The following is a 141867-nucleotide window of genomic DNA, read 5'->3' as shown; positions in this document are numbered from 1 at the left end:
CCCTATAGCTGATAAGAAAGCAAGCAGACATATTTTGATATGATTCAAATGCTTTAAGGTAATATATTAGAAAGCTTGTTCTTGTTTTTAATGCATCAAAATATCTGCCTTATTTGTTCTCAGGTTATGTGGGAATATAACGGAAGACTGGCGAGGAGGATTACAATCACATTCAAGTGACTTGCAGCTGGAATGAACTAAAATACATATATCATACTAATTGTTATTTAGACTTGTGCACTTGACAAGTAGAACCTCTGTGTTTAGATAACACAGGCCTGTGAAACTTAAGGCCATACAGCGTGCTTGGGATTCCGGCCCTGCTGTGAGAAAGACTGAAAGACTCTGCTTTTCCCTGATTAACACAGACAAAGCAGCAGTTTGGACACACACACTAGCAAAGAACAACTTCAGACACATACTTAGCTAGCAAAAACAAAGCTCCACAGTGTCTGTGTTCCTGCTTGCATTCCTTCTGCCTGTCTGCTGCTTTCCAGAGTTGCTCTAGATCATGAGGTAACGGAAATAATTTATTCTTTTCATTTTATCTGTGGTTTTGGTGTTGTTTCTGCGTTTTGCTTGTGTTTGGCTCACATAGGTTACATTTTTGAACTTCTACACCAATATGTAGGAATATGTAACAGCAATGAGCATTATATGTGAAGGATGTAATCTGCTGTGAATAAAGCACCATGTATGTTCTTTCAGACATGCATGCTTTCCACTCACTAAGAGACTCTAGAGAGAGAACTCATAGACGTACATTATGCATGCGTGACAGTATACAGCTGTACCACACAAAATTTAGGCATGAAATGCCCTCTCCCACTTTAACAAGCAGCAAATGACATCAAGATTTCACTTTGTGCATATCCTACCACTGTGCTAACTTCAGAATCCTGGCTTGTACTTCGGACCATAACTGCTGGTCCTCCACTGGGAATAGAGTCGAAATCACTCTTCTGCAATCAAAACATATAAAGGACAGGAAGAAAAGTCACATTAGTTTTTATCATAAGGAGAGAACATCACTTCTTATTCCTTTGGAGTCTTGAGTCAAACACCTTATGCTTCCTTGCTTTATTTAGGTAACCAAATAGAAACGATTGCCTGCATGTCAAAAAGATCACGGAGTCATACAATTGAGGAGTTCACAAAGATCAGTCCCCTACAGGAAATAGGGAAGAAATGTTATGGAACAAGTCTTTCAAGAATGCTCAAATGCTAGAATTCTTCCCCAAATTAAGTAGTGCATAGAAGAATCCTCTCTCTTACCACCAAAATAAAGCAAGCATAGGAGCCACTGACCTGAGAACCTGAGGCCAAACTGAGGCCACTGTCTGCACTGATTTGGGATTTTTTCTCATCCGTTTCTCCCAAATCAAAGTGTTTCACACCTTCTGGCCCTAAACAAAGAGAAGAGTAAATCATTACTGTACCAAGAAAAAAAAATATGGCAGAAAGCAGATGACAGACTGAAAGCAGGCACAGTACCAAGAAAATAATTTTGCTTTCTCGTTCTTTTGATATCTTTTACTCCTTGACACTGTAAACAACGTCAGCAGGACACATCTGCCATTTTTCAAATGTTAGTTTGAATTTCAAATACTCCAAAGGCCGAGTCAAGGAGTAATTATTATTAAACAGTACCTTCGTTAGCCATTCAAAAGAGAAAAGAGGACAGACAAAGGTCAAGTAGCTTCCAGTTACAATAACACATGCAGAGCAGTTGCCATACAACTCTTGGAAGCCACTTTCTTGATTCTTGATAAAATAAAGGAAACTTATTTACTTAGAGTGAGAATCTTTTTTGAACAGCTAATTGCTCAAAGTCCTGGACTGAGCTAATTAGGTTGCCTGTCACAACTACCTAAGCAAAAATCAGGCAACACATGACAAGAATATAAACTGCGACAACTGGTATTATATCAGTACGAATTTCAAGGAAGAAGTTGTATGATGCTGTACTTCACAAAAATTCCCAAATTACATTAACAAATGGCTCTCCAGAGTTGGCAATCACATAGGTCAGTAGTGAGAGAGGGAATCAGCAAGTATTATGTCATGCATTCATTAACCCACCAATCCAAAAACAAAAAAAGGGGAAAAAAAGGATAAAGAACTTTGTGTTTGATTTCCCATGCAGTTCTAGAATCATATCATCTATAGGCCTCTGATGGGATGGCAGAAGGAAAAGAGAATGATGGAGAGGTAGAGCCTGAAAGAAATTTGGATAAGCACTGAACAAGGTAAGTAACGAGGCAAGAAAAGAATGTTATAGACTGTACATAGAACATCACTACTCTCAGAAAGGGGAAGAGACTGAATGCAACACTTCTGCCATATCCATATCTGCCAACTATTCAGTAACAGGAAGACATGATCAGCAGCTGAAATATATGTATTACATACCCATGACTATATTCAGTATCTTTAAGCAAACAATGCCACTATCTCTTAGAACCACTGATTGCAAGAACCTGGGAATTATGAAGATGTTTGCATTATATGTAATATTGGAGAGGGTAAGACAGCGAAAAGGAAAGAAAAAGGGAAGGGAGGAGAGAGAGAGAGAGAAGGATAATATACAAAGATTTGTGGGAGTGAGTTTGAGATGGTATGTAAATTCATGAATAGCAAAGCCATAAGCAGGCTGTGCAGACTCATTCAACTAGCTTACTATCCAATCACCAATTCTCCATGTGAAGTACTGTACAGAAAGTGTTCTTCATTTGTTATAGTATTCTGCCTCTAAATCCATATGCATTAGTCACTATATATCAAATCATCACAGATTTTAACAAAGTCTAAACAAAATAAGAAAAATAACTAAAAACGTCCTTTCTAAGAATTTGGAATCTTATCTTCCACTGAAATATACACTGTTCACTTCTAGAACTCTATTTCCACTCATTCAAATGGCCACTATGTCTAGTCCTGAATAACAATGCAGCAAAAAGTTTCATATCTCATTACTACAGCAAGAATACTAAACTTCAGCTCTGTGTTTTAAGCAATTTAACAGTTTCCTGTCCCAACACACAACTCGGATCTATTTCTGGCAATTTGACTTTTAAAGCAAGTGAAACTGACTCAAGCAGTTTGGGTATTTGACAGCAGTGGGCAATACTAAGTTTAAGGAGCACAATATCCACAACACCATTGTTTTCACTGACATTCATAAAGCTCCCCCTCCCTTCTTTATGGAGTTGTAAACCTAACACATAAACTACTAAAACGCCATTTTATCTCTCCCAATGTAGGCACATATCCAAAAGGCTCAGTCTGGGAGACCAGGTGTGTGCATGTGCTATGTGTTTGCCTCACACACACTCCTGCCTCAGCAGAAAGCAATTGAGATCTTAAATGTAATAAGCTGTACTGCAGAGATGCCCCATTTGCCCCATTCTCACTGAACTAACTCCCAATGCTCGCTTTAACTGAGGAGCCTAAAACTAATGCAGCAAATCCAGGTCTAGCCAGAATGTCAGGAATTTTCATTCATTCATTTTAGCTATTAATCCTTCCCAATCTTCAGTCTGTAAAAGGAGCATCAGCTTTGCAAAGTAGAAACTACACTTGAAATACCTACACATCACGGTTATTATGAACTGGCTATTGTCCTTACGTCATACGTCCCTATTTACAACAGTGATAACCAAAAGAGCAAAAACTTGTACTCCACCTGCAGATAACATATATTTGATATTTTATTCAGTATCACATTTCAATAGATGTTAAGATTTGTGTAGATTTTGATTCCTTATATGAGGCAATTCTCTAATAGCCATCACTAAATACAATTCTTCACATACACCTTCTCTCTCCCCCTCAAAAGTATTTCTTGTTGCAGACTGACTGTAGTCATAAACTGTTCATGGTTGATGCCAAGGTAGGTTACCTTGTTATCTACAAAATTTGCCATCCCATGGCTTAAAAGAACAGAGAATTCTTCATTCCAGTAACATTCAGTCAATTAATCAATACATTCATGTCAAAGACTTGTTAAGCAAAACTAGTCTTTAACCTTTAAGAAAGGAGATGGAATATCTTAAAATGCTTCCATAGATATCTGATATGGGGAAGATGCAGAATATCTGCTTCCCCTTCTTTGAAGAAGGCAACATTCAGGGGAGGAAAAAAAGAAAGAAAAAAAAAAGAAAAAGAGACATTTGTATACGATTTCCCCAAGACAAACTGATCTGTTTGGTCTCCTCTATGGAGCAGGCTTTCTTGATAGACCTTTGTTCTTGTGGGCATAAAAACTATGTGCCATAGATGCAAGCTCACCCTGCACCTGGGGAGTTGGCAGTTATGGGGAGGCTAGAGGAGTCAGTTTCTACATTTCTTAATTTCCTTACTCGTTTTTTCCAAAGATTTTTGCTTTTTCACCTCCTGGTGCTTGTTCCACAATTCTACCCAAGATGCATTGAAAGCAGGAGAGAAAGAGAAAGAGTCAGCGGCTGGTCAGACAGGTGAAAATGGGGAAAAATATTTGAAACAAAAACCCCACCCCTTCATCTCAAAAAAAAAAAAGCAGAAATTTAGAATAGCTACTGAGTGAAGGGTTAATAAACAGCATCTTACAAGAAATCAATACCAGGAATTGAACACTGCATCATCTCTCACACACAGAATTCAAATGTTAGAGATGACTTCATACAGTGAATCCATTAAGGAAAAACAGCTATTATGAAAACATACAATGCAATTAAATCACCTTTCCTGAGAAAAGCCTTTAAGACTGTCAGGTATTTACTCCTCCAAAACTCAGGCATCACAGAAGCTCTAATTAACAGGAACATTTTAATGTCTCTAGTTTATTTCATTGGAAGAAAAAGGCACAAAACCAGCAGCAGCAATATCAAGTAAATTAAAACCATAGGATAACACAATATTTAACCAATCTTAAAAATTATCACAAAGTTTACAAGTACAAATCATTTTTGACCTTGCAGCATTCTCAATAAATGCTTGGCTCTGCCTGTCAACCAGTCCTACATGCAAAAAGCTGAACTTCTCTGCACCTACTTGTTCCTATCAGGATATAAAGAATGGAAAGTGGAAGAAGAAGAAAAAAATGAGCAAGATACCAGTCATCCTTAACGCCAACTTCCAAAATTCAAATTAGGTCACTAATTCAAATTCGGTATTCCAAGTCAAAGAATTCCATAGGAGGATACAATGCAGAGAAAAGGAAAAGGTCCAAAGTCTACACACACTTTTTTAATTTGCAGCATAGCCCTGCGGCAAAATAGTGATGAAGCACCTGCACCCTTCTGTCACTCACATTCCTTAGCCCTCTGAAACACAGCCATCTTTTCTGCTCAGAAACATCAGACCACTCCAGGTGCTGGCCTGCTGGTCAAAGAAAACATTACAACTTGACATGCTGAACTGATTCTGCACACTGGGCACTGTTCTCTCTCGCTAGCATGGTTAAAACTGGGAATACTACAGAGAAAGATACTCTTAGAAAAGCAGCAAAGGGAAGGAAAAAGAAGTAAAATATTTTTCAACTGCTCTTCAAGAAAACTTGATGAGCAACTAAAAGGCCACTTGAAATGTGTCAGAAACCCATCCCACCTTGAAAATGGCAGAAATTAGGGCAAGACAGACTCTAAAAAAAGTTCCATTTAGCTAAATGTCTACTGAAAAAAAATATTAACAAAGTACAGTGTTACAATTGTGGAGGAAGGCTCCAAAGTACTATCATTAAAGGCATCAGGAGCAAGGCAAATGTAGCAAGGAAGAAAAAGCTAGAAAAACAGCTGCTAGCCAACTGATTTCTATATCTGCTTCATGATTGATGGATGTTCCTTCAACTTTCGTAAGTACACAGATGGATAAGATAAAATTGCTTAGGGATCCAAACAGCATCCTATAGGCTTATCTAACAGAGCAGACACTGACACATATAACAGTCTCTATACAATATTCTGAATTTGTTTGTTAAAGGCCTTTGAAAACATCAGACCCTGTAAGTTCTCAGTCTGCATGGCTTTACTTTAAAAAAACACCAGCCTGACAGCTACAATACCTGCTATCAAATTACCTTTAGCTTAGTTGCTTGTTAACTCAGGGTAAAATATATCCTACCACATTAAAAGCAGCCTAGATTTCACTCTCAATTACTTTGTCAAAGAAGAGAAGGAAAACCTCAAATAAACTCAAGGGGCATAAAATACTATGCCTGTGATTTTGTAATATGAGTCTGAACAGGACAGAAAGGATCTGATGCAGTCAAAGTAGATATTACAATCTTTTCTGTGTCAAAAGACTGTCAAAATAAAGTGATCTGCCAGCATTAAACAATTATTTTAAAAGTAGTAATAGAAACTTCAGTAAGTACTGACATTTTCATTAACAGTTACCACAAATATGTAATAAAACCAAGCTGACCACTAACATACTGGGAGAAACTATCAGCTATCAACTTTAAAGCCACCAAAGTCCTAACAAAAAGGCTAACGCTACAGGTGATGACCATGAACCCTGGAAGACAATTCCGTAAGTAAGCAAATAATGGGTAATCTTTTAGGAAACAAAGTATCACAAGCACCTTTTTCACAATGAATTTCCTAAATAAGTAATTTTTAAGGAACAGCAAAGATCAATCCTCAACTGATAAAAATCCATCGCTCTACCTTGGAAATAAGAACTTTGAATACCAACAGCCTTCCCTGTTACAATGTAGGAGCATCCTACACACTTCAGAGGTATGCAAGAAATATGAACTTTCTGAAAAGTGAACAAGAAAAGGGGTCAAAGCAGGAACATATAATCTTGAACTTTTTGGAAAACTTTTCAAGCTTCTGGCAGTTATTCCTCTAGCATAAGAAAACTGCACATTCAGCTACCATACCTCTAGATCTCAGAGATGAAGTTTAATCGCCACACTAACACACACTTTAGGTACTGCTATTGCAAACAGTGCCTTCTGTGATTTTCCTTCATCACGTCGATGACTTCTCAATCTAGTATTTTCTCTTGTAACTAGGTCAAACAGCTAGCAGCCAAATTTGTATCTTGTCCACACAATACCAACAGATTCATCAAGAGATTTTTACATATCTGCAACCTGAGGCTGTAAGCATCTTCCAAACTTCATAGAATCAAGGAACTGCTGAGGTCCAAAACAATTTCTGGAGATGGTCTAGTCAAATCTCTGTTTTCAAAGCAGGGTCAATTAGAGCAGGCTGCCAAAGGACCATGTCCAGTCAGGTGTTCACTACCTCCATAGATGGAGAATCCACAACCTTTCCAGGCAAACTGTTCCAGTGTTGGATCATCTTCACACAAAACCAGTTTTGGTCATGTTTAAATACAATTATTTACAAGTAATTCATTATTTCAGCAACATGTAAATGTTTACCACATGCTTCTTCCCTGAAGAAGTTAGTTAGTCTGCACTTCACTGCAAAGGGAAATTCAGCCTAGCCATGACTAATTCTCTAAATTTAAGTAAATTCCCTCTACTTCTAGATCTCAAGAGTGAGATGAATATGGACATTACACTGTTTTCACAGCGATTTCTTAAAGACTGACTGGCATAGTGGCTCATGGTTCTTTATGACAGACAAAAACAGAAGAAAAAGGCTTCATAAAAAACATTAAAGTCTTTCAAAACTTTGATCAGTTCTGATGAAACGATGTGGTTCTTGTAACTTTGCCTCATAGAAAACCAGTCGAAATTACTAGATCACTAGAAGCACCAGTAAGAAATTACCTGTTGCCTATCCTTGAACACTGCAAATTGTTTAAAGTCAATATTCTGGCAACACAAGTTAACACAACATATTAAGTAGCACTTCTGAAATGCACGTCTTATGAGGCTTCACAAACATGGACTCTCCAACCTCTACAATCACCATTTCTATGAGGCTTTAATTTCATCTGAAAGAAAGAAGCAGTCCTGGCAATCCAATTAAAAGATCTCTCTACATTCTTTAAAAGAACGCCAGCTTAGCGTCTGTTCTATTCTTAGCTGTGTCAAAAGCATAATTTAATTTTTCTCTTTTCTGCAGAAACAAAATTAAGTACCCAGACTACTAAACTGAAATGCTGGAAATCTGAATCTCTTTTAGCTCCCTGACGGATTTCCAAACAGGGTGCAAGAGTAGATTCTTGGACTTGACAAAATATTTCCTGCACACGCTGATTGTACTTTTCTCTTGTTTACAATCCACAGCAGGGTGGATCCAACCAAAATATTTTTTTCCTTTTTTTCTTCCCTCCCCCTCCAAAATCTGTAAAGCCCATTTTAGGTAAAACAGTTTAAAGCCGATCTCTAACTTTTTCCAAGGCACAGGGAAAAGCTGCATCAGCTAAGAAATTAGACTGGGAAAATTTCCAGTGGCCAGCCTAGCGGATGCTGTTTAGAAGGACACGCATTCTGTTTGCTATTGCATAGAAGGAATATCCATCAGTCCTGTGCACTGAAACTGTAAAACTACAACTAAAATCTTTTTTTCCCTTTTTATTATTAACTATCAGTAGGATCCTGGGTCCCACTTATATAAGAATGCAATCTAGATAATCCACAGGTAGTCAGTAATGATTAGAAACCTTTTGTTTCACGTAGTCCCTTCCACAATTGCCCTTTCCAAAGTCCTGCTGGCCCTGTCTCCTTTTTGCCATTTCCTGTTGCTTGAAAACATCAATCACAGAGCAAAAAATATACGTTGTCAAAAGCGTAATTAATTCATGAACAATTAAGATGAGCAAGCTTCTAGGAGAAAACTGCCTGGATAGTTTATCCAAGAGTAGAGTGAAAATACGTATGATCGTTTCTTGTGATCCAAAGTGTAAATGAAGCATGTTACAGCAGCAATGTAGCGTGTCAAAATGGAGAGAATGCAAATAGAACCTAATGCTAAAATAGAAGTCCCTCCTGCACTTCACATGCACCTTAATACACACCAATAGAAGCAATAAAATTTTCTTCCTTTAGACTCCTTGTGTCAAACTCCCTTGGCCCTTTGCCTGCAGGGCTTGGTGCCTTTGGCATCAGCTGAGGTACCAGCAGCTGCCTCGCAGGTTTTGGCTCCGCTCTCGGCGATGATGCAGAATCCTTGCCAATTGGTGTGACAGATCCATCTGTTGGACTTCGTTTCCTCTTTTCTGGTTCTTTAAAGAAAAAAAAATAAAGCATTAGGGAAAAAGAAAGAAAAACACGAAGTAAAAAGGAAATGAGAATAGGAAAAGGAAAGCAAGACAGATGGTCCCACCTAGATCATTAAGCCTAGCACAGTCCCTCAGTTGTTCCCACAGATTACCATGGCTTGCAGATAGTCTGATACAATGGTGGAAACAGTAGAGGAGAAAGCCAGAGAGCTGGGTTTGGGTACTTGAAATTATCTCCTTCCTATATATTTGAAACCTAAGAATCTTTTTTGACACAGTAACTCCAGTGTCTCCTCTGCTGACTTATGTAAACTTAAACTCCATCTAAACTACAAAGAATATCACTTCTAGAGTATCAGCAAGCTCCTCTCAATAGTGAAAAGACAGCAAATACAGTAATTTTTTAATGGATAATACTAAATGAAATTTCACTTAGCAAAGTGTTGTGGTTTCAGACAGATTAGTCAGTTTTGTGACTAACTCAGCTGCTCTAAGTAACTTCACCCTCTGAAAAGTAACTCTATGTTTTTGAGACGGCGTTCTCCCAAAGTGATAATGCAGGGTACTGGTATGCAAAAAGGCCAATGCTTATACTTTAACCAAGGCCAATCTCGAGCTGGCAGAGGGGGGCAGCACCTGCGAGAAGGGGCAAATAGGGCAGGTGACATTAAACTGACCAACAGAGTATTCCATCCCATAAACACCATACTTGGTACAAAATTGAGAGATCACAAGGGTCTTGCTCTCTTTTGCAATGGCCGATGTCCCATGAGGACCTCATCTGTCTGGTTGCTCCTGACCCCAGATCCAAGCATTCCTGAATCCAGTTCCTGAGCTCAGCTCCCTTCTAGCCATGGACACATTCCCTTGTGTCTGCTTTGCAGTATTTGTGGTGATGTATAGTCATCAATGAGTAGAGCAGGGGTGCAATGTCATATATTTTATTACTTTCTAATTATTTTCATCATCATCATTGACATTATTATTTTTATATTATTATTATTTCATTAAAGCTGTAGTAGCACTTGTTTTCATTATTATTTTTTCATTAAAACTGTAGTTTTAGTTTCCAACCCACAAGTCTTTTTCCTCTCGTTTCTCTCTCCCCTTTCCCTGGGGTGGAGGCGAAGGGAGTTAAAAGCCTAACTGAACGGTTTTGGCTGCCAAATTTAGCCAGGCCAGGGCTAAAACCATGACAGTAAGTTACAGATGAAGAGTCAGCTATAGTTCCTCCATCATTCTCCAAGACTTTCTATAATCACATGTCCCCAAGGCTGTTTGGATTATTTCTCTGTATCAAACTCCACAGTCTGAATTACAGCAAAACTTTCAGAATAGAATAACTAACATTCATTTTGTGTAAGGAACCTCCTGCAATCCTAAATTTATCATAGCACTAGACCTTATGACACCTTTGTTCAGTAGATTAAAGATTCCGCTATCAGCAACACCTTTCCATTTAGATAATAATTGAAAATAATCAACACCTAACATTCAATAGAATGAACACTTCCATCTTTCAGAGCAGAAGAGTTTTCCCAATTCCTTGAAGGTCTTTTCAGAAACCTCCTCAGTTTTTCAAGATGTGATGACCAGAACTGGAAGCACTAACTCAGCTGTGGGTCTTGTTAGTGACATATCCAGAGACAAAACAATAGTTGCATCCCAAATCTACATTCCCAGGTTTATGCAGTGCATCCCCTCCCAGTTTTTTACAGACAAAGCAAGCAGTGGGAAGTTCACACGTGCTACCATTTTCAGAGACACTGATTAAAAGGACATAATTTTCCAATCCCACTATTACTGCTAACTGTCCTTGCTCCAAACACAGGTCCTTAGTTTGGCCATATTAAAATAAATGATCATGGGCAGAGAGGTTAGAACTAGACAATCTTTAAGGTCCCTTCCAACCCAAACTGAAACTCTGCCATGGGCAGAGACATTCCACTAGATCAGGCTGCCCAAGACCCCATCCAACCTGGCCTTGAGATGTTCTGTTTGAATAATATACATCATATACAAACTGAACAATTTTAACATTACTAGATCACTACTATATGTTAAATAACATTAAGATAAGCACTAACAACTATGAAACATTTCTACAAACACCTAGATCAACTCACTGAAAACAGGCGAAACACATTCAACAGCTAAAATTTTACTACAAATCAAGAAATCATGCAATAATGACAGAAGTCCTTCAAAGATGTAACAAGGCTTTAAAAGTTTATGTCAAATTTGGTCTATTTTGACCACAATTAATTTACTGGGTAAACTCTGTAGGGAAATGTAAATGTAAAATGATGTAAACAAGAGATAATGGTAGGCCAGCTGAGTTGAACTTAATTGCTGCAGCTGTGAGATCCTGAGAAGCGGCCAATCACTGAGGTAGCTGCTAACGAGGTGATAAGTTTATATAAAGCCTGGTGCACCTGGCACAGAGCAGTTAGAGGGAGTACAGGAAGAGAAAGAAGCAGTTTGTTAGGGCACTCCAAAAGACCACTCAAAGGAGGGAAGACCACTCAAGAAGGAGCTCAGAGTAAAAGAGAGGCTCCAAGAGGGAGCAGCTGAGAAAAGGTGAGAAAGTCAGGGCACTCCAAGGAGGAGCTCGGAGTTAAAGCAGCATAGAAACAGAGGCCGTGTTGTCGGCAGGAACTCGGGAGGTGACGGAGAACATCGACTGGGAAGAGAGGTCCGGCTACCCGTGGCAAAACTCTACTTTCCATCAAATTATGGTATATGGCATTACATTTACAAGACTTCAATCTAAACCCATGGAATTTTACATCAGCCACTCTATAATTTTTGCTTAGGATCAATGTCAAATGAAAAGGCTTATAATTATCAAGATCAGCTATTCCCCACATTCAGGACTGTTCATGAGTACAGTGTTCCTTGCATTCCTTAGCATTCTAACAACAACTGGAAAGGAACATCTGTAACCCACACGGCATCTAAGCCAGCTCATAAAATCCCTGGTGCAAGCCAGACAGAACACCAACTATAAAGTAAGGATGTTACTCCTCTGCTACAATGATATAAATAGTTTTTCATCACTTAAGATTACAGTTGAGTCAGATATTAAGCAGAGCAGTAGTTTTTATAATCTTTGGTTCTTTTTTCTTTAGACGTGTTTTTCTTATTTTGCATTAAGGAAAAAGCTGAAAAATAAAGGTGTATTTTTCAGATGTTCCTCTCCAAGAGTACTTAGTGATATAAGAATCATTGTGTAATGCAAGGTGATTGGTGAAATATAGATCTTGTATGGTTCCGCAGTAGAAATATCTTTCTCCCTATTCAGAGTGTCTGCCCTAACTTTCCAAGACTGTAGATGTGACAGTGTTAGTTGAAGGTCCCCACTCTCAGAATTTCCACTTCATCTGTAAAAGTCTCAGTTTTTGTATCTTGCTTCAGAGTTTCCATTTTCAATCAAATATCAGTATTAACAACATTTTGCTTTGGTCCAGTTACATGTATGCAAGAGAATGGTTTCAAGCTTTGTAAGGTGTCAGTAACAATGGTTCAGTTCTCACCTATTTTGAAATTACTGTAAAACTCCTGAAATATCAGAGGCCACAAAACAGTCACCTTCACAATTAAGGTTCTTGTTTGGTTCATAAACACTGTATTCTCATAAACACTCTTCTTACCTTTGTTGTAATAGTGAGTATGTGCTATCTCTAGCAGGCCAAAAACACTGGCCATGCCTCCCAGGCCAGCATTTGCATATGACTGCTCCAGGCTCAACACAGTGCACTTCAGCAAGTCCAGCATGCCTTTATAAACCTTGCGGCTGATCTCCTGCAATGAAAATCCCATTGGTGTCGCTATTTTGGAAGCGAAAAAGTAATTCAAGAACATCTGTAACATCAGCTTTTAGAAGGCGCTTTCTACAAATTGAGCCTCAGCAGACATTAGGTATGAGGACCCTACTGAGCTCAGCACTGACCACATCCTGTATGATATCCTGTCGAGCATCTTCTTCTGACTGGATTGTCCGATTCAACTTGCTTAGTACAAAGACACGGAGCTGCTCACTCTCCAGCAGACGTCGGACTCTCTTCATGTTCAGCCAGCCAACACCTTGCCCATCAAGAACATTGTGTACTACCTCCTTCAGAAACTGCTGGTTCTCACTGATGGATTTAAGAGGAAGCAGGCAAAAGTTAGCCCTCTGCTTATCTTGCCTTGCATGGTAAGAGAGATACAGCCAGAACACATGCAGAAATGCATCTCCTATCTAAGCTAAGTTTACAAGAAAATAAGTTCAAATCTAGCTATGCCTGTTGCTGCACGCAGCCCCAACTGTTCTATGGGTGTAGTATGAAATATTTTATTTTGTCCATTATCTCCTGTAATAAGCTGCAATAAGATTTTCCTCTAGTCACTCTAGAGACCTCTCTACTTCTCACCTTCACCTTCAGGATCCATACAAATCCTCTACCCCACGACCTTCTCCCACAGCTGCCTGGTCTGACCCGTAGGCTTTCCTTGAAAGAGGAAGCATGGCACTACTAATAGCACTGCTGCAGCAGCCTTGGCATGTGTATTGCTTCAGCTTGTCTTGCCACAGGGGAGGGAATGGTAAGAAGAAAACTCCTGTGCAACCTGCTGGTCTGAACCGCAGTTGTTGTTCTTGCTTGTCTCCCAATCCCAGTAGCTCAGAGTAAATTTCACTCTACCCATGACTGCTACATAAGAAAGGGATGAGAAGCACAGGTCAGGTAATGTTTACTTGCACCATTCTGAGTCCCTTCTCAAGGCCGAGAAAAGCATTTCACATGAAGTCATGGGATCAGATAGCATCATAAGACTGAGCTGATTCCCTGCATGGTGCATTAAAACTCCACAGACCAGATTACTTTGTTCAGAACAGACTCAATTTCAAAGAATCAACACTGAGTTAAAAGTAAGAACCTAGAATTTTCTGGATCTCAGACAGAAAGAGAATACATTTTGGAGAGCAGAAAAATACGTATGTGCACTACTAACTGTTAGACCACCCACACCAAATCTTCTCAGGCAATAATAAATGCAAGCTTAGGGCCACAAAAAAAGTACTATTTGGTTTTCAATAGCTACAATTCTGAAGAAACGTTGGCCAGATATGAGACCACTCCACCAACATTTCATACTCAAAAAGCAATGAAAAAATGAATAATATTACCTGGAATTGCTAGTTCGTCCCTGAGGCGATGGAGATTCTCTCTTCACTGTTGGGCTGTGCTTAATCACTGAAGACTTTTGATCCACAAGGGCTCGTCTGTTTCCTAAACAGGAGAGGAAACAGGATGAGTGGAAGAGGTGGGAGGAAAACAGTCTGATCCCAGGACAGTAGCAAGCAACGCTAAGGTTAGCTAACACACCTATTCAGATTACAGGTAACAGACTTAAAACAAAATGGAAACTCCAAAAAAGCAGCAGCATATATAATATTCTAGCATCACACATCGGCAGAAAACAGTAATGGGAGTAACGCAGAGAGACAAAGAGAAGATGGCAATGAGAGCAGAAGGTGAAAGGCAGGAAAAGTTTGGCTGCTCTGCATGCATTTCCACAGCAAGAACCATCTTCAAATTAGTCACTATATGTAAAAGCGTAATGCATTGGGGTGACTAGTATAGATCATGTGGTACTGGTTACCCAGTGAGAAAGGTAGTCCAAAGTCAGGCATAGGAAATGCTGGAAATTGTTATATCATGCACAGCTCATGCTGTAGGGAACCCACCTTCATTGCTTACTGGGCCAGCTTCAGTAATAATCTCCATTATAGTATTTAACCCAAATACTGGGACACAAAATATACAATTAGTAGTGTACTACAATATCTGCTCTCCTCACCATCAGCATCAAAAGAATCCAACTATCATCTTCTTCCCAGCCCTCCCTCAAAACAAAACCCGGATGATGCTAGACCAGGAAGGATGCTTGAAAGGCCAAGACAATAAGGGCTGCCATAATTTATCTTAGAGATAGTGCTTGACTTGAAATTTGTCATCGTGGAACCAATGTATTGCATCTTCAAGGAAATGATTGCATATATTGTATTTCAAGGGCACTATCAAAGATATCTGCATCACTGAGGAAAATATATCAATGTATGCACATAAAATAAAAATTAAAAAGGAAGATGGAAAGTGATCTAAGAGCAGCAATGATATGGAGTCCCAGCATCATTTCCCATTACAGTTAGAAACACAGGGTACCACACACACTTGGTAAGATCAAGTTAATGCAGCAATTTTATACCTGCACACAGAGACAAAAACATTTAAAAACCAGTAAGTGCTCAGGGGGAATCCCAGTGAACCAGCGTGCACACATAAATGGACACCGACACACACACACACACACACACACACTTGCACATGCATAAAACAGGTTGAGCTAATCCACGGAAATTCCATCCTCATATCTGCATAGTAAAATTAAAGGCCTTACAGGATTACAATAGTCAAGAAAGGAACACCAAAGTGCAGAAGATGAGGCGCAAAGCATGAACGTGGAATGGCAAACCCCATCACTGTTTTCTTCCAATGCATGGAATCCATCATTAAGTTTACCCATGGAAATAACCCTGACAAGAACCATGTTTCTTATCCAGTACAATTGGACATGAAAACGTAACCAACTGGTAAAAGGTTGTCAAACACAGCTGTGCAGAGTCTCTGCTAGTGTTTTCACCAAACCAGTCCTGTTCCTCCTCATTTTACACACAGGGAATGATTAACTGTCTTAAAAACAAAGTCCAAAGCAGAAACACAAAGAACAGCTTTTGGCCTTTGTTTCTACAAGGTCAGAGGTCAGCAAAACATCATACCAACCTTCATTCACATCCCTTCCCACTTCCAGATTAAAGTAATCTTTACCGATGAAAATGATGAGGAGGAAAAATAAATGAAAAAAAATCAACACATTAAAACAAAAGCAGTAAGTTCTAATCAAAGAATAACTTGAAAGGCAAAATAAAACCAGTTTAACAACTGAAAAGGTCTCAACACTGAAACACCAGCACATGTTCAGTCACCCTTCAGTTATTATATCTGGTACAACAGTGACCAGCCTGTCCAACTGCCCATGGTAAGAGGATCATTTCTCTAGTGCCCAATTCAGGCACGTTATCTAATGATGCTGCAGACAAATGGGAGATGTTCCAATGAGAAGATTATGCACATAAGTTACGGATCAATCTTCACTCTGAATGAACTTAAGTATGCTTATAATTTTATTTTAATCAGAAATTTTCTATTTAGTAAAAATTACAAACACTTTTGAAAGCCATGGAGATGCTGGCATTATCCCCACTTACAAATGCAGCATCATTGCTCCGACAAGGTACCTAAGGCTAATCATGATGACAGTGGCAGCAGAAAAGTAGGACCTACCTCTTGGTTTACATTCTTTGTACTAAGTACTTTAGAATAAAACAAAACAAAATACAAAACAAAACCAACATTCACAATGTATCCATTAACACAGGCTAGACCAGCCAGTCTACCATCCCAACACAGTCCAACTGCTGGGATGAAGTCTGACTGAGAAATATCACAACAATTTACTGTCTTGACACTGAAGACAGGTACCACCCAAACTACCAAAATGCATCACCCCCAGGACTCCTGCTAGAGGTAAGACCTCAAACTGCCAAGTCACAAGGACTGTAAAGGCTCCAGAAGACAAAGAGAAACAGTTACCTTTTAGGCTGGGAAAGGGAGTATTCTTGTCTCTCCCAACTTTGGTTGGTAGGGCTAAGTTGGACAGACTGAAACTTGTGCTGTGGTTTCTGTACAGGCTGCCTATAACAGAAGAAGAAAACAACTAAATGTCTAATGCTCACTGCTCACACCTGAACGTCTTAAACCTCCTTTACGAAGTTCATGACATCTTCTTATTCCAGATCTTTAATGATGTTGTTCTTTACTACCTAGAAGTCTTATAAGCATAACATCATCTCCTCTACATTGCAATCACATTTGTTAATCAGATTATTTAAAACTGTACAAAAAAAGTAATTCTTAGTTTTCATATTACAATCATTGCTGTTGTATCTTTGAGTCTTAAATGTAACAGCAATAGTGACTTAAACAGGTAACCTCACATGGGCTGTGTCTTCTAGTTTGATTCTCTTTTTAGAAGCAACTGAATGGTGGGGGCCACAAAAGAAAACAGGATGACAAAATGGTTTCAAAGTGAGGAATATGCACTGTGTCTTGTGAAACACTGCAAATCTGCCACAGAAGGGTGCTTTAAATTACAAGGTTTCCATTTATTAGGAGAAAACAAGTTATTCCTAGTACAGACAGATCTTAAGAACACAATAATGAATCATCATCTCGTTAAAATTGCAGATAGCCTGAAAGCATCTCATGCAGACTAAAAAACTGATTAACACTTCAAGATGTTAATTTAAAATCTCAATACACTATTTCAATTTGCTTGAGGTCTTTTTTTGCAGCCTTACTTTAGGAACAATCATTTTACCGGAAACATTCAATACGCTTTCCCAATTGCTGCAAGACTATAGTGTTAGAGTCAACTTCATATCTTCTTTCACTCATTAAAAAAACTCCAGATTCATTTTCCACGCCTGTGGATTTTATTATTAAAATTCAGTTGAAAGTAGTTAAGTATAATTAAGAAACCGAATTTAGCACTTGAACACTCAACATGGTAGCATGGAAGGTACACTACTGGTAAGACTTCTGTATCAACTTCATGCAATTGCACAGTTTTTTATTTAAATGAAATGGAAAGAGTTTGTGATCTGTGCCCTGAAATATCTTATAACTCGAGGGTGTAACCACAAAATCAAAACCCTTCTTACTGAAAAATACATAAAGCAGTAGCAATCAGCAGTGTAAGTTAAATATTTAAGTCTCATGGCTCCCAACATAACTTCAGGAGAACTGAACAATCTGTCAACCAAGTCATTCTCTTGGCTAGACATCCCTTTATTCCATTTCTCTGTAAACTCTAATAGAATAAATAAAACCAGCTTAATGAATGCATTAGTACATACTTGCGAAAGACATGATGCCCCCAAAACCTTCACTGCTGTTGTTGGAGACAGTAGAGTTTGGGGAGCTGGCCCTGGAATCTGAATCTGCATCAGAATCATTGGCCAGTTTTAAACTGTTTGGACGGAGTAACTTCTGAGACCTTTAAAGAAATTAAATACAGCTGTTATTAGCTTTCTCCCTTCCCATGCCAAATCAACATGTTGTATGATTGTGGGAGGTTGAGGCTGGTCTCATTCCTCAACAGTTTTCACCACACCACTGTTACCTTGTGGGAAATGAGGAAAAAAAAACAAATCAAAAAATACATGAGAATTGAAGCATCTTTGCATTCAGGCTTTTACTACCTTTCAGGGCATGCTAAAAACTTGTCTGCAAAAGGGCATTGGTGGATTTGGGGGTGAAAGGGTTCTGTTCTGAGAGCAATAACAAGAAAACCCAATGTCATCAATCACTACAGTATCTTTCCCCCAAAGGTAAAGCTTCAGCAAAAAAAAAAGACTCAAAGGTTTCCAGAAATTAGTAAGTGACATACTAGAATGTTTCTAGGAAGAACTGATAATTCTGTTAGCTCCTACTGCTTATGTAAAAGCAAGGACTAAGAGAACTGAGCAAGTGCCTTTAATCAAACCAGAAGGGGTTACAGAATTTCAGTATTAAATGGAAGTGATCAACAACACATTTCAGGGGCAAAAGACATTTGAACAAACTAACATTAAACTACACAAAGCAGATGGAAACCCCAACACTGCTGTACAGAAGGGGAGGAGAGAAGAACAACTTGCCTGCTTCCATTGAGATTCTGGTTAAATCTCGGGGTGTAGCTCTCTTCCTGATCATCATCTTCATCCTCCGCTGGAAAACCATACTGTGGTTCAAAGTATGGATTGTCATATTCTCGTTTCCTCACCACCCCTTCTGAGGAGCTCATGTTGCCAGCTGTACTGTCACTCTCACGACGATCCAAGCTTATCTTGGGAAAGCTCGGTTGTAGTGGCAAGGAAGGGAGATGGCTTGAAAATCCAGAAACCAATTTCTCTTCCATTTCTGCTGAATCTGCTGACTCCTGTGGACCAGTCAAATCATTGATCTGTTCGCTAATTTGTGTAACGTACAACTGAAGGGCAGGACAAGAACAATTATTTCAAACTAGGAAGTCTGCAGGGTCATTGCTGTTTGTTACTGGGCCCCAAACCATCCCCACTATTTGTGGCTCTAATCTAGGATTTTACATACAGCCACAGTATTTGTTATTTGTTCTAGGGACTTACTCCCCCTATAAAACAATGGTAAGTGTTAGCTCAGGGTAACAATTCTCCACTACTCTGTTTTGTGATTATGCAAGCAACTCATGTTTTCCTTAAATGACCACAGATTCATGAGTTTCCCCACCCCATTCCTTGTTCCTCTAATGCATCAGGTCTTCCCAGACTTTGTAAAAGCAATTCCTGCAGTCACAACCTGCACCACTGCTATTTGTTAATGTTGCATTTTTCAATGCATGGGAGCTTTTACGTACAGGAATGCTCTGTCTTAGCATAAGAGGGTACCAGTAAACTCCACTTTGGTCAGGAAGTCCAGAAAGAGCACGCAATTTAATCTGTGCATGGTTTCACAGTCCTATTTGCTTTTGCCCTTCTCAGAAAGAACACCTATCCCATTCTTTATATCCTAATAAGCTGATCTTGGGTCTGAATTCATCTCAGTACACACATGATTCACTCCATGGATGACAGTGCTGGGGCTGCTACTGGCTGTAGTACTGGAACTTGAACGAGGCTGGTTGTTCTCTTGGGAGTTTTCACTGTCCATGGCCTGTTCATCCAGATCCCCTGAATATTCTTGAAAATCATCAAATTCCACTTCACTAGCATCACCAAGGGCTGCGTGAGTCAGGGGGTCAACATCTGCAAACACATCATTTTGCATTAAAGAACACTGCCTTCCTCAGCCTTCTGCCCACCTAACTAAAGATCCCTAGCAAATGAGGACTGCTCAGTAGAATAAACTTGCATAAAAATTTAGGTTGGGCTTTTGGAGCTCATCTATTCCTACTCTCTCTCAAATGAGGGGTAACTTCAACGTTAAAGCAGGTTGCTCACTGAGTTTTGAAAGTCTCCAAGGCTTGACATTCTACTGTGATCCTGGGAACCTAACTATACTAACCATGAAAATCTTTTCCTTATGTCCAAGCAGAATTCCTTTTGTTGCAACTTACGATTATGTCCCTCTTGTCCTTGGGACACAGGAAATGTACTGCTATTCCTAGATTCAGTCTATTGAAAAAAGTGACAGCTTCTCACTCTCACAGGAGAAGCTATTGCTGCAGCCTCCATATAAGCCACAAAGAATGCATTTTTCTGTCCCCAATAGGGTAGAGTGACTCATTAAAGCCAGCACTGAGGACCAACACATGGGGGCATGAGAAAGCTAGAACTCTGCTGCCCATACTGCACGGTGTCTACTAGTAGTAGCAGGCTGCTTTCAATCTAGTGAGCCAGTTTTGTTCAGCAGCACCTATTTCTACTCTTCCTCCTCCCAGTGACCTTTGGAGGGTACTGTTTACAAGTAGGAGAAATGTCTTTTTTCAGCCTATCCTTGGATATTGAAGAAGGACTATAGAAGACACTTTTATCTCAGGGCAAGACTGCAATTAAACAACACTTTGCTCTGATTCAGGCACTTAGGGAAGGCATTTTTCCCACACTGCAGATGAACAGGGAACAGGAACCTATGTGGACCTTGTGAAAGTACAGCTCGAAGTTACTTACTTGGAGTATCACCATTAATGTCACATTTCATCATCTCACTGACAAAGTCACCGAGGGAGGAATAGGAGGAACTTGAGTCGTCATAGTCAACACTGTCACTGCCACTGCCATAACAGGTGAGAGAGAGAGATGAATGGCAGCATAACAGCAACAGCAGGGCCTGATGTTTCAAAGATCTGAATCAGCACTATTTTCAGGACACTCATGCTGTTACAGCCTCCACAAACAAATTTCTGGCAAGAGTCAGAAGCCAGCTTCATGAAAGGTTAGGGAAAATGAAATAACTTTGAGGTATGTCAAGAGACATATGGGAAGACATTTAAAGGCTCTCAGCAAAGGTAAGGAGGTCAAGCATAACTGAACAGGGAGTAGTGTATTAATTCTCAGTGTGTGTGCATGCGTGTGTGTGTAGGACAACTTCAAGAGAGCTGGAAATTATAGTTAAAAGCATCCCCTTTCATACTAATAATAAATCCCACTCTGTCAAGACCACTGGTGCTGTGTAGAAAATAAAAGATGCGTAAGTCCAAGTCTGAAAGATGTCACAGGCTAGCAGAGAATGAAGGATAACAAAACTAATTGCAAAACTCTGGGAAATACAGTCAAAACTACTATAACAAAAAAAAATTACTCTCATTGTACAGAATACACAGGAGATCTCAGGCAGTGGGTAGCACTAACAAGCTTTGTGTAACTCTGTGCCCTGTGTAAAGATTTGGAAGAGTGGTAGGATGGGTGGGAGTACTTGTAGTACTGCAATAGAAATAACCAGAATATAGAAAGAACACTACGGAAGAAAAAAGCATTAGGCTGGGACGAAATACCAAATGTCAAGAGGCAGACAATTAGCAAAAGAAAACAAGAAAATACAAATGGAGAACGACATTAAATGAAGGCTTGAGAAGACACTAGCAAAGGGTTAAGAGGTTGCTGTGATGACAGAGCAGTGAGACAATTTACTTCAGTGTCAGTATTCTGCCTAGACAGAATAAATGAAACAACAACCTGGCAGGTCAGAGAAAAGGCTGCAAATGAGAAACAGAAGAAGCCCAGCAATCTTAAGTAACTATTATGTGACTAGGGTTATGCTCCCCACTAACCTGTCATCAGTGGGATCAGAGTCTGTTTCTTTCTCTACTGGGACATTAAGTGCATCAGCCAGCTGTGAATTACTGTCATAGACACGATAGTGGATGGGCTGCAGCTGGTGAGCATACCACTTCGGTTTGTCACCAATCAGTGCTGGGTCAAACATGTCTGCACAACAAAACAAGGAGAGAGTTAAACAAACTCATTTATTAGCGTCAAAGTCTTCATTCACAGTGAGGGTACCCCTACTAATACTTGCACAAAGGAAGGGACAGTCTCTACTCTAAGAAGCCTGCAAGACTACTTCTCCATTACCGAACAAAGACAAGAGGTAAAATTAATTGGACAAGTAAGTAGCTAATAGCAAGGCTAACTTGGTAGAAACACACGAGGACATACATAAAAATAGAAAAATGTTCCTTAAATTGGATTTCCCTCCCCCGCAGGAATAATATGGTGTAAAAATAAGTCCTTCCCTAGAATCCTTCTGGTTTTTTAAGTTCCTGCATTACATTCAAGTGCAGGAAAGGCAAGATCAAAACTTACTATTATGGATTCTTTGGAAAGCATAGTTAGTAGGGTTGAGTGACCATTCTCCAAAATATTCTACCGCCTGTGTCCTGGAAAGCTTATCTGCAAAAGGTGTTTGCTTCGGCCTAGAGGCAAGAAAAGAATTTGCCTGGAAGGCCACCACTGGTCGTGGGAAGAGACGAAGAATGCGAGTATGCATCTGGAAACCTTGCAAAACATTTGGCGAGTTGAAGAATCTCACCATAGCAACCCTACAAAGAAACAGAGGACAATATGTCAGATGAAACAGAACACAACAGAAAAGAGGAGAGAGAGATGTTAAAAGGTGTGGAGTAGACAATGATTCAAACCTCTGAAGAACAGTAATCCAGTAAAAAAAAACTAAGTCTTACAAAACAGCTGCCTTTAAAAAAAAACCAAAACACTAAACCAAGAAATAATTTTGTTTTCATTCATCATCTCAACACCGAGACCCACCCAATGAGGGATGTCATTCTCATATCCACTAGCTGAGGTAACAACTAAGTCTCCAGCATTTTTTGTAGTTCAATCCTTGTGATTTAAGCTGAGGATACAATATCAGACAGATAAGTCCAAGTAGAGTGGATAATCTACAGGAAAATGCAAGAAATAAAATGCCCTTTCAAGATACTTTGTTATGGTCATGTAGTTAATAGATCTGAGACAAACACTGTAATTTCTACTCCTTTTTCCCGATGATGTGAAGTAGGACCTGCCAGAGAACATGGAAAATGCTGCTTCCACCACAGGACCCATAGAAGTGTCTATGCTGCCCTCATGTGTAAACTGTATGAAGACTCAACACTACCTTGCTGTTCAGCCTCACCTGGTAGCCACATCCACAGAGTCCACATCATTTCCATAGATCAGAGGGTTGAATTCTGTGGAGGGAGTAGACTGCAAATCATTCTGCGGTCTTCCCAGCAGCAGTGGCACATCCTGCCCCTCGTGGAACTTCTCTAGATTAAGAATGGGCTGAGTATTCAGACTCATGCTGGCCAGTGCCTAACGAAGGACAACATTATACACACATTCAGCAAGAAAAGTTATTCGAGCAACAAGAGAGATCAGAGCCACCCTGCCCTCTAGGCAATTGCAATAACTGTGCATGCTCCGTTAGTTTTAAACCATCTCCTATGCTGAATCAACAAATATGTCCAGGCCCTCCTTTATGTGGATTGTCAAAACCATCTCCTTAATGCTGGAACAGTCTAGGAGCCAGCCAAGGGGTAGCAGAGAAGTCCACTTTGCTAGATCATTCATGACATGAAAACAAACAGTCCAAATTGGACCACTATTAGTACAGTATATATCAACTTATAGTAGAGTTATTCCCACCTGTAATTTGAATACATCTTGGGACCTAGAGGCCTTGAAACTTGACTTGCAACCTGGCTATTCAACCAGTGAGTTTGATATCCCAGGACAATGTGGAGACACTTTAACACAAGCATCTGCATATCTCCACAGGGATACAGGGAAGTATCCCTGCAAACATCCACTTCCCATCTGATGAGGTCTTCATCTCTCCATGTTACCATTCTCTTCAACCCTCATAATATCTTCAAGGATATACACAGGAGCAGCACAAGTGGTGAATCAGTCTGGACACTCAGACTTATTCTAAATCTTCCTCATTTCTCCCATTTGCCCACTGAGTCATCATCTTTATATTTCAAAAATAAATAAATATATAAAACAAAACCAAAAGTCCAAAAGAAAAGGGTAAAATGGAAAATTGAGGGGAAAAGAATAAAATAAAGAACCTTGTTGTCAGGAGTGAGCAGTTGTTTCTGAGTGATTGCAGTCATGCTAACCAGACACTGGAGGCAAGATGGAAGATCATATGATAACACCAGCAGCCCATCAGAGCCAAGACGAACACATGACCACAGAGAAACAGATGGAAGGAAAAAAAAAAACATCTATTACTACCAAATACCACAAATGAGAGGAAATAAAAAGGACCACAGAACAGGCACATCGTGGGAGAGAGGTCTAACTGCCCCACCCCCAAACATTCTCATCTGGCCACTTTGCAAAGTGGAAGGGCTGCTGTCCTTATTGATGCAGCTAAGAACTTTCTACTGCATTTTAACAGCAGATATCCTGGATTTTATTCATTGACCCAATGGCACACAAAAGCATTCACCTTAGTGATGTGGGCCACAATTTATTCTTCTCTGCTTGTTACAGCAGCCAATAGCACTCCTTTTCCTTTGCCAATGGTCACCCCTTAATGATAATGCCTATAGGAATGCATAGGCACTTAACATGAATCTTGTTGAACCATCTGAGAATTTTAAATATGTCTTCAAGGAAACTGCAATTTGTTCTTTTAAGATCCCGCTTTGCCCTAGCTAGAGTTTTGCTAAATAGTGCTTGAAATTGCAAGGGGGTGAGGCAGAAGTGGGGAAGGTGGATCTAACAAAAATCCAAGCAACACATTGCTTCCATCTGTGCGGACAGCAGGTACTCGGGTACCATAGAGATTACACACTTTGCTCTCCTGGTCTACAAGGAGAGAGAAAGAGCAGAACTCATCACATTAGTAACACACTTTACCTTTAGATACTGCATGCAGCGTGCATAAGGAAAACAGAAATTAAGAGATAAAACCTGCTTGACATGATCAGCCAGGATGACCCAAGCTGATTAATGGCTTAGCAGGACCTGACAGGAGAGACTGAGACCTCTCACACACAGATCTGTGAATGGAGGGTAAATAAAGATGATCATAGCTTGATGGATCAAGTTAAAGTTTAAAGCCCACATGGCAAATGTAAAGGAGGCATCTGGAACTCTGCACCAACTAGAAACAAGTTAGTTCTAAACAACAGTAAAACACAGAAACCATCTGTTGTGTCCGGGAGCATTTCAGATAATCCCTCACCTGGCTAAGAAATTAACTGCAGTTATAAGCCTCAGTGACTACTCACTTTTCTAAATTAACTCTCTCCATAAGATAAAAAACCAGCAACTGGGTACCTACCACTTAACATATGTATCAATTATATTGCTTTTCAAGTTCAAAATTCTGTTGTATTCTAACATGGAGGATGTTCTAACTGGCCACCTCTACAGAAAAGGCATCTTAGACTGACAGAAAATTCCTAGTCCTGTGCTTCCCCTACAAATGACAAAGATGGAAGCAGCAGAGACAAAAAAAGATGAAAGAGGTAACAAATATTACAGTGAAGTCCTCCTGAGAAACCACTGAGATATTTGAAACAAGATTAAAGTCTCAGATATAGCTGAGTCAGGAGAAGATAATATCAAAAAGTCATACAGCTCAGGGAGCTCAAAAGAAGACCTTATATAACATTGTTTAATCAGCCACCCTATTGATTAGCCCACTTCCACATTCAGAGAATCACAGAATGGTTTGGTTGGAAGGGACTTTAAAGACTATCCAGCTCCAACCCCCCTGCCATGGGCAGTGACACCTCCCACCGCATCAGGCTGCTCAAGGCCCCATTCAACCAGGCCTTGAACACTTCCAGGGAGGGAGCAAGAGAAGCAGATCTCTCCGTTAATGACTAGGTGGCACTTTCTTGAACAAGAGCATTCTAGTAGTCTGATATGTTTACCTGATCATCCAATGTGCCAATATACATATCTGAGTTTAACATATCTTGCTTTACATTTGCTGACTTGCATTCTTGTCCAGTATAGCAGAAGACCTGTGCAAGACTAAGTTCTACTGTTAAGTTCTACTGAATCCGAGTCCTTTCCTCAAAGTGCTTATTACCTGTTTCAGATGCTTTTTCAGCTCTGAAGCTTCTGGTTCTGGCAGTGCTGGCAAAGCTTCTGCATTTGTGGGAACAATCACCTGGAATTAAGCACAGCAACAGACTAAAGATTCCCCATCTGAATTTCTGATTTCCAATAAAGAATCTCCTGAATCTCCACCACTTCAGAGGCCAAAGAATGAAAGCCATGAAGCAAAATAATTCATTTTTAAAAACCCACAACACAGCCCACACACAGACATCTGCATCATCACTTTGTTTCACTTTTTTATGGTTGTTATTGTTTGCAGTATCCCAAACAATGGAGGAGTTACTTTATCATTTACCACAAAAAAAAGAGGAGTTTGAACAAACTCACACTCATCCTTCAGAATTTCCATCAAGCAGACATTCTACACATTTCCCTTGAAAATAGCCTTGCTCATGCCCCAGTAGAAAGTTGGATACATAGTCCGGTATGAATCATGACAAACAGTGCTGCTGGAGGGCTCTTATCAGATTTGGTTTCTTAGATAGGGAGAAGAGACAGGGTCACAATTACTCAAGAAGACAGTTTTATCATTTGCTTGAGGATTTATCTTCTAATGGTATAGCCAGATGGATTAACTGAAAAAGAATACCTTATGAGCAAAAGAAATGGGACCTTGAGACACAACAAAGATCAGAACCCTAAAGTTTAAGACAGGAGTGGCAAAAGTAGACTGAGGCCAGGCATTCTTAATTTCTCAGTGGGCACATTGATGAAAGCAAACAGTTCTCTAGAAACAAAGCCTCAAGCCCTTACCCTGTTGGTATCCAGGTCAATAAGCCACACATCATCAGGCATTTTAAAATCCAGTTTATAAAGGAAGAAACTTGCTGGAACACCAATGATATAAGGTGTAGGGGCTAGAAGCAACTGAGAGAAAGAAAGACTTTAATAAGGATGAGTCTGCATTTAATATCACCATGTTCTTCCCAAATATTTATTAACTACAGCATGTTTATAGCAGAAGAGACAACACACAAGGCTTTGATAAATAAGTAAGTCCACACAAAAGCAACATAAAAATTCCTGCCTCTTGTGCCCACTCCCAGGGTTGTAATTTATATAGCTGAATGGCCCTTTGGAAATAATTTATCTACTCTACTTGCCATATCTATCAGAGACCAAGAAAACAGATGTTCAGAGTAAGAGACTAACTAGAGAAGCAACAAAACCTCAGCTCATTCTGAGTCTGCACCATTGTAAGTATGGCTTATCCCTTGCAAGGGCTTTTTACCCTTAACCTTGTAAGTAATTTGATTTTAAAAGAATAACTTGTCTAGGAAATGGAAGAAATAAGACACATTCTTTCAAATGTACGTGGAAAACCTAAGGGGCAATTCAAGTTGTTTCTGAGAAAGGGATCAGCAGATGGAAAAGGTTTAAATCTGTAAGCTTGAGACCAGTGCCTTGGGAGGTTAATTTGTTCTTTAAGTCTAGAACAGCTGGTCACTTTAAAGCTGCTGACTACAAGAACCTGCAGCACCAGTTGCTGAATAGCACTGAAGTACCCTGGATTCTGTCTTTCCAAGTGAATAATGAACTCCTGCAGAGAGCTGACTACCGGTAAACCCAGGCTCCTAGCTCAAGTAACTCAACACTTCATATTTCTAAGGAGAATAAATCGCAATCAACAATTTCTAAACTCTGAATCAAAAGCCCTCAAACGTCCTTAAATATCTGGATCCTCCCCAACAAACCTTAATACTCAGCTGTGGAGGGTGGTAAATACTCATCACAATATTGTGGATCTACAGCCTTTCAGTCTACTACTCGTGAACTATGCTTTGAAACATATCATTCACTAAGCGTACTTTGACGATACCCTAAATAAGTGGTGTTAACTACGACTTCAATAGTTAGTGGTGCTCAAAGAATGTTCTTTGCAAGGCAGACTTTGCTACAATCCATGAGAACACAGCAGGGAAGGAAACAAGGACTACTCCTATGTAAGTTTCAGACATCACAGAAACATCTTTTGCAAAAAAACAATAAAGGAAAAAATGTACCTGTTCTGCAGAGGCCATGCAGGTGGGAAGCAGAGGGATCACTGGGAACATGTACTCTAATGGGTAGATCATAGCCACAAAGGCCATCACAGACATTGAGAGCGCATTATAATCCCGGGACTGCAATACAACCTACAACCAAAGGAACATTAACACTGAAGCAACCATTCACTTATAATACTCCCCCCAGGGGTATACAAAGATCACAGCCTGCAGGCCTCTAGTTTGATGGCTGTGAAGTGGATGACCCTCCAAAAATCTGTCTGAAAACAAGCTTCAGATGCTTTTTTGAGTGCGAGCAAAACTTTTCGAAACAGGAACTCCAAAAGGAGAGCTATTCCTTCTCTTCACAGACAAACTGATTCCAGGCAATGCAGGAGACAGCATCGCTGTTCTAAACACCCAGCCTACCCTGGTTTTCAAGACAGCAGAGCTTCCTACGTACCTTTCAAAGATCAACTCTTCCCTCCTTACCTTGTGTTCCAGAAGGATGCAGGTCAGCACCTGCAGGCAGGCATCCACTCCCAACAACTCCAAAGGCAGATGTAATGGAAAATCCACCAAGGTGAAGCGGGATGGATCAGGAAGAGCAAAGGTCAAAGCTGGCTGCAACTCATGTGGCAAGACTTCCACATCCACCCGCTTCTGACCAGCAACAGGCATCGGTGAGCGGAGAAGCCGGTATATCCAGGCCTCTATCTCCCGCAAGTCGTGTAGCAATGCACTAGACTTTTCTTCCACAAGGAGGGAGCCTGTGAAAATCCGCCACATTGTATCCCTGTTCAGGGAGAACAACAAGGTTAATACTCCAAGAGCTCCATTTGACAGCCATTCTGCAAGGCTCTTCCAAGACAATGGCAGATCCATTGATCATTAAAAAGATGCTGCTAGCAAACATTTGGTCACACAGAGGAATGGAAGGTAGGGATTTGGGCTTACTGAAACAACCACTGTGGGGAATCATAAATCTTTCTGTGGCAGGAATTGACACAAGTATGTCATTTCCACTTGAGAGTTCATTCGTTCATTTAAAGGGTTCAGTTTTGTCCAAATCACTGAAGACCTCTCATTGCTCTGGTGCTTGAAATTCAGTGTGCACACAGGATGCTCCCATATAGCGTCCAGAATTGTGGCAGGCTGATGGTAGGATTCAGCTTCCAGCAGTCCTACAAACCTTTCCAAGGGCATGAAACAAACCTGAGGTAATAAAAATATGCCACACCACCATCTCCCAGATCTTTTGGCATGGTAAAACTCTTTTTCAGCCTATCCTAAGTTGCATTGTATCGTTCTTAAAAGCTGAATAACTCATGGCAGAAGTGGATACATTTCAGCTGAGAATATAAATTTCTGAAAGCTGTCTAGAAAGTATTTAGGTACCCGAGCAAAGTTAGCAGCAGTTTTTCCATGCCCTAAGCAAGCAATCTGCAAAGTTGTAGCTCACAGATGGGCATTGCTCAGGGCCTTCAGAACTTCAAATCATGAAATTGGGTCTGACAAGGGAAGCAAAGCGTCACAGCCACTTCAGCCCTTAACTCTGCAGCATAGTGAAAGCTGCAAACCTGCTGTAGTCATTCTGCAAAAGCCTTCAGCCTGCTAAATATCTGCAGTTACTGTAATGGATTCCTTAGAATGGTATGGGTTCAAATAAGAGGTTCTACCTTACAGATGACAACTTAAGAAAAAAAATAAAGAAAGAAAAAGAGTGATGACTCTGGAGGCTTCAGAAAGGAAGAAAAGTTAGAGAAATTTGAAGGGATCAAAAGAAGAGCAATCTGAGATTATGCTGAGTAAGTGATACACCTCTTAGGAACTTTGATGCTTCTCATCCTCTGCTATTCCTTCAGTCTCTTGTAATGCACAGGACACTAGGTTTTTAACAGTCATGCTCAACCTTTTGCAAGCTGTAAGGATTCAGTTTGATCTTTATTCTGCCACCACTTTAAAATATTCTGCTTTTCCAGGTCACAGCTTGCAAATTACATGGTAATTCAAACCTGCTGCTTTACTTTTCCCAGAGATGCATGCTCAGCATTCCTTCTCTTGCCCTCCTCACCTGCCACTCAGTTCTTCTCTAAGAATTATGTCCAATAAGAGCAAATTTTTCAAATAGCATGTGCCATTCAAACACTGGAATATTTAGGTACCCCTTTAAAAAAATCAGATGAGTTCACAGAGTTGAGGAAAACCATAAAATTTAGCTTTTTTTCTGCCTCAGTAATTACCAGACTAAACCAGGTGACAAAATAAGCTCCATTAATACATGCTTCCATTGGAGGGAAAAAAAAAAAAAAAGTTTTGTTCTGACAGAATCATTTTTTCATCTACAGTCAGTAGATTCAGGTGATGAATCTGCTGATGCAGGAGTCAGTCATAAGCCCAGGAGGCTGTCCTAGAATTATCCCAGGGCAGCGACCCAAGGAGGCTACTGGTCTGTGAAAAGGACAGATTTCCCCTTTCATGCAAAATGTGAAGAGCTTATACAGATGAAAATTATAAATGCCCTGTCATTTTTTGCTTCTGGCAAGTTTAGTTTGGAGTGTACCAAGCTACTTAACTCACATTTATGAGCTATCCCACAGCACCACCCTCTTACTACTGATGTGAACCCCTCCTTCTCCAGAGATTCATTTTATATTTTCTCTTTTCAGTTAGCATATTGGAAAAGAAAATATCACGCTGGAATGTAGGTGTCAGGCACAATAGGACAGATGTACATCCATGACTAATATACATAAAGACATTGTGCCTTTTGTACCCTACAGTGCAACAGCTTTTGTTACATAGGTAACTGTTATTATAATGTTGGGTAAGATTACTACATTACATTAAAAATACATCAAGTTCCTGTTAATTTGCTATTACCAACCCCCATTCCCATATGCTTCATAGACAACTTTGTTTTCTACCTCTCCTCCTTCTTCCCTTCATATGTTGTACTCTGATCTCTTTCTGCTTCTCTAGTCTTTTCTCTCCCACACTGAAGTTCAGATTGTTTCATAAGCTTGTCAGGCACACTTTCATCATTTTCCTCCTGTCCCAAGTGGAAATTCTGTTATTTCCTGGCTGTTTCTAATTTGCCAGAGAAACAGTCCTGACGTACACTGCCACAAAGCTTATATGCCAAAGCAGAAGTAACAGCACCAGTGCTCAGCTTCAGAAAGGATCATGCTTAGTCAGTTTTTAGAAGGATAACGCCTCCTTAGGCCTATGAAAAACAAAAATCATACAATGTTACAGAATCAGACAGAGACGTTTTAAAGAAATCATCACAAAATTTTCCTTTTTCTACTGTGATCCTGCGTTAAAAGAGCATAAAGGTCAGCCAGTGTTTGACCGCTTCAGCAACCACACCTGTACCCACATTTTGTCATGCAGACAATTGCAGCCCTGGACACAAACAGTGGGAGGAAGAAGTGAGGGAGAAGTTCTTCCTCCCCCGTCAACATACCTCTGCACTCCACGAGGAATTCCCAACTTCTTGCCCAACAATCTCTCACTACAGCAGTCCACAAGTCTCTTGAGCGTGTATAGACATTCACGAAAGGTGGAAAAGAAGGGATAATGACTAAGAATGCACAGAGAGGTCAGAGAGCTGTTCCGAGAGCGATGACTGCCTTTGGCCAGACGCTTATTGCGTGGTGATCGATTCACATCTGGGGTAGACTCTGTACTTGGAGCCTGCAATGCAGAACTACTCTCGGAACTCTCAGTGCTCACTTCCTCTTGGGGTGCAGATGCATCCCCAGATTTGGGGATTTTCTGCCCCTCCCGAGCTCGATGCCCCCCTGTTCCTTCTCCCTTCTCCTTGGGTACTCGCTTCTGGAAGGAGCGGTAGAAGTTGACACAGATTCCATAGCGAATGACACCTGTATCCTTGTCTGTGAGTGTAAAGACAAAGGAAGTGTCATCACGGAAGCTCATGCGTTTTTGCCGCACACTCAGGCATCCTTCTGGCTGGCAGAAGAATACAACATCAGGTGGTAGAGGAAAGTCCACATGGTCTTCTAAAGGGTAACGTCGCAGCAATTCAGGAGTCTGAGCAATGCTGTCACTACTTGGCTGCCTACAAAAAAGAGGAAAAAGAAAACCAGAAATAGTTGACTAATGCCAGTAAAAACCTTTGGTATCTCTCTACTAAGGTCTCGAGAGCCTGTAGGCTGAGCTTCATCTTTTTTTTTTCACTCCCTTACTATCTAGGGAAAGCGCAGCTTCTCTGTCACTAGCCACAATGCTCAACCATTAGCACGTGGCCTTTCTGCAAGGCCACGGTTGCAGAAAGATCAAATTAAAAAAGTCTATACGACCATTACGAAGGCCCAATAAGCAGCCCATTCAAATTTGACCAAGAAATAGACTTTCAGGAGTATGTTGTTGTCAGGAGAACTTCATATTGTTATGTTTCCCCAACTTTGATTTCCAAAACGAATTTAAGCGCACAGACCTCTGGGCAACATTTGGGTAAGAAATACTCAACTCTTCTCCAGATATAAAGTCAGATGAAAACTCCTTGGATTTCAGCCATTTATGAATAAAGTGAAAAATGAAATGAGAAAATCCAGTATGATTCCTAACTGAGAAAGACAATAATTTACTAGGAAAGAACTCAGACAAATAGTGGAATGACATGGATCTCATCCTTTAATTTTTTAATTTACAAGTTCTAGGAACTGTAGATAATTATATCTCTCTGTGTGACTTTCAAGTTGGATTTGAAGTGTAGGTCATTATAAAAGCTGGGTAGTAATATGCAGACCTATTTAACACTGTGACTTGCCAGGCCTTGTACCATAAATCACTAATGGAACACAAGACAGAAAGATAGACTATTTATTCCTAACCTGCCACTAGAAGAACTGATTCTTTCCAGGCATTAACTGTTTTCCTACCACGACTTTTCCGTGAAAGCTAAGGAATAACTGCGAGAAGAATCATATGAGATCCACATAGCTAAAGAAGAAAAATAGGTCCCCAGAACAACCTCTCTTCGTTATGACTCCTTTGCTACAATGTCAGATCTCCTACCATTTTCTAAACTAATTAGCATGTAGTATCATGTTTACTACATTCAATGTAGGAGACCTGGCTCCACCTTCACTCTTCTATGGGATCTCATACAAGACATTTCCTCACCTTGATACTTCATATTTGCCCATTTCAAAACACAAACAACACTTACTTTTCTCTTATCTGAGAGGTGAGCAAACCCAAACAAGTAGTAACAGAATGTTTGTAATATACAAAAGAAAATCACTGGTGTAAATAGCTCTGCTGACTAATTGTCCCAAACAAATACTTTATTAAAGAAAATGGTAAAAATGGTTCAGTAATAAAGCATCAATTGGTAACAAAATTTATACTGCCCTGTATACAGTTCAGTACTGAAATACTGTACGGACGAAAAAAAAAAAAGAAACCCTAAAAACCGTTTATATATATTAGTGGACACAATGCATCAGCCATTGAAGAGGAAATGTCAAATAATGCTGTTACTGTTTAAAGAGTCTATTTGGCAGTAAATGGTTAAAAATTCATCAGCAAAGTACCAGTGATTATGGTATCAGTTCATGCCTTGGCAGTAGTATTAGCTACAGATAGAAAAACAGAGCCTTCTCAGATATTTAGAAAATTTTTGTCTAATAAAAGGGAATACTTCAAAAGCAATTGCTATTTGTGCATGGTGGATAAGAAGATATAATGGTAAAGGCCACATGAAGTTCCTAAGAACTTTGCAGTAGAAGCTACTTCAGCCAACTCCATCTCTAGTAATAGATATTTGTTGAAGTCCCTAATGAGACAATAGACCTCTGAAAATTAGTAATCTGGACACCGCTGCTCAGCAAAAAGCAAGAGAACTGTAGGAGTCCAGAAGCGATGCTAGCAAATTTCTAAGCAAGAACATCACACACTATAAGCATCATTGGAGGAGGCAGTTAATATTTCTCCCTCCTTCTTTTCTCAGTCTGTGACAGACATATGGAAAACTTGCTTATTTTTCTACAGACAATAAGAAGTAATCTAATTATTAAATTATTCCGTACATAAGTACAGTAAAAAAAAATAGTTATTTCTTAGGATTATGTAATTTCATCCCCTTAGCCTATTTAAATATTGCACTCCAAGTATTCTGAAAAAAAAGAGTGGGAGGTAAAACAATAGGCTGATACACATAAACTCCTGATATTTAGAAATGAAAGTAAAATACACTTTAGAGTACACACATTAAACAGACTGGCAGAAAGTTACTGCACGAGCCTACTAAAGAAAAATAGCATTTACTGAGTATCTCTGTAGTTGACAAACAGCACACATATTAACCTCAAGTTTCATATATGCTTTAAGTAAATATGGATAACATTTTATCTATTGCTAGTTAATAAGACTTTAAAAAAAAAAAGAAACAATTATGTCATTCCTGTGAGGATAAATAAGAATTAGGGTGAAACAGCCAAGTAAGGCTAGTTCCAGATTATTTTTTTTTAAACTTAGTTTACAGACTGTACCTCAAAAGTGAGAAAAGTAACTCCAGACTAGTATTTTACTTCCGTGTGTCTTCCACTATTTTCAGTTTGTGAATCCCTCTATCCCGATGCCAGTACAAACAAAGAAGTTCAGTTACAAGGGCTACCATGGAGTCAGATAGAAATTGACTCTTCTTAGTCACCCTCTACAGATCCTTGAAAATTAGTATAAGACTGCAAGTTAAAAACCTGTGGCTGCACTAGTATCTTTCAAAAAAAAGTGTCCTGGCCCAACTAGATGCTCCCTTTATGGTAGCATTCTGCACACATTCCAGACAGCAAGACTTCATCAATGGATGCTAAGCTATTTACCCCAACTCTACTGCCCAAGCAAAAGCATAGCCGAGACTCTCTGACATTACCTGGCTCCAATGATCACAAGATAGTCAAGTAAGCGAGGGCAGATTTTCTTTTTCTGCACCATGGTCCTTGACGCCCCTCCCTATGTCATCTCAGTGAATTTCTGTTCATTGATCCGGTAGTTTGTTATCCAGTCAGCTGTGATCAACTGCCTTGAGGAACAGAATCTGCTCGAAACCACCCAGGAAGTCCAACCTACGATCAAGAAAAGCAAGAGTGTCAAACGGCACAATCAGGAACACCAAATACATATAAGTAACTTCATGACCTTAATTACATTGCCAACCAGCCTCTGTGTTCCTTGCAGTCATGGCCATCCACAAATATTTTTCTTCATGAGTACAAAACCACAACTATATGCCCACAAAAGCACAGAGAGCTGAAAAACACTCAAAAAGGTACAAGGGGATCTTAAGAAAGACCACAGACAAACAAAGAAGTGTATCACTGGGAAAGAGCTATGGATGAAGTGGTTTGAGGCAAAAGTATTGTTCAGGCAAATCCTACAATTAGGATTCCTACAATGCTTGGGAAAGCAACATTAATGGGCAATTCTTTACAGTTAAACACTGAAGAAAAAACCCTGCACCTGAACTTCAGCTGTCTTATAAACAGAATAACTAAAGAAGTGGTAACATCAAGAGAAATTCAGTTTGATATAATGTACATCACCTCCCAAACCTGGATGTAGCCTAAAGCAAGGATGATCTCCACAGCTCAATCTTCAACACTTTTTCTGTGAAGCTATACAACTGCTGTTCCATGGAATTGCAGTTTGCAATAGCAAAAGCCTTCTATAAATCATACTGTTTCTTTCACTGTATTCAATTCTATTTATCTTTACCATGTATTCTTCATAGCCCTGCCTCCTACAGCTATTTTCTCTGCCCATTTTATAACAAAAAAATCCTCTTGGCACAATTAGTATTTTATTGTAGTATTACTATTTGTCAATAACTATGCTTAACATACATCCAGAATTCAGTAAGCACTCTAAAATTGTTCTTTCCAGTCCCACCATTCACACTTCATTGAATTACTGAAAAAAAAATTAAAAAGTAATCCAGAACATATTACAATGTTCTCAGAAACTCTAAAATCAGAGATGCTCAAACTGTTTACTAGCACTAATAAAATCATTTTACATTAAAAAATTAAACTGATTGCCTTTTGGGGCATATTCAGAATAAGGTTTCTATAACTCTAAAATCAGAGATGCTCAAACTGTTTACTAGCACTAATAAAATTATTTTACATTAAAAAATTAAACTGATTGCCTTTTGGGGCATATTCAGAATAAGGTTTCTATTTCAGTTCATGTTTGCATCCTAAGGCTATCACAGAATTCAGAGAATTATTATTATTGTACTAAAAATCTTTCCGTTCTGCAGCATAAAGTCCAGATTATATTTGTATAGAAGCATACCAGCTTTACTAACAACCTGTAAATATCAGCAAAAAGAGGCAATTGTCTTGATGCTTCTCTCATTACTTCACAACCAAAAGTGAGTTAAAGGCACTGTAACTGTCAGCATCTTGCAAACACATTCGAAGTCTAGCAAAATATTTGCTTTTTCCCCAGCCCTTCACATTCCAGGTACAGCACTGAGGATTTTTATTCTTTAGCCCTCCAAATACCAGTAAGAACACAAACACATAGAAAAGAACATAAATGATCTACCAAAAAGGAAAACCATACTAGTCAGTAAGGAATTACAGAACAATAAAATGAAAGAAACCTTAACACACAAAACCCCACATGCAGTAAGACTTTTTGGTATGGTTTCAGTAGACCCTCATTTACAGCTGCTGTTGGTTCCTAAGCGACAGCACTATGAATTACCTTCTCTGAGCAGCAAAACTTTAATAAATTATCTTCTTTGAACAACAGGAAAAAGTACAACCATAGGAAGCAAAGCTCCTGTTTCTTCATTTTAATGAAATTATTGAAAAAACTGTAGAATCTGTCCTGCAACAGCTCTTGATCCAACATATTCTGCAAATATCTTGGCGTAGATAAACTGGAGAGGAACAAGATGAAGTTGGGATAATGAAGTGTATCTTTTTGCCTTCAGTTTAAAGAACTACTTTATCTGTTTTCTTTCCAGACAGCTTTATCCAGAACTCTTTAAGGAACTCACTATTCAGTTACAGTTACAGGCATAGGAACGTTCCTATGAGGTAACCTAGAAGTGTGACTCCGAGGAACTTCACTACCCAGTGACAACCAAACATACATTCTTCCTCTATAACAGAGACTAGCCTATGCCTCAGTGAAGTTGGAGACAGTAAACTGCAGTTACAACGGAGTAAAAACATGTGCAACAAGTATGGAGTAACTAAGAGCCTAAATGACCACAACCTTAGCTTACCTTTCAGTATCTTGTCCATACTCTGTGTTTTTTCTTCTGTTCTCTAGCCTGGAGAACATCTCTTATGATTTCAATTCATTACACATCTTTCCCACACCCTGCAAAGCAGCTAGCAAGGTATGCAATATGAAGACCTCCATCAAAACCATAACACTTTCAGAAGATTAGCCAAGCAGATCAGTACAAGGAACATATGCAGGGCTTCCAATGTCCCTGGAATGGCTGAAGCTGCATCCTATCAAAGCCATACATCAAAGCTGCTATTGCTTTTTTAGAAGAAAGATCAGAACGCTTCCAAAGATTTCTGATTTCTACTGCAACATGAGATCAGATTGATGCAGATATTCTGCAGGGACTTCTAGAGTCTCCTTTACCTGGTTACTTGTTCTTAACAAGACCATAGTTAGAGTGAGACATAAGAGAACAAAGGCAATCTTTTGGAAGATGAAGTCTTGTTGGATTGGAGCAACATGTAGAAGAATTACAACCAAGTTTAGTGGTTTTGCCTTGCCCTATTGAATCTCTTACTTTTTCAGAGATCTAGTAATGGCTGATGATAGTAATTGAAGACCATTAGATCAATATTTGCTGGAACTCACCTTCCTACTCCTGACTGGTTTCAGACACCACAGCTGATGATTTCTATTAACTAACACAAACAGGCATCAAAGTTCTGCCTCTCTCTCCCTATCTGCTAAAACCTTGCTTTCAGGCCACTGTCATTCCCTCCTCTGTGATGGCAAAAGTGCTCGTGCAGTTACATGGTGAATCAGATTGTGGAACTGATGTGGACTAAAACACACTCTTTATTCCTTCTTTGCCACTTTTACACTTACCATGTTATTTCTACTACTTGGTTCACCAAGCAGACACAAAAATGCTTGTGCAAGCACAAAGAAAAGGTAGGAACGAGCAGCTAAGGGAATCTTGATTGAACACAATATGATCTCAGAATTACAGATGACAGCTCCTCTACAGGCAATAAGGTGGTTGTTTCTTTTTCAGAGATCATTCTTCCTCAACCCCCTAGATTTTACAGACTAGGTACATTAGAACAGAAAGACATCACACAACTGAGAGAGGCTTCATTTCTTTCATGTCAGCATTTGGACTTGAACTGAAAGACCATCTCGACGCTGAGTTGGTACAGGTTTTGACATCGACGGCCTGTTCTCTCTCTCAAGATGCTTTAACTCTAGGTTGATTTTTCTGAAAAGGTCTTCTGCAGTGTGCTTTCTCTTAGCAAACACCTTGGAACAAGTCCTTTGAAGGTTGAATCCTCAAGTAGTGCTTGAGAAGAAACTTCCCATTGTCTCAACTCAATAAAGGAGAAAAATAAAGAAGTGAAGGCCACGATGGAAACATACTGCGCTAACATTTCACATATGAGAGAACACCAGAATTTGCATAAGCACTCATGTGGATGATGAACAGGCTGTTGAGAACTAACACTACCCACATACTGTGGCAGCTGTCAGCAACACTCACGAACTAGTAGAAATTGGCACAGTAGCATAGGCACAAAGACAAAGGCCAGAGTCAGTACTAACCCACCGCCTACCAGTAACTCAAGACAAAAAAAGTGTTCAAAACAACACTTCTATTACTGGCACTACTCTACATTTCAAAATTCCCCAAACACCCACATTTTAGGTTGTAGCACAACTTCTTAGAGCACAAGCTGCATAGTAGTCTGCAATTTAAAGTCCTGCCAGATATAAAAGCCTATATGAACACAGACACTTATGAAAAGCACCACAGCACAGAACAGATACGGTAACATGGAAGACTGTAACAAACTTTTTGTCAGTGTAGAGCCATCTGTGTCAGATCAATACCTAGCATTAATCCAGAGAGACACAAGCTGTTCAGCACCACTGTCTCATCTACCCCTCGGAGTCTTCAGTCTTTTTAGAAGTGTTTTTTCTTTCTAGACACAAAGCTAGAGGAACAATTTCATTTAGTCATAGAATAACTTGAATACAACAAACTGTTAAGGACCACTTTGGCACAAAAAACCAAAAAGCAAACACATTTTTAAGCCCAATTTCGGGCATTCACAATTGTTTTCCTCACACAGAAGCTTCCAGTTTTGATAGGTGAGCCTTACACTCAACTGCATGACAGTCAGCAGGTATTTAAATCATTGGTTGTTAAAAAAATACAAAGACGGCAGAAGTTTATTTTCCAACAGGCAGATGTTAAACCATGCTTCCCTTGCAGGTCTTTTGTAGTTTAGGATGGTACCAGAATGATGTCTCTTCTTCCATATCTCCAGCTTTTATCTGGTACAAGGATCATACTGCACGGTTCATCAGTGAAGGGATACCTTTAGAATATAAATCGGGCTCATACAATTCAACTTACTAACCGAGTGAAAAGAATACAACGGGACACCAGTTTCTAAGAGGAAAATGATAAAGTTGTGAAGGAGACAGGCAGAATTCAGGTTTAACAAGGCTAAATGCCAGGTCCAGCACTTGGGCCACAACAATTCCATGCAATACTACAGGCTGGGGGACGAATGGCTGGCAGAAAAGGACCTGGTGGTGTTGGTTAACAGCTGAATATGAGCCAGCAGTTGCCCAGATAGCCAAGAAAGCCAATAGCATTCCCTGCTTTTATCAGAAACAGTATGACCAGCAGGAGCAGGGAAGTAATCGTGCCCCTGTACTCGGCACGAGTGAGACCACAACCTGAATACTGCGTTAAATTTTGGGTCCCACACTACAAGAAAGACGTAAAGCTGCTGAATCATGTCCAGAGAAGGGCAACGAAGCTGGTGAAGGGTCTAGAGCACAAACCTCATGACGAGCAGCTGAGGGAACTGTGGACTGTTTAGACTGGAGAAGAGGAAGCTGAAGGGAGATCTTGTCACTCTCTACAACTACATGAAAAAAGGCTGTAGTGAGGCAGGTGTTGGTCTTTTCTCCCAAGTAACAAGTGATAGGACAACAGGAAATGACCACAAGTTATGCCAGGGGAGGTTCAGATTGGATAATAGGAAGTAATTGAGTCACCATCCCTGGAGGTATTAAAAGGTGTGTAGATGTGCTGCTTAGGGACATGGTTTAGTGGTGGACTTATCAGTGTTAGGTTTATGGTTGGACTTGATCTTAAAAGGTCTTTTCCAACCTAAATGACTCTATGATTCTTATCACAGGACAGAAGGCACATTAATTCTTGTTCACTAAAATCTCGCCTTGCAAAAGACCAGATTCCCAGCCATGTCCAAAAGGAACTAATTTTTCAGTTCTAAAATGTCCCTGGAACATCCTGAATTTCTATTTATTCTCAGCCAAGACAGTCCGTACTCAGTTCTACATCCATTATGACTGACTTTACGTAGTGCATTGTTTACCGTGAACTCAAGATCCATACCAACTGGACTAAACTGAACGCTGAAACAAACAGGGTGAGTAGTTTCAGCGGCTCTTTTTGGTTGATTAACGTTTCCTTTCCTCACATTACATACCTCAAATAAGCTGAGTCAGCTATCTGCTAAGCTACAAGAAATAGGTGCAAGGACCCCACCTGCGTGGCCAGGAACCCCACTTAACTCACTGTAGAACTGGAACCAACACAGTTTGAAGCACAGTATGAACTATTCATGACAGCTTTGACTTATTTTCAGACATTTTAATAATGCTTATGCAATCTTTACCACTGAAATTTTGGTTACTTCTTCTGAGTCTGTTTCAAGCGATTCCAGCCGCTATCTCTGGTATAGAACATACTATTTTTGCTTGTACTAAGCTTTTAAAGAAGCAGTCAAGCAGTCCCCATTTCACTAGCCATTTTACACTTTGTCTGCTTAAACACTTTATTAACATTAAACACTGCTTATAGCTTTATACTTAAAAACATGCAAAATTCTAGGAAGCCCTTTATCCGTACCCCAGATACTACAGTGCTTCTACTAACACAAGGAACACAGAAGACAGTGCAGGTGAGTTGAGAACACCTCCCCCTCTCCAGAGCTTGATGGAAGAGCTTGACAGAATACGGAACAATTTCTGAAGTCAGACCTGGGTGGACTTGCTATACTGGTGCAGCTGCTTTGTATGTTACCATCCACCTTGGCAAGGCAGCAGCGCATGCCAATGCCGTGACTCCGAAAGAGATACTCGAGCTTTGGCACAAAAGAAAAAAAAAAAAAAGAGGCGGCATTTTCAAAGCATTGCAAGCATGCTTGTAACAGACAATGGTATATTTATCTAGTATGGTTAGTCTATAATATAGGTGTGTTCTGTGAAACGCCTGGGGATAGTTCCAAGCATAAGAAATCACTCAACAGAGAATAGGACTGCAGGTAGATTCTAAAAGCATCCTCCCTGGAGCACACACATCACTTGAGTCAATAAAAAATTGCTTACAGATAAAACAGCAGATGCATCCCAACTGTTTCCACTTTCCATCTATCCGTAAAGGTCGAGGGAAAGGACAGACTAAATTAGATTAAAGAAAACTAGAGAACAAATTGTGAATACAAAAAGACATCCTTGGAAGCCCTTATGAAGAATGACAATAATTTAGAGTTCTTCCTTTCCTACTATAGAATGATATTACCACTTTGCCTTCTGAAAACAGTACTGACACAGTCAAACATCTTTAGCTTTCACATCTGTTTTCCAGAGCAAAATGGAGGTAGCATGAACCTTAATGTCAACAAACTGACTGACTGACCAGAATTAGTTCAGAAACAGAAGTATTATGCCACGCAGCCGGGAACCTTTTTGCATCATCACACAGTGAAGCTGGACTGACTCAGGTTCTCTGTTGCTATAGGAACAGCTTTCCCTGTCCTTGTCATATGGTGGCCCTTCAGCGCTGCCTTCTCTCTCCCCCGTGATTCAGCCAAATCCTTAGCCAAAGCAGCCTGCTGTACATGCAAGATCACACAGTGGCCACACATGCACATGCTGCGAAAACAGACTCACAGGTAATCTGATTCAGATCAATCACCATAGCAACCCAATCTTTAGGCCCTACTTCTCAGCCTGTTGGGGTCTATTTATAGAGCAGCTGCAGCGCTCCACCCCCTCTGCTCTGCCACCAAACCTCCCAGCACTGCCCGCACTACAAACAAGCTTCATGCAAGCCCACGGAGTGCCTGGAGCCAACACTGAAACATACACCTCCTGACACCTCCAAGCCCCCAGCTAGGTGATAGCAAAGTATCTGCAACATATTGAATGCCTCCCAGTCAGTGAGTTTTTCCATATCCGTGAATACTACAAATATCAGAAGTCATCACTCACAGAAAGCTGTGGCACCCAATGGCACCCAACAAAATCCACCTGTCCAGGTACCCACAGAATGCTTCCACAGACATCCATGGCAGCAGACATCCAGTCCAGCGCAAAAAGGACGTGCAGTGTGTGCTAACACAAACATGCGATCCTAACAGGGACTTGCAGGCAGCAGCAAATACAAGGGAGCATTTATAGAATCATAGAATCACCACGTTGGAAAAGACCTCTTGGATCATCAAGTCCAACCATTCCTATATGACACTAAACCACGTCCCTGAGCAAAATTCCCAGCTGTACCTGCCCCACAGAAGCACAGCTGTACTCACCAGTAGATATTTGAAAACCATGCGGCTGGGACATTCATTTGCTAATTGTTAAAAAAAAAAAAAGAAAAAAAAAAAAGAAAAATCAAGACTGAGGCCTTGAATGAGCCACGAGAGATAAGCATGTGAGAAAGAACAGTATGCTAATACTGTTATCCATTTTATTCTACCACGCTCTTGGGGAAAAAACATCAACAAAAAAATAATGCAGGAGAAGCACGTGTACTCCACTTGCTAGTAGGAAGGAGATGGTAGATTTTGGCCTCAGCTCCAGTTCATTTCACACACTTCAATTTAGGTTAAAGACCTTACTCTCTTCCCTCCCTTTACTGCCTGAAACACATCCCTGCATAGTGCAGGGCATGCAGAGCACCACTCACTGTCTTTTCAAAGAACATAAATTCCGGCATAAAAACCGTCTGTCAACCCAGCCAGTTCTCCTGCTCTACACTGTTTGAATTTAAATTCCTCTCTTATTTTAAAAATAATCTCCAAAGATCTGTGTAAGAGAGCAGTAGTACAGGACTTTGGCTCCCTGCCCTTCACTCATTTCAAGTCACCTTGTGCAATCACAGATCCGCAAAACGGTCTGAGTTGGAAGAGACCTTAAAGATCATCTAGTTCCAACCCCTCTCCCATGGGCAGGGACACCTCCTGCTAAATCAGGCTGCCCAAGGCCCCATCCAACCTGGCCTTGAACACCTTCAGGGATGGGGCAGCCACAACCACCCTGGGCAACCTGTGCCAGCGCCTCACCACTCTCATGGTGAAGAAATTCTTCCTTATGTCTAGTCTAAATCTGCCCCTCCCCAGTTTATAGCTATTGCCCCTCGTCCTATCACTACAAGCCTTTGTAAACAGTCCCTCCCCAGCTTTCTTGTAGCCCTTTCAGGTACTGGAAGGTCGCTATAAGGTCTCCTCTGAGCTTTCTCTTCTGCAGGCTGAACAACCCCAACTCTCTCAGCCTGTCCTCGTATGGGAGGTGCTCCAGCCTTCTGATCATCCCTCTAGCCCTCCTCTGGACCCATTCCAAAAGTTCCACATCCCTCTTATGTTGAGGATTCCAGAACTGGACACAATACTCCAGCAATATCACCATTACAAAAAATACAGAATCACAGAATGTCCTGAGTTCGAAAAGACCCACAAGGATCATCAAGTCCAACTCCTATCCCTGCATAGCACAATCCCAACATTTACACTATGTGTCTGAGCATATTGTCCAAATGCTTCTTGAGTATGGTTAGGCTCGGTACCTTGACTACTTCCTTGGGGAGCCTGTTCCAATGCTCCACCACCCTCTGGGTGAAGAATCTTTTCCTAATGTCCATACTAAATCTCCCCTTGCACATCTTCCTGCCATTCCCTCGGGTCCTACCACTGGTCAACAGAGAGAGGGGATCAGCACTTGCTCCTCCTCCTTCTCTTGTGAGGAAGCAGTGAACTGCTATGAGGTCCCCCCTCAGCCTCCTCTTCTCCAGGCTGAACAGACCAAGTGACTTCAGCTGTTCCTCATACAACTTCCCCTCTAAGCCCTTCACCAACTTTGTGATCCTCCTCTGGAAGCTCTCCAGTAGCTTGATATCCTTTCTTGATATCCGTTTTATACTGCAGTGCCCCAAACTGCACACAATACTACAGGTGGGGCCACACCAATACAGAGTGGAGCAGGACAATCATCTCCCTTGACCAGCTAGCAATGCTGTGCTCAATGCACCCCAGGACACGGTTGGCCCTCTTGGCTGCCAGGGCACACTGTTGGCTCATGTTCAACTTGCCACCAACCAGAACCAAGAGATCCCTTTCTGCAGGGCTCTCTCCAGCCACTCATGCCCCAGTCTGTATGTATATCCAGGGTCACTGTGTCCCAGGGGCAAAACACAGCACTTGCCCTTGTTAAACTTCACATAGTTGGCAATTGCCCAGCTCTCCAATTTGTCCAGATCCCTCTGCAGGGCCTCTTTGCCTTCAAGAGCGTCAACAGCTCCCCCCACTTTCATGTCATCAGTGAACTTGGTTAGTAAGTAAACCTTCAAGTCCTGCATCCAGGTCATTTATGAAGATAGTAAAGAGTACCAGTCCTAAGACAGATTTCTGTGGAACTCCTCTAGTGACTGGTTACCAGCCTAATGTAACCCCATTCACGATGGCCCTTTGAGCTCAACCCATCAGCCATTTGTTCACCCACTGCATTATGTGTTTATCCAGCTGTAGGCTGGACACTTTGTTTAGGAGGATACTACAAGAGACAGTGTCAAAGGCCTTGCTGAAAAGCAGAAAGATTATGTCATAAGGTTTTCCTTGGTCAGTTGGGTGGGTAACCTTTTCATAGAAGGAAATTAAGTTTGTCAGGCAGGACCTTCTCTTTATAAACCTGTGCTGGCTGGGACCAACAACTGTGTTGTCTTTCATGCGTTTTTCAGTAGCTCCCAGGACAATCTTCTCCATCATCCTACCAGGCACTGAAGTGAGACTAACAGGCCCATAGGGTCATCGTTGCTCCCCTTCTTGAAGACTGGGACAACATTTGCCACCTTCCAGTCAACTGGTACATCTCCAGATTCCCAAAAGCATTAAAAAATCATTGAAAGAGGTCTCTCTATGACACCAGCCAGCTCTTTAAGCACCCTTGGATGAACCCCATCAGGCCCCATTGACTTATAGGGATCCAGCTGGAGCAGCAAATCCTGCAGAAGTTCAGGACTGATTGGGAGTTTATCATTTGCACGGTCTTGGTCCTCTAGCCCAGGGCTTGTGGTGGGAGAGTGAGCCAAATACTGGAGCCTTCTCATCTATTTCTACCTCATCAGTTTTTCAGTGATCCTCAAAACTCCAGTAGTGTTCCATCCCCTGACACCCTTTGCAAAGGAGCTGGGGGAAGGCAACCCAAAACTTCAAAACCTACACAATGCCCCTGAGCCAAATCAGCCTTGCCTTCGGCAACCAGTATGGTCACACACTCTTTTCAAATCAGAACTACTTTTGGTTCAAGTTTTGAGCTGAGAAACTCTCGCTGCCTTTGAGCACAGCCTAGACCTCAAGACCAACAAGATGCTTCTGTGCCCAGCCGTCTGCCCAGATCCCACTGGAGAAGCAGGCCACAGTTCCTGTAACACAGGCACCAGCAGGTATTTTTCCAAAAGCCAAACACTGCAAATGTACAGCCATAAAAAAAATAACAGGAAAACAACAAAGCATGTGACTGTTGGATGGAACTGCAACTGCTAAATTATTCAGTGCTCTCCCCTGTCACAGTGCCTCTCCAGCCATGATAAGCAGTTCTGAGTCAGGGACTCAGCAAAGAGACCTGTACAAGAGGACAGCAGGTAGAAAAGATACACTGCTGGCAAACAGTGAGAAGTGCACCAGTGCCTAGAGGCTTTTCCTCTCCCACAGGTTTCAAGCTATTCACCTACTCGTTGAACAGGAGATGTCACTTACAGCACCAACAACAACAAATACAGGCACATTCCACTCTCTTTCCTGGACATGGTCCACACAGGGACAATTGATATGCTCACTGGGATCCTGACAATAAATCCCAGCCATTTATAAGGCAGAAATGGGGTACACTCACAAACCAATGCAGAAACACTGAAACATTACTCAGAATAATGAGAACCAGAAAATAAAGAGCTGTATTGGAAATAATCCAGTTATTTGGCTGCTGTTAGCACCACAGAACTGATATTCAGAGCTTCACATCTGTTTGACCTCATCTTAAAAACACACTGCCGTCTCCTCATGTTGCCACCTGCCTCGTTATTCCTTTTCTCTACACACCTTCCCTTCTTTTCATCAACACTGAGGAAAGTCAGAAATTCCTACTCTCAAACCGGTCCTACTATTAATTTTAGTGATAAATCATAGTACCAGCTGGTCAAAACTGAAAGGAAAAAAAAAAGCAAAAAACACATTTTTTTCCCTGCTAGAGCTCTGGGATGTGGGAAGTGTGTGTTTGGTAGATCCACCCACACATAAACATTGGGGGAAGCAAGCTCAGAGTGAAGAGGGGACAGAAACTGCCTCAAGCTACTGATAGGGCCAGCGAGTGACAGAGCAAGGGCTTCCAAGAGGACCTTCTAGGCAAAGGCAGTCACCACGGTAAAGAGGAAGGGGAAACACAACACCTGCTGGGTATGTTTGAAGACTAATGCCAGAAAGAAGGAAGAAATGAGGGGGTCCAGAAGAAAGAGCAAGGATGCCCAGCTGGTAGCTCCAGCATTGCACATTCAGTCGCTATCAAGAGGAAACAGACACTGACACAGCAGCAGAGCGGCTCAGTGCTATTGGGTGAAGCAATTTTGGTGAATACCAGTTTCGATTGTTAACCATTGTTATCACAAAAAGCACTCCTCTCCTCCTGTTATCTGATGCAGAAGCAGAACTCCCCTTCTCTGGCCTTAACGGCCTTTTAAGAGCAGGTACAATACACCCAGGCAAGCAGAGATCCAGGGAAGCTGGTGTCAAAGATGACAATCGGATATTTGATACTGACAGTGGGAAATTCAGTTAGACTGTAATGTAAATAGAAGCAGGACACAACCATGGTGCTACACTTGCAGGCATGACAAAGAAAAGGAACAGATGAAGAAAAAAAAAGGCTGCTCTGCTGGTAAGATAACATGCTGTTCCTGGAGGTTATCAGATACGTTATTGTCAATCTCGGTATCTTTGTCCCCTGTGTAAAAAAAAACATGGTTAATTTCCTGATTCTCACAGATACCACTTAGAAAAACTGTTTAGAAATTAGTTACAAAGAAAACCAAAAGAAGAGATCTGACAAACATTACAGGATACATCAAAGGCAACATGAGGACCAGCCCTTGTTTGAGGGCTGCTGCTGCTGCTGTGGAATATTGAAGGCTGTGGAAGAAACAGAAACCACGAAAGGTTCCTTGACGCTACACTACGCTAATGCATTATTTCTCACGTTGACCTGGAAACACACCAGTCTCTCATTTAACCGCAATGACAAGGAAGACAGCATGAGAACTGCCTCAGCGTAGGTCATTCAGGCATACGCAAGCAGCACTTCTTACTTTCAACCACTGCAAGGGTCCTGCCAATAGCAGTAATTAAAAGTAAGCTCAACCTCTCAGAATTCAGTGGCTTCTGGGCAACAAAAGGCACAGCCTCCCCATCTGTGAGTTTTCTGGTATTAAAAGATTTTAATGGGTCATTTATTCAGAATTTTGCTAGGTTTCAGGTTTTCAAATGAGGAGGTCATTTCTAAGTCATCAACTGTAATTTTCACGTGGCCATGACAGATTTAAAGGCTTCCATTGACAGAGAATCTAATCACTCTAAAATTATTTTCTAGCTCAGACAACAGAGAAAAGATAAAATGAATTACACAGACTCAGTTACAGAGAGTGAACAGGAGGTCATAGCTCTTGGGGTAGAGAAGGAAAAGCAGCAAACCCACCATCAAAAGAAATAATTCACTATTATTCCACAGATTAACAGATTATCCCACTAAAAAAACATTCCCTTCTAATTGATGGCTCATGCTGCTCATTTTAGTTTCACTTTGTGTCTTGTTAGGTCAATTACAATCCCTTTCCTTCAAGAAAATTTATACCTTGAGATAGATGGGGATCGTTTAAAATGGAGAAATTACATTAATCCTGCATGCAAGATCTTTGATTCTTGTTGCTAAATCCTTTCCTCATTGCTGCAAATCCCCAATCACTAGCTGCATTCTGTATTTTCTACTAGTAAACTGAATAACTACGTCAAAGTCTTTCTGCTAAGGGGCTGCCCAGAAATTTGATGCAGTGTATCTTAAATGCAGGGACAACAAGGCCAAAGAACATTTGCAGGAATTAATCTGGGTTGTAATATATGCATTGCCTGTCTTCAGTTCCTTTCTAATGGAAAATGAAACATTCAACTCAGTAGTGGTTTTAACAAAAAAAGTATCAATTTCCATCTTGTAAGCACGATGGCACTACCCACCTAGTTTAAAAACTACTGTGTGATATGACAGCCAACTCACTAAATTTTACATCATTTGTTATCCACTCTCACGCACTAAATCTCTAACAGTATTTTTTCCCCAAAAAAGGAAGTCACAATTCTAACAAACCTATCTGGGAAGAAGCATCAGAGAAAATCTACTAGCTCAAATGCTGTAAATTAAAAACTGTTAAGAGGTTTATTCTCTTAGAATTCAGCAATACTTGTGACTTGCTAATCTGATACCAGAATTCTCAGAAATATTTGGGGTTTCAACTGACTCATTGCAAAAGATAAAAGATAGATCAGACTGAATATATTTCCAGAGATACGTCTTCTATATCCTGTCTATACATAAATGAATATTTGACATGGCTTGAGGTGACAAGGAAAAAGCTATAAATGATCAGCTTCTATGACCCTCACCCTAAACCAGATAAAATCAAAGCCAACATCAATTTACTTTAGGAAGATGATATGAACAAGTGTTTTAGTAAGACTTGAGATGCACTGATGCCTCTACCATTTTTACCGAATCATCAGTCCTGATCCTCTAAAAACTAAAAGCTACTTTGGCAAGGTGGAAAAGGCTTACTTACTGCTAAAAATCCTTAAAACTTCTTTTTCTCGATCTCCAAAACTATTCTGAAGCAGGTGGAAGTTGGATACCCGGTCTGATTTTGTAAGAATTAGAGAATGGTATCAAGGTTGAATAAGAGTTTTGTCCTCTAGAATATTTATTCGATGTTTTTCCATGAAAACTTCAAACTACAAGACCTATTTTTTTGCCATTTGCTAGACAGCCTTCGGTTCACCACCATTCATGGCTTTAGCACACAGCACATACACCATCAAAATACATCTTGGCCGTATTATGCATTTTGTATGGAAAACATTCTTCCAGTGTGGACGGTATTTTCCTTTTTGCCCATCCAGTAAAACTAGAACTGTTTTAAAAGTAGTAATGAAACGAACATGGTAGAACTCCGAAGTTTACAGCTCGAAAGCTGTCAGTTTGCTGAAAACACAAGTCTGGAGTTGCGATACAGAGGCAGCACCACTGGACAGCCACAAGATCTTTCCGTGCAGACAAGGCTATGTTATTTTCCAAACAGAGGTGTTCTAGATGCTTGTTGATGATTTTGCATTTTATTAAACACACAGCAAGATGCTTAATGAATGTATAATTACTTGCAGGGTATGTTACATTTGGTCCAAGGCCATGTATTTTCTAACACTACAACAGCAAAGCAAAAGAACTATTTCATAGCTGGAATGAAGGATCAGGTCAGCATTATATAACGTGCTATGAGGGCACAGCCAGATTAGATCCTGCCAAAACTGCATTTTAGCTGTGTCTGAGGTGCTCTCACTGATGTGTCAGGATTGCAGATTTCCATAAGTGCTGACACGTACACCTTGTGTCCATCCAAAACAGTTCCTGAGGTTCAAGCAGTATAAAGCCCGAAAATGGAGACGCTACCCAAATAGTCTATATTTAGATGACTTTGGTTTGGTTACGTGACCCTCAGGGCACCACAACGCATCTTCCCTCCCCTTGCTTCTGCCTCCCAGTCCTGTCCTTTCTGCAGATCCGCGATGCTTCAAAGAGCACAGCAAGGACACTTGAGAGCATCCCAGCAGAAATGCTGACCCAGAGGGGCGCGGAACGGAGAGAAAATGGCTGGCTTGCCTAGGCAAAGCACAGCATTGCCACATCCCCGCTTCTACCCCATCTCCATGGGGCTCCCAAGTTACATTCTATATTATTTTTGGTAGGTCTGCAAACAGCGCGGTCTGTGAAGGAGCTCGGGGGAAAAAAAGGGAGAGGAGAAAGCCTGACAGCAAATCATTCTCCTCCGAGGCTTATTATACTTCCAGGCACTTCTTTACCGTGACTCCACACAAACAGGAGCGCAGCCTAAGGTTTCTTCCCCTCCTCCGCCTGGAAACAAAAGCGAGCAGCACAGCAAGGTGCTGGCACCGGTTCCTAAAGGGAAAATGCTCTTGACTTACGAGTTCCTCCTTACGGAATCGCCCAGCACGGAGGGCATTTCCTATTCCATTGTCTCGGAGAATAACAGGCTCTGCCGTTTGCAAACCAGGCTGCAAGAGCCCCGCTCCAGCCGCGCTGCGGTGTAGGACCAGCTCGCTTTTTCCCACGGATGCACCCCCTCCGAGCTCCCTCCCCGCTCCCCTCGGGATCCCCTAGGGCTGCGGACGGCGACAGCGGTGGGAAGCTGCGGGGAAGCGGCTGCAGCGCGTCCCGCAATGCCCTCGCCCTCCCGCGGGGCTCCGCGCTCACCTGCCGCCCGGCCAGTTCCGCATCCAGCGCCGCCAGCGGAGCGCGCCACCGCCGCCGCGGGGGAGGGCGGAGCGAACCACTCGTATGGGCGGCGGGGGGAAGGTATCCCGACAGCCGCCTCCACCCCCCGCAGGGGGCGCTGCGCAGCAGTGGGTTGGGTTGGAAGCGAGCTTCAAGATCATCCAGTTCCAACCCCGCTGCCATGGGCAGGGACACCTCCCACAAGACCAGGCTGCCCAAGGCCCCATCCAGCCTGGCCTTGAGCACCTCCAGGGATGGGGCTTCCACAGCTTCCCTGGGCAACCTCTGCCAGTGCCTCACCACTCCCATAGTGCCTCACCCATTGCCCCGAGTCCTGTCACTACAAGCCTTTGTGCACAGTCCCTCCCCCCAGCTTTGCTGTAGCCCCTTCAGGTACTCAAAGGTCACTATAAGGTCTCAAAGCCTTCTCTTCTGAAGGCTGAACAACCCCAACTCTCTCAGCCTGTCCTCCTATGGGAGGTGCTCCAGCCCTCTGATCATCCTTATAGCCCTCCTCTGGACATGTTACAGCAGTTCCATGTCCTTACGTTGAGGATTCCAGAACTGGACACAATACTCCAGGCAAGGTCTCACAAGAGAGGAACAGAGGGGCAGAATCACTTCCCTCAACCTGCTGGCCACACTTCTTTTGATGCAGCCAAGGATACGGTTGGCCTTCCGGGCTGCAAGCACACATTGTCAAGCTTCTCATGGACCAACATCCCCAAGTCCTTCTCTGCAGGGCTGCTCTCAATCATGTCATCCCCCACTCTGTATTGAAACTATGGATTGCCCTGACCCAGGTGTAGGACCTTGTACTTGGCCTTGTTGAACCTCATGAGGTTCTCACAGGCCCACTTTTCCAGCTTGTCCAGGTCCCTCTGGATGACATCCTGTCCTTCTGGTGTGGCAACTGCACCACTCAGCTTGGTGTCACCTGCAAACTTGCTAAGGGTGCACTCACTCTCACTGTCGATATCACTGATGAAGATATTAAACAACACTGGTCCACTGAGGGACACCACTTGTCACAGAAGCACAGCATGGACATAGCTCTCCAGTCTGGAATGGGCGAGGATAATCTGGATTCTACAGACAGAACCTTTCTGCCAGAGGAAGCATTGAATTGCAGCTCCAGAGCTCTCCCCAGCACACAGGTGAAGCCCCGCAGCAGCATCCACTCCGAGCACTAATGGGCAGTGGGAGGCACATGGGTCAAGGAGAGCTGTGTGCCGCCTTGGAATTTGCTGCTGGCTTCATGTGATTACAAGAGTATCTGTTTATTAAAAGCTCAAGCCACAGTCTTTTTAATTCTTCCCAAACTTCTACAAACTGGTACACCACGTAACCAAATTCATTACTAAACAAAGCCAAAATGAGTGGAATGAACTAGAAATGCAACCAAAACTACTGCAGGTATTCCCATGGTTTAAAACAAAAATCGAACATTACGGTGGTGCAGTTGCCACACCAGGACAGGATGTCATCCAGATTCAGCTCGAGCATCCCACGGTTTCTCCAGTGGGCAGGTCAGCAGTCCATTTGAAAGAGACAGGGCACAGAGACTCTGAGCAGCAGGACTGAGTCTCAAGCCTAAGGAGCATCTTGTAAACATTTTGCACAAAGGACCACTGATCTCAAGGAAAGTTCTTCCCCACATCTGCTTCCTTGAGCTCCCTGGGCCGGCCTATTCTGTACCAATTTGCACTTTAAAACAATGAGAATATGAATGTGTAAACAAGGAGCTTACATTTGATTACCTGATAATGAAAAGGGACAGTGAAGCCAGAACCAAGGAAAATCACTGTTTTCACCACTGCCATCAACAGCAACATTGGTTGTACCTATAAAATCCCTCAAATTTACATGCCATTTTTCTCCTCAAATTAATAAAAAAATGAGATGCAGCTCAAAACGATGAAGCTGCAGTTTCATTGCCACTACTTCTTCTGAATTCTGACAGCCTCATTCTTTAGTGAAATCCCTTGGGCAGGGCCCAGCCGCCCTCTAATCCACCCGGAGCTGGCTTGAGCTCTCGAGCTCTGCTCTTGCTCCCCACCTCAGACCCTGCTGCAGTCTCCTATAAGCCTATTCCTATCCCATCTTCTTCTGGTTTAGTAGTTTCCAATTTAATTTTTATACTGTAAAGTAACACAGAGAGGTCAGCCGAATAGCCTGTGGTGTAGAGCCTTCCTGACCTGACATTGGCTTTCCTTTCCCATTGTGGCAGAGTGCCAAGTGCTTCGGAAGCAGCAGAAGATGGACAGCTCTCCACCTCCCTTATTCCACCTGTCCCTTCAAGTTCACCACTTCTTGCTTCTCCCCAACCTATGTACTCACTTTCATATCAGCTTTGATATTATTACATCAAGAGCTTATTCTACCCTCCCCCAGTCTAATGACAGCACAGAGAATGTCAAAATCCTGTATTAGGCTTTATTCTTTTATATAAACATTAACATTTCTCAAACAGATTAGTTAAAAATACAGATTTAAACAAGAATTTTTGCAATTGCAATGAGTTATAAAAAACAACAGATTATTTTACAGATTGTTACAAGTGCTTTACAAAGGTGCAGAGTGAAGGCCAGTGGCAGGGGACCAACCTCAAGTGCAAAATGGACACGATACCCTCACCACGGGCATAGCGCTCAGATACACAGCCAAAAAAAAAAAACCAACAAACAAACAAAAAGAGCCATGTGAACCTAAGGCTCTTGGGATGCTCACCGGGCAAGCAAACATAGACCCTATAACAGAGAAGACTCATGAGACCAAGCTACCAGGATACTTAAGGTTACATCTCTGAGATCAGCCATAAGATGTTTCTTGGAAAATAAGGAACATGTTTTACAACAGTGTATTTCTCTTCTGTCAGACAAAATATTGCTGTAAATCCTAGAATACTTACGGATGCGAATACTTAACTTGGGGCATAAATCCAGTATGGATCTCACAGCGCCCAAAGTGAAGAAAGGATACAAGACCCAAGTGTCCTTCTAAAGCAGTTGGCACTCCTCATACAGGAGGGACCTCCATATCCCACAATCACCACTAAAGCCTTGAGCAAGTACCTTGGAAAGACTTTGGCAAAAGGAAGAAGACGCAAGTGGATTTGGTTACACCCAACGTTCTTGCAGCCCATGATCTGACAGTTGTGCAGCCCATAGCTCACGCAATGCCCATGTGTTTCACTAAATGCAGTGTGTCCTCTCTCCTTGGCCAATACATCTTCACACCCACCTTGGAACACATACCACATGCTCCAAATTCTTGGAAGTTTTTGTGATCCTTCCACCATACCTACCTTGCCTAGGTATCAGTCCTTCTCACCCCTAATCTTTCTTCTATTCCACCCCTAAATATAAAATTTTTGCCCTGATTTGTTTCGAACTAAAGTTTTCTAGGTGTTAGCAAAACAAAGGTAAAGTGAACTGGCTGAGAACCACCATGAGATAAAACTGCTAAATATTACATTAAAAAAAATCCACTACTTCGCGCCTGACATCTTTCTGATGTACAAATGTTCCCTATGCCAGAGAGCCTTCTTGTTAGACAAAGGGTACTACACAATAGAGGAATCCTTTTTCAAAGGAGGGCCAGGCCAGAATGAAAGGGCAGCTCTAGAGATGAAGTCTCATAAGAAAGAAATAACAGGTACTTCTCTTGGTATCGTTGTAAAGGGTAGCACATACAAGAGATTTTATTTATAGGAAACCCAGTGAAACCCCTAGAACATCCACATTGACTTCCCTGAGCTCCTCAGATCCAGGTACACTGGGGACCCTGCAGAAGCCTTTTGAGCTGGGTTACTCTCAGTAGAGAGGATTTGGCAAGTTTCTGCAAATTCATTTTCATAATCAACAAGAGAGGAGAGGATCAGTGGGCAAGCCCTCAGGACATGCTTAGAGAAGAGAGACTCTGAAGAAAGCTGGGGTGTCGGGAGGAAGGTCTTCGTTTCTACCATTTTCAGATGTTTCACATTATTCCTTTGGGGTATGGGCACTACATCAAAACCAACCTCCCCCATCTGATCTGTCTGCCCCAGCTGCCTCCCTGCATAGTCTCATGAAAACACTGAAACCCCAGGCTCATCGCTCCCTGCACTGCCTTGCCCAGAGTTCAGTGCTTTGGAAAGGGGAGGCTGCCTTCTCATTAGCAAAGGCTGGGAGATGGCATTATGTTGGCACGTCAGTGCCCTGGGAGCATGTGGTCACTCATGCACATCCCAGATTTCTGAGAGCAGCGGAGGGAGTTTCTTGTCCTGCAGCCGAAGGGCAAACACCTGTTCAGAGTGGACACTACTTAGCGTCCGAAGGCTGACCAGCTTCATTAACATCCGTGGAAACATCAGGCGGTCCTGCAGAGACAGACAAATAGACAGCTGTTAGTAAATTCACACTAAAACTTTGTTAAAAAAAAAATTACAACACCAAATGATGCATTGTAACCACAATCCTGACCCCCCCTGAAGCCAGCATTCTCTAGGAGGTAGCAGTGTGTAGGAACACTAATACTACACTATGACTCAAAACTCCAGACTTTCCATGCTGGCTAAACTATGGAACGTGACATAGGACAACAGGCTGTGACAGCTCACAAATTCTGCATTTACAGCTGTGACCAAACAGCCACAGAAGGGAAGAGTACGACAGTACAGTCAGCAAGATACCTTTTACAGACAGTACTGCAAGAATTGCGCCTGCGTAAACACAAAAACGGTTTGTGTCGTTGTTGGGGATGTTATGGTCAGGCACTTACATTTGGTCTGTTGATGCAAATGTAAGAATGAAGGGCTTCCACATAGGTGTGCTGCAGCCTCTCCACCAGGGACTGGTCCTGCACATTCGGTCGGTCTGCCAAAAAACATTTTGGAAGTAAGCACATTGCCACAGGCAGCTCCACTGGACTTGACATCCCTGCCTAACACCAGGCCCTCAGTATGGTCTCTCCACAAAACCTCATCAAGCATTCACTCAGCACAGCAGGGAGAGTCATCCATGACTGCAGTAGCTATGTCGGTTTTCTGTAACTGTTCTTTCTCCGTGATGTTTATCGTAGGTGGGGAGTACAATCTGTCTCCCATAAAGGTGGAAGGTTAGAGAGAGCAAACAGTACTATATAAAAACTGTGTTTGGTCTCACATTCCCATCCCCATGAAAATGAGAAGCTCCCCATTCAGGAGGGACTCAGTAGGTCTCCAGCAGCTGAGCCAAATGAAAAAAACATCTTTCAGGTCACAAGACAGGAAACAGAAATAAAGAGGTAAAGAGCAGAGGTGTCTTCTTTGTAAAGCCTTGTCATGGCCCAGAGCAATCTTGGCCTCATACCCAGAGCATCTTTACTTGACACCACTAGGCGTCACTTCTGCTGTGTGCCCCACACCACACCGTACAAGTGCCAAGTACTTGAGGGGACAGTAAAACAGTAATTTCTAAATAAAGAAAATAAATATTGGCTGATATTTCTACATCCTTTTCTAGCACTGGAGAATTTGATTTCCTCAGGAGGCAGCACTAGAAAATTCATAATATAATTAATACCCTAAGCGGAAGTAGTAACACGCCCCCTTCATCACCAGACTCTATACAGCCTGTATTGCTCCTCTTCAGCTTGTAACCTTCCTTAACTCTATTTTCTTTGCCGTTTGATTCACTCCTATGGCTCTTCAGATTCCCCTTGGCTTCTTACCTGCAGAGAAAATGTTGATGGCGATTAAAAGTGCATATTCAGCATCGTTGAGCTGTAGCTCATTCATTCCCTTTGAGAACTCAAAGATAGGATTAATGAACTCAAACTGCAGACCTGCAATAAAGAGAAGAGAACAAGGTGAAGCAATGACAATTGTCTCATCTCCCTCCCTGTCATGGAATAAGCTTCCAGAAACGCATCACAGTATCCCATGGAGTGGGGGGTAAAACCCTTACATCATGTTCCAAGTGTGGCCGAAACCTCATTTTACAGCCCATCACTACTGATGAGCACCAACAACAGTGGCTGAGGATATGGGCTCTAACTGTAAAACAATGCTATTTCCAGGTTTTCTTAAGAGCCTTAAATGCCTCACAGCATATTACCAGGCCACAGCTAAAGGAACACAAACTATCAGATAAATCCACGAAAGTCAGAAGCCCACAAGAACAACCTCTACAGTATCTATTCTCACTCCATCACCCCCTTCAAACCAAGCAATCTCCCTGCTTTCTAAGAAAGCTTTAATCCCATGCTCCAGATTAATCTGAGTCTGAGCTGAAAATACATAGTTCCAAGAAGTCTAAACTATGCCATCCTGCCCAGATTAAAGAGTTAGGAAAGCTGAGGCAGAGACTGACTTACACTTCCAATCACCATCTCTGTAAATGCAGTCAGGCACAAATTCATTTATGTTTATTATTGTAAAATAAAGAGGTCAAATCACATCTCTTTCTGCTACGTGCTATACAATCATGCTGTAAATCTTAGGCCTTTTCCACAAAACAGCACACGAGTCTAATTTCCTGCAGTACAACTGCACTAGAGAAGTATGAAGAGGATGGAGGGAATCTTTTCTGGCTACCTACTTTTTGCCTTCCTAACAATCTGAAGAAAAGGCTACCAGGAAGAGCATCAAAGAGGAAAGTTGTATATAAAAGCCACCTCAAGTATAAATGGGTGAATAGCTACACAAGGAATAAAAAAAAAAATCACATTAAAGACAGTCAAATTCTTATTTTCAGAAATACTGAAGATACACAGTCCCTGTTACTTCATGTGAAATTACAGATGGAAAAATATACTTCAGAAATCACATCACCACAGATCACATCATATACTGAGCTGAAGACAGGGTTAAAGCATTCTGTGGGGATCTTCAGTGCACATTATAGACTTCCTGTCAACTGAAATGTAATCACATTAACATCATCACTCAAAGCACACATCTAGATTAGCAAGTGATATACTTGCAAAGGTGAGAAGACTGGAGTTTGATTTGTTGTGATCTCATACACTCTAAGACGACATGCCCACATCAGATCTCTACCAGCAAGGAATTTCACACCTGCTAGCCCTAAGTGCACACTTACAGCAAGATTTTCATGCTGTAAGAATCCAAATTTTGCAAAGCCAAGTTTGCACCAACAAAAAAAAAAAAAAAGACATGAACTGAGGTATCACAGTAAAAAAAAGGTTTGCAGGGCTATTGATCTGGCCCTGTTCTAAACCTCTCAGATGATTTCAGCTTTAAGGCCACACACATTATTTCTGGCAGCCCACATTAAAAAGGAAAAGATGAAAAAACACAAGACACAGGGAAGGAAGAAACACCTGTCTAATGCAACACCTGCTTTGGCGAAGTCATCCCGATTATAGCTCAGGTCCTTAAGAAAGGTGATGCTCTCAATCTCTGGATTGTAGCGCCGGGATGTTTCCAACAACATCACCTGAAACCAGAAACAGATGTACTTGATTTGAAAACAAGAACAAACATTACATCGAAAAACTGCTGTGTGTTACGAGCATCTCTGAAAAAAAAAAAAAAACAACACACAAACAAAAGAACAAACCCCACCAAAACCCCTCTGAGCAGTTTCTTACAGAGTGCTTAAGAGTTCCAAGGTAAATTCTGCTGCATCCTCTGCAGTGTCTGCTGCTGGAAAGGAGGACATACCTATTAAGGCTCTTGCCTCATTTTCCTAAATGGCCCTTTGCCAGTATAGCCTGGCACTACCACAATGGTCCCATAGCTGAGGTCCTTGAGCCTGCCATCCCAAAAAAACAAATGGAACCAGTTCTCCAGGTGGACACTCCAAACTCTTTCATTTTTGCTACTATGTGTTGTGCTGGAGCCGAACTCTCACCTCTATGGTAGATGTCTTCAATAAAGCAATCTGATCTTCCCTGGTGAGCTCCAGGAAGCCAGGCAGTTGCTTGGCAAAGTCCACAATCTCTTGCACAGAAATAATTGCAAGTTCTGTAAAGTGAGCAAAACGCTGCTGCCTTGCTTCGCGGTTATTAGGGTCAGGAACTTGGGGCCATGGCTGTAGGAATGGGAAGAGACAGCATATATAAGTGAAAGATGGAGCCAGGGCAGAAATCAGAGAAGATTAAGTGAACAGAGAAAATGAGACACATTGGAACATTCTCCTTTTCTACTTTTTACAGAACTTTAGCCCACAGATGCAACACGTAAACTATCTCTGTTCACCCAAATAATTGACCCACAACCCTGGCTCCCCAAACTTCCTCTTTCTCATTTTGAGTACACTGGTAGAGTTTTTACCGTCACTTTGAGCCTGTCTGTGAATGAGCGCTGGTTGCACTGCTGCTGGGCGGCCACAAGCTTTTTTATCATGCTCAGCTGTTCAGGTGTCAGTTTGTGGGAAGGGCTTGGTGGATTTGGAGGGTTTGGACGCACCACAACTGTCCTAGCCTGATCATCTTCCTGCTTCTTCAGTTTCTTTAGTCGGATCTGTTCTTCAGACAGAACATCTAAAGGAGGAATAGCCAGAGATCGATCATAACATAGGAGCACACTGGAAATCACATTAAATACAGGGTACCATGATGTGGATGGAGAGGCAGTTACCTGCATCTGGTGTTACCAGAATATATCCAATGCAGACAGCAAACAGTATTACTTTATATCTCCCTCTTTTTCACACTTTAGATTGTTCCATTGCCTTTCTTTTAATCATACTGTCATCCAAAGCACTCACAAAGAACAGAAGTTCCTTTCATGATGTCCTGAAGATCTCAAAGACAACAGCGACTTCCCCTATTGAACAATTCCCCAAAATGACGTTATAACACATTCCAACAGGTGCTATCTTCCAAGGCCATGGTGTGCCCACTGTATTTTATATTATGCTCCTGTCATGTCATTTTCTGATACTGCTAAATGAACAGCTTGCTTCATTTCATCTTCCTCTTAGGAGGTCAAAGACAGTACTGGATGGAGTTTGAGAGTTAAAGGACAATTCTCCACAAAGCCCATCTGCAGCAGACTGTAGAGTAGTAAGATACCACAAGATGAATAATGAAAGAATAATTTTGCATAAAACACACTGAGGGGTCCTTCAGGTCTAGAAGTGTTCTGAAGTCATGAAGTCAAAGGATATGCCATTTAGATGCAATGTTGTAAGGAATGAAAAAATTCAGCAGCAAGCATTCTGAAAAATCTTACTGGACAAGCTGCTCATTAGCTAATTTAAATCTAAAAACCTGTTAATGGCCTGTAACTAAGTTAACTGAAGAATTCACTGATTTGAATGAAGAGCCTACAGATCTGGTTTGCTGCTTCTTTAAATCAAAGCTCCAAAAACCATCTGCAAACTGCATTCAAACAAAAAAGGAAACTACCAGACATACCTGGATTCAAAGATTCATCTTCAAGAGAACCATCCTGTGAGTTTAAGAAAAGAAATTGATCCACGCAATTACACTCCCTCATATCTCGGGACTTAGATGCACAAAGAATTTACAGCTAAGTAACGAGTTACTAGATATTACCGAATCTTGAAAACTGCTCACATGCAAGCTTCTACACTAAGCTAAATTCAAAGCAATCTCAATTACTCTGTTTGCCATGAAGGAACTATTTAACCTCATGGTTCACACTGGCTTAAGAACAATAAACTGGCTACTAATAACTTCAGTCTAGGAATTAGAAGAACATAACCAACAAGCAGTAGAGAGAAGTTCTGGAATGACGTTCCAAGCGAAACAGCTGAAGGAGAAAAACATCAGTTTCTGTCAAGATTAACAAGGTGCATTTGCAGTGGGTACTACAGCATCATCAAGAATTGCCAAACACTTGATAATAACAACCTGAAGATTCCTTTTGGTCTAATTTTCCTGAGCTGCCTTCAATGTAAGACAATGAGCAAATTCAGAAACACACAGAGGCTCTCTAGTGTGTAGATGCAACATAAGAGTAGCAAGGCGGACAGGTAGCTTTGCTATGTAGCTTTGCAAATACATCTATTTTGTAGATGTCAGGAGTGCGGCAAATGGGGCAAAGACAGCACACTGCCTGATGTAGTGGGACGTGTACCTGTACATAGCAGGGGGTTTGGAACCGGATGATCTTTAAGGTCCCTGTCAACCCAAACTATTCCATGATTCCATAACACTGATACAAACCGGCATGACAAAGATATTGATTACATTAGGTCTGCCACGTTTCATGCTGAAAAAAACTGAAAAGCATGTTTCCTTGGTGCAGCTTACTGAGACTTACTTTTTACCGAAATATTTTTATACGATGTTTCCAAAATAGTCCATTCCTCACTGTTCTGGATGTCAGAAAAGGAGACTTCACACAGATTTAACATTAACCGAGCACCCATTCAGTCAGTCTTGGCCACTAAAGGGATGAAACCGAGGTGCCTTGGCAGAGGAGGGCTGTTCCCGATATGTGAGCAGGAACATTGTTGAATATTCAGAAAGAGCAGCCTTACAGTTGACCGCAAGACAGACAGAAGCCTGAGTTTACTGGTTGTTTACTGGCAGTTTACAGCATACTGAAGAATCTGTAAGTCTTAGTTGTGAGTCTTTCCTCTGATGTCATCTTACACAAATTCTTAGCAAATAGTATGTTCAAGGATTATGGCAGGGCCAGGGTTCTCGGCACACTGATGTTGTTTCACTAACAGCTCTCCACGTGATTCTTTCTAGGCTCTCAGTGACTTCCCTCACACCCCCAGCATGCAGCCTGCACAGCTCACATGTGACACCCAAGCACTCACACTGCCCTCTTCCTCACATGCATTGGTCCCCATCCACCCCCACAGCATCACAGTGCTCCCACTAGTACCATTTCCTGTACTCACACTGCTCTCGCATGCCTGCCTCCTGGCACTTGCGCAGCCGGCACTCCTGACACTTGCGACGCATGTACATGTCCATCTCACACTTGCCACCATTCTTGCAGACGTACTGTGCGCCCTTGATGACGCTGCGGCGGAAGAAGCCTTTGCAGCCTTCACAGCTCAGCACGTTGTAGTGGAAGCCAGAGGCCTTGTCCCCACACACACTGCACACTTCATTTCCCAGCATCTTAGGGGCTGGGCCCTTCTTCCGCTTCAGGGGGGGATTTTCTACCAAAATGAACAGTATCAAAGAAAAGGAAGAAAAGAAAACCCATACATGAGGGAAGCATGGTGTTTGCATCTGACTGTCCCACTCCTTACAATAACTGATATCCTTACTTAAAGTCACTATCTCCTAAACACATAGATGAAAAGATAGAAGTCTCCCTTTCTTGGCAAGAACATCTTCTGCAACAAACCAACTATTGACATAATACAAACAGTTTCAACCTCAACTTTATAAACAAGTATAGCTTCACACTTCCTCCTCTCCGAAATAGGGTGAAAGAGCTAAAACATGCTCAGGCCAAATGCTCTTCTGCTTTCCATCAGCAGGAGTGACAATTATAAGTTACAATGTGAGAAAGAGCTGCAAAAAAGTTGAGCTGAAATCCAGGACTGTGCAGAAAGTAATTTCCTTCAATATTTATTTCTAGTTCTCTTACTCTCTGCCATACTCATGCACAAGGATAATGAAAAATGGTTCAGCAGTCAAACAGTCAGAGAAAGTCAGTGCTTAAACAGGTTAAGAGAAGCAGACTGAGTAGGCAATTCCTGTAACTGGAACACCAGGGTAAACTGTCAAGATAGAAGACAGACACTACATGGAGTTAGGGGCAAGAAGCAGACAAGCAGCACACTGCACAAGCACTGTGAACCTTTGGAAGCCTGAAGCCATGTTTCTTCAAGAAGAGTGCTGCCCATGCCTAAAAAATGAAGCACTCTCATACTGACACTATTTACTAAACATTATTACTCCATCTGAAACACTGGGCCTTCACTACTGCCTCACATTTCAGATGGGCTTGTGCAGCACCTCCCAAGTCCTTCCTATGTCATTCTGACGAATCTTAATCTTGTGACTAAGACTGTGCATTCTGAAAACATATTTGGTCTAATACGATGTGTCTCACCTTAAGCATTCCAGTCAAACGCTTGCTAATGTTATTTGCATATTCCCTCCCTATTAGCAATCTCTCTTGTCATTCCATTTAACTCTAGCAATGTTAACATTTGGCATATCCTTCTGCACAGCTCATAGTGTGAATATTTTTCTGCATGTCAAATATTCTAGATTTTGTATGGCAGCTGTTTGTAAAGATTAAAAACAGCATGTCCTGGTAAGTGTCCAGATTATGTTTAGATATGCCTGGAAAGCCTTTACTCTGGAGTCAATTCATAAGGGTTGGTTTGCAGGACAAGGCTGCTGCATTCCCTCATCAGCATTAGGGTTACAATGGCATGTCTCGTTTGCATACGTATGGTTCTAATACTTCTATCTTTACTCTCAGTTACACTTACTGTTCTGCTTGAGTTCCTGAAATGGTAACAGTTTTAGGTCAGTCTCAGAAATTATTATTGGCAATCTTCACTACATATTTCTCAGTCTTAAGTATCTCAGTGTTGATTTTCAATCCCACTGACTTTACAGATGTCTGGAGGTCACTCATTTTGGCCTGTACTTCTCATTGCAGATTGGGCAGCAGGAAAATTTCATCAGAAAGGTTAAGTCTCCGATATTCCCCTCTCTTGTTCTACTATATGTCTCTTCACACAATCTATTACCAAGAAGAAATTACACAATGCCTACAGTCATTCCAAATTACTAAGTCTGCCATTGCACATATATTAACTGGTATGACGACTTTGCAGAAACCTCAAATGGTGTTCATATGTTTCTGATGGACAAAGTAATTCCATGACTTCCATGAAATGGATCTGTCTGTCTTGTCTTAGCTGTCTTTAAGAATTTACATAAATGCCTGATTAGCATTCCTATGGCAGTTTTATCCAGACAGGCTTATTTTTTGATATATACAAATTATTTTCCATTGCTGAACGCTGATCATTTTAGTTACATAGCTTATTACTGCCATTTTCTGTAGTCAACGATAATACAGAAATAATTTGAGATTTATCAAGCATGAATGCCATCTCTGCTCCTTTAGGTTTCATTAGCGTCTTCCTTCTTTGGCAGATCTCCTATTTAACATTTTTTCCACATTTTGTGGCTTTTCTTGCATTTTTGTAAGGCATTTATCAACTATTTTCTTTTCCCGCCCTCAAATCTGTTTTAATGATTTTTATTCTATAATATACCTTTGCCTTGCAAACCTTTCAACTACTCTGTTTCTACTTGTATTTATGACTCCTAGTTCAATGCTCAGATCACGTCTTCTTTTTATGTCAAGGATTGCCCGTTGCCTCACTGTTCAAATACATTTATCTGTCATATTTTCATTAAGCTGCTGATACTACACGGGACACTTCACTTGTGCTTTCGTTTTCTTCCTCGTACCTGTCCAGAGATGTTATACTACACCTTCTTACAGCGCGAAAGCATAGGATTGTGTGTGTCAGCTGCAATTATAAGTGCAAAATCTCAATCTTATTTCCCGATACTCTTGTAACCTCAGTTCTTTGCACCAGATTACTCTAAATTTGATTCTGCCACCTGTCTTCCTCTTATGCCATGTAGCTTCATATTACCATGGCATAATAAGCCTCATTATTGCGGATACATACATTCTGCAAAAAAACGCGTAGAGGGAACTTCTACTGCCTTTCCATTAGATAAATCTGCGAGAACCTATTATTCCTTTGCATCCTTGTTGAATTGCAACCTGTGGCAAAGCTTCATTGTTTAGCAGCTTTTGATAAGGTTAACAGAAAGAAATTCACTTTGTTGCCATAGGCCTAGCCTCTAGAAGGTCAAATAAGCAAAACAGTCAATACATTTATCACCTGATAAAACCAGTCATCCTCAACAGATTCTATTCTTAAACATTGGGTGCCTCAAGCATAGCAGAAAACATTCTAAAATTTTGCCAAGTATCAATTCTGCTTAGAGCTGAAAGAACAGATAGCCTTTAGCTTGCATGGATTTAGGAAGAATTTTTCCATACCTGCATGCTCAGGGGGGTTCTCTGAGCCAGGGAAGAACGAAAGCCCTTCCTCCTCCATCTTAAGTACACTTTCCACCCTCTTCCCATGATCCTGTGTGCTGAGCTGAGTGGGACCCATGGAGGCCACACAGGCTCACTATAAGGCTCACTATAATCTCATCGCTGCAGCATTGTTACTGCTGATCAAGGGACTGCAGGCGTCTTTCTTCAAAGTCTTTAGTTTCTCTCTGCTACTGGATGTCAGAAAGGAAGTACCTGTGGGAAAAAAACATGCAAAGGAGGCAAGCGTTAACTACTGAAGCTATTAACTCCCAAAATCTATTACAAGCTGCATCACAAGCAAACGCCAAGACTTTGTTTCCTTACTTATTAAAGGTGACAATTCACTTTGTTTTATCAACGTTTAGGCTCTTGAAACACAATATTCTAAGAAACTGTAGTAAAAGGTACAAGATCAGCACACCCAGGTACAAAACTGTCTTTACTGCCAAAATGTTTATCGAAGGTGGACAAGTCTTCATTACTGCTAACACCACCAGGGGACTTCAGCCCTGACCTCTCCAAGTCTGTAAAGGGGAAATTCCAGACTTTACAACCCATGGCCTTTGTTAAAGCTTTCAGTAATAACTCATTACTGCCAGTTACACTGGATTTTGCGGCATGTACTGCAGAGCACACAGAAAATTGTAAAAGACAATTTTGACACAATGATTTAGCAAAGACTACAAAACACCAAATTTTCCATTAATATCAGTAGTTGCAGGCTGGGCTAAACACAAATGATGTATCAAAGATGTGGATGGCAAATCCTCACTTACAGCAAGAAACTGAAAGCCAGCACCATACCTACAGGACTTGACCATTACATAACCTTCAGGAAATAGATCCAACCTTCTAAGGATACCCTTTTCTAAAACCTGGAAACCATACCGAAAATAATCTTATTACGCAGCACTAATTCACCTGTAGAACCTCAACCTAGAAAGTGAATTCAATCACTTTTTCCAAGAAGCCCCAACTGCACACAAAAAAAAACCTTACTGTTTTGACAGCACAGACATAGTGAAACTGATGCAAACTCCTAATGTGAACACCTCTAATCTGATTGAACGTGCATTTGATCAGTTGATCTCAACTCAATCATTTACCAATGTAAGCTAAAGGGATTAACTCATTTAGAAAGCAACTACGTTAAAGGCCTGTACCAGTTTAACTTGAGTGATTGAGTCCAGGTCTGGAAGCCTGCCACTTTCTGAAAGACAGGAGGTGTCAAAGCTGTGCAGCAGCCCAAATACAGAAGCACCATGTAAGCAGGGGCATGCCTCGCACACTGCAGTGCTGACTGGGGAGAAGCAGAAGGCCACAGTCCCACATCCCTTCTTCCCTCCTGGCTTTTTCCACAAAATGGTGCAACTTTTCCTAGAATACCAAAGATGAAAGCAATACTTCCACAGACCACACCACCTCTCAGCACTCTGAAAGAGTCATCAAGTGCAAATACTATCATACCGTCAAGCCTGCTGAGCTCCTGCAGCCTCCCATTACACTGTGGCAGATAACAGATGCAGATGTTAAAAACCACAGGGTACATTAATTCACGTGACCTTTGTAAACACAGCCTCAGACTGTATAAGGAATTCAGAGCTCCCTCCCCTTTGGTACACGCAGCCACTGAATCACTGGAAAAACAAGCTATCTTGGATAAAAGCAGCAGCAACTAATACGAAACTCAAAGCCACAGAAAGGAAGAAGCCCTCTTGTGGGAGACTACAACCAACTGATTTGCAACCAGTTCAAAAAGACCCACAGTCCTCAAAGGAACAACATGTTTATGACAATCAACCCTTTTTTAAAAAGTCTCCACAGTAAAACCTGCAGCAATCTTGTGGAGGGGCACAGAGCACCAGATGGCAATGAAGCAAACACAAACTCAATTTGTATTCCAAGTTCCATGTAAGCTCCTCACTGAACCCGATATCAGATGTCTCTGGACATGTCTGGGCATCGAACAGGAAAGTTGAGTGTACTGCCTCAGTGTATCTCCACATTCCTTTAAACTTCGCAAAAAACTCACTCAAACATTAATTATTGTGCAGAATGAATCACCAGCAGCAGTACCACAGTAATTTTTCAACTGAAGAATTTGATCCTCAGCTGAGGGACTGAGCAACAGTGCTCAGGCCCCACTGCCTTAAGTTCAGCAGCCCAGTCTTGCTGCATCCCAGCCACAACTGCAACATATTCCAGAATGCAAAACAGAGGAGGGTACAGCCTGATGGAATTTCAAAACAGTGCCATCTGCACAATGACTGACACTGCAAGAGCAAAACTTGCTGTCAGCAGGACATCTGGAGCCCAAAGGGGAGTTTCTAAGAAACTGCTTACTTCCTGGCAATGTCTGAGAAGTCTGCAGCTACCAACAGGGTGAGGAACACAAATCCATGTGCACACTCAGGATACAGCGAGGGATAAGGCCTATCAGACACTTTTTATGCTGCAAAACCAATCCATACATCCCTGCTTCGTGCATTAGCCTCCAGCCTTCCCAAAGCAGAATGGGGCAGATAGGAGAGGTCTCTTGTCTCTGCTCCGAAGACACAGCGTCTTTTAGTTTTATAGATCTAGTAACAGTTGCAGGCTAACCACAACTAACAGCAAAACCTAAGCACAAATAGCAGCACTCTGGTACTAGGTAAAGAAACCTAAACTACCATTTTCCCCATACGCACAAAAGTGAGAGGCTGTATGACTAGGCTAGGGAGTTAGTTTTCACAGAAATAAACGAGGATAGTTTACAAATTACTAAAAATCTTCTTGAGTTTTGTACTAGTGATCACATTATTAGAGGTTCACATTTCCCGATCTGCACCACCACTTTAACTAAAAATGTAGAAGGTTGATGCAAGCCGTAACTGCAAGGGAGAACAATGTCTTCTTGCCTTAATCTGCTCTGCTGCCTCACACGGTCTCAACTCCATCAGTTTTAGAAACCAGGACTGGCCAAGTGACAAAGATAAAGCAATCACTTTTCTCTAATGCAGCATCTAGAATGGAGGAACCTGATGAGCAGACGTACTCCAGTGAGTAATCACATATAGATGATGGCTAAGTGAAACAATTTCCTGCCAGCTTTTGCCACCCATATCTCAAATAAGATACTTAACACTTCTGAAATGTCTCACCACTAACCTTGCCCTACTCTACTCCTTCCTTCTACCTTTTTTTCCCCGAGAAAACAGAACAACTTGGATTCAATGGTCTCAAGATCAGCAACAGAAAGTACTGTTAACAGAAACTAAAGGTGGCAGCCCGGCCTCTTGCACCTCATGGTAAGTGCCAGAAACGTCTGTCACTTCCTCCAGCACTTCCTTAATCTTATCCTATTCCCTCAGGCGAGTCCTCTGTCAAGCCCAGTTGAAGCGCTTATACGCTCTTCTGGAAGGCATTGATCTAACCTGTCACCAACAGGCACAAAGCTACAGAGTATGCCCAATTTCTGTCCCACATTCACTGAGGACAAGTAAAGGAGATAGCACTGCAGAGCACACGAAAGAAAGGAAATGAGCCAGAAACAGTTGCTGTTACATTTCTGCTGAACTGATCTATCCTTTCCCTTGTTTGGCGCTTTCTGTGAGAAGTTTAAGGGTCAGGAACCAGACCAGATGAAAGTACATCTCTGGAGAAACTGTATCATGGAGTGCAGGAATAATCAGAGGAATAGCACAATGAGTCCTTTACCTCCACGTACTGGATGTTTGAAGGAAGCAGTAGCTTTTTAGGAAGTTTGTGCAAGTCTCTGGCATTTTCCAAAACAGGAGTTACTGGTCAGAGTCCTAGTTCTGTAAATTACAAAATCCTACAGCCTTCTGCTGCAGGGAAAATATATGGTTATGTTTCAGTTCTGTAATGAATCACAAGCATGCACTCTGCAGCACATCAGTGTCAGCAGAAGAGACCTCCATTTGTACACAGTAATATGGCTGCCCTCATGCATCACACAGCTGTGTGTCAACAGGACTGTGCCTTTGTGCATGGGCCTATCAAGCATGAACAAATGCATCTGATAGGAAGTGCTATCTCTCAGAGGTACCTAAAGCAGGAATATAATTTGGCCTTTTGGCTTCTAAATGTGTTCTCACATGCAACACAAGTGCCAGCATCCAATCTGAATCCACCTCTAAAAGCTGGGGTCATAACAATGCATTAACGGTCTTTGCTGAAATCTAAATGCACAGCTCCCACAGAGGTGACACTACCCTGGATATTAAAAGCTGGTTGCAGATATTAAAAGTTGATCTACACAGTCAAGAAAAAAACCTGCTGGACTGAGATTTCACAGGGTCCCACAGCACCAGCACAGAACTAAACCCCTTAGGAGACACTACTGTTCTAGTTCTTTCATAAGGAGTAACCAGTATTATGTGATCTAATGCTCTTCCTATACAGTCTCTGGTGCAGCAGGCAGAGTATTTTCACAAACCTCCCCAAGGATCTTGGCACTACCTCGTAGATATCTCAGAGAAACAATGGTTACTCCCAGCTCGTGTTGGCTCATTCCCCTTCCCTCCCTCCGCATCATCATATTCCTCAAGAAATATGGAGTAGCTAGTAGGCATATAAACAGGGCAAAAGTAGACAAATAACACGTTCCAATTAGGAAGAAGTTGAAATAGAGACTTGTACCCTTCAGGGCAGAAAAAGAATCTTATGAAATCTGAAAATTATGTAATATTACATGTGAAAGCTGTTAAAACTCATTAGGAAAAATAACTGACTTCAGAATGTCAATGGGAAGGACACGAGGTGTGCAAAACAGTGCAACAGGATAGCATGAAAAATGATTTTGAACAATATGTTTACAAAGAACAGAAAGAACTGTTCTGTAGCTCTCAGAAAACTGAGACTAGCTGTAAACCTCTCTCTACAAAGAGCTGCAGGGACAGTTTAAAATCGCATTATCCATTCTGATCCTTCAGAAGCACTGAAACAACCAATGGAGGAGTTTGCAAGCCACTGTCAGTCTCAAGCTGATAAAAATCTCTACAGCTTCCTAATTGCTTTCATTTGCTGTCAAGGTAAGCTTCAGCTGACCATAAGCAGCTCCCAAGTATGCAGGACTGGCCTCTGAGCCTTGCAAGTTGTTGCCACCTCTACCGACTATGCAAAAGAGTCTTACCAATTACTCCTGGCTACAGCATCCTGCTCCTCAGAATGCAGCTGCATTCTGGTCTCTTGCTCCCAAGTAGAGTCTTATTTCTGCCTCTCTAGCTCCGAGTCTTAGAAGCTTCCCCTTATCTTCTTACTCTGGCTTTTACTCATGGTGCTGACCAACTCCTTTATTACCCGTGACTTTGCTGACTTCTGGCATGGTCCACACATTTGTCTCTTCCTTTGAACTGGTGCATCCCTGAGCCTGGGGTCTCATTGCAGCACCCACTTCTCATTGTGAAAACTTCCTTCGGGCTGTGTCTTCACCCATGGCTTTAGTCTGGTCTAAACAGACAGTGTGCCATCTCCTATTCAAGTTGGGAGCAGAGGCAATGGCAGAGTTAGAGAAGAACAGCAAAAATGACTAACAACTGAACATGCTAAAATAAAGAAAGAAACGTGTCACTTGGTTGAAAGAGTACTAAGAAGAGAAGCAGAAGGTATAACAATGGCGTACAGCAGGATGAAAGGCGTTATTCAGAAAGACGGTAGTCCTAAAAGGAATAGAAGGAAACCGAAGAAAGAAAAGTCAGGTTACTACAAAAAAACACCCTAAAGGTGAGTTCTGAGAGACTGGAGGGCAATTTCCATAATTTTCCTTCCAAAACTGAGTCACCATCCCTAGAGGTATTTAAACGACAGGTGGATGAGGTTTAGTGGCAGCCACAGAAATTCCATGCCAGTTCCATTCTACTTCAAGTAAGAAGCAATTCAGGAGTGAAACAAAAAAAAAAATCTCTCTCCATTGAATAAACTGGTTAGCAAAGCGAAGTAGGGTCATAAGGCACAACTGTACTACAAAACAGAAGACAATAATTCAAGGCAGAATCAGCATAGTACTTTTGCTTTTCTCCACATGAGAGGAAAAAGAAAACCACAACCAAACCATCTATGATCGTCACAGCACAGGATTTGTTTATTTCCTACACAGCCTGTCAATCCCCTGTTTTGGGAACAGGGCTTCCCCAAACAGTACATCAGACGAAGACAGAATGTGCTGACTCCAGTCCCACTCAAGAACCTACAGGCCCTGCAAAAGAACTCCTCACCACAACAGTGTTTCACAACAAGTAAGCTCCCCTATTCACATGCCTCATCCAGCAGGATACTCCCTCCCCTCTCACCTGCCTCTCATTATTCCTTGCCTGTCAAAGGCTCAGGTTTTGATTTTGACCTTGTTTTCACCTCTAGATTTCTACCTGATCGGAGTATGCCATGGAACACAAGGAACAACAGGAAAAGAGCATATAACTGTGACTGCTTTCAGGCTGGGTAAGATTCTCAAATGGGCTGTGCCTTCTGCTTTCCTCCTTCCCTCACAGCTGCCAGATGCCCTTGGTCCTGCAACTAAAAGAAGGAGAAAGGAGATGAGGTTACTGGAGTTCATTCACACTGTGCACAGGGCTGCTCCCGCCTCTCTTCCTGTTTGTATGGAAGTATCAGTCCCTCTGACAAAGGGAGAGAAAGAGACAGGGAGGGAGGAGACCACAGTAAGAGAGGACAGACTTAGATACCAGAAGTGATGGGGCCACTCTGCTGCCATGAAAGCCCTTTAAAGGCCATTGACACGAGCTCCCTTGAACTCTGGAAAATGGCACAAGCCAGGTCTGGGTAGCAAAGCTCCAGTCTCTTCTACCCCCTTCTAGGCTTCCTACTGCCACCTTAGATTTCGTGTTTCTGGCTAACCTAAAGTACAGCCATCTCCAGAATGGCAAAAACTAGGGCATAGACTGGGTTACAGCAAGGAAGATTCGAGTAGCAGCATCCTTCCACTCTTCCTTCCCCTACAAACTGTCTTGTAAAATGACAAGTCACCATTTCTCAGCTCTGTCTGGCCAGATGAGCTGTGAAGCCAGTGTCCTGACACAGCACGCAAACAGAGCACAGCCACTTTGGAGTGACAGCAACTTCTGCAGCACCTGCTTAGATGAACATGAGTAGAACTTGCCATTTGTAAATGAACTGCAATAATTCCCTATGCCTGGCTGCAAATCCAGTTCATAGTCAGCTCAAAACCACTATCAGTACCGACCTTCAGATGGCAGGAAGCACAACTGAGGGTTTGACAGAGGTTTCCAATAGGAAAAATCCCATCTGTGCTCCTCCCAGAGGGATGAAACACACAAAGCAGAGCAGGTGCCCCCCTGCTCCCCAGCTAACAGAGGAGCAAAGGGCAGCTCTCTACCACCCCTTGGGAAGAAGGGGAACGGAGGGGACCCAGCCCAGAGCCTTGTCTACAGAATATGTTTTTAAGCACGAGCCATAATAGCAAACTCTGCCTCTGGAAACTCACTTCAAAATGGCAACAGCATTCTTTTGCCAGTACCATTCACAATTTCCCCAAATACATCAAGCTATCCTACCAGCAAGTCTTTTTGCCCTTGCACATCTAACTGTCTATGCAAAGGTGATTTTGGTTGGCATGTTTGCTTTTTCTTCCTAGGGGTCCTGTATTGGCTAGTGGTGCAATTCTTTTGCACTTCAAACCACACCACCAGACAGACAGACCGAAACACACAAATCAAACATGAAAAGTGTTCAAGCAACCTAGAAAACTTTCTTCTACAAAATAACCTGCCACTTAGCAAGACCCTGCTTTGAAAAATTAAAGTTGAGATGTTTGTTACTCCAGCTGCTAACCAGCTCTTACACATCCCACATGCAGTGACAGCTCATCCCATCCTGCTTGAAGGCTGAAAATGAGCTCTGACCCCACCACCCTAGTTTCCTTATAAATGCCACTCGACGGTAATACGGAAAACATGCTCCAGACTCCCTTTCTTTCTGAATACCTTCTCTAGCTCTACTGAGCCATCAATACCTTGTTCTACACAATTATGCAGAGCTATCCAAAACATAACAGCCAGCTATTCCTTGAAGCAAATGTTTTAAGACTCAAAGCTTCCTTAGAGAAAGCAAACCATGTCATACAGATCAGAGCTAACGGCAATAACCAGCTAGGTTCAAAAAGCTGATTTTTTTTAAAATGGAGTTTGCACAGAAGTGAGAGTGGGGAAAAAAGTAATTAGAGAAGCTCCTCTCTTCAAAAATCATGGACTTCCACAGCGTCACCACAGTACAGAACAAAACAGAACTGTACCTTGGATCCTACACTCCTTTATGACCCTTAGTCCCACAGATGTTACAGCTCAATGCAAGTCTGACTCATGCCGAATTTGAGATGTCATCCCAACGCCATCTCCAAACTGAAGACAGAGCTCAGAACTTGACAAAAAAAAAAAAAAAAGCAGCAAGAATGAATACCCAAAATAACATCCTGATAGTGAAGAGTCCAGGGAAGAGTTAAACCTATTCCATAAGCACTAAGAGAACAATGCCCAGAAGAAGATTATGCCCAGAAGAAAGCACTGCAGGCCTTTTTTCTACGTGTAGAAAATTATAATGATAAATAATCACACCACATACTCTTTACCCGATTGTTTCCTTAAAACTCTCCACTAAACAATGCAGTCAGAGAATAACATCTCATGACCCATGCCTATTCCAGCCAAGTGCCTTTAACGGCTAGAATCGCAAAAGGGAAATCTGCTCAGCTCCCCAGGCTGTCTCAGCCCATCTCTTCAACATCAGCACTGCAATCTGCTGTTGACTCCTCTGAACAGGAACACTGCCCAATCTACTGTCAGCATTAAACTGCTACTAAAACAGGTAACACGAGCAAGAAGCAGCTGCAATATTTTACCAGGAAGAAAAGATGACCAAGGACAAGTAAAGCTATAGGATGTATAGTAGCAAAGCCAGAGAAATAATTTAAAAGCCTTCAGGTCCTAGACCCTTGTCCATACCACTTTCTCTTTCAAAACCGTCTTCTCCATCCTCTAGAAGCTATGAAATAAAAGAGCATGAAGAACAGGAAGCAAAAGAGGAAAGAATGGAATAAAGGAGAGGGCTGTTTACAGCACCATTTTTGCTCACTTTTATAGTTTCCTCCTTTCCTCCCACTTCAAACACACTTTCATCAACATGCTGCACATCAACATAACTGCAACAAGATTGTTTCTGGGAAACAGCCTTTTTTACAACGCACATAGCACTCAGTATCCAAGCACCATCGCACCTAAAAGCATCAAAACAAATACTAATGCTCATAGGCAAAAGAGAAATACAGCACTGAATTGCAAAACAGGCAGGAAACTCATTAAGATTCCCTTAAGGGCAGTAAGGGAGAACTACCAATTCCCATTCATAGAAATATCACCCCTAGATGTAGCACAGAGGTCAAGAAGAAACAACAGTACTGCAGAAATACCCATAAAAGGGATACCAGAACAGAGTTTTAATTGTTTCAAAGTACGCCTGACTGTTAATCTATTCCCCATTCATCCATTACCAGAGAGGTATTTTGGCAGGTTTTGCTAACACTGCTCTTAGAAGAATAGGAGACGAGTGCTCCCACTCTGCAATGGTTGTATGTATCCAAACCTTGATCAGCCAGAAGACTGCAGCAGACCAAGAAGAAAGATCAGAAGAGCTGCCAAGAAAAACAGTAAAGACTGGTATAAGGGTACAGGTCAGAACAAAAGACTATTAAGAGTTCTGTTGCAAAGTAAACTTGCCTTGCTTTCAACTTTACTATTTTGGATTCTGGTCTGTATGGTCTATTTCTGCTCTGGAGGTCAGTGCAACGAAAAGCTTAGAAGGTACAATAACAGCAACACAGAGGAGGGATTTTTTGCTTGGATTTTTGTTTGTTTGGATTTTTCTTTATAAAAACACAGGGTGGAAGCTAAGAGGGAAGGGTTAAAGGTCTGAAAATGAGAAAAAGAGGATCTGTGTGACAGGAAGGGAGCATGTGAGAGGGCGTGTGACAGGCTGTGTAGCAGAATGTGTGTGTAGATCTCATTCCCTCCGAGGCTCTTGGCCAAATGTGGAGCTGAACTTTCTGCAGACTTTGTCCTGCCAAGTCATGTTCCCTTCTCACACTGCCTGACATCACCACAAATACTCAGCTGGAAAAGAGTCCAGAGCCAGATAGAGTCCACTGCTCAAACAGCAGCCAGTGAAATGGCTGCACTCAGGGCACACCCACCAGACGGGAAACCAGAGCCACCGACTCTGCTCTCAGGTTTTCTCCAAGTGCCCAGCAATCCTCACTCTCATCCATCCATAAAAAGCCCTAACAAGGCACAAAAATATCAGAGGTGGTAACAGACAAATGCTTTTCCATTTTCCAAATGGCATAGCCCAGAAGAGATTGAAAGTCTGCACAAAGGTTTGGATAGAAAAAAAGCAAAAGAACGTAGCTATCAGATTGTCAGGGTCTGTCATAACCAACATGCTGCAAAGAAATTCCCACCCCATTCCCAAAACCAGCACAACCTTGCCACGAGAAGAATGAATCCATCGCACATGAGCCATGGACAAACCAGGAGACAGTGGTTCGGCAAAGACTTATGCTCTAGGAGGGTCTGCATGAAAAAAGCAAACCAACATTATACTGTCAGAGAGTATCATCTGCCTCCTCAAAATAACTGTGAGCCCAAGATCAGTGCTGGAAAATATGAGCATGTGAACGGGCAATTGGGCTAAGCCAACAGGTAGCTGGGTTTCTTATTTTGATCATTGTATCAAGGAATAAGGGTGGGGATGGCCTGCTGATTCTAGGACACTGCTAAAGGCACCACCCAGAGCAAGTATCAGGGAGTAGCAACTGGAGATGACACTGAAACAAGAGAGGACAAAGTCTGCAGTCTCTTCAGCCTTCCCCCCCAGCCTGCTGCTTAAAAGCAGCTCGACAGAAAATGCCCTCAAAGTATAGGTGATAGAAAATTCATTTTTTTTCTTCAGACAAAGGTTTCCACTTACTCCACTCCTGTTCTATTTTCAGGTAAACAAACAGCAACTTGGGAGCTTTCTGGAGATGAAGAAAAATTTTTTCTTCAGTTCCATACAGCCCAGAAAGTCAAGTCCCTTTGTCGCAGATATGGCTAGATAACAGAAACTACATTATACAAGCTATGCTTATCATTATTTTACACTTTAAAACACTCCTCACAACAGAAAGTCCCTCTTCCTTTGCTAAGACATGGAGTCTGACATCTTCCTTAAAAAGCCTAGCAGTGCAACTTTGCCTGTGCACACGCTATATGGACCTCAAATCACACCATAGGCTTTCCTGCCTGGACCTGCAGATGCCCAAGAATCTATCTCCCTCAGCAGCTGTAAACATTGAAGCCATCTTTTGAACTACTTCCAGGCCCTTTCACAGAAACCGGAATATTATTCCTCTCCTACAGACAACAGCCAAGGGTGGAAAAGCAGTCAATTATTAGACCAAAATCTCAAAACTGGTATTTGAAGGCAAGGCGACAGCTTCTTGTCCTGCTCTCAGAACGTGCAGCTGGGTGACCTGCCTCGGCAGCAGTGCTCACACAAGCTAAAGCACATTGGCAAGGAGGACTGGACACAGGATTCTCTGTGTGAGCAAGCACCATCACAAGTGTCCAAGGCCATTCCAGTGCAGCCTCATGTGCCCACAAACATTTGCATGTGGGTTCCTGCTGGTAGATGCTCAAGAAGCCACTGCGCACATCCGACAGCCTAACTGTGTAAAATCCTCCGTGAAAATTCACTGGCACAGCATGTGAAGTCCTCTGGGGGCTGGCACATTTCTGCATGTATGTCCCTGGCAACCGAGATAACACTACAGAGCCGTTGCAGAAGCCTGCCTCTTTGCCCTCATTTCATAAGGGCCCTAGATAGACTATTTGAATTCCAAACATTTTCCTCTAAATGGATTTTACACATATTTTTCAAGATTACATTCATTCAATCTATTTTTTAAGTTAAAAACAAATTATAAAGCCTGAAACAGACATTTAGACAAACACAAACCCTATCCAAGCAGCACATGGGCGGTGGAGAACATTTAAAGAGCACAATATCTAAACTCTAGAGTCTGTAGAATCAGAATCCACTGAAGTACCAAATAAATCTTTCTAAGAAGGGCAGAAAGATTTGTTTCTTCAATTAACTTATTAAATTAGTTCAGCTCACTCAAAGTTGTGGGAGGTAATCCAGTCTCTGAATAAAAACAAGCTGAGGGAAGATAAGTTATGCTCATCCTAAGATCTGGAAGGACACAATGACCAAAAACAACCTGTTCATTTTGGTAAGCATAGATAACACTGCCCCGTTAAAACAAGTCAGTTTTAATAGCACACACTCCAGAAAGCATATTTTCTCCTGTGTATCCAGTGCATGATTAGAGTCCAATTATTAAAAAAACACATATTTGATTTGACCTTTTTATTCAAATGCAGTTTTGTACAAGTCATGAGGAATGAAATTTTTCAGGTAGTAAATACAAATGAACATTTTCTAATGTAACCATTTACTGTGATGTAAGAGCATAAATATGTGTACACAGATACACTGTATCATCCTGTTTAGCAAGCAGTAACAATGGCTTAGCCTAACCCATTAAGGGAAACCTTCCTTTTAAGAAAGTATCAAATGCAAAACAAAGCTTCAATGAATTATTTAAATCACCAACTTTAAATCATTATTTAAATCAGCAAGTGGGAAGCCTCAATTTAAACCATTTAACCTTGTTTGTTTCATAGCTGCAGTAGGACCAGCAGGCAAGACTGCCCCTGTCCCTGGAGGGAGAGAGAATACAACTTCCTTGACCAGTTCATTTCAAGAGATTTTACAAATATATTTGCCAATGTTTTTTTTAAAACCTTAAAATAAACTACGTGCCAGGAGACACCTACTCTCTTGCCAATCATCTGCTTCAGCAATCAGACTGATACTCACCTAACATCTTTTATTTACATCCTGATAGGTTTCTGTGCACACACAATACAACCTGACTCTACAGCATGGCTTTTAAATTGCTTCCACCTTGCCATCCCACGAGATAGTTCTCCTACATAATCCGACAGACACTAGCTTTGGTCTGTTCAAAGCAAGAATCAAATTTGTCTCTTTCTCTAACCTTGTTCTCTTCATTTCTTCATCAACTTCCCACTAAACAAACATTTATCTTTTCCCCTCCCTTAAACATATTGCACACTCTATAGCGCTCTGCTGTCCTCTGTGTGCTATCCTAATTAGCTTTTGCCCTCCCTAAATAAGATACAGCTTGACAGTGTATACTTCAAAGCAATTTATGAAATGATATGGAAATTGAGTATATTAACATTTTCTTTTTGACACTCAAAGCAATTAGTTCTGCTTTACAGGAAATCTGGTTTTGAGATCTCCAGATCTAAAAGTGCAAGTTATACTGGGCTCCAGGGGTATCTCCTTTTTAGTGAGGACACAAGAAAGAAATTTGTCTATGCTCCAAAAACGGAAAAAAAGGTACTTTATCCTGAGCAGGAAGTCACAGAACAAGAACCACACAGGAGTGTTAGAGTAACCCATCGTGTCACTTCTAAAAGAAAAGTTTTTAACATCTGCCAGAACACGGGTGGCCTCAACTAATTTAACAATATTAAACACACACCTCAAATTCAAACCAACTACAATGCAGTTCCTAGCTGTAGTGACTGCAATGAAAATGTTAAGTCAAACACTGTATTTGTATATTAGCTGAAGTATGATCTAATGACCAATTTTAACCTGTTTGCAGCCTAAATGTGGCCCTGTACTTGTCAGCATGAAGCATGCCCCTGAATCCCCTTCTAAGATGAAAGTCCTTCCCACTGAGGCAGTTTCCACAGCCAACAGAATGCGATTCCCCCTTCCTACATTATTAGGCTGTGAGGAAAAAACAGTAACATATCCTATTGCAGACCAGCAGAACAATTGCCCCCGATGAAACAAAATATCTGTATGACAGGTTTCACCTCAGGTCTGAAATAGCAATTTTTCTCCAAGATCGTCAGGTCTGTGAATCTTATCACTTGGGAGGAGGGAGGGTGACACACAACCTAATAAGTTTTCCTATTCAACATGCAGAGACCTACACATCTGTGACAATAAGACTTCCACAGCATCTGGTGTCAGAGCAGAAAGCAGGATTGTCCTTCAACACATTCAAAATAAAGCACATTACATTCTATACTCTTCCTTGGACAGATCTGGGAACACATCTTCTGAAAAACAGTGACAGTTAAAGATCACAAATTCAAATCCTAAAATTTTGAACACTGTCACTCTCAACAGCTATACAATCACAGACCAGATCTAATTAAAAGAGACATGACTCCTGAGGCCCCAGACCATCACTACTAAACATTTAACAGCAGCAAAAGAATCGTCCTTTCTTTTACCACAGAAAGAGTGCTATTAGCATGAGCACTAATTCAAGACCAAGCATCTTTCCTGGGGGGGGAAAAAAAAAAAAAGAAACCCAAAATAGTTACAGCAAAACAACATGATTTTTGGGAACATGACTCTTCAGGTCAGGTGTAAGATCAGGATAAGGCAACAAACTCACCCTCTGTATTTGTACGGCTGCACGTCTGTTCTGCTGCACACCCTCTGCCTGCTTTCTTGCTGCACAGACAGCTGGTAAAGGAAACATGCTGACAAGGCACAGAAAGCTGCGGCAGCAGTAACTGGAAACAACCAATGACGGCAACCCAAGGCACACAGCCAGGACACATTCATTCTATGATAAAGTCTCCTGGTTCCTTATTTTTTTCGATTAAGCAATTTACATATATAGTCCCACTACAGTACTTGTCTTTGCATCCCTTCACAATACAAGTTACTAGAGGTTTCCTCCAGCAGCAACAGAACTCCTAAGCAGCTCTGCAACAACTCACATTCTGTCCTACCTCTGAGGCTAGGTTGGGTTTATTCCCCTCACCATTTTTTTTTTTTTTTGGAGGTGTGGGAGGAGGATATTGTTCATTATTTTCACCCTTGCTTTTCTCCTGCAAAAGCTGGCCTTCCCATATGAAGATGGATGCACAGGCATATCCACATATGAGAAAGAATTATCACTGAACTCCATTCTAGATTCCAAAAGGGGGTTGCAACAGGAAGGCACACAGTCAGTCTGTCCTCACAAAACCCTGCGGTGGCCATAGCCTTCTGGCATATGAGCCACAGGTGTAACAGCAGAGAAGTGCAGAAAGGCCAAACTCCATCTGGTCCTGGCACAACATACCACGTCCAATGGCCTTTTTCCACAATCCAAAGGAAAGAAAGGCTGAGCTCAGCAACACTTGGCTGAAATTTTCAAACCATATTTGCTTCCCTAACTGAAAGATAAGACTTTTTTTCTGTTTCTACCTCAGCAGGGGAGTTATATCACGATTAACACTCACTCTACTCCACAAACCAAGCCCACCACTCACTAAAGGAAGGAAAAAAACAGCTTTTCCTTTTTTTTCTGTCTGTCCTCAGGTACAGCCTTCTACCTGACACCTAGGGAACAGGAGAAACTCCACACACCTTGGAACAAGCAGCAGATCTAAGAGGACTCTTCCCTACAGACAAACATAACCTGCAGTCATAGCCAGAAACTGGCTGTCACACAGTGATCCAAGTGGTTAGTCAGAAAAATGACTCAGTGTTGGAGACTCCCTCAAAAAAGCCTTGTAATGAAGGGCCCAGCTGTGCCTTTAGGAAAAAGAAGAAGGGGAGCAGGAAATTTCACGAATATTTTTCTTTCACCAGTGAGACAAAGTTTGCTTTTGGCCCATAACGAAATACCTGTTGTGACAGATCTGTGGACCTTATCACAACGAGCAGCAGAGAAACAGCACAATTAAGAGTCATCGCCAATGTAAGCAAAGTTACCTTTTAACAGCCCCACGCAAACTGACGGTTGCACAGACAACTTCGTGTCTCAGAAAGCTCACAATCTGGGTTGACAGAACTCAACAGGTGAATGAGATAGAGAAACGCAGAGCTAAGTGGAGGAGAAAAGTGAAGAGGAAAGCTAAGGAAAGCTAAGAAGTTACCACAAAGCAAGTAAACACCTCCACGCTACACCTGGCAATATCTGAGACGGGAAGCGGAGAGCCGGGCTCCCTGGATGGACACCAACAGCCACGACCACTCACATTCCCTCCCTAGGCGCGTGCTTTAACTTTCCGGGTCCCTCCACACGCTGCTGCCACTCGTTCTCCGGCCGCTTTACCGCAGGGGGCCCCGCCACTGGCGCCACTGCGCTGCCCTGCGACGCCAACAGGCGCGGCCGCCGGCACCAAGGAGACACCCCCCTTTCCCTTCCTTCCTCCCACCGCCGCTCGGGGACACCGCCAGCCCCGGGGCAGCACGGCGGGACAGGCCGCCCCCCCATCCCAGCACCTTCCAGCGCGGGTTCCGGGGTGTCTGCGGCGGCCCGGGCCGCGTCCTGCGCCGGCAGTCACGGAGGCGGCGGCTCCCGCCCCGCCGCCCGCAGCCGAGGGGGAGCGGCGACCGGCGCGATCGCTCCCGGCGCGCGGCCGCCCCCGTGGCGCAGGTGCGCGGCCAGGGCCCGGGTCACGCGCAGGCGCCGCCTGGCCCCGCCCCCTGCCCGGATCCCCGCCGGGCACTGCCACCGCCTTCTCCCTCCGCGCCGGCGGCTCACAGCCAGGTTTACCTCACGCACCCAACGCCGTTCCCCTGGGGTTCGCGTGGAACCAGGACCGATCGAACCCATGGGGGGGAGGGGTGGAGAGAGGAACAGCATCCCGTGAGGCCCTTGGGGTCGCCCACCCGGGCCGCGCACGCGCACTGCGACGGGCGGCAGCGGGGCCCGTGAGAGGCGCTTCCGGTGCGCGCAGCAAACTGCGTCCGTGCTAACCAGCGGCGGGGTTGGCTTCCACTCCCTTCACCTCGAGAAGCACTTCCGGTGCGCGCTGGGCAACCGCGTCCGTGTGGTGCCGCGGCGCGGGGCGCTGGGTTCCGCGCGGCGCGGGGGCAGCGCCATGGCGGCGGTGTGGTGCGGCTGGGGAGGCGCCTTCCTGCTCTTGCTGTCGCTGTGCCCGCAGCCGCCTCCCGCCTGGGCCCGCAGCCTCCGCTTCGTGACGATGGTGAGGGTAGGGGATGGGGGTGGCGGTGTGCGGGCCCGTGTGGGGCCGGCGTGACGTGGTGCCGTTGCAGGTGTACCGGCACGGGGACCGGTCGCCCATCAAGGCCTTCCCGCGGGATCCCTTCCAGGAGCGCGCGTGGCCCCAGGGCTTCGGGCAGCTCACGCAGGTGCGTGCGGGGCGGGGGGGGCCGGGCCGGAGCCGGGAGTGACCGGCCGTGTCCTTGCAGGTGGGGATGCGGCAGCAGTGGGAGCTGGGCCAGGCCCTGCGGCGGCGCTACCGCGGCTTCCTGAGCGAAGAGTACCGGCGGCAGGAGGTCAGTGCAGGGCGGGGGGGATGGGGAGGGAAAAGAGCAACAAAGCTAGTTAAGGGGCTGGAGGACAAGTCTTACGAGTTCCGGCTGAGGGAACTGGGTTTGTTTAGTCTGGGAAAGAGGAGGCTGAGGGGAGACTTTCTTGCTCTCTACAACTACCTGGAAGGAGGTTGCAGAGAGGTGGGTGTTGGCCTCTTCCCCCAAGTGACAGGTGATGGGAGAAGCGGGAATGGCCTCAAGCTGCACCGGGGAGGTTCAGACTGGATATCAGGAAGAAATTTTTCATGGAAGGGGCCACTAGTCTTGGGGATGGAGAGGGGTGAAGGCGAGGGGAGAAGGCGAGAGCACAGAGAGGGGATGGAGAGGGAGGAGGTGAGAGCACGGAGGGGGGACAGAGAGGGGAGAAGGCAGGAGGGGGGCGGTGAGGGCAGGGATGGGGAGTTGAGGGCACAGAGCGGAAGTGGGAAAAGGTGAGGAGACAGAGAGGGAAAAGAGCAATGAAACTGAGGAGGGGGCTGGAGAAGAAGTCTTACAAGGAGTAGCTGAGGGAACTGGGGTTGTTTAGCATTGAGAAGAGGAGGCCGAGGGGAGACCTTCTTAATCTCTACAACTACCTGAAAGGAGATTGTAGAGAGGAGGGTGTTGGTCTCTTTTCCCAAGTGACAGGTGATAGGACAAGGGGAATGGCCTCAAGCTGCGCCAGGGGAGGTTCAGACTGGATATTAGGAAAAAGTTTTTCACAGAAAGGGTCATTGGGCACTGGCAGAGGCTGCCCAAGGAGGTGGTTGATTCCCCATCCCTGGAGGTATTTAAAAGACAGGTAGACGAGGTACTCAAGGGCATGGTTTAGTGGCAAATAGGAATGGTTGGACTTGATTATTGAAGAGGTCTTTTGCAACCTGGTGATTCTATGATTCTAAGGTGAGGGCATGGCAGGGGTCGGAAAAGGCAAGGGCACGGAGTGGGAGGGGAAAGCAAGGGCATGGATAGGAAGAGCTGGGTGGTGCCTAGTACTCCTTTGGTACTCGGCATTTTGAGGGTCTCAGGGGCAGCCCCACTGGAGCCTCGAGTGGTGGATGCAAAGCAGAAGTGACACAGACATTTGCTTCCACCTGTGAAGTATTGGTGGCTTTCAGTTCCCCAAAGCAATTAATTTTCCTCTAGGCTGTTGCCACACTGGGTAATAGTTTTTGAGACACTGGTAGGTTTCTTTTTATAGAAGTTACAGAGCCCTTATGGAACCATGTGCGAAGCACAGGGAAAAACTTGGAAGATCGAAAAGAGTAAGGAAATAGAAGCTATCTTCCCTCCCCCCCCACAAAAAAAAAAAAAACAACCCTGCTGGTTGATCAAAGAGGTGTGAGTCAACTGGAACATGAGCAAGTGTCACAATGAGAGGCATGCTGTCACGTGGTTCGGATGGACAGCAGGCAGTCAAGACCCCCTTATTCCCACTGCTGCCTCTGCATCAGTTCAGTTGTTTCATCTGAGCTCACTTTGGGTGATTGACCAGATAAGGCAAACAAGAGAATCCCCGTACAATTGTCTCTCTTTCCCTCCTTTCTGAGGTCCCCAGTAAATACCCAGCCTGCCATAGTTCACATAACATCCCTTCTTGACCTTTGCTTCATCAACAAAAATTCCAACATCAGCTCAGACATAGATCCTTTAACAATAGTTCCCTTCCAAACATACCTCAGTCTTCTAAAGCTGCTGCCAACTGAAACTGCTTTCCTTTTTGCTTGAGAAGGGAAAACAAACCAAGACATATGCAAACAAAAGCTGTTCTGATAACCAAGCCTGAACCCCTGCTCGAGTTAAGCAACCTTCCTCTTGTAAGAAGCGTTGCCTCTCAGTGACACCATATGACCGTCTGTCACCTGACTCAGCGACAAGCTGGAGCCCTGGTGAAAGGTGCTGAAGAAAGCATGTGTGCTCAGGGCTTAATTGTTTTTTTACAGCAGTTTTAGAATTAGATCCTTATCTTTTAAAATATTTCCTTTCTATAGAGCTTACAGAGGATGAAAGCAATCCTTTCTAATGAGTACACAGTCAGTTGTTTTCAAGCCACAGTTAAGAGGTAGAAGTGGGTAGAAATCATCAGGGAAATGACAACTATTTTTTTTTCTCTTATGGCTGGTAAGTTTTGAGATAAACTTCACTTGGGAAATGCTGTGCAAAGGGAGCATATGTATTTTTTCTGATGCTTCTCTCTCATTTAATATTTAAAAAAGAAATCTTGACATCTTTCTGGCTTTTTATTCTTGTTTTAGGTTCAATGTGCTGTTTCCTAGCACATTCTTTCATTATTTCATGCGCACACTCCTTATTTACTCGCTCTCTTCTCTCCAGTCTCCCCTTTAAGTGTTTTCAGTACACAGACACAAGAATACCAGATATGCCATTTTGACCTTCTGAACTTTTCTGTATTTTTCTTGTTTCTCTTCTTTTTCTGGCTCAAGTCTTTCTCTGAGCTCTGGAATGATAAGTTTGGGTCCATTACTCCCAAGAGCCACACAATGATCAAATAAAATCCCACAGCTCCACATTTTCTTTCTCTCCTCTCAGTCAGATTAGTCTTGTCTTCTTTTTTTGGATGGAAAAACTGAGGCTTGGAGAAGCTAGTTTTTTTTTCCTGAGCACAGCAGGTTATTCCTAGAACTGAGAACTGAATGTAGGAGTTTGCTCCAGACCTGCTCATTGAATATAGTGCATCTCCTCCCTCTGCCCATCATTATCTGCATCTCTGTCTTGCTCTTCTCTGACTTCATATTCAGACTCCTTTCTGTCTGTGACCTCTACACAGTGCATCTGGCTATCCCACTTACCCAGAACCGACTGCTCCAGTATTACACACCAAATTGTGTCCATCCTTATGATTTTGTCCAGGCTGACATCAGCAGGCTGGGTCACTTCAAATCCTGTTGTCCGTGAGCACATGTGGAGCACTTGGCAATGTTCCTCAGCAAGTGCATCGTCCTGCCTGAGTATCACCGCTTACAGAAGCATTACTAACGGTGCTCTGTCCCTGTCCTGGCAGATCTTCATCCGCAGCACAGACTATGACCGCACGTTGATGAGCGCGGAGGCCAATCTGGCAGGCCTGTATCCCCCAGACGGACATGAGATGTTCAACCCGAACATCTCCTGGCAGCCTATCCCCGTGCACACAGTGCCTGAGTCCGAGGAAAGGGTAAGTTAGTCTTAAGGGTATGTACTCACTACTCAAATACTGTGTTTTGCTGAGCCCTCCGAAAGCCTTTGCTTCAGTCTCAATTCAGATCGTCTTGAACTTCCCCTGGGACCTATGTTGTGGAGATTCTTCTGTTCTTGAAACAGGACAAGAATTCACAGTCTGTGTTCACTCATCATGTTAGCTGCAACTTTTTAGCAAACCACATGTGATCTGGAGCTTATTAGAAGACTGTACTTGAGGCTCTTTATAGATGCATCCTGCCAGTCAGGGTTTCTTTATAGTTGTGCATATAGACTGCAAATTGTGCACTGCAGTGCTCTCGGTGACCTGGCCACTCTTGCTGTCTCTGCCCAGCTACTGAAGTTTCCTTTGCCCTCCTGTCCGCGGTATGAACAGCTACAGAATGAAACGCAGCACTCAGCAGAATATATAAATAAGACCAAAGAGAATTGGGTAAGTGTTTGCATGAGTTAAGGTGGTCTTAGGCTTGTAGTTAAAGTACCATCACCTCTGTGTAATCAGAGCTCTGAGAAAAGGGTAGGAATACCTGTTCATGTAGTGCGGTATCAGACTAGAAAACTGAAGGCCTTTCTCTTTTCTCATGCCTTCAGCAATTCCTGCAGATGGTGGCAAATGAGACTGGGATCCGGGACATCTCTCTCAACTCTGTTTGGAGTGTGTATGACACACTGTTCTGTGAAGTAAGTTTGTCCATCTTCTAATAGCTGTGGGAATTTGGTTTTCAGGGCTCACTGGATTTGTTAGAAAATTATTTTGCAAAATCTTGCAAAACAACTCTTCGCCATCCGCACCCTATGGCTAGAAGTAATGTTCTAATTCCAGAATAATAGCAGTTCTTACTAGAGGCATGTGCCAAGAATTGCCTACTTTTGCACCCTGTAACCTTCCACTTTGTAGCTTAGATACATATCACGTCAGAGCCAGAAAAAGTCCCACCTGCATAATAAATACCTCTTTAGATCTCTGTAAACAAGTCTGAGTTAATTAAGGGAGAAATGAGATCTCTGGAAACTGAAGGAGTGTTAACTTTATGAGTTAATTTTGGAGCTTAAATTAGGACTATTCCTGGTTCTACCTCTCTGTTACTTTAGATCACTTTTCTTTCTGTGCTTCTGTTAACGCCATGTCTAAAAGAACATAATGCCCTTCTAGGTTGAGTGGGGTTCACCCACTCTATTTTTGACCTATTATAAAGTCCTCTGCCAGAGAAAGATTCTGGAGAGAGCTGTTAACTGTCTGGGATGGGGCACCAGACTCTATATTCATGTGGAGTGAAAGCACATCTCATGGAGGCTTAAACAAAATGAAAAATAGTGTTAGCTGTGTTGTGATAATGCTAAAGTAAAGGTCACATATCCAGGAGACTAGTAGTTGTTGCACACAAGTTCATTTGTGTATAACTATACAGTGTGAGTGTATTGTAGAGATCTTTGGTGTCAAACTAGATAATAGTAGGAGTAGCAGTAAACCCAAGCATTTTGACACAGTGACATGCTAATTCTGTGGAGGTGCAAGGCTACTTAGCTTGTGGTCAGTGGCATACAGCAGGATGTACTGCTTTCAGGATGTAAAAGATAAACTTGCATGAAATTGCACTTGATCTGTAAAGTAGCAGCTTGAATTGCTGCAAGCTGAGAATATCCCAGTCTAGAGCTGCATTGCACTATGCAAATTTGCCCTCTATCACAAACCCAATCTCCTGTCTTGTAACTGTCACAGCAAAGCAACTTCTGTTGGTAACAAAAATCCTTTGGTCAGAGAGGTCATAGACTCATAGGATGGTTTGTGTTGGAAATGGCCTGAAAGAATTTCAAGTCTTCCTCATTTTCAAGACTGCCTTAATGACCATGCACATTTGGCCCAGAAGGCCAGCTGACAACAATACTTCCCCAAGAACTTGGAGAGTAGCTCACTGTCCCAAGACGAAAACAGAATGTTTAGAGAAAGGGGAGATTTACTCTCATAACTATACGCTCAGCCTGATCAATCTTTTCAGCTGCTTTGGGCTTCCTCCTTTTTTCTCTTACTAACAGTGCACTGAAGAGAAGGATTGTTTTTCCTCACCTGAGCAGTAGATTCATTCTGCTCTCTGGGTGGAGAAAATAAAAAAGGCCAGTAACTAGCTGAATCTACCAGCTATTCGCTTTGTAAACTAATGAAAAACTAACTGAATAGCTAAGTAGCTGATGGGAATTTCTCTGAACCACTCATATAGAATGGGCCCTTAAGGATATTCAGCCTCATCTTCTTGCAATTTAATGGGATGTGACATAGAAAATTGCTCCGAGTAATGCCAGGAAACCACAACTGCTGTTTGTCTGCCAGTATAACTAATCCTTTCTTGTAGTGGGTTGGCTGCAAAGCAAATTCTCTTGGTTCCCAGTTCTGTGTATTCTGAGTTTGAGTTCTGGGCTTTGTTAGTGGTGCATCCCAGTATTATGTCTGCAGAGGACTTGCTAACCACCTCCCAATACCCTTCAGGGGCCCTTAGAGCCTCTGGGAAAATTGTGCTGCAGATACACCAAAAATCTTGAGTTTGTGCTGTCTTGCTTATCTTTTTTATTTTTTTTCTGTTTTTGACTGCATGCCATCTGCAGGGCAGAATCAGCCACCTGTAAACTAAATGCCCTAAGAGTATTGTATTGGTGTTAAGACGTAACCCTTCACTTCGGTGTTTCTTTCTCAGCAATGTAGCTCCTGGATTTTAATCTTTATGCTTCTCGTTATTAGTTTCTGAAACAACATTAAAACCCACATATATTCTTTGTATGCAAGCACAGCAGTGTGAGGACAGAAGCACAAACGGAAAAGGAGTGTATTTAAAATAACAGAGGAAATCAGTCACAGTATTGGCAGGACTCCAGACACCCTGATTCCCATTCTCTGATTAATCTGTGATCCATGCTACCTGCAGATGCGTATTCTGTTTTTCTAGCAAGTGCACAAAATGGATTTGCCTGTATGGGTGACACCAGATGTCATGACTCAGTTGAAGGAACTAAAAGACTTTGGTTTTGAATTCCTCTTTGGGATCCACAGTCGGGTAGAAAAAGCTCGTCTGCAAGGAGGTAAGTGCACTGGGGAGGGGGGCTTCATGCTGCTCTGTCTAGTTTTTGCCACTTGCCAGCTGTTCCTTTTCCTCAGGGGTCCTGCTGGATCACATAAGGAAAAACCTCACTAAAGCAGCAAGTATTTCTGCCCACCAGAACCTGAAAATACTTGCCTATTCAGCGGTAAGTCAGAGCTCGATGGCTAGCTTCTTTCCTTCTCCTCCTTCTCACAGGCGATTGGGGCTCGTTGATAGTTCTAACCCTTTTGAACTTCTCTGCAGCTCATGCAGTGATCAGGACATGCATCTTTGCCTCTGGCCAGGTGGCATGTGCAGTGTCTAGCATGGTTCCTCTGGGACCCCTGGGGAAAATTCCCAACCTGTGCTTTGTTCCTATTAGGTCAGGCTTGTGGGTGAGAGAGACTGGCAGTCTTTGGGAAGCCATTGCTCTATTTCTTTGGTAGATGGGTTGATGCTGCTCAGGTGGGATGTCTCAGCAATGTGGATACAAGAGTCCTCCCCCCTTTCCAGCAGCCTGCTGCCTGGGAAGTCAAGGGTCTCCCCCAAATTGCTCCCTAGAGATTAATTCTTGAAGAACAGTGCAGGACATAGATGGCTGTGTTTCACTTCCCTCCTCTGGAACCAGCAAAGATCACTGTTCTAGCAGTACAGTGGCAGTTACAAAGGTGATGTCCCCTCAGCACTGCCCTATCTGTTACTGGTATGGTATGAGCTGCCCTGCCACATCCATAAGAGTGACTGATTTGTTTTTCCTCCCTCTTTCTCAGCATGACACCACACTTGTGGCACTGCAGATGGCTCTAGATGTCTACAACAAGATTCAAGCACCATACGCCTCATGTCATTTATTTGAGCTCTACCAAGAGGATGATGGGTGAGGGTTGCAGTAAAGACATCTGCTGTGATTTTACCTCGAGGGTTAGATACATAGGCTAGGCTCCACCTTAGGGGAATGCAATCTTGCTCCTAGTGGCAGACTCTTAGGAGGACCACTACCACCAGAATAAAGGAAAGGGTGTGCACACTGAGTGTTTTGGGAAGGGATGACTTCAGCTGCCAAAAAAAAGCGCCCATCTAGCTGTGTTGTGTTTTCAGTAACTTCACTGTGGAGATGTTTTTCCGGAATGAGAGTGGGAAGGAACCTTTCCCACTGACAATCCCTGGCTGTCAGCATAAATGCCCACTGCAAAGATTCTTGGAACTCACAGATCCTGTTGTGCCTCAGGACTGGGAGCAAGAATGCCAGGTAGCAAGCAGCATGCACGACACAGGTGAGCGCAGGCTGGACCAGACAGGGGCAGAAGGGGAAAGTTTGGGTAATATCATGTTGACCACTTGTTTTCTGCCTTGCAGAACTGTTCGTGGGTCTGGCTGTGTGTGGATCCATTCTTCTTCTCCTTATAATTCTCCTCTTGACTGTACTGTTTCGCGTAAAATCTCAGCCTGCCGGCTACCGGCATGTTTCCGATGAGGGAGAAGAGCAGGCCTGACAGTTGCTTCAACTCCTTCCCAGACAGTAGGTGGGAGCAGTGTTGCGCCTAAGGATGATTTGGCACCTTCAGTTACTGAGCATTCTTCTGCTTTGACCATTGCTTCTCAGAATGAAGCTGGTACTTGATTTTTGGATGCTTTCTAAAGGTGATCTCCTAGAGAGAGAGGACTGAGCTACTCTAACAGAAATAACACCTTTTCTGAAACCAGTATACTGTGTCGTGCCCCCAGTCCTCCTACATCTTCCCTAGTCTGGGACTCCTAACATGGCCAGTTAGAGCTGGTCAAGTTTTCCTCCTTTCAAGTGACTGTAAATGTTACCACTCACCGTGACTGTGGCAGAGGGGCTTGGGCCTCCAGCAGCTTCCACAATCGGTGCAGTCAGGAGTTTAATCTCTCTTCAGGGTGAATCTGCTGTGAGTGCTTATCTCTCAAGCTGTTGGGCTGATGATGGTGGGAAGGCCGGGCTTGGAGCAGAGGGTGCAGCTCATCAACAACACACTGAGACTCATCAGCTGCCCATGCCGAGGGACCTGCTGCAGATGATGGCAAACACTGGGAAGTGTTTCTTGAGGTTGCTGCTGGCAACTCTTTTTTTTCCTCTCCTTACATTGTGGCTCAAGAGAGAACTGGCCTGGAATCAGGACAAGATTGAAGACCTGGCAGTAGTTCCTAGGATTCAGCTCAGAGCCGGTTACGTATGATCCAAAGTGGCTCTTAGGAGCTTCATCAGAGATGGAATTTGTGTGACCATAGCAAACCTACACCCAATTTCTTGTGCAGTGTTGGCTGGAGAAAGGGGAGTCCCCACACATAAGGAACTTGGGCCCTGTGTAAAGATTCAGCCTTTGAGTTTTAATTCCCCCCCTCTGAACTTCAAGTACCAGTTACAGGGAGTATCTGGTACTGCTGGCAGTCCAGGTTTCAGCTATGAGACCAAGGAATATGCTGTACTTGCAGAATGTTTTTATGCTGTAAAGAAACATAGCAGACCTAAGACTAGATTAAATGCCACATTCTGTAGTTTTTCTTCCTATAATTTTCCCTATTAGATGGACAGCAACAAAAAAAAAGACTCAGTAAGGATCAGAGTTTGCAGGTGACTCTGAATCCCTTTATTTGCCACGCTTTGGCATTTTGTCCAAAGTGTGATTCCTTCTCCAGACTGGCCTCTCTGTGCATGCTGCAGTGGCTGCAGGGAACTTGATGCCAAGTGCTCACCACCTGCCTTGTAGCTATTGGCAGAAAATGAAACTGCAGCAGGCACCAGAAGCACAGTCTCTTCACACGTTGATGCTGCACATTCACTTCCCACTTCTATTTCCCTTTCTGGTGCAGTTCCCTTCCTCTCTTGGCGGCAGAAGTCAGTTCCTAGGTTACAGACATCTCCTTTTCTTCCCCTGTGGAGTACTGTGGGGACTTTTCCCTGCACTGTAATTGGCATCTGCCAGCATGGGAACGCTGAATCAGCAGAAGCAGCTTGCTGTTCTCAGCATCTTCATCACCTTTTTGTCCTCTGAAGATACAGTCTAGGTCCCCTGCACAGCAAGAAAATCACAGAGGAAAAGCTACGACCTGTGAAAAATGGGCACAAGAAAGAGGTGATAGAAAGTGCATTTAGGAGGACCAGACCCATTATTTTTAAAGACAGCAAATTTTGCACACACAGAGGAAAGGTTTCTATGATGATTTAGAAATTTTAACTGTGAATGACTTTCTGTAATTGTTCCAATACATTTCCTTTTCATTATTAAAATCAAATTCACACTGAACTCTACTTCTCTTCTCTAAGAGTTCACAGGGTTAGCACCAGTGTGCTCAGTGTTGGAAAACAGGAAGAACTTACTACAGTACACCCCCTCCCAAAGTAAATCTTGATTTACCACCTCACTATTTCCAACTGTAGTAGCCACATGCAGACACAGCTTATGCAACCTGTCCAGCTGGGAAGGGTCTATTCTGGACGCAGTACTGACCAGTATTTACACCACTGTTCTAGATCTCTTAGCCCTCTGCAGAACAGTTAATAACTTCTTCCCCCCTATAAAAGCGGTTCAGCAGAATACTCAAAGCAGCCACTCTCATATCAAAGCAGAATTTCAGTTTAGTACAAAACTTTATTAATATCAATACTGCAAAACTATAAAAGTGAACATAGAGAATCTGAGCAGGTCTGGAGCCTGTCCCATCCATCAACCCCCAGGACAGCAGCAAGGCCCCAGGCAGCCTAGTAAACAAACTAGAAAAAGCAAAACTTTTCAGTTTAACAGCAGTCAGACTGGCTCTGAGCAGGGGTGTTTGGAAAAAATTCCTCATTTCTGCTTTACAAGATTTTTATCCAACATTCAGAAGCACAGAGGCACAGGTGAAAAAAATCACCTAATCAGTGGCAAGAAAAAGCCTAGAGCTCTGAGAACATAAAGTACAGAATCAGCAGGTTCCTAGCTCCATACTGACATTCCATCGCATGAGCTCTGGCATACTCATGTTATTTGTGCTCTAGTTAAATACCTGCAAGCACAGAATAGGCTAAGCCCAAGGTCTTTACAGTTGTGCATTTTCCAAGAAGCCTGCACATGGGAGAGGCTAGTGTTCCCTAGGCTACCCAAGCTACCCATGCCCCCGCTCCTGTGAACGTTCAACATTTTCAGGACGTTAAGCTTGTTTGAAAAGAGTTTCTGAGCTCAGTTTGACTAGGACAGGCTGGGGACTCTCATAAACTGCTCCACAGCAGGCTACAGGAGATGGTAACCTCTGACAGGTGATGACAAGCAGATGCGGCAGGCTGGAAGCAGTAACTTCAGCAGGATTTGACCATCTTCGAAGTTTTCCTAGTGCATGGAAAACGCGTAATAACTCCACCTGGAGGAAGAACTGAGAACTGACACAACTTTTCTAGAAGGGAAAGCAACGGCAATCGGGGAAGCAAGATCAGATCCGGGGAAGAAGGACAAAAGTAGAAGTCTAATGCCCTGCGTGACTTATGCTGCCCATTGCCAACACTGATTTTGTACCCTGTGATCCAGAAAGGATCAAAATACTAAATCAGTTCTCCACATCCTTCCCTTTTTTCTTCCTTCCCTGTGATTTAGAATCATTACTTTTTGTTCTCATCTCCTCCAGTTCCCAAGACAGTAAGTTAGCTTTGAGTTTGCTTGTCCCAGGGTTCGCCTGCCTCTGTCCTCCACATCTGGACAAACTCCAGCTTCCAATTCCCTGTTCTGTCATGGCTTTCAAAAGATGTTCTTGCTTCTTGGCCACCATCTCCTCCCGGCTCCAGATCAGAATATTAAAGCCTGAGAGGAAAAATTGAACACTGTGCATCAGAAACTGTATATCAAATATAAAACCATAGGGTATGTCACTTAAATGCCTGAAACTCAAAATGCTTTGTCTGTTCCAATATATTTCCAAGGTGCAGCATATACAAAGATACTTACAGCAGATGCTGTCTCCACACACACATAGAAATTTGATCTAATTAAGAAACACAATCAACTAACTCCTAATCTCATCTGTCACAGGTGTAAAACCTAAATCTACAGCCAGCTCCCTTAATCCCATACAGACTGCAAAGAAACTAAGTAATCTCCACTCTGCAGCCTAGGAATTTTTTTTTAATCCACTTTTTTTAATCCAGATAAAATAAACAAAGGGAGAGGGAACAGCCTAGCAGGAAAAGGCTTCCTCCCCGCCTCACTCCCTCATCGTTTTCTGCTGCTGTTACACGGCCAGAAGATGGCAGCCTCTCCTTGCTGCGGCGAGGCTTCTACCTCCTCTGCACTCCATGCTCTCAGGAATGTCACATAGGAGATGCCTAGCAGCCTGTTTTCTCTCTGCAAAGGTGTAAGACTGAAAAGAAGCTCTTGACCTCTTTTACAGATGTAGGAAATCATAAACGACTACTAGCAAGTGGGATTTGGGAAAACATCAGTCCCATCTTGCTTTAGGCTGGAGAAACAAGCCTGCCCTTTTCTGGAACTGGAACCTACTTGTGCTTCGTGCCTCAGGTTCTCTTTACTTACCCATGCCAGAAGCCAGCGTGTCTCCCATAGGGTTAAATTTATTGAGCTGAAAATGGAAACACAGAATCTGTAAGAGCATCACTGCTTATACAAGAGTCATAAGAGCACCACAGCTTATCTAACAGCAAGCAGCCATCTGGAAAACCCAATGTTCTCTAAAGCGCATCACAGAAAAACCACAGATGACCATGGACCTGCTCAGCACTAAGTGGCAGCCAAACTCCCCTGGCCCCGTGTGAGCCCGTCACAGGCACGGGGGCACTCCTGCTGCTCTAGGCCCGAACCCGTATCTGTTGGCTGCGGTTCAGTACACAGTGGTTCTTCCAGCTTCAACTCACCGAGATGATACCAGAAGCATTTGGATCATAGAGTTGGCAAACCATCTCCCCAGTGTTTCCATCGAATACATCAACAGTTCGTAGCTCATTCACCGTGTAACCTGGGAACTTGGGGTCTGGGTAGCGACCTGCTACAATGAGGTCGTAGCGAGGATGCCATGTTGCCTAGTCATAGAGCAGAGTAATGGGCAGTTAAGAGAAAGGGACAGAGCTCACCCTGACACAAACCAGACAACTAGTAGTGTGAGCAACCGTTTGTACATCCCACCCATAGCCTGAAGAACATGGCTACACTCAGAACAGTGCTTTGCTGGGAGCCGCAGCAATGTGTACACACAGCCACCAATGCAGTATCCTGACCAGAAATCAGACTATTTTTGATTTACAGCTGGCTGCTAGCACCATGCATGATACTCCTCTTGTACCGCATTGGCTTAACTCACCTTAATAGGTGTGAGGTGCTGAAACTGTCGATGAGGATGTGGGATCAGATGCTGTGGCTTGGTCCAGTTTGAAGATGAATAAACCCTAATTTCACTCCGCTGGTCTGTGCTCAGGAGCTTGGCACCATCTGTTGGGCTGAAGTAAGCTAGGAGAGGGTGACAAGAAAGCAAACAACAGATCAGTGCTGCGACTGACAAGAAACATACAAGTTAAATTTCTCTGATTGGAAATGCATTGCTCTTTCTTTAATAGGGATGTGAATATGACCATATGCCTCAATAGACAAAACTTCACCTGTCTCCAACAAACTCAAAACCCTCACAAACAGTAAGCTGAAACCTACAGCACTAGGTTGTGTAGGAAGAATTTTCATTTTAGAATCACTGAAAGAGACACTGCAAAGAAAGGAACTTAGTCGTTCAAATGGAAAGTTAGTGGAAAAGCTGGAGAGACACCTGCAGTTTAGAATTCCATGAACCAGTAAAACTACACCACTGACTTCAAGTTTTCTAATCTCAGCCACTGCTGATGCTTCCACGCTCACCTCTCAAGGTACAGTGGCACAGTTTGTATGGCAAGTCCAAGACCGTGCTACAGCTGCCCTGTCACCTCCCTTGCCTCTTGCCACATGTTCCCACTGCCATCCTTGCTTTAACACTAGCTACAGTGCAACTTTGAATCTGACCAAAAGCTAACATGACCACAACAATAAAGGCTGAGCTGAGCGGACTCTCTGCAGACATCCACGCACCGAAATCCTTATTGCAACTCACCTGAATTGACAGGTTTGTCATGAGGAAGCACATGAAGAAAATTCATTTTGTTTTTGATGTTTCTGAGGTCCCAGATTTTGACTGTCTGATCCACAGATGCTGTGGCCAACAACCACTCACATCTGGAGTTAAACTCCACATGAGTAACTTTCTTCCTGTGCAATTTCAGCTTCCAAATCTGCAGCAGAGGAAATGGAAAAATCACACACAAAAAACCAATCAAGGTCTGGAGTAAAGAAGTGGAATAATAATCTACTAGTGCAGAGTAAAGAGGTCATATATTTAGATAATAACAAAACTTCTAAAATATACCAGAATTTTATTCATTAGAAGCAAGAAAGGAGAAGAATGACCTGGAGAACTATTTAATTCTAAGAGAACTCTGATCCACCAATTTATTACAGCTGTGAGAACAGAAAACACAATCCCTGGTTCATGGAGGGAAGTATTAGTGCCACTATACAAAACAAGATCACATCTAAAATATTTTATGCAGTGCCATTCTTTCACCTGCAGGAAGATTAAAACAAACTGGAACAGGTACAGAAAATGCACTGCTGGCATAATAATAAGAATGAAGGGCCTGCTTTTGAAGACCAAAAGGGTTTGCTTTGTTTATCTTAGTAAAAAAGGTGAGAGAAGATCTAATTGGCTTCTAGAAAGATATCAGCAAAGAAACATGAGGGTAGGAGAAATATTTCAGTTAACAAGAACAAATGGATATAAACTGGCCATGAATAAATTTATATCCAAAGCCAGAAGATTATTTCTAGTCAAAAGGGTGAAGCTGGCCCATCCTCCCTACAATAATGGGTTTCTCCCAAGCGTAGAAAAAATGTCACATTCCTCCAGGACAAAGAAAAAGGAAAGGAAGCAACTAACCTTGAATAAGCCTAAATCATTTGTAGCAGTCCTGACTCAGCCCAATAATTTACACGGCTGCCTCTGGCAACAGTCCGCTGGGTAGCAAACTCTTACAGATGTTACCTTCACAGGCAGGAGAAATGGCAATTCTGGCATGACAGTACAACAGGCACTTGAAAACACGGCCCATTCCAACCCTTCTCTAGTGTGTCCCTGTTCTACCTCAGACTGGAGGGCGCAGCCTGCCTCTGCCTGCCCTCTCGTGTCTGATGGCAGTAGTACAATTTCTATCCCAGCGTTCACTGAATTCCTGTTGTGTACCTACTCCAATGACATGGAAGGGTATATATCAAAGCAGTATCTCCCAAATGACTCCCATCAGTGCATTAAGTTTCTGTAAGTGTGAAGGCTGTTGGCAGAGGGTGCTCACATCTTCAGATTACCCTATAATTACTCTGGCCTGTAGCAAATACTCTTAAGAAAGTGGTAGCACACAACACAGTCCCTGTTTGGGGAGTGTTACTGTTACACTGAGTGTGAAAATGTCTAATGAATGGCAGAAGTGGAGGACTTCTCACCACCTAGACAATGGGTGGACTCATCTCCTGAGCTGCAAGGCTTCTCTTTTCGAGGTCCCTGTAGTGTAGGAAAGCACATAAGCCACGAAGATTCCCACAGAGGAGACACTGCGTGAAGCCATACAAACCTCTTCACCAGAAGTGCTGAGCAGGACCACGTTGCCCACATTATCACCCGTCACCACTGCACGGCAGCTTGCAGAAACATCAACACTGCAGTACCAGCAACTAGAGGGAAAGAGAAAATCAGTGCTGCCTCCCACAGGCAAGTGAAGGCAGCGGAGCTCTGGTTCACATCCCCGACAAGGGAGACTGCAACAGATCGTAACTGCAATCTCCCGTCTGATAGTGTGGGCCTGAGTGTCAGGAACGGGACGGCCTATCAGCAATGCTTTCTGTTGGTGACTGAATATGAAATAACTTCCTAGTCATTTGTCAAGTGCTCATTAGATGGAATGTGACACGCTGGGACAGTGGAACACAATAGAGGCTGAAAAGCCACTTGGTGCCTGCACATGGACACACCTTGGGAAAGATCAGAACACCCTTGTGACATTGACAAATGAACAGAAACAGCTTTAAAATTACTTTTCCCACAAAACACTGAAGCAACAGTAAAGAAAAGACAAAAACTTTGGACTGGAAAGTTGCACACCAAACTCTCTCTACTTCATGCTCCAGGAAACAAAACTGAATAGAGACTTATCTGATAAAGACCTACATCTTAACCCCAGCTCTGCTGGGAGGGGAAGGGCAGCAAGAATAATGCTGGGGTCCTTTGGGAACTTGTTGGGAAAGCTTCGTGTGCAAAAAAGAGAGTGATTCTAGAATTCAAGGTCATGGAAATTAGCATGGTGAGCCTGAAGCCTCCAGAAGGGCAGCAGGGTAAACTCGATAACCTGAAACTTAGATTGTACAGGAATGTTTTGCAGCTTTCCCATGCTACCTGATCTGCTACAGACAAAGCAGAACACTGGTGACAATGAAGAGGAGGAAGTTATCCTTCTTTTCTCATCTCGGACTTTATGAAGTAAAAAGCTGTCAGTACCTGCAAGACAGGAGATGTTGTCACCCAAAAGCAACACTGGAAGATGCAAGCAGCATGCTCAGCTACTGTAGAAGTAAGTGCCCTGTGGCTGCCTAGCTTTTCACCCATGCTGCAGTGCTAGGGTAACATCCAGGAGCCTGTCTACAAGCTCCCTCGCAGGACCAATTCATACCAAGAGTCTCCTAATACTGGCAAAGATGAAGATGTTAGAGAGCACAAGAAACAGCACAGCATTAACCCCAAGGAACAGAGGATCACCCTCGCGGTGCTCCCTTCTCACCAAACATTATGGTGCTCGTGGCCACAGTCCGGGGCACGGGAGATCACCTGCACCGCTCTGCCCTCAACGTCCTGCAGGCTTAGGGTGCCATCCCCTGATGCCACATAAAGCTTCACTGCCTCATAAGGACTGAACTTCATGTCTCCGAGAGAATCTCCTGGCCCTTTCTGGAACATACACAAAGCCAAGAGGCATCAAGGTTAGAGCGGAAGACAAGATCTTAATCCAACACTCATTTCCTAGAACATACTGCTGGTCTCCTTAGGCACAAGGCACTGCTTTCTGACAGGTCATGAACATAAGAAGCCTTTTTTTCTAACTTATTTCCAATCTGAGCACATACATTCTGAGCCTGTAAGTTCAACTCCACCACTTTGGGCTACAAACATCATTGGCAGCATTGCTTTTCCTGCTATGGGGGTAGGACTAATCTGCAGAGAACCACCTGGCTTAGACCAGGCTTAGGAAATCACAGGCAAAACCAGCATCATTCCATGGAGAAACCACATACAATCTCATGACAGCCGTGCACCAAGCTTTTCTTACAGAGACTTCATTTACAAGTTTCCTACAGGCTGTTTCCAGTGCTGTATCTGGTCTTTCTCAAGGTACCAGCAGGCAGGATGAGACTGGTGCAAAGGACAAATACTACTGCTAATCCATGGCACAGGAATCTTACATTCTGTGTTATGTTATATTGTTGTTATATTGCTTTGTTATGCTGTTTTCCCCCAATCTGTCTACTGAGGAAACATGGAAACCCTACACAAAGACAGCAGAATGCTAACTGGGAGTCCCCAAACTCTTTGATACTCAAGTGCACTCCATCTGCTGCTCACAGAGCAATTACCTTTAAGAAAGTTTCACTGTAAATACTAGATTTCAAAAGGCCAATGAAGATTAAAAAAGGCCTGCTCACAGACCCTGCCTGTCCTCACAGCAGAAGAAGGAGTATGTCATGCCCCTCCAAATCCAAGCATCACTGCTGTGGCAGGTATCCCTCTGGGATACGACAGTCTCACACCCCAGGTCCCAGTCTAACCCTCCCTGCTCACCTGGCCAGTTGCCTCAGCAGTGTTTGGGTTCACCTTCTGCACTATTACAAGATTGTAGCTGGAACAGCCAATTCGGAAACCAATCGTGAAAGCTACCATTAAAGAATCAGGTGGGGAAAAGTGAAGAGGAGGCTAACGCAAATTCCCTCACTTACCTTTAAGCACCGCACTGAAGTAACTAATTGAAGAGCTCAGGCTTGCTCTTGAGTCCACAGAAAAAGCAACAGTCTGGGAGGGTGAGTCTAAGCACAGGCAGACAGAGTTGCCTTTAGCAATTCATCTCCTCTTTTCACTCCTTACTGAAGGAGCCTGGACTCTTAATTTTGGTATTTTAGATAAGGACCAAATATTAGGTGGGACGAATTGGGTTGATCCTTATGATACGCACTACTTGAAGTCAGTGGCGTTTGTGGAGAAGCATTGAGGGGACTATAAACTGTCCTGTAAAAACCATCTGACAAGGAGCAGTACTGCTAACAGGTGAAGAGGTTAGAAGGTCCCCAGAGCACAGAGCTACAAGAAGTTTAAGAACAGACAGTTGAGGAAATACACTGGCACACCCATGTTCTCCCAGGTATAACAGGAAGTAAGCAGCACCAGAGTCCCTCCCCTTCATGAAGAAAAGGTCTCTCATACCCACCACCCCGTTTCAGGGAACAATAAAACAGGACAGTGAGCCTCCTTGGAAGAGATAGGATCCCTGAAATTCAGAGGATAAAGGACATGTATGTGGAGAACAGGAAGCCCATTTCCCACATATTAGAGACAAACATCTTTCTCTCTCCCCCGCTTTCTGTAGCACTCCTGCCAGCAGGACACAAAGGCCCAAAGCATTGCTGTATTTCTTACTCCCAGTCATCGGTGCTGGTGAAGACCCGGACAGTATTGCCATTAAAATCCTGCAGGGTGGTGGTGCCGGCAACTGACGAAGTGTACAGCTGACTAGGGTTAAAAGGGTTAAACTTCATTCCTGTGATGGCCCCTCCAGCTCCCATCTACAAGGAAGGGGATGAACAGAAGAAAAATCCACTGAGTGATGGAGAAGGAGAAAAGTGTGTTCTCTAAGTCTGCATTCACTGCTATGTTTTTCACAGTGAAACACACCACAGCCCTTCAAGGAGGAAAAGACAACCATGTCTTCCTACATATGGCTGTCCTGACAGCTGCCCTCCTGGAGGACAAAACTGTCACTCCTTCAATCCCGAGGCCATGTATTCCCTGGCTGGCTGGCACCACACTATTTACAAAAAGAGAAAGATGACTTTCGAATTTCTGGAGGACAGTCTCCCTCCCAGTGTATACCTATGTTAGTTTAAAAACAGGATAAAAGTTAGAGAGTCTTTGAGCCCCTGTCAGAGTGGGAATGGCTGAATACAGCAATGAGGGGGCATGCCAGCTATACAAACCATTCATTCTACCTTTGTTTCTTACTTTAGATAAAGGGTCTTTGTTTCTCCCCACTCAAAGATGTTTCCTCATCTGACACAGAATAAAATGTGAGCAGAGAAAGATCAAGACCTAAAACAGATAGACCCTCTCTGCCTGCTTGTTTCCAGCATCTCTTTTAAGATAACTCTTTTGTCAGTTGCTGTATTATTTTTTCACTGAGCACACACCAAGTACTGCTTCATTATGAACTTAATCAACGTGCTTCACTTCTCCTCAGTGCTAGAGCAGTCTGGGACTTAGCAAGAGACACGCTGTTGCATCTCAGTCCCATCCATAGCTGGCTACTCTGCAACCCAAGACCTGTATGCGCTTCTCACAAGAAACCTCAGTTTTGATCTGCAATATTTGGAGGCGCTCCAGTTTAACCTCCTACCCATTCCACATCCCCAGAGGCTTACCCCTTTTATGAAGCACGTCTTAGTAAGTACTTCATAGTCCCAAAGGATGATGTCTCCACCTTTGGAACCAACAGCTACTGTACTGGGATGTGTTGGATGCCATTCCAGGCATGTCACTCTCCTGTCAAAGGGACTTGCTGTTCGAAAGAGGCGGTATGAGGCAAGAGAGCGCACAAAGGGCAGCTGCAGACACTGTTAAAAAGATAAAAAGAATTGTGATTTTTGCAGGGGTCACCAAGATTCTCTCAATGAGGAGTCCTAACAATTTCTAATTGCCATCAGTGTTAGCACATTCACACAAAATTCTAAGCCTCTCTGTGGAATGAAGAGAACATGCTGTCCCCAGGGGAAACAACCTGTGACCACACAAATCCACATCAGCCACAGCACTCAGAAAGCAAGAGAGAACTGACAGATATCACACTTTAAATGATGTACAGGAAGCTAAGCCTCATGGGCTGAGCTAAACAGGCAGGATAATTAAGAAGGGAGAAGAACAGGCCTTCACAACAGCAAAAGGCAATTCTGACTATCCATGTCTTTACTGAGCATCCCAAAATACTATACATCATCCAGAGACACAATATTATGGTCCTTCATCCAAACTGCCTGCAGCTCAACTTTACAGCATAAGACTGAACAGAACACTTGAAATAGGGAATAAGAAACCATGACACAATTATATTATTATTCAGCTGAAGAACAGATGCTGCTTAGATGAGCTTGGTGATTATCTTTAGATACTCAAATGAGATAAATCATCAGGAAGGTAAAGCTAGCCCAGGTGCTTCCCACCTATGGATGTTACAGAAGAAGTTAATCTTTTTACTTTTTAAAGAAGGACCATGGCTCTGAAAAACAGTAAAACATTAGAGACTTGATGTAATGTCTGTGGAGAGGAAAAATCAACACTAAAACTGACAGGATTACCAAAGTAGAGCGGATACAAAAATAGTACGACAGAACAGTTGGATCAGCATGCAAAAGTAGTGCTGTGCAATAACTCAACTCATGGAGTGGGTAAGTTTAAATATGATTCAAGGAAGCATAGAATTAGCAGAGGATAAAGTGTAGAATGACAGGGCTGGGTCAAAGGAAAGGGAAAACCATCTCAGCTCTTGCATTTTACAGGATTAAAAACCAAAAGGGCTTGCCAGACTTGGAGCTACTAACTGCGTATGTGAGGAATTTTAAGACTCTTTAAAGTTTCCCTGCTTGTGTTGAAGATATTTTTATGTAGGGAGCTGAGATGTCCAACAGGTCATGAACAAGGAACTCCTCACCTGCCTGAGCTGTGCCCGAATGGAGCCTCCCAGCATATTCTGGTAGACATAATGAACAATGCTGCATTGCCGCTCCGGCTGATGGAAAAGTACTCTATTGTTTCTCAGGCCCACAGACCCACCTTCTCTCCAACCTGCCAGAGGAAAAAAAGAATAAAATTTACTGAGAGACAACGCCTGTCATGCTCATTCACTAAACAACATGGGAAGACGTCTGCATTTGCTGCTACATTCATGAAAAGCTTTAGCCACAAAAGAAAAGTCTCTAAATCATTATTAAATGTCTAAGGTGCAGCAGCCTCTGCAATTATGTAGACCAGTGCTTCCCATAGTCTGCCAGAGCTTTGTGTATGCTGCTTCTTGTTAAACCTTCCTTCTCCTCACCACAGATTTATCACAAAGACAACAGGAAAGGATTAAAGCAATGCCACAGGTGTTGCATCTCTTGGATAATGAACAATTTGAATGGTTCATACCCAAAATACAATTAAGCTATCCAAAGCCCCAACAACTTGGAAATACGCCATGGGAGGTGGTAAGCCGCTGGGTACAGCAAAAGGAAGGTCAGACGTGTGACCAGCAGAAACATTAGCACCTGAAAATTCCCTAAGCGTAGCAACGTTGAGTTTCCCCTACACAGTTCCTGAAATGCCTGCTTGTGAATCAGAATTTTCTATCTGCTTGTGCTGTAGCCCGAATAGTCTGCCTACAGCACTGCGAGTTTTGTTCTTGATAATAGACTTGCTGACGCCTCACTTCCTGAAAACCTTTCTGTTTGGAGTGATTTTTTGCTGAGAGTACAGCAGGCTTCTACATTTCATTCGTGTTCCAAGTTTTTATCTTCAGGGACCTTTACATAAAAACAGATCTGTTCAGTTCCCTCTCTGTTATCTAATCATACCCAAGGCAATGATCTGTAAGACGCCAGGGGATCTAGACGTCAAAAGGAAAAGAAGCATTTCTTAAGAAACAAAAATGCTATTTTCATTAAAGAATATTTATTAAAAAAACCCCGAAACAACAGAAGACCAAAAGTACACGGATCATTCTATATGATTAGAACTTAACAGGAATCTTTCTTTAATGCAACGCTGGAGCCTAGAAATGCACAGGTGTAAAACTAAACTTTGTACACATGCCAACATAATGCCATCACTTGTCACATCTGCTGGAATAGGTATAAAAGTATTTATATTCTAATTCCCTTTTGTTCACAGAAGAATTAGCATTCATGGTTCCCTCTTCAGAAAGAGAGGGATTTTTTCCAAATTCTGTTTTATTACATAGAATAACTTCAGAAACAAACTTCAGGCCTTCCTAACATCTGCTGGAAGAAATCCTTTAAAAAGATGTTTCAATTGCAAGGAACTGAACCTGTCCTACATGGCTCAGGAGAAAAAAAAAAAAATTTTTCCAAAACTCATAAAAATCAACACTGTAACACAGAATGGAAAACCTCAAATGGAAGAGTCTTCATCTTTTTATAAAAGGATGAAAGGAAAAACACAATTGTCCTCATTTTTCCAAAGTACTGGCTACATCCAATTCAGATGGTCACCAAATTGAAAATCAGGCCTTGAAATTATGATGAAAATCATGCAGCTAAATAAACTACAGAACATGCTTTAACTATCCACAGTTATACACAGAACTCCTTTCAAACAGAGTATTTTGTCTCCACATCCACTGTTCACACTGCCGACTGCTCCAAGTCTGCAGTTACACACCAGACAATGGGAATGTACAAAATCGTAGAACTCTTTTATCTCTGACTGTTGAAAAACATTTCAGCTATTTCTCGATCCTTAAAGCCAAAATTTTACAGAAAGTGTGTGATATTTCCACACAAGGTAGTGATGTCCTAAGGAATTAAGTTGCATCAGAGAAAAGGAGGCTGAAGGGAGACTTTATCATTCTCTACAACTACCTGAAAGGAGGTTTTAACAAGGTGGATGTCAAGTCTCTGATCCCAAGTAACAAGTGATAGGATGAGAGTAAATGGCCTCAAGTTGCACCACGGGAGGTTTACATTGGATCTTAGGAAAAAATTCTTTACCGAAAGGATTGTCAAGCACTGGAACAGGCAGCCCAGGGATGTGGTTGAGTCACCATCCTTGAAGTTACTTAAAAGGTGTGTAGATGTGCTGCTTAGGGACATGGTTTGGTGGAGGACTTGGTTTATGGTTGGACTCGATGATTTAAAGGCCTTTTTCAACCTAAACAATTCTATGATTCTATGAAAATAGTCTTTACTGTAGTTGAAGCCTACACAAGTTTCTTGATAAAGCAAAGCATTAACCCTTCCAGTATCTTAGGGCTTAATCACCTTTCCTCATTGTATCAAAAATCTTTACAAGTTGGGTTTTTTATTCAGTTACATGCTAAAGAAAAAAATGCACCTGAGAAGTGGTCAGTGGAAATTCTGTCCAGTCTAATCTAAACATAGAGGTAAAAGTATTCCTACTTACTGTAGTGGAAGTTAGAATATGCAAAGAATCAAGTAAAAATGCCAGTTTAGACTGCTATGAAACTGCATTAACAATTGCATGGGAGAAAAAACAACGTATTACCAAGACTGGTCTGTCCTACAATAAAGCAGATACCTGGTAATTCAAGAATTCCATAAAACTTTACCACCCTCAAATGAGCTGTGACAGCATCTTCAGTGAGTGGATTTCCACCAAGAGGTATGGAGTCTCAAAAATTAAACACGCATGTACACACACACACACTACATAGATAATTGCACGTGCCTGTGCATCACTTCAATATATAACCCCATCTGAACACCCATGTCTGAACATGCTTCTTGGCATTCTCCCTCTTCAACTAGTCAATGCCTGTATTTTAGGGTAAATCTGGCTAGAGAGAAACAGTAATTATCTAAGGAAATATTACCAATTTTCTCTGGGGGTTTGGATGTTTTTCTCACAAACAACCTCTTTGCTTGTGGCTCATTCCCTAGTTCCTCGCAGTCCAGTTTCCTCTTCCCAGCTGATTTTGGCTCTTCCGGCCAATGCTCACGCGCCCTCTCATGCTTCTTGTCCTTTGGCTGGTTCCCTGAAGCCATTCTGTCTGATCACTAAAAACAAAGCATGGAAGGTAAGACTGTCATACACTTTTAACTAGAAGACAGAGAGGAAAACTGGAATGAAACATATCCCAGTGGTCTGCAAGTAGAGGTTATACCTGTACCCTCTTTCATCGGCATGACACTAGCTTTTTGTTGTGCTCTGCCGGACAGCGGAACAGGTTCAATAAGCTCTTCTCTGTTCACATATGAAAATGAACGTATCCTAGAGCATTAGAATATGTTTTGACAGATGTGCTTCTACCAAACTTTTAAGCTTAAAACCCACAGATCTGCACAAAGTACATCTGTGAAAGCACACAATACCCTAACTGTTTCTCTAGTCGCTCACACTGAGCTCTTTAGACTCATCTGAGAAAAAGCTCAGAGTTTTTATGACAGTGGCCAGGGCCAACTGCTCTTCCACCTAATGTGCTGAGAAGGCAATTCCTACTTAACGGCCATTTTCTCATTATCACCACCTTATATCCCAAGCACAATCACAGGCTAGATGGACAATGGACTGAGAGCAGCCCTGAAGAGGACAATGTGCGCTTGCAGCCCAGAATGCCAACTGTATCCTGCACTGCATCAATAGAAGCATGACCAGCAGGTCGAGAGAGGGGATTCCGCCCCTCTATTCCTCTCTTGTGAAACCTCATCTGGAGTATTGTGTCCAGTGCTGGAATCCTCAACATAAGAAGGATATGGAGCTGTTGGAATGGGTCCAGAGAAGGGCTACAAGGATGATCAGAGAGCTGGAGCACCTCCCATATGAAGACAAGGTGAGGGAGTTGGGCTTATTCAGCCTGGAAAAGAGAAGGCTCCAAGGAGATCCTATAGCGACCTCCCAGTACCTGAAGGGGGCTACAAGAAAGCTGGGGAGGGACTGTTTACAAGGTAATGTAGTGATAGGCCGAGGAGGAGAGGAGCAGATTTAGACTAGACATAACAAGGAACTTCTTCATGATGAGAGTGGTGAGGCGCTGCCACAGGTTGCCCAGAGAAGTTGTGGATGCCCCATCCCTGGAGGTGCTCAAGGCCAGGCTGGATGGGGCCTTGGACAGCCTGATCTAGTGGGATGTCTCTGCCCATAGCAGGGGGGTTGGAACTAGATGATCTTTAAGGTCCCTTCCAACCCAAACTATTCTATGATTCAATGACTTGGGGGTGTTGGTGGATGAGAAGCTGAACATGAGCCAGCAACGTGCACTTGCAGCCAAAAGCTAACCATATTCTGGGCTGCATCAGAAGAAGTGTCACTAGCAGGTCGAGGTAGGTGTTTCTGCCGCTCTGCTCTGCTCTCATGAGATCTCACCTGGTGTATCATGTCCAGTTCTGGAGTCTCCAACACAGGAAAGACACAGATCTGTTGGAGTAAGTCCGGAGGAGGGCCATGAGGGCCAGAGGGGCTGGAGCACCTCCCACACAAGAACAGGCTGAGAGAGCTGAGGTTGTTTAGCCTGGAGAAGGCTCTGGGAAGACCTTGTAGCAGCCTTCCAGGAACTGAAGGGGCGGCCCAGGAAGATGGGGAGGGACTCTCGATCAGGGAGTGCAGAGATAGGGCGAGGGGTAATGGCTTTAAGCTGAAAGAGGGGAGATTTGGATTAGACATTAAGTACTAAATGTTTAACGCTGAAGGCGGGGAGGCCTTGGCGGTGCCCAAGGCCAGGCTGGAAGGGGCTCGGACGCCCCAATCCAGCGGGATGCGTCCCTGCCTGTGGCGGGGGGGCGGAACCGGCTGATCTTTGAGGTCCTTCCAACCCAACCCGTTCCACGCCCGCCCCCCCACGACCGCGGCAGCTCCGGCCCCGCAGCGCCCCCCGCCTCGCTCTCACCTGCGCCCCGGCGGCTCCGCTCGGCCCCGGGCGCGGCCCCGCCCCGAGGTTTCGTAACCAGGGCGGGAAGCGGGGGAGGCGGGGGAGAGAGGTGCCCGCCCCGAGGGGCAGCGGGGAGCGGCACACGGGCACGGGCAGGGCACACAGACACACGCACAGACACAGACGTGCACAGGACAGAGAGGCGCACACACAGGCACGCACAGGACAGACACATACACAAGACAGGACAGACACGCAGACACAAACACACACAGGCATGCACACAAACACAGACACGCTCAGAACACACAGATACTGACACGCACAAGACAGGACACAGACATACAGACACAGACACACACAGGACAGACACACAGGACGCAGACGCACACAGACACACACACAGACACGCACAGGACAGACAGACGTGCACAGGACACAGGCATGTGGACATATGCACAGAGGCACACACACACACAAACACAGACACGCAGGGGACACACAGAGATACTGACATACACAAGACAGACACGCATAGGACACAGACAGACACAAACACACAGACAGACAGGCACAGGACACAGACACGCAGAGGACACCCACCCACCCCCAATGGCTGCGGGGTGGCTGCGCTGCCCCGGCCCCAAACAGGGAGCCAGGTCTGCAAGGTGTCCTTGGGCAGCGTGGTGGTGTTGGTTCTCTGGCACAGGACTTACAATGTTATCTACTTCAGCAGTTTCCAGAGCACCAAATGGGCACATTAAAGCTGCATGGTAAGGGCCCAAAAATACATCAAGCACGCAGGAACCAAAACCCGATGCTATTTCAAAATGCAGCTTCCACAAGAAGACGCACCTGGTGTTGGGACCTCAACAGAAAAATACACACTCTGAAGGCAGATGAGAATGTCTGGGCAAGATCAGCTCAGACACCATAAGATCTTGCAGGATGAGACAAGTGAGAATGGGGAAAGAAGAGCCCTGCTGACACAGATGAGGTACCAGCACTTCCCCCATCACCTGCAAAGGAGGCTGCTGTCTGCTTGCTGGCCATGCTGCAGGGGGAACCTGATCTCCAGAGCAGTAGGCTCTCATGCTTCAGGCCCACCAGTAACTGTGTTGGGTAATTAAGGTCCAGTCATCTGCACAGCTGGCTGTGAACTCATTTTCTCTTGTATTAGGAACTGCATAGAAAACAAAAACAATGAAGACCCAGACATCTAGCTTTTCTCCTGAATTGCAACAACACTGTATTAGTGGCTGTCTTCATAAGAATGAGTATCAGAATGACATGCACACAATATCATAACCACTGAGAGACAACACAAGCTGGTTTTGAACATACATCAACTTGATCAGCAAATCTTAAAGACTTCTGTAATATCGCAACATTCTCCTCAGAACTGTACCGATTAGCAAAAAGTAGCAAGAGGAAAAATTGAATGCAGCACTTCCCTTCTTCCCTCCGAAGCCTCAAGGCTTGATTGCCAGGAAGAGAAACTACTATAGAATAAGATCTTTCTTATCTTGACAGCAATCAACAGTTTCATCTATAGGTCTGCAGAAGTTATCATCACTGGAGACAGAATCTAGGGAGTTCATCAAGAATCACCAACAAAATACCAACTAAATTCCATAAATCTTAATATCTTTCGGTTCTCATATGCTTTAAAAAGGGTACAAAAGGGTACAAAGGGTTCAAAAATAGTAACTGAAAAAAGGGGCCCAGATACCAACCTTCTTAAAATAGACAAAACCACTTTTACTAATTTCAATGTTCTAGGTATTAATCCCAAAGAAAACTCTGCCACTGTTATCCAAGTTATCTCCAGCAAAGGTGCACCTCCTATCCCTGCTACATTGGTCTCTCGTGCAGAGCACACACAGAGTAACTTAAGCAATTTCCTCTTGGAGCTATCATGGTTAGCATTTTTTGGAATCAATAGACTATTTCAGTTGGAAGAGACCTACAGTGATCATCTAGTCCAACTGCCTGACCACTTCCGGGCTGACCAGCAGTTAAAATATGGTATAAAGGGCACTGTTGAAATGCCTCTTAAATACTGATAGGCTTGGGGCATCGACCACTTCGCTAGGAAGCCTGTTCCAGTGTTTGATTGGAGTGGTTTCCAGTGTTTGTTTCTCAGTGGAAAAATGCTTCCTCATGTCCAGTCTAAGCCTCCCCTGAAGCAGCTTTGAACCATTTATACACGTCCTATCATTGAATACCAGGGAGAACTCAGCACCTTCCTCTCCACTTCCTCAGGAAGCTGGAGAAAGCAATGAAGTTGCCCCTCGGCTTCATTTTCTCCTTAGTAGACAAGCCCAAACTCATTAGCTCCTCCTCATAGGACATTCCTTCCAGCCCTTTCACCAGGTCCTCTAATGCCTTCAAGGACCTTCACATCCTTCTTAAATTGTGGGGCCCAGAACTGCACACAGTACTCAAGGCGGGGCCCCAACAACGCTAAATACAGTATGCTAAATACAGAAATTTTATCAATCACTAACACCAAGTTTGCTATCTCTCTAGGGAATCACCAGATATTTTTGTAATTCTTATTCATTAAGGACAAGAATAGCAGAGAGGACACAAATCACACACAGAATAAATGCCAGTGGCCTGAGGTGTCACAGCTCCAAGTCTGTACGCTAAGCTGTCTGCACAGAATACTGAGCAGGCCAGAGAAAGAGTAATTAAAAAAAAATATATGCTTATATATATTTACAGTCTCACAGTCTTTGAACTACAGTATGCAGCAAAATCAAAGGAGTATAATTATGTGTGGGCAGGATATTAGTCTAATTTTTAATGATGCCTTTTGTCTGACATACAATTATGTTGAGGCTCTGCTTTAGTTATGGGATGTGGTTCTCCACCACAGTATAATGTAACGTTGTCTCGTCACCAGGTCTGGTAAAGCTATATTGTGACTAAGGCCATCAATGTCACAGTATTTTTAATAACATTAGGTATATTCCCTCCTTGTCACCAGGATCTTTTTCCAAAGCATGAATATTTTTGGCTATTTTAGACTGACTACTGATGTAAAGAGCACCAATTGAGTAACTAGAGTTCGGCATGCATATGAAAACAAGCCTATATCCCACTCAAAAGTGGAAGAAAAAAAAAACATAAAATCCTAAATAGAGAAAATAAAAGCGCAAATATGATGCTGCATGCCCTCCTTCTATCCCATGACCATTACTAATCTGCCTTGCACCAAAAAAAATGAACAAAAATATCACTATTATGACCTTGTTTACCTGAGTACCCCATTTTCCTTAAGCCATCCAGTCTTGGAGGAAAGGATTGCAGCAACCATGCTACGTACTATGCTCACCTCACAACCAGCATTAGGGGGGGACAGGTCCCAAATGGAAAGCATCTGTCTTAGATGTTCAGCACGTGGGGTATCAATATCAAAATAAGCATGAAAACAACATAAGGCAAATGCTGGATATAGCATATTAATGTATGACAGATGTTTGCCTTGTCTGTACTTCATTAATGTATATTAATTAGATAATGGAATTAAAATCTTAGAATATAATTGCAGAGTATCTATACCAAAGAGTTGGGGTTTGGTTTGGTTTTTTTTTAGTAAAACACAGAGTTGATGCTTATGTGCTCAATTATGATTAACGTTGAGGATAATGAAAGCATCTTGCATCGCTTTTTGAACAGGGGCTGACGGTCACACCAGAGCCAGTGACCTGTCATGGGTGGCCACTTTCCAGGGACCCCACGCAGCTAAAAGTGAACACAGGATTGCCCCCAAAACAACTGGAAGTGGAATGGTTTCTAACATCTGCCATCCAACACAGCAGTTCATCATATCTGAAGGTGATTATTTTTTGGCTCCTGTCAAACAGGAGGCAGTTGTAAAGACAGAAATTATCCCTGGACAAGCTGGAGAAGGGGGCCTGTGCGAACCTCATGAGGTTCAACAAGGCCAAGCACAAGGTCCTACACCTGGGTCAGAGCAATCCCCAGTTTCAATGCAGGATAGAGGCTGATATGATTGAGAGCAGCCCTGAAGAGAAGGACTTGGGGTAGATGAGAAGCTCAACATGAGCCAGCAATGTGTGCTTGCAGCCCAGAAGGCCAACCGTATTCTGGGCTGCATCAAAAGAAGCGTGGCCGGCAGGTCAAGAGAGGTGATTCTGTCCCTCTATTCCTCTCTTTTAAGACCTCATCTGGAGTATTGTGTCCTCAACATAAGACGGATATGGAGCTGCTGGAATGGGTCCAGAGGAGGGATACAAGTATGATCAGAGGGCTGGAGCACCTCCCGTAGGAGGACAGGCTGAGAGAGTTGGTGTTCAGAAGGCTCTGAGGAGACCTTATAGTGACCTTCCAGTACCTGAAGGGGGCCTGCAGGAAAGCTGGGGAGGGACTCTTTACAAAGGCTTGTAATGACAGGACTAGGGGCAATGTCTATAAACTGGAGAGGGTCAGATTTAGACTAAACATAAGGAAGAATTTCTTCATGAGGAGAGTGGTAAGGCACTGGAACAGGTTGCCCAGGGAAGCTGTGGATCCCCAATCCCTGGAGGTGTTCAAGGTCTGGTTGGATGGGGCCTTGGGCAGCCTGGTGTAGTGGAAGATGTCCCTTCCTATGGCAGGGGGGTTGGAAATGGGTGATCTTTAAGGTCTCTTCCAACCCAAACTATTCTACGATTCTATGATCCCAGTGCTGCTCCAGACAAATGGGGGCACAGATTTGCAGCTCCTTCCTCTTGCAAGGCTCTGAAGTCTTTCCTTTCTTTAACAACTGAATAAACATCACTGCAACCTCAGAGCTGGTTCTCAGAGTTGTGTCCCAAGTCATTTGGAAGCAGTGGAGAAGGGCCAGCAAGGTTTTCCAGCCCTCCTCCTCCACCCCTGCCCCAGCGTCATGGGGAATTACTAGCAATGGAAAATTCGGCAGGCAGAGTCCCTGGCATTTGTAAAAAGCTGGTTTCAACTGAGAGAACTGAGGGCTTAAAGATGAGGTCCGGACTATGCAGAAAAAGGTTTCCAGAGGAAGGGGGAGTGACTGAGCAGAGCCAACGGGATCAGGCTGGAAGGATCCCGAGCTGAGCCGAGGTGAAGCCGCTCTCCAGCCTCAGGGACAGTGACCTACTCCATGGGCAGAAGCGAGGACACCGCTCCGCTTGAGTGGGAGCGGGGCTCACCTCCTGCTCCCGCACCCGGGCTGCTGCCGGGTGGGCTGCGGGTAAAACACGGGAACTCCCTGAAACCTCTCCATAGCCCCGAACCCCGCGGGCAACAGAGCATAGGGCACCTCCCTGCACCTCCTGGACGGGGGGACCAGACCTCCCCCGCGGGAAGGCAGCCCCAGACCCCCCCGCACTGCGCCCCGCACCGCCCCGCAGCCTCAGACCCCCGCTCCGCAGTCCCAGACCCCCGCACCGCACTGCCCCGCAGCCCCAGACCCCTCGCGCCCTGCAGTGCCCCGCAGCCCCAGACCTCTGCTCTGCGCCGCACTCCACCTCGCCCCGCAGCCCCAGACCCCCCCATCGCCCCGCAGCCGTAAAACCCCCCGCACTGCGCCCCACACCACCCCGAAGCCCCAGATCCCCGCACTACCCCGCAGTCCCAGCCCCGCCACTGCGCCCCACAGTCCCAAACCCCCGCCCCTCAGCCTCAGACCCCCCCCGCCCCGCCCCACCCCGCAGTCCCAACCCCCCGCGCTTCAACCGCCCCGCCCCGCATCCCCAGCCCCGCACACTGCCCCTCAGCCCCAGACCCCCCTCATCGCGCCCAGCAGCCCCACAGCCCCCGCGCCCCGCCCCGCAGCCCCTCCGAGCGTTAGCGCTGCCCCCCCGCCTCGCGCCCACCTGCCCGGGCAGAGCCCGCCCGGTAATTGGCTCATAGCGGCGGCGGAGGCGGGCGCCCGGCCGGGGCTGCTGGAGGCGGGGCGGTCCCGGCTGAAATAGGGGGCGGTCCCGGCGCGCTCACACACCAGGTGGCTGTTGCGCGCCCCGCTGAGCGCCGCCTGCGAGGTAAGCGGCGGGGGCACCTTCTGCACTCAGCCCCGCGCCATCCTGCGTCCCCTGCAGCTCGGCCGGCGGCTGCGAGGGAAAAGTTTCTCCTGGTGGAAAGCGGGTGTGGGGAGGGGCGGGAGGCGAGGCGCTGCCCGGGAACTGGAGGGGGGCGGTGGGGACCCCGCGGGCTCCGGGGGCTCCTCCTCCCTCCCGAGCCGGCGCCCCCGCTCCGCCGGGACAGGGGCCCCTTTGTGCCGCGTCTCGCTCTGAAACCGGAGCCGCGGGCGCTGGGGGAAACGCGGCTCGAGGACCCGCGGGGCCCCGGCTCGGGGGGCTCCGCGTTGCTTGGCGGCGGGTCGGGCTCCGGCTGCCCCGAGGTCCCGGTCCCAGTGTGGGCGCTGCCCTCGGCTGGGTGACCCTGTCCTCTAGCCCAGGGCAGGAGAAAGCTGATAAACAGGGCGGGTATTAGCGAGCCTGGACATCCAGTGCCTGAGAAGACAGCCTAAGAGGTGCCACCCCGCGCGCGGGAGGAGGGAACCGCGATCCCCGCAAAAGCTATCGATAAGTGAGGCTTGCGTGGCCCCAACGCGTTAACCAGTTTCACCACTTTCTGTGCCAACTATGTGCGCTTCGCTTACTCCAGTCCTTGAGGCTTGCAGAAGCTGACCGCCCCCGAACTCTTGCGCCTGGCCCTGGGAGGTTGTCTGGTCTTTCTGTTTGCTCCTCAACCCTCCTTGCCCCCTGAAACGGGAGGTGAACCTCTGTCCCCTCCAAATCAGTGTAGTTTGCACAAAGGAATTTCTGATATGATGGTAATTGATTGCAGTATGGAACCCAAGCGGAGCCTCCCGCTCCACCCTGGAATTCAAATGTCACCGAGAAGTCACTGAGCTTTACGACAACTCAAGTCATTCTCGGTGCGTAATGGGAGCAGAATGCACGACTGTAGCATGTGGGCTAAAATGACAGGATCCAGATACTCCTTGCTCCAGGTGTGAGCTGCTGTCAGGGTGGAGTCAAAGTAGAGCTTCTCCCCGTTCATTGCATAACTGGGCACATTCTTTCAGGCATGGATTTCACCTTTCTGTGAAGTGCACAAAATACTCTGTTTGAGATGGACTCTGTTCTGCTTTGACAGTGTTTTGTGTTATTAATGGTGTTTCACTAGAAGTTCCCTAAAATATTTACTGGATTGTCCTTTGAGTTGCAGCTTGGAACGGGATGAATGTGTGAGCTGGGTCAGCAGCTCACTGCCTTCCCTGTTCTGTGCCTGCTGTATTGTATTGCTTTACTGGCGGGGGTTTTTTTTTTTTTTTTCTGTTTGTTCCTTTTGAGCTGCGAGTTTGAGCTTCTCTGGCTTGCCTGCACTTGTTCAAGTGGAGACTGTCATCTTCTCCGGCTATAAAAAGTGGTAGCTTCACCGTGTCAGCTAGGGATAGGCCTGAGAACAACTGCCCACCTAGAACTCCAGTATCAATGTGAGTAAGGACTGTGTGACTGGACTGTGCCAAAGTGCCACAGATCCTTGGCAGTCTGTCTGTGTAAGTAAGTCATAAAAGCCTGAAAATCTTGTGGACCCCGGTTCATTTCTTCACAGGGCGATGATTGGTGCTTTTAGTCATTTTAGGTTATTGTGGATTATACAAGAATTAGCCCGAATCTTCTGGGATTTCCCTGGATGAATGTGGCTTTGAAAAAAAACCAACCAACCAAATAAATAAATGTCACCACATCATGAGCAACATCAGCTTCTGTTAGAAACTCGTACAACATTCTGAGAATGGCAGATGCTGTATATTCTTTATTCTGGCCATCTTGAGGACTGGAGATTATTCAACTGTTTGAACTATTTGGTCTGTGTCATGGCTGACATCCAGGGATTGAACTGGGGACCTCAAAAGCTAGAGGTATCTGCCTGTAGCCTGAGTGGAAAAAGCTATGCTCTTGATCAGAGAGCATTAATAAGCTGCCTCTATTTTTGCCATCAGCTGATCAGTGATGTGTGAATTTGGGCTGCTCTTGAGAGTTCGTAGGGAAATGCCTAAACAATAGGAGAGCTGTTTAAGCCCTTTGAGGGACTCTTATCTTTTTAAAGCAGACTTTCTGATCAAGCGAGCTATTTTATCACTAGTGACTCTGCACGATGGGTGCAGAAGGTACTGTATGGCAGGGAGCTGTGTCAGATTGATTAAAGGAAAAAAGAACCTTAACGTCATAAGCCTAAGGCCTTACTGGGTGGGACAGAAAACAGTGACTGCTGTATCTGAAGCTTTCATGAAGAACTTGGGATTTTGCTCTTTCAAGAATAACAGAAGAACTTCGCATTCTTGGAGCAGTTAAGAAGAGGAAGCTTTTTGCTGCTACCTTGTAGCATGGCCACTGCTGTAATTTAACATTCAAATACACTCTGTCTGGACCCAAGTTTTCCCAGTAGCACAAAGTATGTCAGTGTGAAGAACCTGGTGCGTCTTCTGCTGTAATCATCCAGCTTTTTTTTTTTTTTCAGTGACTAGTACAGCAGTTTCACATTCCTTCTAGCTGAAATGTGGGCTGAAGCTGGGTGCTGCTATAAGGCAGTGTGTGTGACTGGCATCCTAATCATATTTCAGCCTTCAGTGGTTTCTCTTGGCTGTGAATGGCATGATGGGAAAGAGCGCTTCAGACTTGTGATTGTCAGAATTTGTGTGTTAAATCTAATGGTTGTCATTGGACATTGTAGTTTGAAGAGGCATGCGAGAGATCACCATGGTACCGGCGGCCTGGATCCAGAGGCATTAGGCTTGTGGGGGATTTTATGCTTTCTTAGTAGGTGACTATGGTAGGACTCTTGTTTATTGCAACCTGTCAGTAAGGTTTTTCCAGGCTAGAGGAGTTAGAATTGCTGCGGGCAACCCACAACTAACAATGTTAACAAGTCCCCAGCCTTCTCAGTCCTGTCAGTGCTATGAGCTGGCCCAAGCTGTGTGACTTCTGTTTGCAGGAAAATATGTTACTTGCCTTTTGGGCTCTTGGGGAAGTGGTCAGTCTTTTCATTTGTTTATACGTGATTTTCTGTTTGCAGTAACTTCCTCCTCTCCCTCAGTATCACTGCTGCTGAGCCAGACCTGTCCTGCTCCTGCATATGCTGAGCTGTATCAGCTACAGTGTGGCTGTGTAGACATTTGAAGTAGGCTTGCTGCCTGTCTCTGGCAAGGGTGCGAAGCTTTTGTGGGAGACTAGGAGAAGATGCAGCATATTTAACTTCTCGGGTGATTCTAGAGATGCATTTTTGCATCTTGGTGTTTTCAGTCAGCTGTTCCTTGTACTGGGACTTCTGACCTGTGGAAACCTGTGTGAAAGCCAGCTGTTGGTTCCAGCAGGCTTCTACCCCAATGCAAGTGGAAAAACCTATTGTTTTGAGCTGTGGGATAGGAGCTGCTTCGGAAAGCCATTGCGGAGAGGAGGACAATAAAGCCCACTGGATTGCTCTGTGCTTTCCATTTTTAAAAAGCTGCCTAGTGTTCTTTCCTCACGTGCCAGGCTGAGTCCTCAGGATCAGAAACTGAGATGATTGCTTTGGGCAATGGGCTGAGAAAGTAAGCGGCATTCCAGTGATGCTAAACAGTTAAAATCTATTCTGTAATGTGTGCCCTTTGGACTGACTGGCCCATTTGCTTGTGTTCTTCTGGAGTCTTGTGGATAATACCTGGGATATGAAGTAATTGGTATTAATAGTTCTGTTCTTCAGCTTGAAATACAAAAATTTGAAGAGGCACTACTGATACCAAAGAGCAGATTTTGTGCATAGTATGAAAGCAGATAAAAGTTGCTCCATGACATGCAGGATAATGAACTTCAAGAAGAATGCAGGAAGTATGAATATCTATGGCATAGGCCAGTTCTTCATGGCTGCCTGACTTCACCCTTGTTATCTGTGTATGTCTCTGGGAATTATGTCAGAAAGACATTCTTTAAAAATGGAGTACCTGCAAAGTGATAGGATCTGCCAAACTCTTCTTGAACCAGGAGATGTTACGAAGGACATCTAGGTTACTGAATGTTCTCTCCAGTCCATGGAGCAAACAATGCTGCTTTTTTTTTTTTTTTTTTTTTTTGCATGCCTGGTGCCATTAAAGACTGTGCAAAATGATTCTGTAAAAGCTGGTCTATAGTCCTGCCAGTTCATATGGTACTGAAGTCTGCCTTGCAGTTGCAGTTTTGTTGTCTAGATTTTCCCACAAGGAAGCGGTTGAGTAAACCCAGCTGTGGTGACAAAAGCTGAACAAAGAGCCTTGCCATTGAAGTGGAGAGACTGACCACAACGTGAGACAGAAGCAATGGGTGTGACCTTTACCTTGTTCTTCTCCTTTATCCTAGGGAGTGTCCTAGCACTCAGTCTTATGTTATTCAGCTCTTATTTAAGAGAGTTGGTTGTACTCTCTTCTATGGCTTATTTGGGACTTGGAACTGTGCAAGGAATTGGATGGACTTCAGAAAGGTCTTGATGATCATCTCCATTCAGGTTCTTGTCTGCATTGTGTGAATATTTGGAAGGAAAGTATTCAAGTAATAAACAGTTGTAGTAAATAAGCTTTTACCATGTAAACCCAGAAACCTGTTTGATACAACAAGAGATGAAGACATGCGGTGCTTTGAATTCATTTGCCATATGATTTCCACACACTTGGAATGACAAAATATTTGCCAACCCTTATCTCCCATTCCCCCTTCCTCCAAAGACAGCTAATGGAAAAGACAACTATTTGTAAAGTGAAGCCAGAAGTTGCAGAACTGCAGCTGTGTTAAACCACTGAGACTTGAAAATGGAAGGAAGGGGCAGAGAAGGCTGATTGGAGACATCTGAATGCTGTGCAGTCTAGTGAAGCAAGAAACTACCAGAAGCTCAGTGTTAGAGTGAAGCTAACTGGCTTACAGATTCTCTGAAGGTTGTTGGATTGCATTGATTGCAGTCCTTATGGTTTCTTAATGCGTTCAAGTAAACTTGATCCCTGCTCTGGGGGTTGCAAGGTGATTCAATTACAGAAGGACAATATTCCATTAATGGGGAAGTACAGGAGTTTGCTCTCCACCACCACATTATTTCCCTTCTCTTTGCTCAGTGTTGGATGAGGCTGGGGCATTTTGTTGTATTTGATCACTGCTGTTCATGAAAGGATCTGAAAGAAATAACTTTTTTTTTCCGAACACAGTTGGAAGTTGGTGGTCTGCCTTAGCCTGCTGTTGTGATGAGTTGCCTTTACTAAGTTGTAGGCAACTGTGTTACAGGATAGACTGTTGACTGCTTGCCAGTCACTGAGTACAGAAAAAACCGTGACCAGGTGAAATGTAGGTTAAATCCTGGAAAACCTATCTGCATTCAGTGCAGAGGAGGGATGTAATGGCTTTGGCTGGAGCTTTAAACACTTATTCCAGTTGTTAGAGGTCTCTTCTCATTAAAAGGGAAGTGCTGAGATTGCATGTGTTTGCTGGCAAGCTTGGTGTCTGTTTGCAGAGCCTGATGCAGCAGGATAGGAAGTATCCTGGGAAGTACCCAGAATGGAAGCAAGCAAATGAAGAGGCTCAGGGAGTGGGGCGGTAGATTACAGATTCTCAACATCTGCATGGGTTAAAATCTTGCCCTGAGAGAGGGGTAAGCCAGAGAGTGTGAGAACTGGGAAGTGGGCATACTGAATGATGTGTAGAACACGGGCTATGGTTTTCACAAGGATGAGAAAGCAGGCTAGTGTAGTGCTTTACCTGGTAGCTTGGATGTTTGTCACTTTCTTAAGCTATCTGCTGCTCCTATTTGTAGCTGCCTGTTAAAGACAGACACAACATGCATATCAGTATCATTCCAGCAACCATCTTGAACATACTAAATGAACATAGCTTGTTGCCCTGTTACAATATTAATACCCCATAGTCTGGTGCTAATTTCCCACCTCCTCTAACTCTGTAGACATTTGAGATAATAAAATTCTTCATAGGAAGAACAACTAGGGAAACGCTAACACAGACCATTACATTCCTTCATTAACATGGACTCATTGTGTTAACCAAGACAGAGCTGTGTTCATGTAATGCTAGAGATCTCCTACCTCATATCGGAAAAGAAAGCAGAGTTTCCCTTTCCTTGGTGAAACTATTTCTGCCTGGCAAAGCTGTGTTAGTGAGGAATCCTAACCCTTAGATTAGCAGCAATGTGTGGGTAGAAGCCTGTCCTGTAGCCTTGGCTTCTGAGAACCTAACAGGGAATAGCTAATAAATATGGACAGTATTTAATTCTGAATGAACGTTTTGGAAACAACTTGGGGTAACGCATGGAGGGAGATCTGTGCTCAGTACATTAGCTTCATCAGAATGTGAAGAATACCAATGTAAAGAAGCTGTGGTCTGGAATAAGAGTAGTAAAGCAGCATGGAAACTTGGGAGATCAGCCCTTTTCAGTGGAACAGGATCTTGACTGTATTTTACTACTGTGGCATAATCATGGAGAATTTTGCTAGTGGACAGCCATATGATCTCTAGAGATTCATTGTCAAGGAGATGGGCTTCTGTTACAGGCTTGCATGTAGCTGAAGTGACCTTTGTGTGTAGTTAACTGTTCTGCCTGATGGCTCTCTGACTTCTCCTTGGCTGGAAAGATAGCTGAAAGCTTTCTCGAAACTGCATTACACGGCCCTGGCAGGCTTCAGTCTTTAGGGAGCGGCTGGGAAACACTGGCTCTTAGTCCCTTTCCCAGTCAGGTGACTCTACCCAGGGTGTGACCTCAGCAATAAGATAAATATCTCTAGGGGAAGTTTTGGAGGATCTTCATGTTACTTGCATCCTCTATAGCTGTAGAGAAGAACTGTCCCCTCTTCAGGCAGGTGCGAACGCCTGTGATTATCAGTGGAGAGTATGTTACTGGGCATCATTGCAGTCACTGATTCAGAGCTATTGAGTGTGCACTTACAGAGATGGTGAGGCTGGAAAGGACACCCTGTCCCATGCCCCATTTCATTCTCTTCATCAGGAACCTTCCTAGCACTGCTGTACCAGCAGCAATCCAGTTTACTGCACTGCTGGAGTCATGTGGAACCTTCTGGCTCTGTAGATCCATTCTGACAGCAAGCTAACGGGGGCGGGGGGAAGGCACCAGCCCTTTGACATTTGTGGGGTTTAGAAGGTTGTTCTTGGCAGAGTTAGGAAAACAATTGCTCACGGGGAGCCTTAGGAGACAGTTGTGTGGTACACAGAAGTGATGCCTTAGGCATTTGGAGGCTGGAAGATGAGAGTGGTGTAGAGGGAAGAGGATCCCTGTGACTTACCTGCCTTAGGGAAAGGCTTCTGAAGTGAAGAAGTGTGATTATTACTATTGAGTCTAAAAGTGTTATTTGTGGATCAGGACCCCGTTGTACTCGTGTAGACACGAAATACAAAGACATACCTTGTAGTGTGTTGCCAGATTCACGCATTTTGAAAGGGAAGTTTTTAGCTTGATACTTTGGTCAGAGGGCAGGGACCCGTGGTCTGAGATGTGTGACTGACTGGAGCAAGGGTGAGATGAACAATATGGTTAAAGGTGGAAACAGCTCTGCCGTGACTCGCGTTTCCCTGAGTGGAACTCGGTGCCAGTGAGGCAGTCATGAGCAATTCTGCTTTTCTGCAGCTGAAGACCAGGAGCCGGTTTTTGATAACTTGATTGGGAGTTGACAGCAGATGTAGCCAAATAAGTTTGTTAGTCATAATTGAGTAGCTGTTTGGGGATGGAGGGCAGTACCTTCTTCAGCACTACCAGCAGAAAGGGTTGTAGTTCTGCAGAAATCCCATTTACGTGGTTTGTTTTGTCTGTCTGATGTTGCTGAATGTTGTTGACTGCAGCCGTGTCCAGTGCCCTCGTCGGTATCCTGTGGAGGTGTGAACTGAATAGAGGTGTAGTCACTCTCTCCCTCCTCCTTCAGAGAGCTTGTCTTGCAGGAGCTGCAGTCAGGTCTTAAGTGGCTCTTAACTGTGATAGCTGAAAGAGGAAGGTGGGAATGTAGGGATAAACATTCCTTTGCTCTGCAAATATGATTTTCTGGATAGCCGCCTCTTAACAGAGGTGACAGTGGCATCAGAAAGAGTCTTGTATGTGGTGCTGACCCACGTATAACTCTAGTTGACCCAGTATAACTCTAGCTATATTGCTTGCACCGTACAGGCTCAGTCAACCCCCTTGAATCGTGTGGTGGCTCTTGCTGTATCAGGCTGCCCAGAGTAGCCCTCTCATCTCTGCTTTGCTGTAGAACAGCCTTCAGGCTTTGACATGTGTGACTATTGTTTGCTTTTCCTGGCAAATTCAGGTTTCCCCTGATAGCGAGCTTTTGGTGGCTCACAACACATGCTGTTTTGGGAATAACTAGGCATGAGGGGGTGGAGTGGCGATCTATTTGCTCTCCTAGGGCACAGGGTGACAGCAGCAGCTGTTCTTCAGCCCCTGTGTGCGGTCTGAAGTACTTTCCCTGCATGCAGATCCAATTTGATCTGCTGACTGACATGGGCTCATGGAGTATGTAGAGTCCTGAAAAAGCCTGACAGAAAAGAGTCCTCCTTGTTCTTTGACCTTTTTGCTCCTATCAGGCTAGCTTTTTCTGGAGTTCTATAAAGTCTATGCAACCGCTATGGAACTATGTACTTGGCTGGCTGCAATTCAGGTTGTGGAGATCAGCCTGTAGAAATATTATACTATTTCATTGCATTCTGCCTAGCTCCTGTGGTGATGACTACAATATAGCCTTAAGCTGTGTGATACTTTGCTGCAGGATATTGTGGATGATGAAAACTCATGTAGGTTAAAAAGCAGATTAGAGAAATTAATGGAAGAGAAATCCATTGAGTGTTACTAAATTTATAGGTGCCACATTCAGCTTGTGAAGTTCCTGTCAAGAAATGGTTAGAGGCCTGGAGAGCGTGCAGGCAGGCATTGTGTATGCTTGCTGTGCTCTCAAATTGAGGGTATGTGTCTGCTTTGGCTGCTGTCTACAGTGGCTGTGAGGAACCTTAGTCTGATCCACAGCTACTATTATATTTCGGAGCCTGTTCACCAAAGTAATTTGGGTTTGTAACTCCTGAGCAAATAAGTAGGTATGGCTCAAACTTAATGTGGAAATTGCAGTAAGAATGGATTTGTTTTTTTTTTTTTCCTTTGACTGTTCCTCACACAAGCAAGCGCACTCTGACACAACATTTTTCCAGGTTTGCCCCTAGATTCTAGCACTCTGTAGTCAGCCTGAATTGGAAACCAGAGATGGAAGGCATGTTTGTGATTCATTGCTTCCTGATAAAATGGGGATGGGGGTGTGGTGTGGAAAAAGTGATACAGCCTTCACATGTCACGTTTAATTTATCTATACCTTAAACGGGAAAAAGAAAAGAAGGATCCAGGGCAGATTTAAGTATATTTTTACGTAGCTCTTAATGAAGATTTTTTTTTTTAATCTTGGCAATTTCAGGACTGTCATCTGTTTTTACTAGGGTCCACTAAAAAGTCTTCAAAGGTTTATGATGAGCTATAACTCTTTAACCAATGACCTGGATCATGCAGAAGTGTCCCAACTCTTTTCCTCCCACCCCTTCCTCACCAAAGGTCACTAGTCTGTTTGCAGTAACCCAGTCTGCTTTCCTGTTTCCTACATTCTTTCACTTCTTCTCCAAAACTGTCCTAATATCTGGCTAAAAATCCCACTTCCTCCCAGGTTTTGCACTTTCTGCTCTCAGCTGTGTTAACTCTCAGTTGCTCCAACCTTCCAGCCTCAGCTGAGTGGATGTCAGTGACTGAGCAGAAGGTTCTTTTGGTTATCTTTTTTTTTTTTTTAAATATACTTCAGACGTTGAAGTACATCTTCAGGGAAGTGAATGCGAGGTAAATAAAAATGCCTCTTTCTACCCTCGCTTCCCTTAGCCTCTGCAGGCTTTTTACTTCCTTTTCCTCTGTGGAAAGTTGATGACTGTCATGATGCTACAGTGGCAAAATAAGGTATTTCTGAGAATGTGATGGGGACGGCCTACAGACTCAAGGGACTAAAAGGCTGTGCTGGCAGGGCAGTGCTTGGGGCTCTTCTACTAAAAGGACTTGAGGCCTCTAGACCACAATATGCATTCTTGTGAGTTTTGGGGTTTTTGTTTTAAAATGTAGAGTTATCAGGTCCTATCTCTCGTACATAAATCCTTTTCACCTTTAGTAACAAGAGACTGGAGAAGGTGTATGTTTGTCCTTCTGTTTTTCTGCTAAAGCCAGAAATGTGTAAAAGTGCAGACAGCAGTGCATGGAGGCAGTGGGGTTTGCTAAATCGGACACTGTGCAGTGAGGGGGGGATCCGGCCCCACGTGCAGTGTCTGAGGAACGTGCTTATTTTATAGGCCTTTCTGGCCTGAGCTGTTCCCTTTGCTCAGCTGTTGTGTGATGCTACCTTTACCGCACAGTGCTGTAATGCCGCCCCAATGTTTCTATTTTAGCTTTCTCTTGGGCTAGATCTTGTGACACGAGGATTTGGCATCTCTCCGACATGCTGGAACGTGGCAATTCGGGAGGCACAGTGGCTGCAGCTGCTATATCAGAGGGTGCCCCTCCTAGTAGCTGGCAGAAGGGGGACATCCCTAGGGTTGCAATGCGTCGGAACAGGCAGCATCCCCGCATAGGAGCAGCAGTGTCTAACTGTACCCATCTCTCTCCTCCAGGCTTTTCCACGGATTTTGAAGAGCTTAGGACGTACTTGCCAGTTGCCCACTGCTCCCCTGCTGTGTCTCTGCTTTCAGGTATGAAGGTGTTGAGGACAAGAGTAGAGCTGCGTGCCCTTGAGGCACTTGAGATAGCCTTGCAGTCTGCTGAGGAATGGTGGGAGGGAGGACAGGGACAGCTGGTGGCATGGGTGGAGGTGTTCCTGAAGTTTCAAGGTTCATGCACCTGAGTGTCACATCCCATTTAACAACTTGCTTCTGTGGCTGGAATTCAGCACTTCCAGCCTTCTGGAGAAACTCAGAGGGACAGCTTTAATGTACTCCTGACACTCCCCATGGGAATGAGACTGGACAAACAGAGCCAAACTGTTTCCAGAAGAAATATAGGAAATTCCTGCAGTCAGTGCTGGGGTACTTCACTGTGTGGTTCATGCCACTGAGAAGGTGGGAGATCTGGAGTCGACCTGATCTTCTCTGCTGTCTGCTCTGTGGGTTGGCAGAATGAGCAGATACCTCTCTGGGGTGTGAGGAAAGCTTTTTATAAATAGGAATGTGCAAGAGGAGAAGTGGCAGCAAAGGACATCTCTGCTGCATTAACCCAGGCTTGCCTAGAATGGAGTGGGTTGTGTGTGAGTGACTGGGCTTGAGCCTTTTCCTGTTACTCCCTGTCTCATTCCTACACAAGAGCAGCCCTAAACCTCTCCCCAAGGAATTCAGTGTCACACCCTGTCAGGAACAAACTGTCAGTGCAGACTAGTACAGAGGAATTGGCAAAAGTTGTGAGACAACAGAGGATGAGATGAACCTTTTACTTTCTAGCCTAGATTTTGAGCCTAATGCAGTGAGAGTTAAGTGTAATGAAAACAGCCCCACAGAACTGTTTCTAGGGAAGCAGTGCTGCAGGGTAACTGGTGTGTGTGCTGCAGTGCCATTTGGCAGGGTACGCCCCAGCGTGTTTCTGTATTTCTGCTCAAGCCCAGCTCAGCTGGAGGGCAGCTTTTAGGGCTCCTCCCCATTCAAGACATGCCTGCCTGCTGACTGCTCAGCCTTGTTTTCTCCAGTCAGTTGTTGTAATCCCGTAATCCTGAGTCACACTGGGAAGCTGGAGTCATCTACATTGACAGAAGAACTATTTAAAGTTTTACAAGGCAGATTTTGAATAGCTTTAGCTTCCTCAGTTTCTGTAGCTTTTGCTACTGTCTTGAGGGCCTTGGTTAAGAAAGGAATATCTGCAGAGATGTTTGGGGGATTCACAAACATTTCCAGTATCTGTGTAGCTGAAGTTTGGCAATATTTTCTTCAGCATCCTTTCCCAGGGTGCTACAGGCCCACAGAGGAGGCCATCTGTCTGAAGGGAGGAAGGGGGCAGGTTTGGTCCCGGGCATCTCTGCTGAATCTGACCATCTGCTGCTGAAGGTGCATTGATGCCAGTACTTGCCTGCAGGGCAGTAAGGTGGGCTCCTCCAGCTCTAAGAGTCATGGAGAACTGTGCTCTCTGCAAAGGCCAGTGCTGTGTTAGAAATCACTTTTCTCTCTTCTCAGCTTAACAGAAATCTGCAAAAATTCTCTGCTGCAAGAAAACAGGGGCGATGTCACCAGAAGATGATGCTGGCGGGGAGGCTCCTGGGGGCAGTTTCTGGGAGGTAAGAAAGGATGATTGGAGTGTGAAGGAGGAAGGAATGTCTTCTTGCCTCCCACCTGTGGAATTAAGGGGTTGACTTTCAGGTTCCTGAGTGACATGTTGCTCTTGGGGAGTGGAAGGGAGGAACTATGTGGAGATTCAGTAACACAGTGTTACTGCAGGGAGGAGGTGACCCTTTCCTCCACAGATGCTGTGGAATGAGAGTTCCTTGTCCAGCTGATGCTGATCTGAGCTGTGAGAGAGGCAAGCAAAGCATCCCATCTTTTTCCCTCTACTGCTGTGCCTGCCTGAGAGTGCCAGGTGACAGTCTGAACTGAGCTGCTGGCTTCGGAAGGGCCTGTGCTACCTCCACATGCAAAGATTGACCTGCTTCTATCTGTTCTGAAGGAACGTGAAAGCCAGTATGGTATAAATAATCATTTTGTGTGAAATTTCAGGCTGGAAACTATAGACGGACAGTGAAGCGTGTGGATGATGGCTACCGACTCTGCAATGACTTAATCTCCTGCTTCCAGGAGCGAGCCAAGATAGAGAAGAACTATGCCCAGCAGCTAACAGAGTGGTCCCGTAAGTGGAGGACCAATGTGGAGAAAGGTAAAGTTGGCAGGTTGGACTGGGAACAGGATGCAATCATTGCACTCTTCCTTATGTGCTGTCTCTTACTGATGTGTGTGTGTTGTATCCTCGGAGGACAGGATTTCTTTCTCCAGGAAGGGGGTGACCTTCTTGGCTGTCTTTCTTTTGTGTGTGTGGGGGTTTTGTGGCCAGTCTCCTGATTCATGTGGAGATGTTCTCTGCATTGTCAGGGATTTGGTCTTAACAAACAGATTTTTTTTTTTATATAGTTTGGCAAGTCCTTGGACAGTCAAAGTCTTAATCAAGCTGCAGATCTATCCTTTTAAGGATGGCTTGGCTGTCTCACTTCTTCTCCAGTCAGAATAAGTACTAATGCGATGATTTAGTGCAGTGGGCTCAGACTGATAGCATCTCAAAGTAACAGGAGACACTGGGACAGATGCCTCCGCTGGTCTGCAAAGCAGAAGCTTAGTCTCGGCCACGAACTAATGGTATTGTCTCAGGTCAGATCTGTGAAGAGAATTTTCTGCAGAAACCTTGTAGCAGGCACCATCTGAGACCACTAAGGCTGCCCAAAAGATATGCCTGTCTCTGTCAGCTGTAACAGCCAGTCTAGATGCTGCCTGTTGGGACTGTGTGGAAACCAGTCAGTGCTGTCTTGTGTAATGGGGGAGAGTTAAGGAGGTGACTCCACACTAATTGATGTGTGTACGAGGAAAAGAATCTACATTCCTTTTAGCGGACAAGAGGTGTAAGAGCCCCTCTGGTGCTTGTTCCTGCAGGTCCACAGTATGGTACTCTGGAGAAGGCCTGGCATGCTTTCCTGACAGCTGCAGACAAACTGAGTGAAATTCATCTAGCTGTCCGGAGCCACCTGGCTGGTGAAGACTCTGATAAGATCAAGGCCTGGCAGAAGGAGGCCTACCACAAGCAGATGATTGGAGGCTTCAAGGAGACAAAGGAGGCAGAGGATGGGTTCCGCAAGGCCCAGAAACCCTGGGTGAAAAAGATGAAAGATGTGAGCAAAGTGTAAATGGGGAAGGAGAGTTAAGGGCAATCAAGCTGGCTGCCTGATTGTGAGAGCCACTGGGCAAAGAAACAGGGTTTAGCCGGAGTCGTGCAGAATGCCAGAGAGAGGAATGTCTTGGTAGTCTCTTGTTCTTGGTGCATTTGTAGCTTCCTTCCCATGTAGCAAGACTTTGGTAACAGGCTCTGTATTCCTGCATGGCAGGTGGGCACTGTAGAGATCATTTGGAAGTACCTCTTCCCTTTGGAGCATGGTTTGCTAAATGCCAAATTGGCATTCCTATTATGTTGTCCTGAAACAGTTACTGCTGACTGTAACAAATGTTAACATGCCCTCTCTGAGTAATGGAGGAGGATCAATGAGGTCAAGATCATGGCTTTTCTCTACACCTTTCTCCTACAGGTGGAGAATTCTAAGAAAAACTATCATGCAGCCCGGAAGGAGGAGAAAACAGCCCATACGAGGGAGAACCATGCCAAGGCAGACTCATCTGTCTCACAGGAACAGCTGCGCAAGTTGCAGGAGCGTGTAGAGAAGTGCACTCAGGAGGCTGAGAAGGTGAGTGTGTCTTGTATGGATGTTAGTCACAAAGATACCCATTGAGGAAAAAGCACTGGTTGTAATGTCACTCAGTGAAATGGCTCCTACTGAAGCCTCTAATGAGGTGTGAGATCCCATTTTAGTTTTTAGCGAATTAGACTTGAGACTTTAGTGTGCAAGTCTAAGGTCTCTCTATCTCTGGTGTTGGATAAGATCTAATCCATAAATAAATAAATAAAAGCAGGGGAAGGGTGGATTTAGTGCAGGGGTGGGAGCTGCAGAGTTGAAGACTTGGCTACCAAAAGTGGCTGCTTTGTCTGCCCAAAAGTGTGGAAGTGCAGAAGGTCCTCTCTGGAAGAGGGTGGCAAGGAAGAACAAGAAACTTCCTGGAATATTAGGAGAGCAATGGACTGAGATACTAGCTGTGGGATTTCATTGTGTGGTGTTTTTGTTCAGAAGTGCAGGGGGGGAAAAAAACGACTTGTTAGTCCCAAGCCAGAGCAGGGGCAGTGTCAATGGTATGTCATCAAGGCAAAGCATCTCACTATTGCTGTTCTCCTGGGTTGATACAGTGCAAGGATCAATATGAGAAGATGCTGGAAGAGCTGAACCGCTACAATCCCCGCTACATGGAGGACATGGAGCAAGTGTTTGAGGGCTGTCAGGAAGCAGAGCGCAAGCGCTTATGCTTCTTTAAGGAGATGTTCCTGAATCTGCACCAGCATCTCAACCTCTCCACCAATGAAAGGTACCAGTCCTAACACAGGAGGGAAGTCTGACAGCCTGGGGTGCCAGTTCTGGTATCTGTGAAAGGGAGTTATCTGCCTGCTTGCATAAGGCAGGTTTTGCTCCTTCCCCTTCCAAGTGTGTCTTAGAACTGGCATTTGGTCCCTTTAGGCTGACCAGTGGTGGTATCTCTAAGCTTGGACAGTGCCAGGCTCCTTGGATAGGATTCTTTCTGTCTCTGAATCCCTCTTCTTCCACTGCTGTCCAGTACTGTCCTGTGGGTGTATTTCTACTCTGTGAAATGCCTCCATGTTGCTGTATGTAATTCCGGTCTGAGAAATATGGCTCTGCCTTCTAGTATCTATAGCTATTGCGCCCATTCTGCCCTGAGTAGAAAAACCTTTTGTGAGATAACTCTAAGCCCCCAAGTTGCCCTTAAGTAGGGGTTACAGAGGGGAAATAGGTGCAGCCAAAGTGCTCCTATGCTTTAAGGTGGAAGGAGGAAATCTGAGCCACCTCCCTGTTAATGTGCAAGAACACGCTGGGCTCTTTCAATGCTCATCTGATGAGCTGTGCTAAGAGCTTGCAGGCGTTAGCCACAGCCACACGTAACAAGCCTGTCCTGTTTGCCAGGCTGACCCTTCTGTAAGGGTGGTTCTGTTTTCCTAGGCCTGATCGGGGGCTGCTTTAGCATCCTTAAACTTGTAGGACTTCAGGTGTTATGTAATTATGCATGAGGTTACACTCTTCCTTCCTACTTGGCTTTTGGGGAACTACTGAGGAATTTGTTCCTGATGGTTCTGTCTGTTCCTGGTCATAGTTTTCACGCGTTGTATCGAGATCTCTACCAAGTCATCATGGCTGCGGACAACCAGGAGGACCTGAAGTGGTGGCGCAACACTCACGGACCAGGCATGGCGATGAATTGGCCTCAATTTGAGGTGATGTAGCATTCTGGAGTGTATCATTACTGTTTCCAAATGTTTAGCTGCTCTACTGAAATTGGTGGATTGCTGGTCTTGTGTGAAAAAGACCTTGTCTTTGCTCAGTGGGCTCAGGATGTTAGGCTCCATGAAAATTTTTATTGTGCTGCAAGCTCTTTGGTGCCCAAGGGGCTGTGTGCAATCCTGCCAAGTTGCAAATACTCCAGCCATCCATCTGCAAGGTCAAACAGCATGAGTTGGTGCTCAAGGCCCTGGGACAAGTTCCTGTTATAATTTTGTCACAGCTTCTCTTGCGGTTTGGGATTCAACAGGAGTGAGCCTGCTATGCCAGAAAGGCCATCTGGCTGACCAGCCCAGCCACAACTGAAGTATAACTTGGTCTTCTGTCCTTCTGTCTTGGTCAGAAAAGATGCACAGAGCTTTTGTGTCTGAGAGGCTTGATGGTGTTATTGCTGTACCCTGAACAGGAATGGTCCCTCGAAACACAGCGGCCCATCACCAAGAAGGAGAAGAGTAGCAAAATGGCTGACGATGTCACACTGACCAGCATTTTGCCTGCACGGGATGGTGTTGTCTCTCAGACCCCTCTGCAGACAAGGCAAAGGTAAGGGTTGACATCTGGGATACAATCTTGCCCGTGGCCTTGCCCGCACCACTCTGGAAAGGACAAGGAAGAAAGTGGGGTTTAGGATAGCTGCTTTTATTAGTCTAGTATGTACTGCCTCACGAGGTGCCTTCCTTGTAAAGATCCTTCTAGTGGTGAGATCTGGCCATGTCAGAGTAGTGCTGGATTGAGAGTCTGGCATGCATTTCCCTAATTGCTCTTCATCCTAGACAGAACAAGGAGAGTTGAACTGGCAGCTTTGCCAGTGAGCTGCACTATTTCCTAAATGTACCCATCAAGTTTTGTTTTGCCCTGGTGCTATGTACTACCTGACAAGTCTGGATATAGCTGCTTTCCTTGCTAGGAAGCAAGCTTGAGAACAGGGAGAGGCTGAAGAGACTTATGTCCTGCAGTTCTCCTAGCCATCCTGCTTTAAAAGGTGAACTCTAGCCTAAGTGAACTGGGCAGAAAAGAACAGGGATATAGAGATGTCTCAAGGCCGCTACTGTATTTCACAGTCTATTGGATTCAGGGGCTCTATTTGCCAATCTACAGGTTCTCCTATCAAGAGGAGCACAACAGCATCTTCTATGACAGCCTGAGGGCACCCACTCATGTGAAGTTAGTATGGAACACAGCCTCTTCAGGGGTGTTTGGGTTCCAGGTGCCTGTCCTCTGCTACTTCTCCTCTCTGCTCTTATTCCTGACTTGGAAAACAGCATTCTAGACATGTCTTTTTGGGATGGGAGACATGACTTTTCCTGTCTATTTTATTCTTGGCTGGAATAACTCTGGACATGGCTGAGCTCGCATTAGGACCAGCCTTTCTTGGATGAGAAGGTCTGCTACAGTGGGATGAGGTCATGAAGACTGTGCATGTGTGAAAATACTTTGAGAATTAGTTATAAGAATTAGTTACCCTCCAGGCTCTAATGCTGGGATGCTTTCAACGAAATGTAGTATCTCCTGGGATCTTTCCTCCCTGTTCACCCTCACTTGGCTGTTGGGCCTCTTGCACCTTGTTCTATAGCATTGCAGTGTCAGCGGGAATCAGGGAGCTGCGCGATTCAAAAGGAGTTGGGTGAGAGATAAGTCTACTAACAACCATGTTGTTCCCCTCTCCTTCTACTTACAAAGCGGAGGGAAGGAAGACATTTCGGAGTGGTCAGATGAGGACACTCCCAAGAAGTGCCTGGATGCCAACGGGCACGAGGAGGACATAAAGGTACCAGGTGTACGGGTACGAGCGCTGTATGATTACACAGGACAGGAGGCTGATGAGCTGAGCTTTAAAGCAGGTACAGAAGCACTAATCTCTTACTAACCTTTTGCTGTCCCTACTTGGGCTGACTGAATGATTGAAACACTCTTAAGAATTGGATGTCCCCCCTGAAAACTTATTCTTCTCCTCCTGGCCTGACCCATTGCCAGCTCCTGTGAGGTGGATGATGCGCTGGGCAGTCCAACCTCTTCTAGACGACAGACAGTGAGGCCATGTAAAAAGAGACTGCTTAAGCCTCAGTCACAGTGTAGGTGGAGCAGACCTCTACTGCTAAAACAGATCCTTCCTGCTGCCCCTTAAAGGCATTTATTCTGCAGTGTATCTTGAGACTTGATGAAATGCTCCTCCCTGTGCCATTGATACAAAAATTATATAAATGGTCTGGATTGTCCTTTGAAGTAACCTGAAGACATATATGCCTTGGGAGAAAGCTCAGTTGACTCACATGCACTACTTAAAGCAGAGTTCAGACGGCAAAAACCAGCTATGCAAACTGTTGCTTAAAATAGGTATCTTGAGAGTGGAGATCCTGGCTCCAGCAGAGGATTGAGTGAGAGAGAATGCTGTAGCAAATGGATCCTTCCTATTTTCTTCCTTCAGTTAAATTTAGTTTGCATGTACCATGTTCTCCAACTCCAGGAGGACATCTGGATCTTGAGAGTGTCTCTAATCTTGCTTGGTTTGAGTCTTACATGGTATTGCTGTGCTATACCCTTCCAAAACACCTCTTTTAAGAAGGCACTGAAATCTGTTGGTAGCAGGAGCTTGTGCCTGAGGCCAATATCTATGCTGCAGTGTTACCATACTAGTAAACCTTCTAATACTAACTTGTTGCCTGAAAACGCTATGGATGCTCTAGAAAGTGACTCTGCTCTTTCTGCCTAGCAGATATAATGAGGCATGACTGGTTAGCTTTAGTCATCCCCTTTTTGAGCAGCGTGCATCAGTAGGGCTTAAGCTTAGCAGCAGATGACTTATTTCTGAGCCTCTGTTAATGTGGGACATACTTATTGATGCAGTCAGACCTTCCTGACCACTTTCTGCTGGTGGAGAAGGGGACTTTTTTGTCCTTTCCCAAAGTAAGTGTGGGAAGGTTAAAAGCCTTTCCTGGTCATAGTCTGAGAAATGAGTTGATTCCATGCCTTGCTGGCCAAACCAGATGCTCCATCATGGAATAGCCATTTTGGGTCATAACAGCTAGATCTTAGTAGCCTCTTACATTTCCTTCCTGCCTGCTACAGAGAAGCCACTAAGAAAAATAAATCTGAGATCCTTCTGATCTGTCTAGCTGGTAAGCATGTTTCTCTGGGGAGTAGAAAGCTGGCCGAAATACAAGGCACAAAAATTTCTGATGTTGAACAGCAGAAGTGATGGTTTGTCTCGGAGTTTCTTGGGGATGGTATTGAGCACAGATACCAAAGAGTCAGTAACTCTGGCTTCAGTTAAACTGTGCAGTATGAAACAGTGCAATAAGAGGATAGAAGTGTGGTAATTAAGACCAATAGGTCTTGCTTTTTATTAACTCCTTTGAGGCAGGGGAAAAATGTCATGCCGCCTTTTCCAAGGGTGCTTCCTAATGACTGTTTTTACTTCTAGGTGAAGAACTACTGAAGATTAGTGAAGAAGATGAGCAGGGCTGGTGCAAGGGCCGACTTCTCAGTGGCCAAGTTGGACTCTATCCTGCTAACTATGTTGAGAAGGTTGGATCATGATTGCTGCTGCCCTGCTAGTGTCTCACAGCCATACCAGTATCTCATGCAGAGGTCACTGGGTCACTGCTGGTCCCAGTCCACCTTTGCAGGATATCCAGCAATTTCTGGACTTTGAGAGCACGTATTCCATATAACTAATGCTTCATTTTAAATGCGTAGAATTGTAGGGATTTTCTAATAAATAAACAAGGTTGAGTAAGATCTTCTCTGACTGTGAGCACTATAGGAGTGCAGAAGGGAACAGATCCTCTTGATTTACAGTCAGTGAAGGGAGATGAATGACACATGCAACTCTTCAGAAGAGAAAAAGGATCCTTTCTTGGCTTCAATGCATATGCATTCATAGGGTGATAGGGTCTGCCCTGCCCCCAAGCTTCCTGTTCAAGGAACTTTGGATGTGCCAGCTTCTAGAATTGCTTCCACTTTTTGGCTCAATCAAGCTGACTGGCAGAATTTATATTTATTGTCCCACTTCTCTCGGAAGTCTTCAGTATCCTTCATCTGCAGGCTTGTTGGCTCCCCTGGTAAGGCAGCTGGTATAAGTGATACAGCTTCAGTAACCTAGACGTCTCTTCTACTGCCCTCACATTTATTATAGTGCAGCTTGGGGACAGGAGACAGAGGCTTCTGTCCTGCATGGTGTGGCTGTTCAGGTTAACAAGTTGTGAACAGAACTATCTTGCAGTGAGTTAGAGTTGACTCAGTGTTCCCTGAGCTAGAAGGGTCCTTGCCACACACTGAAGACTGGTATTAATGAAGAGGCAGCCACATTCCAGCGCTGTTCTGCTTTGGACTCCTAAATTTACTAATACCTGTTGGGATTTTTAATATGCTTCTAGATCATTTTGCCTATACCTCTCTCCATGAACACTGAGTGTACAGCAGAGATGCTCTTTTTCCTTCTCCTGTATATTCTTGATTTATACATGCTAGAAGTGCACTCCCTGCTTTGCCAGAGACCCCTGCATTGTGATGAAGGGTGGCAGAGTGTGAAAGCTACCTGGTGGCTGGCATGACATTAGCTGTAGAGGGATTATTCTTCTTTTGGTCCTGAACTGCTGCAGTGAGGCTTATGCCCAGTTGATGAGTACCATTTAACAGGGAGGACCTATCAAACATCTTCATCTGGCCTGTCTTTCTGGCCTGTCTTTCTGCCCCTTCAAGCCCCTGAGGCTGCTGAGACAAAGTGAGGTCGTGATCCTAGTTCTGTGTATTCAGACATGAGGACTGATGGGCATGTTCTGTATGTGATAAGCCCAAGAACTTGAGGGAACAGAAAAGGAAAAGCCATACTTTTTTTGGGGGGAAAAAATAAACAATAGTTTAAAAGCTGTTTGCTACATCTGCACTTGAAAGGGGCGTTGAAACACATTGTGAGTTTGCAGTAGCCTTCTGTAGTGAAATTTTGTTTCTGGGTTAGCACATGTGAAGAACTTGGTTAAGTCAGGCTCATAAAACTCAGTCAAGCCTCCACCAACCACAGCAGGGTGAACTGTTTGGAAAAGGGGTGATACACATAGTCTGAAGTTGTAGGTGAGCATCTAGGATTAAATGACTGCACAATCTTAATGACAGCTAGTGAACCAAAAATGCACATTTAACAAAGGTAGACTGAAAAGGAGGTGGGGAAAGGACAGATTCAAACACTGTTAACTTATGGGAGATTATCACAGATGTCTTGTTACCTGCTTGTCACACAGAGCAGAAATTAACCACTGACAGCACACTGGGTGCCTTGAAATGTAGTCTGCCATGGACAAAGAGCTCTGAGAACAATGCTATTCAGTGCTTTTGTGAGACCACAGAAATGCATGAGTGGTTAAAAGGTCTTGCTCAAAGTATCCCTAGCACAGTACTCCCTGAATGGACTGAGAGTGGTGCAAACCAAAAGAAAAAGGCTAAAGCATTTTGTTTGGAATCAGTAATCTCAATTCTCAAGGAAAGAGACAGTATTACCAAAAGATAATTAAATATTTAAGCAATGGACATTAAAAATTACTAGATTTAGCTATGAATTTACCTATTATTCTACGTCTGATATTTGAAGAAACCTATAAGCTTGTGCCATGTAATTAGAGGTTGGTGTATAAACACTTGGATTTACTTAAAGATCTAGTATCTGCTTTCAGTACTGTGTCCCAGGTAAAGTATTGTCCCTGTTGTAATAGTAATTGCAAGCATTCCACTTGCTGACCCACAACTGAATGATTTGTTGCTACTTTGTCCTAACACGCATGAATGTGAAGTGCGCCTGCCCAGCTTGTGAGATAGCACAGACAAAAATGGCTGGGGATAAAATGACCTGAGATGTGCTATAATGAATATTGAAATTTACCTCGTTAGCTTGGATATCTTCAAACAGCGATGCCAACCTTTCATGTAAGGTCAGAAAGTTCTTCTGAGTTCAGGCTATAATTAGGGATGGAGTTAGGTGTGGCCAGAACCTGCTATGAGGAGAGAAATGTCCAGTGGACAGGACCTTTGATTACAGTACAAACAATCTGAAATTCCACAGGACAAAGTCTGAACAGACTTGTTTGTCCTAGGAAAACATGACCACCTGATCATCATGGGCTGCTTGAAGGTTTCGAGAAATACTGACATACTGCAGCTTAGGTGAACAAGTCCCCTGAAGGAATGTTTGCACATCAGAAATTCCTGCCAAGAACTGAAGTAATGGACAGGAGACAAGACATTAAGAATGAAAAATTGCTTGGCTGGACTGTACCTAATAAATTTTGGTATGGCACTTAGTCCTGGCTACCCAAAACCAGATGGATTAGTAAAAGAGAGCCTGTGTAGTAAAAAAACCCCACAGCTGGAGGGGTGAAAAAAAAACCCAAACACAACAAACAACAAACTCAAACACATCTAATGGTCTTGTATTAAACTAATAGCTCTGCCTGGAGACTTACTTTTCCATAGAAGCAAATGAGGGTTTGTTAACCACAAGGGCTCTAGTTGAAACTTGTTATCCATGCCATGCCAAAAAGTTTTGTGTGTGAACTGAGAGCTGTACGCAGGAATTAATTGCTGTGCCTGAACTCCAGGAGGCCAGCAAAGCCCGTTCTTCCCCTATGGCTCCTGTAAAAACATACAGATGTGTCTCTGTGCCTGATGGGCAACACAGCAAAACCATTATCTAGTCATATTTTATTTTTTTAATAAAGCCACTCCTTGTGGAAAGCTTGTACATCTGTGGTTGGCAGATAATTAATTTGGTTCTGACATCTTTGTGGGAAAGAATTTCTAAAGCATCACACAAAGTCTGGATTTCCTGTTGATCATGAATTTTCTAGGAAGAGGAAGTTAAAGATTCTCTATGACAGATCACACCCATTTCCCAAAGCAGCTGCTGAGCTTGCTCAACCTATTAATGATGTTTCTGCCCTGTAGGCAAATCTGGGTGGCAGAGCCCACAGGACAGCTGTGCCCTGTGATGGCAGCTGAGAGCTGTGGTTAGCAGATACCTCTTGGTGGCTCTCCCACAGCCCTGCATGGCACTTGAAGTCATTGGTGCTGCAGTTTACTTTCCCTCTGACTTCTCTATCCTATGTCGTTGTGGCTGGTTTGCTTCGCTCCAAGCACTGATGCAGGTGCGAGTATGTGACAATCCTGCAGAGGCACCTCAGAGCTGTTACGAACTGTCCTGCCTTCCCTTTGCTCCTCCCTTTCTGCACATCCAGCCCAAGGCTGTGGAGCTCAGCTTTCCTATTGCAGGCAGGTTCTCCCTGACTGAAGTGCAGGATGTGCGTGAACTGAGGCTGCTTCAGTTGCCTTTCCAGAGCTGCAGCTCCTTGCTGCAAAATTCCCCTCTGCTAGTAAAGAAAGCTGGTACTGACACTAAAATGGCCTCAAACGCTTCACTCAGACCAGTAGGTTATCACTTATGGGGTAACTGCACGGAGTGTGGCTGCAGACTGGTCGTGGGGAAGAACCTGAGAGAAAGCCTGTGCCACAAGCTTGCATCTTGACCCATGGAAAAGTGGTTGGAAAAAACACTACAGGCTGGCGGGAAAGGTTCAGCAAAACAAGGGAGAATAGTTAGGCCGCATGATATGGGGCAAAGTGTCTTCAGAGGGACCTGGCACAAAAGAAAAATAAGAAACAAAAAAAAAGTTGCAGCCAAGCATTGCACCACTGCCCAGGACCAGGCTACAAGGACCTGGAAAACTCGGGCATTACAAGGGACTGAGGCTTCTTACCAAGCTACTTAGGTTCTTAGAATATCAAAGAGCATGAATATGAACATGACTATGAACAAGAATATGATGTTTCTGGAGAAGAAGAATAAATCTTTGCTGAAAGAGGGGGGGCAGGGGAGGAGGGGGCAATAGGGTGGGCTCCGTCACTGGAATAAATAGGCTGTTTTTCTGTTGAAACATCTTGCCTAAGCACCATGGCTCCAGTGAACATCTACAAACAAAATTTCAGGTCAAATCACTTCAGCTGCACTCAGAGCATCCATTTTACCGATTCCTGTTTTTCATTATCCAGCAACTCTTCTTGCAGAGGTTCCTGGTTTGTCAGTCTCAGCTTAAGTCAATTACAGCTGCAGCTTGAGACTTGCTTTCTAGACAAGCAGTGTGGTGGCGGTCAGGACCTCTTCCCCCTTAGTGTAGGGGCCCATAATCTCTCTTCAGTCTCAGTGCTTTCATTGGGTCCAGCTATTTACAAATCTGTGGTCCCTTCCTCCCTATGCTTCCTTTCTATCCCACAAGCTGGAAGTGTTCTTCCAGGTCGTGCACTCTCCCCCTTTGTCTTCACTACCTCTTTCCTTCCTGATTCTATTGTTCCTGCTTTCGGCAGGAGGCTGACACCTAAACAGTCACAGCCCCCAGCTGTGACCACATTAGCCCTTTCTCTCAAATTCTCGAGTGCTTCCCTGCAGGTGCCACACAGTTCCAAAGGATGTTGGTCTCACCAGTGGCCCTGCATCCCCTCTACATATTGTGACCACTTGTGAAGATGAAGCACTGCTGCCTACTCCCTCTGCACCCAACCCCCTTATAATAACTTGTTTGACAGTGGTGCCTGCACTCAGTTTTCAAAAGAGCTTCATAGTAAATCAACATCTTTTTCATCTTGCCTTGCTTACCTTGTCTTTTCCTTAGCTCATCCTGCCCTGCTTTCAAGAGTCACTGTCTTTTGCTTCAGGCATGTTCCTGATGTTGTGAAAAGCCAGACTCAATCATCAATGCCAATTTGATTAAGTCTGGTATCCTTTAATGTGACATCAGGCACACAGGATATAGCTCCACCTAATATGTGTGCAATTATTGAGGCTGGTTACATGATTTTTATACTGGTTAATTATACATATTCATATAGATTCCGGGAAACACATTACATATTCATTATTTTTCCTGGAATAGGTGTGTCTACTATAATCAGTTTTCAGTATTTATTTACATAAGTTTTCTCCTCTTGGCGCATGCACTTTGCCCTCTGAGGGTCTTCTTCAGGGGTTTTGGGATGAAGGCTGTAGGTCTCCCTCACAGTTGAATTTTCAACTCCCCTTCTTGCACATGCTCTTAGACTCCTTGGGTTCCTCTTCAAGGTTGCATCTGGTCCTAGCTGGTCCTTTTTTCTCTTATCATCGCACTAGTCCCCATTATGTGACTTAGTTAGATACAGTCATGTTATTTCCCATTCTTTCTAACTGCAGCCTTGCTAAAAGTCCTTACTTAAGCATAAGTATCCAGGCAAAGGCTAGCTAAAAGTTATCATTCAAGCTACTCCTACATTTTAGTTCTAAAAATCACAAAATCTTCACATAAGATTACTTCAGCAATGCAATGACAATCAGCATTTGACCAGGCTAAGGATTCAACTCAGCCCATGGCTGCCACTTGCCAGAGAGGATGCAAGGGACAGTATGTGCAGCAGAACCAGACTTTCTGCTGCAACACAACCCCAAACTGCACCAAGCTAGCCATGACTGTGCCCCTCAGTATCTCACGAGTTACCCATCCATTGTGTTCCTTAATTTGTGTGCTCCTTCTACCTTTGCTGGCTTTTCTCCAAACCACAACATTTGTAAGACTGCAGTACAATGGTGTAAGTTGTAAACCTGAACAAAATATTCACTCTGCACGTATTAGCTCCTTATCTCAGATCTTGCTGGAAGCATTGCACGGAGTCCATGTGTGATGTGGCTGCCTGCCTTGGTGCTCCACTTTTTCTTAGGGAGGCAGCTATGGGCCTTATGGGAATGCAGGGCAGCTTGCTGACCTGACAGAAACCTAACCCAACCCAAGGAAAAGTTTTCTATACGATCTCTGAAACCACAGGAAATTGGGAGCATCTTACACACTCCAGGAAGGGACATACATGCTGAGAACCTGTCCCTTGTTCTAGTGAGAGGGAAAATGCTTTCTATCTGAATCTCCTTTCCTCCTCCCCTCCACCTGTGGATATGCTTGCTCCTTCCACTAGTGAAAACTGCCAGGCTACTCTGAAATACTGAGCAGAGCTTTCTCTCAGGGTTACTGGCTATCCCCACTGGGAAACATCCGGATTAGTTAGTGTCTGCAAACTGCAAACTGCTTGGCAGAACAGGCGAAAATAGGTAATACACTTGTGCTAGGAATTGCTCCTCTCCCCAAGACGTCATTGTAGATTCCCAGTACCCCACCACTCACACTTTGATCCATGGGAAATGTATCTCCCAGTTATTTTTCAGATAGTTTACTGAATTTGCTGTCCCCCTTCCCTAATCTTGTTCAGCAAAAGCGTGAGAGGCCAATGCACCTGAGAAGGAGAGCAGGACTCAGCCACTCATTCCTCTCCTGCACAGTCCTTTCACTCATGTTTTTTGCTGGGTAATGACAAGACAGCACAGTCCCTCTTCCCCTCTGCCACCTTGCTTCTGAAGAGACACTCGGAAGCAATTTCTCTTCCCTTTGGCTCAGACCTGCAAATGCAGTGCAGGTTTTATCCCCATCACAGGACTTCACTCCCAAGCCTCTCCAGCTCTCTTTCACAATAACCTCATGTCCTCAGACAACAAAACTTCAGTACTGCAAATGTGTCCCAGCGTACAGCAGATTCCACGAACAAGCCTGCTCACCATCCTTTGCTCTCCTAGACGATTCTTAAGGCTATGTTTTACTGAGAGAGGTGGGTAACAGCAAGGCAGTCTCTGATTAGGAGGCTACATTGGGCTCGGGGTCTGGTGTCACAGCAATCAGGAGGAAAGGGGTAGACATCAGATGCGTTATCAATGGGCAGGGAAGATGAGGGCCAAAATGCAGTCTGCCAGCTTGGAGCTCAGAAATTCAGCACCAAAGCACGAGATGCAGGAAATAGCAAGAACTGTGCAGTGATAGCATGCGCTCGCAGGGAACAGCCAGCAGCAGGAGGTCTTTCCTGTACCAACAAAGACAACAAAAAGAAGCTGGCTATTTCTCAGGCCAGCAGTATGCTCTTCCTGCTGCTATTATGTAAAACTGATGGTCAGGATCAGCAGCCTTGCCAGGACTTGGAGCAACTAGCATAGACTGGAAGGCCTGCAAGGGACCCAGCTGAGGTAGAGAAGCTTGAGTGACCTCACTGAAGCAAGGCTTCCTAGGACAGCATGGTGAATAAAAACTGTGCACCCTCCACGGAGAAGAGGAGCTTGCACTGTATTGCCCCATCTCTCCTAGGCACAGACAGGCAGAGGCAAAGCGTGACACTGGCCTGCTGGCCTCTGAGGCTGACTTGTCCCCACCTGGACATGCTGTTTCTCTCATGAGCCCCAGCTGGGGTAATGCCAGTATTAACAGACTCTATCCCTCCTAACCCTCACACAGTATCTCCACCACACAGCCAAACACAGACCTAGTGAGAACAAAGCCTGCAGAGGAGAGGAGTAGCACAGCACAACAGATAGTGACAAGACAGGAGCAAGCAACTCACGTTGAGACTGCTTGAACAGCCCTGAAGTGCTTCCACCCTGCTACCACAGACTCCCTTTCCCTTTCTTCTGCCAAGCTTCAGTCCTTAGGGCCCTGAGGACACTTAACAGGCCTTGATTGTCCTCAGCAGCCTCACCTGA

At 43.8% G+C, this 141867-nt stretch overlaps 5 protein-coding genes across 64 annotated transcripts in view; 2 read left to right on the top strand and 3 right to left on the bottom strand.

Annotated features, from left to right (window-relative positions):
* MADD (MAP kinase activating death domain) overlaps window positions 1-51573 on the bottom strand; it is a 79258-nt gene extending 27685 nt beyond the window's left edge. For 4 of the 47 annotated variants that reach the window (XM_054066627.1, XM_054066629.1, XM_009570021.2 and 1 more), the window contains exons 1-21: window positions 51153-51313; window positions 35228-35420; window positions 31796-32410; window positions 28819-29122; window positions 28345-28476; window positions 27095-27208; window positions 26310-26390; window positions 23385-23563; window positions 22553-22788; window positions 22018-22174; window positions 20918-21021; window positions 19860-20053; window positions 18932-19212; window positions 18149-18288; window positions 16824-16925; window positions 14297-14399; window positions 13079-13265; window positions 12780-12930; window positions 8923-9129; window positions 1309-1406; window positions 879-962 (exon numbers count right to left, since the gene is read on the bottom strand). In XM_054066627.1, the coding sequence (XP_053922602.1) occupies window positions 879-962; window positions 1309-1406; window positions 8923-9129; window positions 12780-12930; window positions 13079-13265; window positions 14297-14399; window positions 16824-16925; window positions 18149-18288; window positions 18932-19212; window positions 19860-20053; window positions 20918-21021; window positions 22018-22174; window positions 22553-22788; window positions 23385-23563; window positions 26310-26390; window positions 27095-27208; window positions 28345-28476; window positions 28819-29122; window positions 31796-32410; window positions 35228-35289 (3531 nt within the window). In that variant the 5' untranslated portion in view covers window positions 35290-35420; window positions 51153-51313. Of the gene's footprint in view, window positions 1-878; window positions 963-1308; window positions 1407-4361; window positions 4416-8922; window positions 9130-12779; window positions 12931-13078; window positions 13266-14296; window positions 14400-14857; window positions 14918-15953; window positions 15993-16823; window positions 16926-18148; window positions 18289-18931; window positions 19264-19859; window positions 20054-20917; window positions 21026-22017; window positions 22175-22552; window positions 22789-23384; window positions 23564-24324; window positions 24382-26309; window positions 26391-27094; window positions 27209-28344; window positions 28477-28818; window positions 29123-31795; window positions 32411-35227; window positions 35421-51152; window positions 51319-51441 lie in introns of those variants that run through there. The other 43 variants (XM_054066610.1, XM_054066601.1, XM_054066596.1 and 40 more) reach the window with 35 other exon arrangements.
* A 2318-nt stretch (window positions 51574-53891) lies between these two features.
* On the bottom strand, window positions 53892-82298 carry NR1H3 (nuclear receptor subfamily 1 group H member 3). Of its 5 annotated transcripts, none has more exons than XM_054067833.1 (9): window positions 82167-82298; window positions 65438-65692; window positions 62274-62540; window positions 59723-59931; window positions 59301-59480; window positions 58784-58883; window positions 57154-57267; window positions 56224-56318; window positions 53892-55822 (listed from the first exon to the last, which is right to left on the bottom strand). In XM_054067833.1, the coding sequence occupies exons 2-9, from the start codon at window positions 65553-65555 to the stop codon at window positions 55676-55678; spliced, it is 1230 nt and encodes a 409-aa protein (XP_053923808.1). In that variant the 5' UTR covers window positions 65556-65692; window positions 82167-82298; the 3' UTR covers window positions 53892-55675. The 5 variants fall into 5 exon arrangements, with proteins under 5 accessions (XP_053923808.1, XP_053923805.1, XP_053923804.1 ...); XM_054067830.1 differs by having other exon boundaries at window positions 82158-82292; XM_054067829.1 differs by lacking the exon at window positions 82167-82298 and adding an exon at window positions 81884-82065.
* A 59-nt stretch (window positions 82299-82357) lies between these two features.
* On the top strand, window positions 82358-92425 carry ACP2 (acid phosphatase 2, lysosomal). The gene is made up of 11 exons (XM_054067828.1): window positions 82358-82590; window positions 82661-82756; window positions 82817-82903; window positions 85941-86093; window positions 86451-86549; window positions 86708-86797; window positions 89053-89185; window positions 89262-89350; window positions 89955-90061; window positions 90283-90458; window positions 90541-92425. Exons 1-11 carry the CDS (start codon window positions 82486-82488, stop codon window positions 90675-90677), a joined length of 1272 nt encoding a protein of 423 aa, XP_053923803.1. The 5' UTR covers window positions 82358-82485; the 3' UTR covers window positions 90678-92425.
* A 187-nt stretch (window positions 92426-92612) lies between these two features.
* Window positions 92613-114057, bottom strand: DDB2 (damage specific DNA binding protein 2). Of its 8 annotated transcripts, none has more exons than XM_054067818.1 (11): window positions 113950-114047; window positions 106112-106295; window positions 103214-103347; window positions 101931-102122; window positions 99029-99195; window positions 97829-97928; window positions 96259-96436; window positions 95485-95630; window positions 95042-95206; window positions 94704-94749; window positions 92613-93974 (listed from the first exon to the last, which is right to left on the bottom strand). In XM_054067818.1, the coding sequence occupies exons 2-11, from the start codon at window positions 106281-106283 to the stop codon at window positions 93724-93726; spliced, it is 1551 nt and encodes a 516-aa protein (XP_053923793.1). In that variant the 5' UTR covers window positions 106284-106295; window positions 113950-114047; the 3' UTR covers window positions 92613-93723. The 8 variants fall into 8 exon arrangements, with proteins under 8 accessions (XP_053923793.1, XP_053923798.1, XP_053923795.1 ...); XM_054067823.1 differs by lacking the exon at window positions 99029-99195 and adding an exon at window positions 100933-101078 and having other exon boundaries at window positions 113950-114038; XM_054067820.1 differs by lacking the exon at window positions 113950-114047 and adding an exon at window positions 109123-109253.
* On the top strand, window positions 114038-134027 carry PACSIN3 (protein kinase C and casein kinase substrate in neurons 3). Of its 3 annotated transcripts, XM_054067825.1 has the most exons (12): window positions 114038-114114; window positions 124774-124851; window positions 126316-126416; window positions 126853-127009; window positions 127774-128009; window positions 128421-128576; window positions 129131-129306; window positions 130105-130225; window positions 130696-130832; window positions 131388-131453; window positions 131970-132130; window positions 133711-134027. In XM_054067825.1, exons 3-12 carry the CDS (start codon window positions 126363-126365, stop codon window positions 133824-133826), a joined length of 1380 nt encoding a protein of 459 aa, XP_053923800.1. In that variant the 5' UTR covers window positions 114038-114114; window positions 124774-124851; window positions 126316-126362; the 3' UTR covers window positions 133827-134027. The 3 variants fall into 3 exon arrangements, with proteins under 3 accessions (XP_053923800.1, XP_053923802.1, XP_053923801.1); XM_054067827.1 differs by lacking the exon at window positions 131388-131453 and having other exon boundaries at window positions 114039-114114; XM_054067826.1 differs by lacking the exon at window positions 114038-114114 and having other exon boundaries at window positions 124669-124851.
* The last annotated feature ends 7840 nt before the right edge of the window (window positions 134028-141867 follow it).

The sequence above is a fragment of the Cuculus canorus genome, chromosome 5 (assembly GCF_017976375.1).
Source record: "Cuculus canorus isolate bCucCan1 chromosome 5, bCucCan1.pri, whole genome shotgun sequence".
Lineage (NCBI taxonomy): Eukaryota > Metazoa > Chordata > Aves > Cuculiformes > Cuculidae > Cuculus > Cuculus canorus.
Note: the sequence above shows the minus strand (reverse complement) of the source record. Positions and strands in the feature narration are given on the sequence as shown.

Excerpts from the sequence above, each read along its gene's own strand:
- NR1H3 (XM_054067833.1), bottom strand. The coding sequence starts at position 65,555 with ATGGGTCCCACTCAGCTCAGCACACAGGATCATGGGAAGAGGGTGGAA. Across the intron at positions 59,932-62,273 it reads GGCAGGCATGCGAGAGCAGT|ATGTTCTGTCTGAAGAACAG; the intron begins GTGAGTACAGGA and ends TTCCTCCTTTAG. Across the intron at positions 59,481-59,722 it reads CAGACAGGCTCAAAGTGACG|CCATGGCCCCAAGTTCCTGA; the intron begins GTAAAAACTCTA and ends CCATTCCTACAG.
- ACP2 (XM_054067828.1), top strand. The coding sequence starts at position 82,486 with ATGGCGGCGGTGTGGTGCGGCTGGGGAGGCGCCTTCCTGCTCTTGCTG. Across the intron at positions 82,757-82,816 it reads GCTTCGGGCAGCTCACGCAG|GTGGGGATGCGGCAGCAGTG; the intron begins GTGCGTGCGGGG and ends GTGTCCTTGCAG. Across the intron at positions 89,186-89,261 it reads AAAAGCTCGTCTGCAAGGAG|GGGTCCTGCTGGATCACATA; the intron begins GTAAGTGCACTG and ends CCTTTTCCTCAG.
- DDB2 (XM_054067816.1), bottom strand. The coding sequence starts at position 108,338 with ATGTGTCTGTCCTGTGCGTGCCTGTGTGTGCGCCTCTCTGTCCTGTGC. Across the intron at positions 99,196-101,930 it reads AGACGTGCTTCATAAAAGGG|AAAGGGCCAGGAGATTCTCT; the intron begins GTAAGCCTCTGG and ends TGTATGTTCCAG. Across the intron at positions 97,929-99,028 it reads CACGAGCACCATAATGTTTG|TTGCTGGTACTGCAGTGTTG; the intron begins GTGAGAAGGGAG and ends CTTTCCCTCTAG.
- PACSIN3 (XM_054067825.1), top strand. The coding sequence starts at position 126,363 with ATGTCACCAGAAGATGATGCTGGCGGGGAGGCTCCTGGGGGCAGTTTC. Across the intron at positions 126,417-126,852 it reads CTGGGGGCAGTTTCTGGGAG|GCTGGAAACTATAGACGGAC; the intron begins GTAAGAAAGGAT and ends GTGAAATTTCAG. Across the intron at positions 130,226-130,695 it reads TGAATTGGCCTCAATTTGAG|GAATGGTCCCTCGAAACACA; the intron begins GTGATGTAGCAT and ends TACCCTGAACAG.